The 144,179-nt window shown below is 45.4% G+C and overlaps 1 protein-coding gene across 2 annotated transcripts; it reads right to left on the reverse strand.

The window, feature by feature from the left end:
* Positions 1-939: 939 nt before the first annotated feature.
* Positions 940-115,226, reverse strand: CREB3L3 (cAMP responsive element binding protein 3 like 3). Of its 2 annotated transcripts, none has more exons than XM_044282578.1 (10): positions 115,043-115,226; positions 46,852-46,974; positions 46,535-46,769; positions 37,469-37,584; positions 37,221-37,343; positions 35,259-35,365; positions 26,822-26,890; positions 12,563-12,647; positions 6,409-6,505; positions 940-3,151 (listed from the first exon to the last, which is right to left on the reverse strand). In XM_044282578.1, exons 1-10 carry the CDS (start codon positions 115,103-115,105, stop codon positions 2,817-2,819), a joined length of 1,353 nt encoding a protein of 450 aa, XP_044138513.1. In that variant the 5' UTR covers positions 115,106-115,226; the 3' UTR covers positions 940-2,816. The 2 variants fall into 2 exon arrangements, with proteins under 2 accessions (XP_044138513.1, XP_044138505.1); XM_044282570.1 differs by having other exon boundaries at positions 37,221-37,346.
* Between the last annotated feature and the right edge of the window lie 28,953 nt (positions 115,227-144,179).

Genomic DNA, 144,179 nt, shown 5'->3' on the forward strand with positions numbered 1-144,179 from the left:
CCCAGCTCATCAATATTCACTTCGCTGGGCGGCGGCTACAACTCTCCCCGACTCAAGTGCCCGGCGCATGTGCATAAAGCAGAGGCTGCAGCGGCCTCTAAGACGCAGACTGTCTGTACGCAGGCGCGATGTGACCCCGGCCGGACCCATGCGCTGAAGATTAGACGGAGGACGTGCCCAGAGGATTGAATTGGGCATACGCAGGATCTTGAGTCGGGGAGAGTTGTAGCCGCCGCCCAGCGAAGTGAATATTGATGAGCTGGGCGGGGCTTCAGAACGGCAGTTGGGAGCGGCTGGCTGGGTGCATTTTGACATGAAACGCCACCCCTTGGGCAGATTGGAGAAGAGACAAGCAGGTTATAAAACTTTCGTTTTCGGAATTTATAAGGTGGACAGGGGGATACTTAGATGATTTTAACACACTTAATAAGACCTGTACTGTCATATATATACCTAAATATGCTTATTGGGCCTGTCAGTGTCCCTTTAAAGAATCTGTAAATATTATGAACAGAGGCAAAGCAATAACTGAACTGAGCTCCGTTAGAGCTCTAGGGTGTAATCCATCTGGACCTGGGGCCTTGTTCACTTTAATTTTTTTTTTTGCATATTAAGGACCATATCTACAGTCAGGGTTTAGAATAGTGGCATACTCACAACATTTGTATGTTCCCACATTGTGGTCATTTTAAAGTTTTGCCAGCACTTTAGCTGCTAATTAAGAAATTAAGTTTTACAGGTAGATTGATGAAAAGTTTTAAAAAAGTTTTGTAGCAGGAGGAAGATGCTTAAAGGGGGTGTTTTGGTTTTAGTAAAAATGTTAATGTTCTTTGTATACTGAAAAATTTTACAATTTTCCAGTATACAGTACTGTGTAAAAGTTTTAGGCAGGTGTGGAAAAAATGCTGCAAGGTAAAAATGACTTAAAAAAAATAGAAGTGTTAATAGTTTATTTTTCTCAATTAAAAACATGCAAAGTGAATGAACAGAAGAGTACCCTAAATCAAATCAATATTTGATGTGATCTGCTTTCGACTTCAAAACAGCATCAGTTCTTCTTGATACACTTTCACACAGTTATAGAAGGAACTCAGCAGGGAGGTTGCTTCAAACATCATGGAGAACTAACTAACCATGTCTCTTTTGTGGATGTATTCTCTTTATGTAGTCCCAGACAACCTCTGTGAAGTTGAGATCAGGGCTCTGTGAGAGCCATAATATTACTTCCAGGACTTCTGTTCTTCTTTATTCTGAAGATAGTTATTAAAGTCATTGGCTGTATGTCATTGTCCTGTTGCGGAATTAATTTGGAGCCAATCAGACGCCTCCTTATAGGTATTGCATGATGTATAAGTATCTATCTGTATTTCTCAACATTGAAGTACACCATTAATCCTGACCACGTTGAGGATCGTAGATGCAGTGGTCAGCCAAGGAAACTTAGTGCAGAAAACACACCGTGCTTATTTCCCTTCAAAATCAGATGTCCAGCAGTGCCATCAGCTCAGATCTGGCAGAAACCAGTGGGACCCAGGTACACCCATCTACTGTTCAGAGAAGTGTGGCCAAAAGTGTTTTTTTTAATGGAAGAATTGCACCCTTACTTTCAAAAAGGAAACAAGACCAAGTGACTCAACTATGAATGAAGACATAGAACCTGTGGTGCAGAAAAATAGCAGCAGGTGCACTGGACAGAGGAGTCAAAATTTTAAATATTTGGTTATAACAGAAGGCAGTTTGTTTGCTGAAGAGCGGTACAATAATAAGTGTCTGCAGCAACAATGAAGCATGTTGGAGGTTCTGAGTTTTCAGGCTACATTTTAATGAATGGGGTTGGGGGATTTGGTCAGGATTAAGTAAGACAAGGTGATTTGGTAAAAAAAAATAAAAAAAAATACAGTAGATATAAGCAGTTCAGTATAACTAGATCATATACAAAATAAATACCACTGAACCCACTTTGACTTCCCCTTGTGAATATAAGCATTAAAGGGAATTTATAAGCTCCCAAACTAAATGTATAGTGTAAATGATGCTATTGAGTCATATTATGCAATTTGTATCTTCATATTCACTCTCACTTCCACACTTTGCTTCTCCAAACTAGCAGTAAACTACAGTGAGAGGACTCCCAAGCACATACTGCACTTATAAAAGTGGACTCCAGAAGGAATCTTTTCAATGCAGTTTGTGGGAGCAGAGTATCCGAATGTGAGTATAAAGACACAAATTTCATAAGTGGACTCAGCATCATTCACATTATACACCACTTAGACCTCTATCACACTGCCGTTTAGTAGTTCCGGCAGGCTATTTCTGAAGAGATCTTCTGATGTTCTCTGCCAGAACAGGATGTTGGAACTAATAACGGCAGTGTCAAACTAGCCTTACTGTACTGTAGGGATATTTTGTTACTGACAGATTCCCTTTAAATCATAACATGTACATGCAAATCTATATATAAAGTAAACAGTTGCAGTCTGAATTTTATTGTACAAACTGCCAATCATGGCTGATGGGATATAATAGAGAAGCCTATATCAGTACAAAAAAAATGTCTTTAGATGTATTAGGCAAATCTGTAGTCAAACTGATGGAACATATGTCTATGTCTCCCTTTGCCCTTGTTAGAGGTTCCTCTATATTCATCAAATAATGTAATCATTTAATTACAAAAACATATGGGTTACATTTTCTGCTGTGTTTGAGCTAAATGGCTCCAATGAGATACATTGAATGGACTGTTACTTTATTTAAATGTTCTCATTATGTTATGTCGTATGTTTCCATGATATCTTTATTTCCTGTTAGAGAATTTACAGCTCACCCTCTTCTTTCAAGGGTTCTTTCCAAGATACTTGTGTTATCAGTTGTGATGCTACATAATCATCATTTGACCCATGTAGGATTTCTTCTGTACTGCCATCCATCAATAGGATATGCTCTTCATTTAGCTGCCTTGTCCGATTCTTTACTTCAATTGATTGTTCCTCGCTTAACTGTTGTGCTTTAACAGATAGTGCCTCATCCAGGTACTTTTTTAGAGATCTAATTTCTCTGTTATTTGTCTGGCTTCCTGGATTACCCCAATGTGCAGACTCTATTTGTAATACTCTAGACAATGCTGCGTTATTCAAGGACCTGGAAAGAACTAGGAAAAACAGGGCATGTTAGCCGGGTAACTAAAAAGTCTCATGTATGCACAGATTTTAAGGCCACTCAGGCTTCTTACTTCTTTCCATATTAAAGGGGTTGTCCTAAATAAGGAAACCATAGCTGCCTTTTTTCAGAAACGACTTCAGATCTGTCCAAAAGTCATGTGTGGTATTACAGCTCAGCCCCATTCACTTCAGTAGACAGTTGTGATGCTGTTTCTGGAAGAAAGCAGCTATGTTACTCTAATAATTATTTGTCACGATAATATAAAATTGTATAACTTTCCATGTAAACAAGAATTTGCTTGGAACTGATGGACTCCCTGCTGAGTAGTATTAAAAAAAGGGTTGATTTCCTAGCACAAACTTCTTGCTCTGTATAATTGTATCCTGCAACTCAGATCTCTGACTAATAGCATGCATAAAGCCCTGATCATATTTATATTTAAACCTGGGAAGGATCTGGTGGACTGTGTCTCGTACAGGCCCATTTTATTATTGAGTAGTGATATTAAAATCCTAACTAGGATCCCGGTGACTCCCTGACATTTTACATGCCTGGAAAGGGCACAGAAATTAACTTGCACATACTTTATACCAGTTTTTCCCTCACTCATGATAACTGCAGTATGCACACTCTGGTCTTCATTGACCACCCCAAGGTGTTTCATTCAATAGAATGGAGATATTTATGGGCAGTAATGTGGTTTGGTCCAATATTTCTTAATTGAGTGCAGCTCCTGTATACATTGCCAGTTGCCATTGTCAGAAGTAATAGACACATATCTAAATTTCCTTTGGGCAGAGGTACATGGCAAGGTTGTCCCCTGTCCCCTACTCTATTTGCTAGAGCTATAGAGCCTTTGGCTATCCAGATTCACGCTTCCCCAAATATTGTAGACTCTAAATTTAGGAAGTCATGAGGAGTGTATAGCTCTTTAAGCTAATGATACCCTCCTCTTTCTGCAAGACACTCAGACACCCTGACTAATGTGCTTACTGTTTTTAATCTTTTTGGGTCCTTTTCTGGTATCAAGGTTAATTACCTATTGATTGGAGCAGGAAGTGGCAGCGATCCCTACTACGCTTCGATGGAATCATCAAACTACTTAACTTTGAGTGCTGATTAGCAGATTTGTGGACCTTTATTACGTTGATAATATACTGTTGTTAATGAAGTTTGTAAAGGACTCGACTGCGAAATAGGTGTCCCTCCCTCTTACTTTAGTGGCAGTGGCATACATAGAGAAGTAAGGGCCCCATAGCAAGGATCAAACCAGGCCCCCCACACAGAACAAAAGGGTTTCTGCCTAAACCCTATTCAATTACCCTTTTGCCATTTTTCCACTGCCGCATTTGCTAAAAGTTGTTCCTTTAGAGGGTAGAGTTCTGACAAAGTTTTCACCTCCAGTAGAGGGGATGATCCCAACTAGGCCTCCTCCTGCCCCCCATAGCAGTCACATGGTCTGCCGCTATGGTAGTTACGCCCCCTGTTTAATGGGTAGATTTAACCTACTTAAAATGAAATTATTACTTAAATTTCTATACGATTTTCACAACTTTGGCTTTCAGCTGTTTTCTAAACGTCTTTGCAAAAAAAAAAAATTTTAAGTCTTTGCTGAAAACTCTTACTATTGTTTGCTGGTTGACTGGCACTTCCTCATTTTTATCATTATTATTTGGCTACTCAATTAGTATATGCTTACCGGTTGTTGACCACCACTGATTTCAATCCTGCTGTGTGTTTTAGAGCTTGCAGTATTAGGTTCTGATAACACCCTACAGACATTTATTTTGTGAGTTGATGGCCTAAGCAACCTTAATCTCTCTGAACCCAAGAGGCAAAGTGGTCCCTGAATACCCTGTTATGGCTTAATACCCAATTTTCCCACTTTGGCATGGCGTTGCCACCCTAACACATATTGTCAAAGGGGTACCCTATGCTCTTTCCAACACCTACAAACTAATTTTAATTTCTCTGATCTTTACTATTTATATTACTACCAACTGAAACAGGTCTTTAGGTTGCTGGGACACAGTGCTGTTGGAATGCAGTTGTTACGCAGGTACATCAACAAACATGCATTCACAACACCGTTTTTGAATGTAGCCAGCTACAATTAATTCAATCATATAAATCATATGTGCTATGCAGAAAACCAGGGTTTATTCAGGTGCTAAACTGTCTAAATTCTAGAACTGCGTTGTCAATGTATGTTTGTTGATGCAGAAACTGGACATAGTTTATATATATTTTAACTTTTTAAACTTTTTTTATGGTTTTATAGCTCATATTTGATATATCCGTAGCAGAATTTTTTTTTAAAAAATTCTGTACCATCTTGTTTTCTATAGATCCATGATGAGAGCAGAATTGCTAATTTCTCATGTTGCAACCTGCTGGCCAAAATAGGAATTGCAGAGAGACCCAGCGTATTGAAACCAATTACCGGCATCCTCATTGGCTGCAAAGGATGCTGGTAAGAAGCCCAGAAACGCATGCTTCTTGGTTTTTGAACTTTTAGATGCAGTGACCACACCTAAACATGGCATCTACAGGCTTTAATGACCGCGATTGGCATTATTGCTGGTTGCAGTCATTACTAGCAGGTCTCTGCTGTTTGAAACAGCAGAGACCCGCCGGCCATCATCCCCACTGCACATGTGAGTGGGTGCCATGTTTACCCATCTCTCCAGAGCTGTACATGTACATACGGCACTGGTAGCGAAAGGGTTAAGTAAAGAGGTTGTCTTATCAGAGAGAACATCTTTCAGAATGCAGGCAACAGGGGCAGACTGGAAACCTAAAAGTGGCCCTATGTTGTCCAATAATTGACAGAGGCAGAGCAACAAAAGCCACAAGTGGGAAGGGACAACAGAAGGTATTATGTACCTGGCCAGCGGGCATGAGGAGGGCTTGGGTGGCCCCCTGTGCCTCGGCCCACTGGGAAATTTCCCTGTAAGGTCTATGGCTAGTCTGCCCTTGGCTGGCAATCACCACGCTCCTGACTCCTATGGCAAACAGATAATTTGGCTGCCCAGTTATCTGAGCTATGTATGTATTCTAAAGAGCCGTGCATCATAGATTTATATGGGAATAAACAATAATAGTTTCTACTGAATAACTGAAAGCAGAGATATTTAAATCCTTGAGGAATTGATGCACAGTGTTTTGGAAAATGTTTAGTAGGATTACCATATAAATCACTTCAGTTGAGGAGATAAAAGTGCAACAATTATTTGAGTAATTTACCTCTGACTGGTTGGAAGTCACTCCCCTCTAGGGCTTTGTTTTTTGTAAATTGACTCACGGATGGGAAAATTATAAGGAAGAAAGACAGTAGTAATACCTGGAAATAGAGAAAGTATTACAAATAAGTAAGTTTACAGGCACAATCTGAATAGAAAATGAATATCACAAATAATTTCAAAATAAATATGATACACTTAAAATAGACAAGCTGCCTTGGATTCATTATGTTTTTTCAGGAATCTCAACTTCAACCTTTACATACATTTGCATTGCTTTGGTTGACCCGAGTGCCTGTCTTCTCACCTTTATTTCCCAAGTTCTTTTAACAGCCTGGGACTCTGAAAATCTGGGTTTCTCTTTTATTTTGGGGCCTCTGACTCTATATAATAATCTTCAATTCCCTATTTGATATGAGAAAACCAGCATTTTTTGTATTTCCCTGAAGGAGATCTCTTCCTCACACCTGAAACAGTTTTTAGATTTGTCTACAGATGCACCAGGCCTTTGGTTTCTTTAACAGCAACTTACCAGCCCCTACTGCCACTTTGTACCCAAAATACCCCTCTTTTTGGTGGTAGCTGCGCAACAGGGGTATCTACAGTTTTTAGCACTGATTTAGAGTGTGACGGTTGGACTTTACTAAAGTAAAGTCTTAAAAGGATTCTTCATTGAAAGGAATCTCACATATGTTTGAGATAAAATGATAGAGCAGCTTACAGAGTAGATTAAATATTCATGCAGACTCAAAAATGATGAAATAGTCTGGAATGGAATGTCAAAAATGGCAATGGTAAATGATAATGTTTCTCTCGAACAATAGATTCTTATACCCCAGATCCCACAAAACCATTTCATTAACATAGTTTAAAATACTGCTGTCTACCTCATTACTGCATTATTATTCATTCAAATGTCCACATTACAACAATATTATGCATAAGGGAAGTTACACCTCTTGTATACTTTGCAATTATTGATTAGTTAAAGAGGACCTTTCACTTGTATAAACTATGTGAACTGAGTATGCTGCCATATAGAGCGGCGCCCGGGGATCTCACTGCACTTACTATTATCCCCGGGCGCCGCTCCGTTCTCCCGTTATAGGCTCCGGTACCTTTGCTCCTTAAGTTATAGTAGGCGGGTCTTCCCTTGTCCTGTGGGCGTCTCCTTCTCCTAGGCTGCAGCGCTGGCCAATCGCAGTGCACAGCTCATAGCCTGGGAGAAAAAAAAACCCCAGGCTGTGAGCTGTGCTCTGCGATTGGCCAGCGCTGCAGCCTATCAGAAGTCCGCAACCGCTGTTATATAATGTTACAAATACAGTAGATAGAACTGGTCATCACAATTTTTTGAGTTACCAGATATTATATTGTTTATTTAATGGGGTATTCCCAGAATTGACTTTAAAGGGGAATTCAGGCAGGATACATTTTGTTCAATTAAAGCTCAGAATTGGTAAAAAAAAAAAAAAAAAAAAGTGCTTAGTCGCTTCACCGATTCCCTGCCAGAGTCATTCTGACACTTACCAAGTCTCTACTTCCTGTACACACAACAAATGATTATGCTGGTTCAGCCAATCGGCTGAAGCAAGTCACTGCAGTCATCTGTAGGTTTCTTCCCTGTCATTACCCTTGTCAGACCAGTGATAAACTGGCATCAGTTAGGGATCGGTGAAGTCAATAACCCTTCATTAATTTAAACCATTCTGACCGTTATTTAAAAAAAATTATCCTGCTGGAACACCCTTTTAAATTCAATTCTGTGAAAACCCCTTTACCCCCCTTCCCCCTTTGATTTGTCTGAACACTGTAGGAGGGAGAAACAAAGATCCTCTCTCCCTGTGTAAACTGTACATCAATGCATAGGGAAGGTAACAGGAACTTCTGTGCCTGTTATCAATCCCCCTTTCCCCCATCTATCAGAGTGCATACGTGCTCTGATTGTCATATATGGGGCTATTTTTTATAGAAAAAGAGTAAGAAGATGAGTGCTTGCTCATCTGATCACACTTCTTTGCCTAATTAGGCTGTTTATTAAGGCCACAACCCAGGCGTTTACCACAGTCCAGATAATGTTGTGAAATAAGTTGCTCCCTACTCTTGCACCCCACACACTCCCTTTACCCACAACAGGCTTACTGGCCTATAGTTTCCAGGCTCTGCTTTTGATGGTACCGCATTTGCAAGCGCCAATCCTGTGGAACACTCCCTGTCATTATAGAGTCCATAAATATCAGAAATAAGGGTCTGTCTAGGACATTAACCAGGACAGAGGAGGCTGTCCTCCAAACCCACTCTTTCTACTGAGTGGACATAAAAATATGTGACTGTAGACCTTTTAGTTGACAAAAGCTGGGGACCTAATCTGAATGGACAGTGTACATCTTTCTTTCCTGTCTCCAGTACAGCAAGAGCTTTTACCACAGAACAAGCTATTTTAGACTTTCTGTATTTTCTCCTTTGTATTGTTTACTGTTTTGCACAAATATGTACAGTACTGACCACAAGTTTGGACACACCTTCTCATTCAAAGAGTTTTCTTTATTTTCATGACTATGAAAATTGAAGATTCACACTGAAGGCAGGAAACTATTAATTAACATATGTGGAATTATATACATAACAAAAAAGTGTGAAACAACTGAATATGTCATATTCTAGGTTCTTCAAAGTAGCCACCTTTTGCTTTGATTACTGCTTTGCACACTCTTGGCATTCTCTTGATGAGCTTGAAGAGGTAGTCACCTGAAATGGTCTTCCAACAGTCTTGAAGGAGTTCCCAGAGATGCTTAGCACTTGTTGGCCCTTTTGCCATCATTCTACAGTCCAGCTCACCCCAAACCATCTCGATTGGGTTCAGGTCCGGTGACTGTGGAGGCCAGGTCATCTGGCGCAGCACCCCATCACTCTTCTTCATGGTCAAATAGCCCTTACACAACCTGGAGGTGTGTTTGGGGTCATTGTCCTGTTGAAAAATAAATGATGGTCCAACTAAACGCAAACCGGATGGAATAGTATGCCGCTGCAAGATGCTGTGGTAGCCACGCTGGTTCAGTATGCCTTCAATTTTGAATAAATCCCCAACAGTGTCACCAGCAAAGCACCCCCACACCATCACACCTCCTCCTCCATGCTTCACGGTGGGAACCAGTAATGTAGAGTCCATCCGTTCACCTTTTCTGCGTCGCACAAAGACACGGTGGTTGCAACCAAAAATCTCAAATTTGGACTCATCAGACCAAAGCACAGATTTCCACTGGTCTAATGTCCATTCCTTGTGTTCTTTATCCCAAACAAGTCTCTTCTGCTTGTTGCCTGTCCTTAGCAGTGGTTTCCTAGCAGATATTCTACCGTGAATGCCTGATTCACACAGTCTCCTCTAACAGTTGTTCTAGAGATGTGTCTGCTGCTAGAACTCTGTGTGGCATTGACCTGGTCTCTAATCTGAGCTGCTGTTAACCTGCGATTTCTGAGGCTGGTTACTCGGATGAACTGATCCTCCGCAGCAGAGGTGACTCTTGGTCTTCCTTTCCTGGGGCGGTCCGCATGTGAGCCAGTTTCTTTGTAGCGCTTGATGGTTTTTGTGACTGCACTTGGGGACACTTTCAAAGGTTTCCCAATTTTTCGGACTGACTGACCTTTATTTCTTAAAGTAATGATGGCCACTCGTTTTTCTTTACTTAGCTGCTTTTTTCTTGCCATAATACAAATTCTAACAGTCTATTCAGTAGGACTATAAGCTGTGTATCCACCTGACTTCTCCACAACACAACTGATGGTCCCAACCCCATTTATAATGCAAGAAATCCCACGTATTAAACCTGACAGGGCACACCTGTGAAGTGAAAACCATTTCAGGTGACTACCTCTTGAAGCTCATCAAGAAAATGCCAAGAGTGTGCATAGCAGTAATCAAAGCAAAAGGTGGCTACTTTGAAGAACCTAGAATATGACATATTTTCAGTTGTTTCACACTTTTTAGTTATATATATATATATATATATATATATATATATATATATATATATATAATTCCTTATGTGTTAATTCATAGTTTTGATGCCTTCAGTGTGAATCTACAATTTTCATAGTCATGAAAATAAAGAAAAATTTTTGAATGAGAAGCTGTGTCCAAACTTTTGGTCTGTACTGTATATATGTGCACATAAGTTATATAAGACTGAGCTTGATAAAGGCCAGTAGGTCGAAACGTTCTGAATTTGGTGGAATAAACTAAAGAAAATATTGAAGATATTTGAGTGCCGCTTTTTTTTCTACAGTCCTGATAATTAAGGGGTTCAAGACCAGAACTTATCACTGCAGGCACCGCCATGGAATGACTGCTACAAGTTAGTGAGTAGTGCTGTCTTACTTCTAAATGTACTAGAAAAACATAACATTTTCGGGAGCGTTTTTGCATGCACATGACTGGATGTGTGGTCCGCAAACTACGGATCAGCACAACTGGCGTGTGCATGCCACTATTTTTTTTTCTTTCTGCATAACTATCCTATACGTTTTTGCAAAACGGACAAGTACAGTACATCACATCCTATTGAAATGAATGGTCTATGTGCACTCCTGCCGGTCTACGCACACTCCCCCGCTCCTGGCCACCAGAGAGTGTACTTTTTCCTATTCTGTGTAAGCCTGGCCAACAGTTCGGGATTGGAGGGTGGTCATAAACCCTGGAACTGAGCAGTGTATAATGTAATGCAAAAATTTATGAAGCCAGGAAAGGAGGCAATATGGACAATCACAATACATTTGTAAGTGCCTTGTATTAACTTTGTCTACATGATAAACGACAATTGCTTAAGTGTGACAACCCCTTTAAGCTCTTAAATTCCATCAGTTTGCTGGTTTGGTTCTGCATCTAGACTCCAGTTGTATTTTACCTTCGCCTCTCTCTGCAATCCCATGATTTAGGTTTGAATACATAAACCTGGTCCTGCAAGGATCCCTGTGATCAGTGCAAAAAGTATGAGCAAAGCAGCTGCCATTTGATAGCCACTCTATATGATCAGGATCATCCTTTTTCCACATTGTATTGGCAGCAGTATCATGATCAGATGTAATGTATTGTCATGTTAGGAGCCTTTGGAAGAGATTGGGTTAGGATCTTCCCCCAGCTCAGTTTAGTTAGTAGCTTAGGGTCAGAGTTCAGAGAGAGAGAGGAAGCTGTTGCCTCATGCTTCCTGTTCTCAAGCCCAGAAAGATACAGAGAGTCAACGATCTCTGCTTGATCTACAGAAAAAGAAAATGAGAAAGACAAAGGAGAAAACTAGAGAACTTTTGAGTCAGTAAGGTAACCTTCTACTAAAAGCTGCAAAGACTTTACTGCTGTGAGGGACACCAATAAGACACCCTTCACACATGGATACGACTTGGCCAGTCGTATCACTAAAAGCCCTGCATCCCTGCATTAGTGCAGAGGTACTACTGCCTGCCATACGTTCTGTTGGAGGAGACTTTAGAAAGATATAGAGGAAAGAAGACCATAACTCCTGTCCCTGCCCAAATGTATACATCGCTATCTGGGAGAGATTTGCACAGTTGGAACTGTGTCTGCTATAGTTTGAATGCACTATATTTTGCACTTGAGTAAAAAGAGACGTTCATCCTTCCACCTCTGGCCAGTTTTTTATGAGTCCTACACTATATACTGCCCATGGCACTCCACATGCCCTGCCTTGCACCCATACAGACACAGCATTACAGGTACCTCAACTATCATCAGGTAAAAGCCCCAGAACCAGTGTGTGCCCTGAGGAAAGACAGGGTGAGCCCTCTGTCACTGTCCCAGCCATAGGGAGAAACTGCTGTCTGGCTATAGAGTTTTTCACTATTCTAAGTTACATTTCTTGAATACACAATTTACTGTTGGATATATTTTGTTGCTAAGATTGTTAGGGACCTTCAATGCCCCATAACAGTAAAATGCCAGGTCACATGACATAAACGTGATGGATTCCTAGTCTATGTGGCCCATCTCCATAATATGATGGATCCAGCACTTCCGTTATTTTTGCTGTTCTGCTCCTAGAACTGAGCAAAACAATGGTAATAAAGGACGGCAATGTTAACACAGCCTTAAATGTTGTAATTGCCTATTGTATACTGCAAAGATAGAATATTAAATAAATATTGTTACTCACGGCTACACATGTGCCTGTCTGAGCTGTCTTCCCTGCAGTCTGGTAAACCAATGCTTGAAGTTTGCGGAGCTGTTCAAGGAGGGACCTAGACAGACAAACTGAGTTAATGGTTTTAATTCATTTATAAGATCTAGCTAGCTATCCATTCAAAAGATCTTTAACAGTTAGGGAATACATCTCTACCCCTGACATTCAGTGTAGGACATGTTAAATTTTTTTGCGGAACAGAAATACGGACATATGGAAACGGAATGCACACGGAGTAACTTCTGTTATTTTTTACGGACCCACTGAAATGAATAGTTCCGTATACGGTCTGCAAAAATAACGGTATGGACACAGAAATAAAATACGTTCGTATGCATGAGCCCTAAGGCTACTTTCACACGTTAGTGTTATTATTTTCCGGTATTGAGATCCGTCATAGGGTCTCAATACCGGATAAAAACACTTCCGTTTTGTCCCAATTCATTGTCAATGGGGACAAAACGTAACTGAACAGAATGGAATGCTCCAAAATGCATTCCGTTCCATTCTCATACTGGAGAGCAAACCGCAGCATGCTGCAGTTTGCTTTCTGTTCTGGGATACGGAGCAAGACGGATCCGTCCCCATTGACTTGCATTGCGGGTCATGACGTCTTGGCAATGTTAAAGATAATACAACCGGATCCGTTCATAACGGATGCAGATGGTTGTATTATCAGTAACTGAAGCATTTTTACTGAAGCCTGCCGGTTTCAGCAAAAACGCAAGTGTGAAAGTACTCTAAGCAATGTTTCCATACCTTTGTTGATTTGTGTATAGTAACATAGTGTATCATAAAGAATTCTGCAAAATGGAGTCCTACCCAATACTAGAAAGGTGATACTGGCCACTGAGTGTGAATATGTGTATTTATATTTACAGTTTTTCGTTTGTGTAGCCTATCTCAAATGCCAATATTCCTCCTCTGTGACTCTCCAAACCTACATCTGAATTAGACTTGTTGATAGAGTACAAGAAGGGGAGCTCTAGGAGAATGAGATTTTATTGCAGAGTCGGCCATGTTGTTCTAGTCAGACATCTTATATCTTTAAACCCTTAAGCCTCATTCACACGTCAGTGTTCCACGGATGTGTGCTGTACGTGTTCTCCACTTCATTTTAGGCCGAATGCACATGGCCGTGAGCGGTCCGTGGAACCACTGGCTGGATTCCTACTGAGAGCAGGAGCGCATGGCGTCACTGGTTGCTATGACGCCGTGCGCTCCCTGCTGCCGCCACAGTACAGTAATACCAGTGTACTACTGTATTGCGGCGGCAGCAGGGAGAGCACGGTGTCACAGCAACCAATGACGCCGTGCGCTCCTGCTCTCAGCAGGAATCCAGCCCTTGGTTCAACGGACCGCTCACGGCCGTGAAAAACGGCCGTGTGCATTCGGCCTTAATGTGTGTATTCACAGATCAGGGTTTTAGCATGGTCCCTGGGTCCGTGTTTTTAGCACGGATGCATGCTCTATTTTGTCCGTGTTCACGGATCCATCACGCCCATTATAGTCTATGGGTCCGTGGAAACCACAGATGCAACACGGATGCCATCCATGTTGCATCCGTGTTTCACGGATCATTAGGAAGAGATGCTTTGTCAGTGAAACACGGATGGCACACAGACAGCAAAAAATGGACACACGGACCCAACACCGATCCTTCACGAACAGTTTCACGGATGCCTCACTGACCACCTTCTCACGGACACAGACGTGTGAATGAGGCTTTACAGGACCCTGCGATTTTCCATTTTTGCGTTTTTGTTTTTCACTCCTTGCCTTCCCATAGTTCTAACTTTTTTATTTTTCCATTCACATAACCTTTTGAGGGCTTATTTTTTGTGGGACAATTTGTACTCTCTAATGGCACCATTTACTGTTGTATACAATGTAGTGGGAAATGTAAAAAAAATCGAAATGGGGTAGAATTGGGAAAAAACGCAATTCTGACAAAGTTTTATTATTTTTATTTATTTTTTTACATCGTACACTATGCAGTAAAATTGACCTGTTATCTTCATTCTCCATGTCAGTACAGTTACAACAATATGGCACTTGTATAGTTTTTCTTGTGGTTTAATACTGAAAATAAAATTAAAACTTTTGAGAAAAAAAAATGTATCACCATATTCTGACCCCTATAACTTTTTTGTAGACTAATTTTTTGCAGTGTGTTCTGTACTTTTCAGTGATACCAATTTTAAGTGTGTGCGACTTTTTGATCACTTAAAAAAAAAAAAAAAAAAATATTGGGAAGTTGAAGTGACCCAAAAATGGCGAATTGGCATTTTTTTCTCCTGTTACAACATTTGCCGTACGCCATTAATATTGTTATATTTTAATTGTATGGGCATTTTCGCACGTGGCAATGCCCATAAGGTTTATTTTTTTATTGGTTAAGTATTTTTATTTTAAGGAAAGGGGGGTGATTTAAACTTTTATATTTTAAATTTCTTTTACATTTGTAAAAACTTTTTTTTACCCTTTTTTTTTAATTTTTATTTTTACTTTTTTTTGTCATCCTGGGTGACAATAACTGGCAATCATTAGATTGCCCATTGTGTTCATTGATGGCTATATAGCAATCATTGAATACTTAATTTTCAATTTAAAAATACAGTACTGCTATCTAGTGGCTTGTATTGGTATATTCCTCTAATAGAATCCAAAGCCTGCTTGACGCTTTGGTCTATTAGGGTACTGTAGCAGGTTCCCCCATCTCTGGGAAAAGCTGTTACAAAAGCAGAAGCGCGCAGCTTCCGCTTCCGGACTGCTTTGATGCTTTGGTCACATTTGACCATGGCATCTGAAGGGGAAAATGTATGCGATCAGCCTTATGGCTGATTACATACATGTGCCATGGATCTCTGCTATTTTAAATATTAGAAACCCTGCAGCTATGGCGCCCCCTGCACGTGCAAGCGGGCGCCATGTTTAAAGATCGGAATTCTGCCGTACATGTACAGTGGAGGTCCTGAAGGGGTTAAAGAACTTAATAGGAAGAAAGTTTGTCTATCAGAGTATGAAGTAATGTCACGTGTTCTTAATAGTGAATAGTAATACATTATAGGAAATGTCTCCTAATAGAAGAAGCCAAGTCTTAATATTGACTTTTTAAGAAAATAAAGATTATTGTTCAGACTGATAATGGTGTCTCAGTAATAGATTTATGAACTTAATTGTTTCTTTTAGTATAGGGGGTTGATCTATTTATGATTGGGCCTAATTCATGCAAGTGTCATCTATTATATACTTTTGGACCAATATGTTCACTTAGAGAGGAAGAGCAAAGAAAAAGGTACATTTAAAAGTTAGTGTTATATGGCTTCTAAGAGAATACACTATATTGTATTCATGTGTTGAATGTGGCAGAAAACTGTTATTAAATTTTAAAAAATTAACATAGTATGCCATGAGATGTAGCTTCCCTTGTGCATATTAATATTATCCTGCATATGAGTAATAATGCTCTGATCTCATCATGTACATGAATAATAATGTACTGATGATGTCATTGAAGTAAATGTACTGCAGTTGACTTTGGCATTTTAAAGGGAACCTGTCACCGGGTTTTGGGTATAGAGCTGAGGACATGGGTTGCTAGATGGCCACTAGCACATCCGCAATATCCAGTCCCCATAGCTCTGTGTGCTTTTATTGTGCAAAAAAACCCGATTTGATACATATGCAAATTAACCTGAGATGAGTCCTGTCCCTGACTAATCTCACGTACAGGACTCATCTCAGGTTAATTTGCATATGTATCAAATAGTTTTTTTTACACAATAAAAGCACACAGAGCTATGGGGACTGGGTATTGTGAATGTGCTAACGGCCATCTAGCAACCCATGTCCTCAGCTCTATACACAAAATCCAGGTGACAGGTTCCCTTTGAGCTATGTTAATGATACGTCTGTCATCCTGGGTATAAAAAAACTATTGTTTGAGAAAAATACCAACATATCATTCTATTCTACCATTCTAGACCAGACCATTTTTCTAATCGACTATACCATTTTACCATTAGATTCTACACTTTGCATTCTTTCAATGGACCAAGGGAGCTAGAACCAAGCTTAGGGGAGCAGGTAAGTATGCTTCCCTTTGCAAGTCCCACTGGGTGAGATTATAAAAAAGAATTATATAAAGTTGGATAACCCTTTTATAGTCATAAGAAAGTTGTAGTCCTAATTCATAGCTACATGAATGGTTGTAAATGTTACAATAATAACAAGAAGACTGTATCTGTGACCATTTTTCTTTCTTGGGAACCCATAATTATTTTTTTTTTTGTCTGTCTACATTTTTTCGTGAAGAGTTGTATTTAGTAATGGCACCATTTGCTGTTTCTTATAATGTATTGAGAAACAGTAAAACATTATTTGTGGATTGGAAATAGAATAAATGCAGTGCTGCCATTTTATTTATTTTTTTTGCTACATTTTTACAGCGTGTAGTAAAAATCTATATGCCAGCTGTATTCTTCAGGTCAGTACAATTTTAGAGATACCAGATTTATAGTTTTTGTCATGCTGTGCTACTTTTTATTTGCTTTCTGTTGGCATATTTTGACACCCATACTGTTTTATTTTTCTATGGATGAGGCCGAATGCACACGGCCGTGTTGATTCCTGTTCAGAGCAGGAGCGCACAGCGTCATTGGTTGCTATGACGCTGTGCGCTTCATGCCGCTGCTGCACTACAGTAATACACTTGTATAGTTTATTACTGTAGTGCAGCGGCAACATGAAGCGCACAGCGTCATAGCAACCTGCGCTCCTGCTCTGAACAGGAATCCAGCCTGGCATACCACGGACTGCTCTCGGCCACGGAACACGGCCGTGTGCATTCGGCCTGAAGTTGTGTAATGCCTTGTTTTTTATGTTAGGTAAGCTGTAGGTTTATTGGCACGGTTTTATTGTGTATACATTTTCATAATTTTTTGTTCATTTTCTTGGTATTGTGATTTTTCTTTTGCTTTAAAATATGTAGAATAGATAATGGGATATTTTAAGGCCACTTTCAGATAAGTGTATTGAGATCAGTCATTATTCTGGCTCAGGATCCTGATAATATATTGTCATCAGGATTGCTTCAGGATTTCATCAGGGTTTAGGGTACTTTCACACTTGCGGCAGGTCGGATCCGACAGGCTGTTTACCCTGTCGGATCCGTCCTTCCGCTATTCCGCCCTACCGCTGCTCCGTCCCCATTGACTATAGCTCCGGCGCAGTACAGCCAGACTAAAAAGTCAGACATGCAGGGCTTTTAGTCTGGCGGCCTTTCACTGTGCACTGCCGTTCTGCGCCGGAGCTCCGCCCCCGTCCCCATTATAGTCAATGGGGACGGAGTGGCGGTCTGGCAGCACGGCAAAATAGCGGAAGGACGGATCCGACAGGGTGAACAGCCTGTCGGATCCGTACTGCCGCAAATGTGAAAGTAGCTTTACATGCATATTTCTTCCTCCCTTCATTATTTATGCACTGCACAGACTGTAATGTGCATATTTGGAAACGCACAAAACTCGGATTTTAAATACTGGATTTTTAAATACTGACTGAAATGATACGCCCATGTGAATAGTTCGATTCATTAACATTAGCATTGGATAAAATCCAGACTATATACACATTGCGAATATGCTCGTCTGAAAGCGGCCTAATAGTTCAAACCAGTGGGGGGGCCAGGGGGGACATTGCCCCGGGAGCCAGACTGCAGGGGGGCTCTGGCCGCTTGCGCAAAAAATCTGTGAACTAAATGAGTTTCGCTCTGCTCTTCTGCACACTGCGCAGTGCCGCAGATTAAGGAGCGGTATTAACATAAGGAGCGTGCGCCCTGATGAATCACCAGGGTGCGCACGGCAGTACGAAGATCCACTCACCTTCCGGGCGGGAAAGACACTGCAGAGCCGGAGCAAGAAGAAGAATGCTGCCGCAGTGTGCCGCTTCAGGACTCCACAGGCAGCCTGAATGAGCGTTGAGAGACACTGACAGGGAGTCAGTCAGTGTCACAGTAAGTGACAGCTCCCTGAGTGTTAGGTGTGGGGAGACCAGGCAGTATATGAAAGGGTAATACTGGTAGGCCTGGTATATGGACAGCAGAGATGGCATCCTCTGGGCAGTACTGTCTCTGGTCAGCCTTCACCAGCACCCTGACTGCCACGTGCTTGGCCTGGCTCTCATGGCACTTTACTGCCTTGTGCTTGGCGATCAGCAGTGAGTGACAGTCAGTGTCACAGTGTGACTGAGTCACTCCCTGCGTGTTAGGTGTGGGACTCACCCTGTGACACTGGACTGTCACTCACTGCTGATAACCAAGCACCAGGCAGTGAAGTGCTATGAGAGACAGGCCAAGCAGATGGCAGGGTGCTGGTGAAGGATGACCAGAAACGGTACTGCCCAGAGGATGCCACCTTTGCTGTCCATATACCAGGCCTACCAGTATTACCCTTTCATATATCGCCTGCCCGCCTGGTGAGGGTGACCAGGCGGACAGGCTGTATATAAAGGGGTAATACTGGTGGTAGGCCTGGTATATGGATAGCAGAGATGGCATCCTCTGGGCAGTACTGTCTCTGGACATCCTTCACTAGCACCTGTTTGCAAGAAGGGCTGGAAGGCAGGGGGAGTGATGTATCTTACATGAGACTGTATGGTGGAGGGGCTGAAGGCAGGCAACGAAGCTAGAGAGGGTGATATTATTCACATGGAACTGTATGCTGGAGGGGCTGAAGGCAGGAGAGTGATGTATCTTACATGGGACTGTATGCTGGAGGAGCTGAAGGCAGGGGGAATGATGTATTTTACATGGGACTGTATGTTGGAGGGGCTGAAGGCAGGGGAGTGATTCATTTTACATGGGACTGTTTGCAAGAAAGGCTGAAGGCAGGGGGAGTGATGCATCTTACATGGGACTGTATGTTGGAGGGGCTGAAGGCGGGAGAGTGATGTATTTTACATGGGACTGTATGCTGGAGGGGCTGAAGGCAGGAAAGTGATGTGTCTTACATGGGACTGTATGCTGGAGGGGCTTAAGGCAGGGGAGTGATTTATCCTACACAGGACTGTACACTACGTGCAGAATTATTAGGCAAATGAGCATTTTGACCACATCATCCTCTTTATGCATGTTGTCTTACTCCAAGCTGTATAGGCTCGAAAGCCTACTACCAATTAAGCATATTAGGTGATGTGCATCTCTGTAATGAGAAGGGGTGTGGTCTAATGACATCAACACCCTATATCAGGTGTGCATAATTATTAGGCAACTTCCTTTCCTTTGGCAAAATGGGTCAAAAGAAGGACTTGACAGGCTCAGAAAAGTCAAAAATAGTGAGATATCTTGCAGAGGGATGCAGCACTCTTAAAATTGCAAAGCTTCTGAAGCGTTGTGGCGAAACCAACCCCGCCACTGGGTTTTGGAGAGGGCTGTTTAAAAGCCTCTTGCCTCAGGATTATGGCCCATAGTAACTTTAAAGGAGAAAACAGACCGGCCGCACAGCTTAAATCTGTCCTGTGTCGCAGTCTCCATTCTGGTCCTCTAGGGGGCGGGAACGATTTGTTGCTGTATTTACATTGTGTGTGTTGTGAATTACTGATTGGTTGGATTTCAAAACCCTGTGGGCAGTACTATGTATGTTTTTTTATCAATAAAAGAAGCTGTACTTGAAGTACAGTCAGACCACTGTTTGACCCTGATCACGGAGCCTTGTCTCGTCATTGGGGAGATTCCCTGTATGCTGTTGGAGACTGATTGCCAGGAGTGTAAGCTGATTGGATGCTTTTCCTGTTCGCCTGCTGACAGCTACTTGCGAGGTTCCAGTTTGGAGTGCTATTTTGTATCCAGTTCGGGAGGTTGGTGTTCTGCAGTAGCTGTGCCTGTCTCTTGGAAAGGGGCTTATTGCCTAAACGGATTTTAACCCCTTGTCCGCTGAAACGGTGCCGTTACATTGGTGGCAAGCAGCGGGATCGTTCCTACAGCCAGAAGGACAGCTACAGGAGACACCATTTCTGTGGATTCTACAATTTAAGGGCAACGCATGTCCCAGTACAGCAACCCTAAAAGCAACAGGATGGAACCAGCAGTGTTATACGAGGAGGAGGACCTGGATGGCCGGGATGCATTAAGGAAAGGCATCTGGTACCAGGCCCTGGATAATCTACAATACCAGCGGGGTGAGAGTCTCCCCAGTGAAGAGCAGCGGTTGCAGAAGCAAGTGGCCCTGCGGATGCCCTTCCTGGGAGAGCAGCCCCTGGAGGAATGGGTGAAGGAACTAGAGCACCGGGTATGGCAGGAGCTATGGCTGGAGGATGCCTACCAGGCGCTTTGGTGGTATATGGCACAGTATATACCCTGGACAGCCGAACATGACAAGCCAGAGGGAGAGGAGTTTTATGGTCCTGGCTTGTTATGGGAGTCCTTTGCAGAGCCTGACTTCGGGAGCCCTGCACAGTCCAGACTTCAGGACATTTTTTATGAGAGGGAGGCTAGGCATGAGTGGGATGACCCCCATGAAGTAGAGCAAGACCTGGCTCACCTAGCAACCCTGGAGTGGGAACTGGAGCAGGACTACCAAGATCTCTTCCACTCCATTGAGAAGGCTCAGCAGGATGGTAAGGTGACAGACCCAGATCCAGACCCATTCCGCTGGGCAGATATTGTAGAGTGTTACTGGGAAGGACCCCAGGTGGCCGGTAGAGATGGGACCGAGGTCTCTCCACCGGTCCTGCAGGGAATTGGGAGCCTAGTCTCCATTCCCCAGCGGCAGGCTGAGTTACAGGGGGCAGAGGTAGTTATTCCTGCCCCCCAGCAGCAGAGTGATATGCCGGGAAGGCAGTGTGAAATGCAGGGAGAGGAGAGCAACGGCCTCCCTTCCCAGCGGCAGGCTGAGTTACAGGGGGCAGAGGTAGTTGTTCCTGCCCCCCAGCAGCAGCATGATTTTTTGGGAAATGGGAGCCGAGTCTCCATTCCCCAGCGGCAGGCGGAGTTACAGGGGGCAGAGACAGTCGGTCCTGTCCCCCAGCGGCAGAGTGTCCTACAGGGAAAAGAGAGCCCAGTCTCCTTTCCCCAGCAGCAGGACACTGTATTGGGAGCGGAGGCGGTCGGTTGCACTCCCCAGCGGCTGGAAGTATGTATGGGAGAGGAGCTCATTACCCCCTCTCCCCAGCGGCAGCTTAACGCACCAGGGGGAGACAGTAAGCCCCACAACTGTGCAGATGGGACCGTGGTCTCTGCACTTACAGCACAGGGGGTAGGGACAGTCGGTCCTGTCCCCCAGACAGTCGGTTTCCCCCTCCAACAACCAGACTCCATCCAGGCTTCTTCCGTGGTAACGCTGGCACCAGGGCAGAGTACCGCTGATCCCTGCCCACAAAGCAACCTCCACTCCAAGCCAGGGAGCAACTCAGAGACCGGGAGTACCAGCTACAGATATAATCTTGGTGGATTCACTGGACAGAGACAGGCTACGGAATTCAGCAGGTCCAGTATTGGGTTGTGGGTGGGCTGCCAGACTAACTCAGGTACCGACCGGCATGAGGTCAGGTATCTGGTTAGTCTTCCCTGGGGGGGGGGAGATGTGTGGCGAAACCAACCCCGCCACTGGGTTTTGGAGAGGGCTGTTTAAAAGCCTCTTGCCTCAGGATTATGGCCCATAGTAACTTTAAAGGAGAAAACAGACCGGCCGCACAGCTTAAATCTGTCCTGTGTCGCAGTCTCCATTCTGGTCCTCTAGGGGGCGGGAACGATTTGTTGCTGTATTTACATTGTGTGTGTTGTGAATTACTGATTGGTTGGATTTCAAAACCCTGTGGGCAGTACTATGTATGTTTTTTTATCAATAAAAGAAGCTGTACTTGAAGTACAGTCAGACCACTGTTTGACCCTGATCACGGAGCCTTGTCTCGTCATTGGGGAGATTCCCTGTATGCTGTTGGAGACTGATTGCCAGGAGTGTAAGCTGATTGGATGCTTTTCCTGTTCGCCTGCTGACAGCTACTTGCGAGGTTCCAGTTTGGAGTGCTATTTTGTATCCAGTTCGGGAGGTTGGTGTTCTGCAGTAGCTGTGCCTGTCTCTCGGAAAGGGGCATATCGCCTAAACGGATTTTAACCCCTTGTCTGCTGAAACGGTCCGTTACAAGCGTGATCATCGAACAATCAAGCGTTTCATTCAAAATAGTCAACAGGGTCGCAAGAAGCGTGTGGAAAAACCAAGGCACAAAATAACTGCCCATGAACTGAGAAAAGTCAAGCGTGCAGCTGCCAAGATGCCACTTGCCACCAGTTTGGCCATATTTCAGAGCTGCAACATCACTGGAGTGCCCAAAAGCACAAGGTGTGCAATACTCAGAGACATGGCCAAGGTAAGAAAGGCTGAAAGACGACCACCACTGAACAGGACACACAAGCTGAAACGTCAAGACTGGGCCAAGAAATATCTCAAGACTGATTTTTCTAAGGTTTTATGGACTGATGAAATGAGAGTGAGTCTTGATGGGCCAGATGGCTGGATTGGTAAAGGGCAGAGAGCTCCAGTCCGACTCAGACGCCAGCAAGGTGGAGGTGGAGTACTGGTTTGGGCTGGTATCATCAAAGATGAGCTTGTGGGGCCTTTTTGGGTTGAGGATGGAGTCAAGCTCAACTCCCAGTCCTACTGCCAGTTTCTGGAAGACACCTTCTTCAAGCAGTGGTACAGGAAGAAGTCTGCAAGGTAAGAAAAACATGATTTTCATGCAGGACAATGCTCCATCACACGCGTCCAAGTACTCCACAACGTGGCTGGCAAGAAAGGGTATGAAAGAAGAAAATCTAATGACATGGCCTCCTTGTTCACCTGATCTGAACCCCATTGAGAACCTGTGGTCCATCATCAAATGTGAGATTTACAAGGAGGGAAAACAGTACACCTCTCTGAACAGTGTCTGGGAGGCTGTGGTTGCTGCTGCACGCAATGTTGATGGTGAACAGATCAAAACACTGACAGAATCCATGGATGGCAGGCTTTTGAGTGTCCTTGCACAGAAAGGTGGCTATATTGGTCACTGATTTGTTTTTGTTTTGTTTTTGAATGTCAGAAATGTATATTTGTGAATGTTGAGACGTTATATTGGTTTCACTGGTAAAAATAAATAATTGAAATGGGTATATATTTGTTAAGTTGGCTAATAATTATGTACAGTAATAGTCACCTGCACACACAGATATCCCCCTAAAATAGCTACAACTAAAAACAAACTAAAAACTACTTCCAAAAATATTCAGCTTTGATATTAATGAGTTTTTTGGGTTCATTGAGAACATGGTTGTTGTTCAATAATAAAATTAATCCTCAAAAATACAACTTGCCTAATAATTCTGCACTCCCTGTATGCTGGAGGGGCTGAAGGCAGGAGGAAGGTTGTATCTTACATGGGACTGTATGCTGAAGGGGCTGAAGGGACTGAAGGCGGGGGGGGGGGGGGGGTGATGTATTTTACATAGGACAATAATACTACAGAGGGGGCCAATATAATATTAATAATAATAATAATAATAATACAGAGGGGGCAATAATAATATTACAGAGGGGGGCCATTATATATTATAAGTATACAGAGGGCATTAAACGTATGGGCACTACGAGTGGGGGGGGGGGGGTTGTTATCTGAGGATGATAGTAAAGTGAGGAATAAAAAACTTCGGGGGAAGCTCTGCAGAGACGAGACGCGGCTGAAAGAAAGTATCATGACTGTTCTATCTCTGAATGAAGACTCTGAGGAAAGTCTACATCACAGGAGATGTCACTGGATGTAACAGGTATGGTGCTGTATTCTCCTGTATTTTTCATAGCAATGTATGTAATATCCATCCACATATCTGTTTCACAGTAGGGTAGGGGGGGAGGGGGTATATAGAATTTGGCCCACACTGCCTCAGCCCGGCCCTAGACTTCAGGTCACACTGTGCGTGTTCTAAATTCTGGGGCCTCACACCCATCTACTACATTATCTGTACTCAGAGTTATCACTGTGTTATCTGTGGTGTTATGTAGGACTGTAGGTGACATCTACTACATTATTTGTAAAAAAAAAAAAAAAAAGGAATACTTGGCTTGCCCCGGGTGCTGGCAACCCACGCTATGCCACTGGTTCAAATATATATTTATACCATTATGTTGCCTTTAATTTTTTTGTATGATAAATGAGAAACAGGGGTGTTTTGAATTTTTAATATAATGTTTTCTTATGTATTTCAAAAAACATTATTAAACACAATTTTTTTAGTACCCCTACTTGACTTGAACCTGTGATTGTTTAATCACTTGTGCTATACACTCGGATAATTCTGTATTGTATTTCATTATAACCTATCACACTCTGCCTGTGGCAGAATGTAACAGAAGCCTTAGGCCTCTTGCACACAACCGTATGGTTTTGAGGTCCGTTTTAAATGGATCCGTTTTTTCTGTTTCAGTAGTGTTTCCATTCCGCTTCCTTTTCGTTTTGCTGTTCCGTTTTTCCATTTGGTTTCCATTTGTGATCTGTTTTTTGCAGATCACAAACGGAAACGGAAGCATACAATAATGTTTAAACAGTAAGTACATAAAAAAATTGGGCTGGACATAAAATTTTAATACATGGTTCGGAACGGATACAGAAGACATACGGATGCATTCCGTATGCATTCCTTTTTTTTTGCAAAACCATTGACTTGAATGGACCAACGGATCGTTATTTGCGGGCAATAATAGGACAAGTTCTATCTTTCAGCAGAATGGAAATACGGAAACAGAATGCATACGGAGTACATTCAGGTTTTTTTGCGGAACCATTGAAGTGAATGGTTCCGCATACGAACTGCAAACGGAATGCGCAAAACCGGAATGAAAAAAAAAATTAGGGCTCATGCACACGACCGGATGGATTTTTCTGTGTTTTGCGGGCCATTTTTAACTGATCTGTTTTTCCGTTTTTTGTTTCAGTAGTGTTTCCGGTTCTGTTTTTCCGTATGGCATATACAGTAATTACATAGAAAAAAATGGGCTAGTAATAAAATTTCCAATAGACGGTGCCGCAAAAACAGAGTGGATGCGGAAGACATACGAAGTACCCATTTGCAGACCCATTGACTTGAATGGAGCCACGGAATGTGATTTGCGGGCAATAATAGGACATGTTCTATTTTTGAACGCAAATACGGAAACAGAATGCACACGGAGACACCAGTTTTTTTTTGCTGACCCATTGAAATTAATGGTTCAGTATAAGTAACGCATACTGACAAAAAAAAAAAACGGCCAGTATACTGAACGCAAAAAAACGTTCTTGTGCATGAGCCCTTAGTGTGCAAGAGGCCTTAGGGCTTTTTCACACAACCGTGTGCAGCCCATGCCCGTGCTGTGGACCGTAAATTGCGGTCCGCAATGCACGTGCACCGACCATGGGCTAGCTGCATGCGGATCGTGGACCCATTCGCTCGGGTCCTTGCAAAAATATAGAGCAAGTTTTATCTTTTTCCGGTGTGGAGGCTCTGAACGGAACCCCAGGAAGCACTCCGTAGTGCTTCCGTAGTGTTCCGTTCTGTGCTTCCGTTCCGCACTGTCCCGCGTCTCCAGATTTGCGGACTCATTGAAGTGAATGGGTCCGCATCCGTAATGCGGAATGCAAACGGAATGGTGCCCGTGTATTGCGGATCCGTAAATGCAGTCCGCAATACAGCAACGGGCAACACACGTTCGTGTGAATGAGCCCTTAGGATGAGAGGCCTGGGGGCCAACAAGAGGCACCTGGCTGCTAAGACAACCAATTGACACTCTTCAATTGTGTTGTGAAGGGAGGGCGCAATCAGGAGACAGAGAGAGCCCTCCCTATGGCTAACCATTAAGATGCCAAAGTCTCTATTGACTGTGGCATCGGAGGGGTTAAATGTCTGTGATCTGAGTTATTTCCAATCCCAGCTGCTGCAGGCACTGCCATCAGCTCCTAAGCTTACTTCATATATCCCTTCTGGCATTTTTTACATGTACATCAGTTGTTTGGAAAGGGTTAAAAAACAAAAAACAAATGTTGTTTTACCACTGCACAATGTAAAGATAGTCCCAGATGATAGAACTGTTGTTTTAGTCCTTTATCTGAAGTGTCATGTCCCTGGTATGCAAATTACTATGCGAAGCATGTTTTTCCCATTGTCCCCATAGAACCTTTCTAATTCTAATTAAATTATATATAAATCCATGATAAAGATACGCCACTCACATGTTGTGTTTCTCCAGCATTAGAACTTTACGCTGCAGCTCTTGATTCTGAGCTGTACAAGCAGACATCCTAAGAGATGCAGACATAAAAGATGCTTCAGGGATTTACGTATTCATGTTAACATAACTATTATTGCACTCCGAAAACTGTATGCATCAAATCAATCTTTACCATTTCACATTATCACAAATTTTTTAAGACTTTATTTTGCCGCCAGCACTTCTCAATATTGCAGCAACACTTTACAATGACAAACTACCAGCAAACAAAGCAAATCAAAGAACCACATCTTGGGATTTGTCTAGAAAAGTGTAATAGGATAGGACTATGGTCACTTTGGGGGAGTTTTTTTTTTTCATCATTGCATTTTACATTTTTAATGTATATTTTTTTACATATATGAAAGTTTTTTGTCCTACAGCCTTCACTTTCAATCAGTAGACTATTTATTTCTGCTTTGCAATGAATCCGTCAGGCTGCTGCTCTGATGAATCGATGTGTAGCCATCTTGTCTGAACTCTTGACAGCTCAAACACTAATTTAAGCCATATTTTTACAATTTTTATAAGAACATGGATTGCAGCAATAATGTGATTTAGGCCTCATGCACGCGACTGTGCCGTTTTTTGCGGTCCGCAAAACACGGATGCCGCCAGCGTGCCTTCCGCAATTTGTGGAACGGAACAGGAGGCCCATTATAGAGATGCCTATTCTTGTCCGCAAAACGGACAAGAATAAGACATGTCTCGTAATTTTTGCAGGTTCACGGAATGGAGCAACGGATGCAGACAGCACATAAAGTATTGCAAACCCATTAAAATGAATGGTTCCATATACGGACCGTGTATGGAATGCAAAAACGGCCTGTATACGGAAAGCAAAAAATGTTTGTGTGAATGAGCCCATAACCACATGATGGCTTCCTCTGCCATCCAAGACTGCCTCAGCTACTGTGCATGGGGTGAACAGTAGGACCCGTTTAGTATATGCACAACTACAGGCTAGCAGAAACTCATGTATCTTTGCATGCCCTGGAAACATTCAGCTTCTCTTCAGTGCCTGTCACGACCGTAGGCAGGGACATGCACTCACACGGTGAGCCCTAACTTGAACCCAGCCTGCTAACCCTGCCTAGTTGCAGAACAAGTCCTAGGCGACAAGTCCACAACTGGTCGACAGTCCCTATACTGGTAAGTGCAAAGATACAAACCAAGTACCCGTCAAAAACTGTAGGCACCTGTTCACACACAGGAACAGACAAACAAACACAAAGAGGAAGTCGTACCAGAAACAGTCAAACAATACAAAACAAAATCACTAAGCGGAAGGAGATAGCAACAACAAGCCAAGGATCAATACCAGACAAGAAGCAAGTACAGAATCACTAAGCAGAGGGAGAGGTCTAGGTATAGCAGAGGTCAAATACAAAAGCAACAGTCCAATACACACACAGGCAGCAGAGCACAGCAAGGAAAACCTATAACTGGCAAAGGATGATTTCCAGTAGCTGCCTTAATTAGGGAGCTAATCACCTGAGAGCTGACATCACCGGGGGGCGTGACTTATGTGTGACATCATCAAGATGGCCAAAGCGGGCTGCCAAGAGGGGCGTGGCCTAATCGCAGAGTCACCAAGGGACACGGACTGATAGCGCGTCTGGCAGCGCGCTGCAGTGTACGAGCCTAAGACTGCAGCGCGGTCAGGCAAGTTGGTGACATTACCCCCCCTTTTATGAGGGACCACCGGACCCTCAATACTGGGTGCAGGCTTAGATGGAAATTTAGAATTAAATTTCTTAATGAGACGAGGAGCATGGACATTCTTGGCAGATACCCATGTCCTCTCCTCAGGACCATACCCTTTCCAATATACCAGATATTGAAGAGAACCTTGAACCATCCGGGAATCAAGTTCATCAAGAATAATAATAGGGTCAGGAGAACTAGGAGAAGGAATTGCCTGTGAAAAAAAAAATTTAAGCAAAGAAATGTGAAAGACATCATTAATTCTGAAAGTGTCAGATAACTGCAGATGAAATGACACTGGATTGATGACAGAAATGATCTTGTAAGGTCCAATAAATTTCGGTGCCAGTTTACCTGAAGGTACCTTGAGACGTAGATTTTTGGTAGACAACCATACTTGTTCACCCAACACAAAATTTGACACCTTGGACCGTCTTTTATTGGCCTGTCTAGAATGGATGCACAGATCTTCTACGATAGCATCCACAGCAGGAGTTACAGAACTAGAACCACACATTGACGGAAACCGGGGATTAAAACCATAGTTACAATAAAACAGAGACATGCCGCTAGATGAACTCACATGATTGTTAATAGAGAACTCTGCAAAACATAAGAACTTTCTCCAATCATTTTGGTGATCTGACACAAAGCATCTCAAGAATTGCTCCAGTACCTGGTTGACCCTCTCAGTTTGCCCATTAGTCTCAGGGTGGAAGGTGGATGAGAAGGAAAGCTTAAATCCCAGTTTCGTGCTGAAACCTCTCCAGAAATTTGAGACAAATTGGACACCCCTATCCGAGACGATGGAGTCCGGAATGCCATGCAACCTAAGGATGTTATCAATAAACAAGGTAAACAACTCTTTAGCATTGGGGAGTTTTTTTTATGGGATAAGATGACACATCTTAGAAAACCTGTCTATTACAACCCAAATGACCTACCTACCCTGGGAGGGTGGGAGGTTAGTGATAAAGTCCATAGAGATGTGGGTCTAGGGCCTCTGAGGAATAAGCAAGGGGCAAAGCAAACCCGCAGGACGTCTCCTGGGTACCTTGGCCCTAGCACATACGTCACAGTCAGAGACTAAGGCCACCACATCACGTGACCAGGTAGGCCATTAGTATACGCGAGATATCAGATGCTTAGTCCCCGCAATACCTGGATGACCTGCCAACACAGAACAATGAAATTCCTCCAGTACTTTAAGGTGTAAATTTGGAGGTACAAACAGTTTGCCAGCAGGAAGACCATTGTAAGCTGAATCCTAACATCCACATATCTTAGTGGCCAAATCAGAATTAATAGCGGTAAGCACAACCCCAGCAGAATATTTCCAGGCTCCGTAACACTCTGCTGCTCATCAAAACTCTGTGATAAGGCATCCGCCTTTACATTAGCAGCCCTGGGACGATAGGTCACAACAAAGTTAAAACACGTAAAGAAGAGAGCCCACCTTGCCTGCCGGGGATTCAAGCACTTGGCAGTATCCAGACAGGTAAGATTTTTATGATCAGTCAGCACGACAATGCTGAGCTCGTTCTAGGTAATGCCGCCACTGCTTAAAAGCCCATTTGATAGCCAACAACTCACGGTTACCGATATCGTAGTTTCTCTCTGCGGGAGAGAATTTCCGGGAAAAGAAAGCACATGGTTTCAGGTTAGTCAGGGAGGACGGCCCCTGAGATAGAACACCCCCAACACCTATCTGAGAGGCTTCCACCTCAACTACAAAAGGCTGTGTGACATCTGGCTGCTCCAGCACGGGTGTCTGAAGAAAACTCGTCTTAAGAGTTTCAAAAGCAGACACAGCCTCAGGACCCCAGTGAAGAACATCAGCCCCCTTCCTGGTCAAATCTGTCAACGGTTAGGCAATGACCGAGAAATTCTTAATACATTTCTGATAATAATTAGCAAAGCCCAGGAACCGTCAAAGGGCTTTAAGCGAAGTCGGCCTGGCCCACTCCACAATGGCACACACCTTACCTAGATCCATGCAGAATTTTTGTGGGGAAATAATGTAGCCCAGGAAAGAGACTTCTCTAACTCCAAACTCGCATTTACTCAATTTAGCAAACAAATTATAGTCCCTCAGCTGCTGAAGAACCTTCCTCACATGAAGTACATGAGACGACCAATCAGGGGAGAACACCAGTATGTAGTCTAAATACACCACAACAAACTGGCCAAGAAACTCCCGAAAAATGTCGTTGACAAGATTTTGGAAACCGGCATTACACAGTCCAAAGGGCATTACTAGATACTCCAAATGCCCCTCAGGAGTGTTAAATGCTGTCTTCCATTCATCACCTTTCCTGATTCTAGTCAGATTGTAGGCCTCTCTAAGGTCAATTTTGGAGAACCATTGAGCTTGCACAATCTGATTAAACAGATCTGGAATCAGAGGAAGCGGATACTGATTCCGGGTGGAAATTTTGTTGATCCCCTGTAGTCAATACAAGGGCGAAGACTACCGTTCTTTTTCCGTACAATAAAGAATCCGGCCCCCATGAGAGAAACAGATGGATGAGTATGCCCCTTCCTAAGGCTATCTTGAATGTACACTCTCATGGCCAATCTCTCAGGCCCAGAGAGATTAAACATCGGACCCTTAGGAAGTTTAGCTCCAGGGAGTAAATCGATGGCACAGTTGTATTCTCTATGTGGGGGCAAGGTCTCAGAAGCCACCTTAGAGAAAACATCCTGATAGTCTTTAATAAACCCTGGAATGGAACCCTCCTCCATATCTAGGCCAGCAAGCTGAATAGACAGACAGTGACTAGAGCACTGGGAGCCCCATTTAATCAATTCTCCAGTACGCCAATCAAAATTTGGCAAATGATTCTTCAACCAGGGTAACTCCAAAACAACATCAGCAGATAAATTATGGAAAACAAAAAAATTAACTTTTTTCAGAATGAATAGCACCCACCGTCATCACTAACTCAATAGTCTGTAAATCAATGTACCCTCCAGCCAATGGTGTAGAGTAAATTCCAGATACTGCTTCCTTTGCTGAGTTGTCAGATACAAGTGAAGCGGTTGATGATGATGATGATGATGATGATGATGTGTCCGTAGATGTCACATGGGTGCCCGCTCAAAGAGAAGAACAAGAAGGAGAAAGTTCAGTTGGGGAGACAGGGAGGAGGAGGAGACGAGTTGGAAGCAGGGGGATGTTGCAAGGAGCTAGTGGCACAGTCAGACAGCATGTATCGGCACCCGGGGTCAGCCAGACAGCACGCCAATCAACGCATGCTGTTGCCACCACCAGAATGCCGTCATTGCAAAGCTCAGCAGTGTGGAATTTTTTGTGTGTGTCTGCCTCTGATAACAGCGATGCCATTTGCAACCTGTGCCAAAAGAAACTGAGTCTTGGGAAGTCAAACACCCACCTAGGTACAACTGCTTTGCGAAGGCACATGATCTCACATCACAAACTCATATGGGACCAACACATGATGACGAGTACAAGCAGCACACAAACTCAAAGCCACCATCCTCCTCCTGGTCCAGCATCTTCAGCCACGTCAACCACTGCTGTCCTCCTTGCCCCCTCTCAACCACCCGCCACTCCGCCTCTCACCTTCAGCAATTCCTGCTCATCTGCCCACAGTCAGGTGTCTGTCAAGGAAATGTTTGAGCGTAAGAAGCCAATGTCAGAGTCACCCCCTGACAGCTGGCTTATTGGAACTCTTAGCCCGCCAGCTTTTACCATACAAGCTGGTGGAGTCTGAGGCCTTCAAAAAATTTGGAGCAATTGGGACACCGCAGTGGAAGATACCCGGCCAAATTTTTTTTTACAAAAGGCAATCCCCAACCTGTACTCTATTGTGGAAAAGGAACTCATGGCATGTGTTGGGGCAAGGGTCCATCTGACCACTGATACCTGGTCTGCAAAGCACGGTCAGGGCAGGTATATCACGTACACTGTGCATTGGGTAAACCTGCTGACGGCTGCCAAGCATGGAATGCGTGGCTCTGCAGAGGAGTTGGTGAGACCGCCACGACTTGCAGGCAGGCATGCTGCCACCTCCTCTACTCCTCCTACTCCATCCTCTTCGCTAACCTCCTCAGTTGAGTCCTCTTCTGCTGCTGTGCCTTGCTCCACATCAACTGCACCCCCCCAGCTCCCCAGGGGCTATTCCACATCCCGGATACGACAGTGTCACGCCGTCTTGGGGTTGACTTGCCTGAAAGCAGAGAGTCATACCGGACCAGCACTCCTGTCCGCCCTGTACGCACAGGTGGATCAGTGGCTGACTCTGCACCAACTGGAGATCGGCAAAGTGGTGTGTGAAAACTGAAGCAATTTGTTGGCGGCTTTGAATAGCATGGCACATGTGTTGAATCTGATTGTACAACGCTTTGTGCATAAGTACCCAGGCTTACAGGACATCCTCAAGCAGGCCAGGAAGGTGTGTGGCCATTTCAGGCGTTCCTACACGGCCATGGCGCACTTTTCAGATATTCAGCGGCGAAACAACATGACAGTGAGGCGCTTGATTTGCGACAGCCCGAAACGTTGGAATTCAACACTCCTAATGCTCGACCGCCTGCTCCAACAAGAAAAAGCCATCAACGAGTATTTATATGACCGGGGTGCTAGGACAGCCTCTGCAGAGCTGGGTATTTTTTTTTACCACGTTACTGGACGCTCATGCGCAATGCCTGTAGGCTCCTGTGTCTTTTTGAGGAGGTAACAAACCTGGTCAGTCAAACCCAAGGCAACATCATCGACCTCATCCCATTTGCGTTTTTTCTGGAGCGTGCCCTGCGAAGAGTGATGGATCAGGCCGTAGATGAGCATGAAGAGGAAGAGTTGTGGTCACCATCACCACCAGAAGCAGCCTTGTCGTCGTCGATTGCTCGACCTGTGGCAACACAGAGAGAGGAGTCTGAAGAAGAGGAGTTAGAGGAGGAATGTAGCTTTAAGGAGGTGGAAGACCAACCATAGCAGGCGTCCCAGGGGGCTTGTTGTGACCTTTCGGGGACCCTTGGTGTTGTACGTGGCTGGGTGGAGGAAGAGACCTTCATTGACGTCAGTGAGGACAAGGAACGGGGACATGGCTAGCTTGGTATCCAGCCATGTGCAAATGGGGAGTTTGCGGTTGTGGAAATAGACTGTTTGCGGTGCGTTAAACGGGGAGTTTGGTCTGTCATAGTTTGGTCTGTCACTGTGAAGCGGACGTAACCCTTACACTACCTGATCAATATAAAATCATACCTGATGTTTTAAAGCACGTTATTCCAAACAATTTAGGAATGTTAGGTGATTTATGCCCTTTATGGATTAAAACCTGACTCTGCATCTACTACGTAATTTTCCATGGGAGTTTTGCCATGGATCCCCCTCCGGCATGCCACAGTCCAGAAACAACTTTTCCTTCACTATTGTGGCCAGAAAGAGTCCCTGTGGGTTTTAAAATTTGCCTGTGAACATTGAAGTCTATGGCGGTTCGCCCGTTCGTGAACATTTGCGGAAATTCACGTTTGCCGCTCGCGAACTGAAAATTTTATGTTCGCGACATCTCTAATCCACAACTGGTTGACGGTCCTTATACTGGTAAGTGCAAAGATACAAACCAAGTACCCATGGAAAACCGCAGGCACCTGTTCACACACAGGAGCAGACAAACAAAAACAAAGAGGAAGTCGTGCCAGAAACAGTCAAACCAGGAGAACAATACAAAACAAAATCACTAAGCGGAAGGAGATAGCAACAACAAGCCAAAGGTCAATACTGGGCAGGAAGCAAGTACAGAATCACTAAGCAGAGGGATAGGTCTAGGTATAGCCAAGGTCAAATCCAAAAGAAACAGTCCAATTCACACACAGGCAGCAGAGCACAGCAAGGAAAACCTATAACTGGCAAAGGATGATTGCCAGTAGCTGCCTTAAATAGGGAGCTAATCACCTAAGCGCTGATATCACTTGGGGGCCGGGGTCAGATATGACATCATCAGAGGGGCGTGGCCTAAGTGCTGAGTCCCCAAGGGGCATGGCCTGACAGCGTATCTGGCACCGCGCTGCAGTGTCCGAGCCCCAGACTGCAGCGCTGGAGCTCGGACAGGCAAATTGGTGACAGTGCCTGAGCAGAAGTATCACGTACTTACCTATCCGTGCTCCAGCGGCGAGCAACTCTCAGTTGCGGCACCATCTGGGTCATTCCATTGCTGTGGCAACCAGTCCTACTGACAGTCGAGCTGGTCGGCTCATCAGGATGCAGGGACACCAGGCCAATTAGGCTTGGTGCCGGCTTCATATGCTTCCTGTCAGTGGGAGATTTAAACAGGCAGCTGCTGGCAACATATGCCGGTGATTGGTCTTCTTATATAAATAGCATGTATTGTACTATTGTTTGCATTTCTGGTGTTCTGACATTTTCTACAGGCACTGATCCAATCTGGTATTTGACTCTGTATCTTGTGTTTGTTCTAATGTATCTCTCTGGTTGGGATTCTGGCCTGATTTTGACTTAGCTTTTCGATTCTGATCTGGTCCTGGTTTTTCCTGTCTTTCTGTCTGACTATTCTTTTACTCCATTAGGTTTAGCCTCCTGTTTACATGGAAAATATATGAGCAGCTGGGCCTTTAATTTGCATAACACTTAAAAAAAAAAAACATGATTGATTATACCACAGAACATGGTCTGTTATTTATGTTTAAGAAATATGTACAAAACTACATACCTGGTCTCGAGTCCTTCCATGTACTCTTTCTTCTTCTTTCGACTTTCTTGTGCTGACTGCTTATTGCGGATTTTACGCCTAATTTTCTTAAGGACACGCTCCTCGTACTGTTGATAGAGTGTACTATAAACCACTTTCAACTAAAAAAGTTATTTTTGGATGAAACTCTTAAAAAATTTGCTGTATCTAGCATAGAGGAAGGGCACAAAACTTGGGTGTTGCGGTGACATATTGCCCATTACAGAAATGCGTCCACTGCTTGCCTTGATGCTGCTACCCGCAGATGCCACTAGGGGGAGCTCACTGCATACAGATTTACAGTATATACAGTGCTGCCCATAATTATTCATACCCCTGGCAAATTTTGACTTAAAGTTAGTTTTATTCAACCTGCAAGTAATTTTTTTGATGGGAAATGACATAGGTGTCTCCTAAAAGATAATAAGACAATGTACAAGAGGCATTATTGTGGGGGAAAAACATTTCTCAGCTTTTATTTACATTTGAGCAAAAAAAGTGTCCAGTCCAAAATTATTCATACCCTTCTCAATAATCAATAGAAAAGCCTTTATTGGCTATTACAGCAATTAAACAATTAAACGATTCTGATAATTGCAGACCAGCTTTTTAAATGTCTCCACAGGTATTTTTGCCCATTCATCTTTAGCAATGAGCTCCAAATCTTTCAGGTTGGAGGGTCTTCTTGCCATCACCCTGATCTTTAGCTCCCTCCACATTTTCTCAATTGGATTCAAGTCTGGACTTTTGCTGTGTGTTTTGGGTCATTGTCATGCTGAAATGTCCACTGGTGCCCAAGGCCAAGTTTCTCTGCAGACTGCCTGATGTTGTCGTTGAGAATCCTTTTTTTTTCTTCTTTTTTTTTTTCATGGTGCCGTTTACTGTGATTAGGTTCCCTGGTCCATTGGCTGAAAAAACACCCCCCAAAGCATTAGGTTCCCACCACCATGTTTGACAGCGGGGATGGTGTTCTTTGGGTTGAAGGCATGTCCTTTTTTACGCCAAACGAAGGAAACATCATTGTGACTAAACAATTCAATTTTTGTTTCATATGACCATAACACAGAAGACCAGAAGTCTTCTTCTTTGTCCCGATGAGCTTTTGCAAAGGCCAAGCTAGCTTTTGTGTGCCTTATTACTTGCTGGTTGAATAAAAATAACATTAAGTCAAAATTTGCCAGGGGTATGAATAATTATGGGCAGCACTGTAGATCACATTGAGCTTTATACCATGTGTATAAATCTATATGTGGTTAGCTCTCCCTATTGGTGGCTGCATGTAATTAATCAATACAAATATATTCATGGGAATCTGTCACAAGTTTCATTGTGTCCTAACTAAGGGCTACATAAACTAGTGAAAGATTTCAATTTTCTTTAAATGACCCAGCCATTTTGCTAAAATCTTGTATTGAACAGCTCCAGTACATAATGATGAGTCCTGAATATTCATAAGCTCCTGGCTTTCCGCCCACCTGCTGCTTAATAATCTGAAAAAAAAAACTGTCAGAGGCGGGTGGGTGGGGAGAGCAGTGAGCCCATGAATATAGGGACTCAGTGGCATGCGCTGGAGCTGGTAGGATTTAAAAGTGAAGTCAGCAGAAAACTGGTGACAGATTCCCTTTAAAGGGGTTGACCAATTTCTGATAATGCTGGTCACCATCGCGACCTGCTATTGTCTGCTCCCCTTGTCGCCAGTTGTTTTAATCTGCACGACAGGGAGATGCAGCAGCGGCCGTACAGCAATCCAGAGGGACGCGGGTGCTGGGGACCGAGTAAGTATCGCCTTTAGAAGATGCCTAGACATTTTGGGGGTCATTTCTACTATTCAAAAAACCCTTTTAATCATAACTAACCCTATCAAAATGCACTGGTCACATACTGTATGTATGGTTGGGATACAGACAAAGCATTGCCATTACACTACTGTGACCCTTATGTTACCTTCGTGAGTGGTAGTTGGGTAGGTAATATCACTCCTTCCTTTGAAAGAAGTTTCTTTTCATCTTCAGTCAGAACTAATTCACCACAAGTCCCAGAATTACGACTATTTGATGGAAGGGTGGGCTGCTGGTTTTCAGAAAACATTATCATTGCAAGAAAAATATGTATCCAGCATTAAATAGTGAATAATATAACAATTTGGTGCAGCTTTAAGATTTATTGTTCTAATAAATTAAGGTACAGCTTACCAAGTCAAAGTTATTTGACAGCAAAAGATCTTTAACAGTCAGGGAATATGATGCATCTCTCCCCTGAGATTCAGGTTTCATACTACCCTCAGTACAAAGGTGCCCTGTCCACAAATCTGAAAAAGAAAACATCAGGGTTATGTCTAATCTATCTATCTATCGATCTATCTATTAGTGATCTATTCTGTCCATCTATTCATCCTTCCCTCTGCTGGTTCCTTCATACCAGCAATTCAGCTATTGTTGAAAAGAAAGCATACAATCAATGCTATTTATCTGTGTAGAAACACAGGAGGTAAAAATATGTATTATGCCATGCCAATAAAATAAACAAGCATGCACTGATTTAACAGAGAACTCTCATAATTAAATACAGTAATGCCCTAATCCAACCTGTTGCACACTCTTTTGTGTTGCTTAATTTTTGGTTTTCTTTTTGTGAATCCATTTTATAAAAAACACTAAACATATTGTTATAAATCGTAGTTCACTGTCACTTCACCTCTATTATGCTGGCAAAATTTCCCTTGCAAATTGCTGATTGTGTGAATTTTTTTAACAAAATGTACCATGTAAGTAAGTGACACAATACAGAACACTTACTATGAAGGATTGTGCTTTTTTATTCACATACATAGGGGAAGATTTATCAAAACTGGTGTAAAGGAAAACTAGTTTAGTTGTCCATAGCAACCAGTCATAATTAATGACTGGTTGCTAAGGAGCTCGGAAAAATGAAAGGTGGAATCTTATTGGGTTAATGGGCAATTAAGACATTTTCCTTTACACCAGTTTTGATAAATCTCCCCCTATGTATGTTGCATGAGGTTTGTATGCTCAGAGCAAAAATCAGATTCCACCTTTCATTTTTCAGAGATCTCTTGGGTTCTCTGAAAAGGATCAATCTGATTGGTTGCTATGGGCTACTAAGCCAGTTCTCCTTTGCAACTGTTTTGATAAATATCCCCTTTGTGTTTTCAAGGGTTTCCTTCCAAGGTCCAAAATTACAAATGGTTAGCAATTTGTGTGTGTGTGTGTGTGTGTGTGTGTCTGATGGGGGTTTATGCTCATGACCATATTGACCACTTATGCTGCTCAGGACCTTGAGACTGCCTATGCCCCCTTAACATTTAGAGAATGTGTTGCACAGGAACATTGTAAAATTTGCTGGCAATCTTATGCATGCTTCTGCAAAAGACAAGCTATTTGGAAAATAACATTTATGCACATACAACATTGCCTTTTGTATAAGGAAAATAGCTTGTAGGTCAAATATTATATTTAAGTACCGTTTCAAAACAGAGCACATTCTGTGCAGAAAAGCGCTCCCCGGGAGATGATGTTGGGACTGCTCTCAGTATAAGGGCTCATGTACATGACCGTATGTATTTTGCGGTCCAGAAAAAACAGATCTGCAAAAAATACAGGTGACGTCCGTATACATTCCATATTTTGCGGAATGGAACATCTGGACCCTAATAGAACAGTACTATCCTTAGCCATAATGTGGATGTTGAGGAAGGGTTGAGACATATATATATATATATATATATATATATATACATATACACACACACACACACACACACAAACCGGATTCCAAAAAAGTTGGGACACTATACAAGTCGTGAATAAAAACTGAATGCAATGATGTGGAGGTGCCAACTTCTAATATTTTATTCAGAATAGAACATAAATCACGAAACAAAAGTTTAAACTGAGAAAATGTACAATTTTAAGGGAAAAATATGGTGAATCAGAATTTCATGGTGTCAACAAATCCCCAAAAAGTTGGGACAAGGCCATTTTCACTACTGTATGGCATCTCCCCTTCTTCTTACAACACTCAGACGTCTGGGTACAGAGGAGACCAGTTTCTCAAGTTTAGAAATAGGAATGCTCTCCCATTCTTGTCTAACACAGGCCTCTAACTGTTCAATCGTCTTGGGCCTTCTTTGTTGCACCTTCCTCTTTATGATGCGCCAAATGTTCTCTATAGGTGAAAAATCTGGACTGCAGACTGGCCATTTCAGTACCCGGATCCTTCTCCTATGCAGCCATGATGTTGTGATTGATGCAGAATGTGGTCTGGCATTATCTTGTTGAAAAATGCAGGGTCTTCCCTGAAAGAGATGACGTCTGGATGGGAGCATATGTTGTTCTAGAACCTGAATATATTTTTCTGCATTGATGGTGCCTTTCCAGACATGCAAGCTGCCCATGCCACACGCACTCATGCAACCCCATACCATCAGAGATGCAGGCTTCTGAACTGAGCGTTGATAACAACTTGGGTTGTCCTTTTGTCCTCTTTGGTCCGGATGACATGGCGTCCCAGATTTCCAAAAAGAACTTCGAATCGTGACTCGTCTGACCACAGGACAGTCTTCCATTTTGCCACACTCCATTTTAAATTATCCCTGGCCCAGTGAAAACTCCTGAGCTTGTGGATCTTGCTTAGAAATGGCTTCTTTGCACTGTAGAGTTTCAGCTGGCCACGGCGGATGGCACGGTGGATTGTGTTCACTGACAATGGTTTCTGGAAGTATTCCTGAGCCCATTCTGTGATTTCCTTTACAGTAGCATTCCTGTTTGTGGTGCAGTGTCGTTTAAGGGCCCGGAGATCACGGGCATCCAGTATGGTTTTACGGCCTTGACCCTTACGCACAGAGATTGTTCCAGATTCTCTGAATCTTCGGTTGATGTTATGCACAGTTGATGATGATAGATGCAAAGTCTTTGCAATTTTTCGCTGGGTAACACCTTTCTGATATTGCTCCACTATCTTTCTGCGCAACATTGTGGGAATTGGTGATCCTCTACCCATCTTGGCTTCTGAGAGACACTGCCACTCTGAGAAGCTCTTTTTATACCCAATCATGTTGCCAATTGACCTAATTAGTGTTAATTGGTCTTCCAGCTCTTCGTTATGCTCAAATTTCTTTTTCCAGCCTCTTATTGCTACTTGTCCCAACTTTTTGGGGATTTGTTGACACCGTGAAAATTGGAATCAACGTATTTTTCCTTTAAAATGATACATTTACTCGGATTAAACGTTTGATCTGTCATCCACGTTCTATTACAAATAAAATATTGACATTTGCCATCTCCACATCATTGCATTCAGTTTTTATTCACGATTTGTTTAGTGTCCCAACTTTTTGGGAATCCGGTTTGTATATGCATGCAAACACGTGCATGCATGTATAATATATATGCATGCATTAACAGCCACATTATAGGATGATGTGCCCAGCATCTGCGCACATCTGCCCTTAGTGGTCCACAGGGGCTCATAGTGGCCCCTGTGGGAAATATGTGCACCCTTATAGGCATATATATATATATATATATATATATATATGCCCCCTTATATGTGTCCCCCTATAGTATTGCTCATAAAAATGTACCCTAACCCTGTAGGAGCATCCCTGCTCCCTATTCCCGCCAACCATACCCCTATACCCTGTGTCTGTGGCCTGCATTTACCCTTGCAGCGCCACCGTTAACCCTTCATTTCCCTGTAGGGATAGAATGAGCCCCTGTGGGAAATATGTGCCCCCTTATAGGTATATATCTGTGCCCCCTTATATGTCTTTTTTTATAGGTGCCCCCTTATGTGTCCCCCTATAGTATTGCTCATAAAAATGTACCCTAACCCTGTAGGAGCATCCCTGCTCCCTATTCCCGCCAACCATACCCCTATACCCTGTGTCTGTGGCCTGCTTTTACCCTTGCAGCGCCACTGTTAACCCTTAATTTCCCTATAGGGATAGTTATTAGTCCAGGTTGGGTGGGCTGTTAATGTATGTGTGTGTATGTAAGTGTATTATTGTAATGTATAATAGCAATTTGCATATACTCCAGAATGTTATGAAGAGTGATCAGATGAATTGCATAGTCCTTCTTTGCCATGAAAATTAACTTAATCCCCCAAAAAAACTTTCCACTGCATTTCATTGCTGTAATTAAAGGACCTGCTGAGATCATTTCAGTAATCGTCTTGTTAACTCAGGTGAGAATGTTGACGAGCACAAAGCCGGAGATCATTATGTCATGCTGATTGGGTTAAAATGGCAGACTTGACTTCGGGTTCCGGCGCCAGCATGGTGAGGAGCATGAGTTAGAGGCTCCGTACCCCACAGCACAAAAATCGGCTAATCCCCATACTACCGGACTAAAATTACACTGATCTCGGTACAGTTAGCTACCTACTGGTGACCGGCCCGGTATATGGACCGTTACCTTATTCAGATGGGGAAAAAAACTAAAGAGATTCCGATGAAGGCGGGAAAGATGCCAGCGCTGAAAGACATGGCGGACAGCCAAAAGCTGGATGAAGTGACACAAGCGGTGCCGCTGGTAGAATTAGAGGCCCACAACGAAGCTACAGAAGTCGGGAGGATGGAAATCGATTACAAGCACCTGGCTTTGGAGGTAGCCACCCGCATTCTCCCAGACCTTCAGGAGGCTATGTCTTCCACGATCACACAGTCATTTGCAGCTATGCAAGCTGAATTGGTACAACATGGGACGCGACTGAATGATCTTGAACAGAGGTTGGTGGTGGTGGAATCAGACCAAGAAGCCGTACATATGCGACTTAAAGAAGCGTTGGAAGAGAACACCAGATTATGGGAAAAAAAATCGACGATCTGGAGAATAGATCGCGCCGCAGTAACCTATGGATAGTAGGCCTGCCAGAAAGCGTCTTACCTGGTGAGCTGATAGATATATGCGAACACGAAATTCCAAGGGCTCTTGGGCTAAACTCGCGCTGTAAGGCGAAAGAGCACACAGAGTTGGTCCCCCGCAAGGATCGTTTAATGCCACGAGGCGGGTACTGAACCCAGAGGCACCAAACAGAAACAATAAGCCACGGCAAGTCATAGTAAAATACCTTGACTATTCCGACAAAACGGCAATCCTGAGAGCATACAAGAAAGGAGGAGCGGCATTGAGATTGAGGGGACATTCGATCTTACTGTTCGGAGATTTCTCGGCAGAGGTAACACGTAGAAGGAGAGCTTTCGCGCCCATATGTTCCCAACTCTTCAAACAACAACGCCGATTCGTGCTGCTTTACCCGGCTATATTAAGGGTCTTCTACCCTAATGGGAACACGGCATCCTACATGGACCCAGATGAAGCGGTTTGGATGTTGCTGGAGCCATCTTACCGTTCCAAGAACTTGCCCGCCCTCACCTATTCGGAAGGCCAGGATACATTGCGACGAGACCAGAGAGAAAACCCGCTCCATGAGGTCGGCTCCAGCCCAAGATCGTGATCGGACATCAACAACTCCGCAAGATGCCGGATGAAGAGATGTTGTTCCAGGCGAGAGGAAGTTGAGTATCTTGTTATGCTGCGATAGCATGTATTCCGGTTATTTTCTCTTATGGATATAAGATGAGGGACGTTAATTTAGGAAATGGGGGAGGGGATAAGTTACAAAGGCCCCCCCTTTGTAACACACAAAAGTGCTCGGTTACAAGGTAAATGAGGATAAATCTGAAATCTTATCGTTAGGAAATAAGTCCCAGAGCTATCCTGACCAGGCTCTCGGCTGTACCGTTCAGGTGGCAAAGAAATCTATAAAGTATTTAGGGATACACATTGGCAGAACTCCGGAGTCCTTATATTTACTTAATTACCCCCCTTGATAAAAAAGATTTTAACAGACATTGAGAGGTGGATGGAACTTACTCTTTCACTAGGAGGGAGAAGTCAACTACTAAAGATGATGAGTGTATCTAAGCTCCTCTACCCCCTACAGACGATACCGCTTCTCATAAAACATGCGGACATTAAAATACTGGAAACGGCCTTCCGATCCTTCTTATGGAGGGGGAGGAAACCCAGAATCTCGATAGCCAAACTACAGATCCCTAAACATTTGGGAGGAGCAAATTTCCCAGACATACGTAGCTATAATCTAGCCAGTCTTATAAGACATTGTTCTGACTGGATATTTAAAACAAATTTTTATTCTAATTACGCGCTAGAGGCTCAATTAGTGCAGCCGTGGAATCTGGCCTCATTACTGCACACCAAACTAAGTGCAATTCCCCTTCCTACTAAAAATAGTCTAATGATCAGAGACACAATTGCAGCTTCGAAGGCAGCACGGAAGTTATTTGCGTTACCCTTCCTACTGTCTAAATATATGAGCATATGGGGACACCCAGAATTTCCAACAGGCCTAGAGGCGAAACATTTTGGAGCCTGGAGGCAATCAAACATAGTCACAGTGAAAGACATGTGGAACGCCAGGGAGGGGAACTATCACTCATTCACGGACCTCACAGAGAAATACCACTTAGATAGAACAAAACAAATGCTGGCTTATTGGCAGGTTCAGGGTTTCCTTAAAAAGAGGGTAATAAACCTATCAAAATAAATGTCTGGCAATGATTTTGATTCCCTCATAGGCACGGGAAAAGGGAAAAAATCCCTATCAGAACTAGATCAAGGTATTAGGGACAAGAAGTTATCATCAGTGGCAGAACGGATGTTCTCCCATTGGAACAAGGAATTCCCTTCAATGGACCATAGGGATATTATTGTAAGAGGCTGGAACACAATTAGAACTATCACACCTAACAAGATCTGGAGGGAGACGCACTTCCGAATGATCCATAAAGCTATATATGGATTTCACTGTACCTTACGCACTGCTACTCCAGAAAGGTTAGATAGCTGCCCCAAATGCAAGCTGAAGAACTCGGACCTGTTTCATGGTATATGGGCATGCCCAGAATCAGAAAGGTACTGGAAAATGGTCAGCTCGCAGATTAAACAGCATCTTAAGGTACAACTCCCACTAGCACCTGAGCTATTCCTATTTCATGTGCCTCCGGATAAGGTGGCAGTAACCCCGTTAATACACACCCTGATCCTGGCAGCAAAAAGATGTCTTTTTAGAGAGTGGCTAAACAAGAGCGTGCCTACGGCTGCTGAGATATTTAAGCACACGAAAATGTGTTTTGAGATGGAGAAATTGCAGGCAGAGCAACTAAAGGGAAAACAGGTAAACGCATTCTTCCACAAATGGGAAGTGTTTATAAGTACGGTCTTCACAGATGAAGAAATGAAAGGTGTCATGAGCCCCTTTATACAGTCAGAGTGGTACCTCAAGGAAAAACTAGCCAAGAGATTAGGAAGGCTTCTGATAGATTGAAGATATAATGGAGGGAGGGTGTGCAAGAAGTGTACCCAGGGTGGGGGGAGGGGAAATGGGACATTGGGGGGGGGGGGGGGGGGAGTTTCGGGGATGCTCTAATGGGTGATAAGTTGAAAAATGTACTTGATCAAAATCTGGAAACTTATAACTTGACTGATGTTTATTATACCTATGTGATCATTTGATAAATGTATACTGTCTTATGATTGTAAATGCTTACAAAATCTCAATAAAAAGTATATTTAAAAAATAAAAATGGCAGACTTGACCTGTTAAAAGGAGGGTGCTGCTTGAAATCATTGTTCTTCCATTGTTAACCATGGTGACCTGCAAAGAAACGCGTGCAGCCCATTGCGTTGTATAAAAATGGCTTCAAAGGCAAGGATATTGTGGCTACTAAGATTGCACCTCAATCAACAATTTATAGGATCATCAAGAACTTCATAGAAAGAGGTTCAATTCTTGTTAAGAAGGCTTCAGGGCGTCCAAGAAAGTCCAGCAAGCACCAGGACCGTCTCCTAAAGAGGATTCAGCTACTGGATCGGAGTGCCACCAGTGCAGAGCTTGCTCAGGAATGGCAGCAGGCAGGTGTGAGCGCATCTGCACGCACAGTGAGGCGAAGACTTTTGGAAGATGGCCTGGTGTCAAGAAGGGCAGCAAAGAAGCCACTTCTCTCCAAAAAAACATCAGGGACAGATTGATCTTCTGCAGAAAATATGGTGAATGGACTGCTGAGGACTGGGGCAAAGTCATATTCTCTGATGAAGCCTCTTTCCGATTGTTTGGGGCATCAGGAAAAAGGCTTGTCCGGAGAAGAAAAGGTGAGCGCTACCATCAGTCCTGTGTCATGCCAACAGTAAAGCATCCTGAGACCATTCATGTGTGGGGTTGCTTCTCATCTAAGGGAGTGGGCTCACTCACAATTTTGCCCCAAAACATAGCCATGAATAAATAATGGTACCAAAACACCCTCCAACAGCAACTTCTTCCAACAATCCAACAACAGTTTGGTGAAGAACAATGCATTTTCCAGCACGATGGAGCACTGTGCCATAAGGCAAAAGTGGCTCGGGGACCAAAACGTTGACATTTTGGGTCCATAGCCTGGAAACTCCCCAGATCTTAATCCCATTGAGAACTTGTGGTCAATTCTTCCAATAAGTGATTATAAAAAAATGGGTTGCTATCAGTCAGCAATTGGCCCAGAAGTTGATTGAGAGCATGCCTAGTCGAATTGCAAACGTCCTGAAAAAGAAGTTCCAACACTGCAAATACTGACTCTGCATAAATGTCATGTAATTGTCGATAAAAGCCTTTGAAATGTATGAAGTGCATGTAATTATATTTCACTACATCACAGAAACAACTGAAACAAAGATCTAAAAACAGTTTAGCAGCAAACTTTGTGAAAACGAATATTTGTGTCATTCTCAAAACTTTTGGCCACGACTGTATATGGACATAGCAACCATATATGTAACTTGTCCAGGCAAATTCTCTGCTAATAAAAATGTATTACTATATATATATATATATATATATATATATATATATATATATATAAAAAGAACTTCGCTTAGTATATTTCCAGGGTATGATCATTTTGCAAATAGCGAGAGAACTGAAATTACCGGTAACTAAGGTAGATAAGGTTGTAAAAGCTTACTTGGACTGCAGGGTAGGCAATGTGTGTGTTGTCCTGACAGATGTACTTGTATAACAGACAATAAGAAACTACTGGCCTACAGAATAACTAGTCCTCAGCAAATACTATTTATATGCTGCTTTTTTTTTTTTTTTTTCAAATACAAATTGCTATTAATTCTTTTATTATTATTTGGTTAACCTGAAACTAACCTTCCTTATTAGTCCACATAAAATACCTGTATGTTCAGCCAGATCAATAGAGACATTAGGTTCTTGAAAATCCCTCTGATTATGCACCATATTGTAAGAGTCTGTATAGTGGTACTGGACAGGACTATCCTGTTGGTCTGAGTGGTTGTCTTCAGAAAGACCACTATCACTGGCAGCAGGTGACCAGAGATTTGATTCTGAGGAGGAATCATTAGGTGCCAGCAAGAAAGACAAAAGTGCTTCATCATCCTTAGTAGCGTTCTGCATCATAAAAAAAAATTTGAACATATAAAAAGCAAGAAAACCAATGTAATATTGGTAAATAATTTCTTTTCATACTAACATTGTTTTCAATTGTCCAAAAGGGCTCAGCAGATGAACATTCATGACGAAGGATACCATCTTGACAATCAAACAGTAAATCTAGAAGCTCCAAACTCTGCATACCAGCTTGATTAAATGCATCCTATGTGTATGAAAGGAGTGATATGTATAAGATAATTAACATGAAATTTGAGGAACAAAAAGTACAAATGCAATAGTGATTTCACACTATTTACAAATTTAAGGACAGAAGTTCTTTTTACCTATGTATAGGTAAGATCTTGTGAACCTCCACTTAAGCGAAAATGTGTGCATATGTATCACTGGCTGATTCTGCGGATTAGCCATGCACCTAGAGATCCATTTACCCAGTTCATAGACTACTTCAAAAATGTCTTAAATAACTTCAGTATATTAACCGCCTCCGGACTGCCTAACGCAGATCTACGGTCCGGAGGCGGCAGCGCTGCGCAGACTGACGCATATACGCGTCATCTCGCGAGACACGAGATGACGCGCTTAGCCGGCCCGCGCATGCGCAATGCGGGCCGGCATTTCATCAAGGGGGGTCACGTCATCAGCTTGCCAGCCAATGATCGCGGCTGGCAAGCTGATGATTTTTAAAAAACAATCAAGTGCCAGATAACAGATCATATTAGTAAATATGATCTGTTATATGGCTGCCCTGCTCCTCTGCTGGTCCTTTTGGTCGGTTGGATCCAGCAGAGGAGCAGGCTTCACAGTGAGTAGCACCAACACCACACTTTAGCCCCAGATCACCCCCTGCACCCCAATTAACCCTTTGATCACCCCTTTGATTGCCCCTGTCAATCACTAGTGAAAGGAAAAAAGTGATCAGTGTAAACTGTCACATTTTTTTCCCCACTGGTATTAACTGTTAGGTTTTAGGGATAGTTTAGGCCCCTTGGTTAGGTAGTTTAGGGATCGGTTAGCGCCCAGCCCACCGCACCGCAGTCACTGATTCGCTGATTAGCATATCGCTAATCAGCATTTGTACTTTTATAGTATCTGGAAGTGATCAAAACTGATCACGGTCAGATCTATAATAGTATTAGTGTCACTTTAGTTCGCCCTCCACCCAAAAAGCAGTGTTTGCCCGATCAGGCCTGATCGGTCGCCCACACGAGCGTTCGCCCACACCCGCCTCACCGCAGTGACCCCAAAAATTCTTTTTTTGATCACTGCAGATTCACTTTACAAGCGCTGCAGCGATAAAAAAAAATCAGTTTTGATATTTTTTTATCAACTGCAGCGGCCTCCGGTACTTCGCTAGCCTCCCATTTGTAAGACAGGCTTGCTTTTTTCTTGGGTAGTCTCAGGGAATACCCCTAAATTTAGTTGCCCAAATGTCAAACAGGGGGTATTCTTCTGAAGAGGCCTACAGGCTTCTCACCCAGTCGGATGAGGAATGGGAACCCTCATCTGACGAATCTAGCGGGTCAGAATATGAACCTGTAGAAAGCAGTGGCTCTCTGACCCAAAGTTCGAACGAGGAGGCTGAGGTCCCTGATAGCACCAGGCGTACCCGGCCCCGTGTTGCTAGACCACAGGTTGCGCAGGATCCGCTTCAAGGGCAGCAGAGTGGGGCTGGCGCTGTTGGATTACGCGGTGAGGCATACACCAGCAGCGCAGCCCTCCCTGGACCTAGTACCAGCACTGCCGTACAACCTGGTGAAGTGGCGAGCACCAGAAGGGCAGTTGAAGCTGGTACGGTGGCACGAGCAGTAGTTACCCCGTCGCAGCCACCGCAAAGACGGGCCCGTAGAGCCCCTAGAATCCCTGAGGTGCTGGCAAACCCTGATTGACAGTCCCCAACTTCAGCCGCACCTGTAGTTTCCACTTTCACCGCCCAGTCTGGAGTTCAGGTTGAGACAGCTCAGATCGGTTCGGCCCTGGGATTTTTTGAGCTGTTCTTGACTGCGGAGCTCTTAGACATAGTCAGGGCCGAAACAAACAGGTATGTCGCACAATTTATAACCGCCAACCCGGGAAGCTATTATGCCCAGCCTTTCCGGTGGAAACCAGTACAAGTTTCCGAAATTAAAATTTTTCTGGGCCTTCTCCTCAACATGGGTCTAACTAAAAAGCATGAATTGCGGTCATATTGGTCCACGAACCCAATTCATCACATGCCCATGTTCTCTGCTGCTATGTCCAGGGCACGTTTTGAGGCCATCCTGCGTTTCCTGCACTTTAGCGACAACACCACCTCCCGTCCCAGAGGCCATCCAGCTTTTGACCGGCTCCACAAAATTCGGCCCCTCATAGACCATTTCAACCAGAAATTTGCAGATTTGTATACCCCAGAGCAAAACATCTGCGTAGACGAGTCCCTAATACATTTTACCGGGCGCCTTGGCTTCAAACAATACATCCCAAGCAAGCGCGCCCGGTATGGGGTCAAATTGTATAAGCTCTGTGAAAGGGCCACAGGCTATACCCACAAATTTCGGATCTATGAGGGAAAAGATCAGACCCTGAAGCCGGTCGGTTGCCCTGACTACCTGGGGAGCAGTGGGAAGACAGTCTGGGACTTGGTGTCACCCTTATTCGGCAAGGGGTACCATCTTTATGTGGACAATTTCTACACAAGTGTGGCCCTATTTAGGCATTTGTTTCTAGAACAGATTGGCGCCTGTGGCACCGTGCGAACTAGTCACGCGGGCTTCCCCCCAACGGCTCATTACCACCTGTCTTGCAAAGGGGGAGAGGGCTGCCTTGTGTAACGAAGAACTGCTCGTGGTGAAATGGAGAGACAAGCGTGACGTTTACATGCTCTCCTCCATTCACGCAGACACGACAATACAAATTGAGCGAGCAACCCGTGTCATTGAAAAGCCCCTCTCAGTCCACGACTATAACCTTCACATGGGAGGGGTGGACTTCAATGACCAGATGTTGTCTCCGTATTTAGTTTCCCGCAGAACCAGACGCTGGTATAAGAAGGTGTCTGTATATTTGATTCAATTGGCTCTGTATAATAGTTTTGTTCTCTACAGTAAGGCTGGGAGAACTGGATCCTTCCTCAAATTTCAGGAAGAGATCATCGAGAACCTCCTGTACCCAGGAGGTTCCGTGGCCCCAACCACCAGTGTAGTTAGCCGTCTACACGAGCGACATTTCCCCAATGTCGTTGCTGGTACCTCAACCCAACCGTCACCCCGAAAAAGATGTAGTGTCTGTAGCAGGAGTGGAATAAGGCGTGACACCTGCTATTTCTGTCCTGACTGTCCTGACCACCCTGCCCTATGCTTAGGGGAGTGTTTCCGGAAGTACCACACACAGGTACACCTAGCATAGGGATCACATCTCACCAGGACAGGCACACAGGGCTATTAGGGCCCATTCACATACAGCTGCTGCAAACGTCTCCTTTCACCTGGGACAAAGTGCATAACGCACTTCGCCACATCTTTGGGCGATTTGCGCTTTGCACATTGACCCATGGGGAAGGAGAGGTTTGTTCTATAAAGGTAAAAAAAAAAAAAAAAATACCAGTAAGCAAAAAGGTTAATGTTCAGTTCAAAAAGTTTAAAGTTTATATGTTCTGTTCCAAAGTTACTAAAATTATTGCGTTGCGGCCTTGTTTTTTCATTTTTATTTTTTTTTACCTTCCAGGTGGACCAACCGATCGACTAGCTGCAGCACTGATGTGCATTCTGACAGAAGCATTGCGCTGCTGTCAGATTACACGCAAGTCGGTGTATGCGGCGCTGCAAGACAAGATTTCTCCTCTGCAGTAAAAGATACGTTTGCCAAGGCATACGAGCTGAGGAGGAGGCGGTGTTCCTATGCTTTGGCAAACACTTTGTATATAAAAAAATAAAAATAAATCCTGGCAATGATTTATTCATCCACATCGATTGATGTGAATGGAGAAATCTGGTTTGCCAAGGCATACGAGCTAAGTGGGTATGGATGTTGGGTGGAGCTCCTATGTCCTGGCAGACGCCTTTCCCCTCTTTTTTTTTTTGGGCAGAGGCTGAACGGAAAAAAAAAAATCTCATTACCTGTATGCTCAATATAAGGAGAATAGCAGAAACTCCTAATGCTGGCCATACATGTAATGATTGCGGAGACCCTCAAATGCCAGGGCAGTACAAACACCCCACAACTGACCCCATTTTGGAAAGAAGACACCCCAAGGTATTCGCTGAGGGGCATATTGAGTCCATGAAAGATTGAAATTTTTGTCCCAAGTTAGCGGAAAGTGGGACTTTGAGGAAAAAAATTAATAAAAATAAAACAATTTCCGCTAACTTATGCCCAAAAAAATAATAATTTTATGAACTCGCCAGGCCCCTCACGGAATACCATGTGGGGTATTTATACTGCCCTGGCTTTTTAGGGGCCCTAAAGTGTGAGAAGAAGTCTGGGATCCAAATGTCTAAAAATGCCCTCCTAAAAGGAATTTGGGCACCTTTGCGCATCTAGGCTGCAAAAAAGTGTCACACATGTGGTATCGCCGTACTCAGGAGAAGTTGGGAAATGTGTTTTGGGGTGTCATTTTACATATACCCATGCTGGGTGAGATAAATATCTTGGTCAAATGCCAACTTTGTATAAAAAAATTGGAAAAGTTGTCTTTTGCCAAGATATTTCTCTCACCCAGCATGGGTATATGTAAAATGACACCCCAAAACACATTCCCCAACTTCTCCTGAGTACGGCGATACCAGATATGTGACACTTTTTTGGGCAAAGGGACCCACATTCCAAAGTGCACCTTTCGGATTTCACCGGTAATTTTTTACAGATTTTGATTGCAAACTACTTCGCACACATATGGGCCCCTAAATTGCCAGGGCAGTATAACTACGCCACAAGTGACCCCATTTTGGAAAGAAGACACCCCAAGGTATTTTGTGATGGGCATAGTGAGTTCATGGAAGTTTTTATTTTTTGTCACAAGTTAGTGGAATATGAGACTTTGTAAGAAAAAAATAAATAAAATCATCATCATTTTCCGCTAACTTGTGACAAAAAATAAAAAGTTCTATGAACTCACTATGCCCATCAGCGAATACCTTAGGGTGTCTACTTTCCGAAATGGGGTCATTTGTGGGGTGTTTGTACTGTCTGGGCATTGTAGAACCTCAGGAAACATGACAGGTGCTCAGAAAGTCAGAGCTGCTTCAAAAAGCGGAAATTCACATTTTTGTACCATAGTTTGTAAACGCTATAACTTTTACCCAAACCATTTTTTTTTTTTTGCCCAAACATTTTTTTTTATCAAAGACATGTAGAACAATAAATTTAGCAAAAAATGTATATATGGATGTCGTTTTTTTTTTTGCAAAATTTTACAGCTGAAAGTGAAAAATGTCATTTTTTTGCAAAAAAATCGTTAAATTTCGATTAATAACAAAAAAAAGTAAAAATGTCAGCAGCAATGAAATACCACCAAATGAAAGCTCTATTAGTGAGAAGAAAAAGGAGGTAAAATTCATTTGGGTGGTAAGTTGCATGACCGAGCAATAAACTGTGAAATTAGTGTAGTGCAGAAGTGTAAAAAGTGGCCTGGTCATTAAGGGGGTTTCAGCTAGCGGGGTTGAAGTGGTTAAAGGGGTCCTAAAGCCATGTGTGTATTTTCATGTGGCCCTCCCTACTCAGTTGAACAGTGTTCCAGGAGAAATTTATTAAGCCCTGCACTCCAGAATTCTGGCTTTAAAAGAGTTGCAAAATAGGGCTTTTGTGACATTTTGGGCTTATTTGTGAAAAAAATTAACTTTTTTCTTTTTTACACTACTACAGTTTTTAAAATTGAGTGAAAAGTGTTAATATAGCGGCCTGTGTCTCACTTCCCTGGGTGGACATGAGCAGGTCATTAACCCTTTTCTTCCTGGACTGGTGGCTGGGACTCTACTTACTCCTCTACTACTGTCACGGAAGGTGAGGGAAGGGAAGCAAACCAAACACAACAAAATTACACAAAACAGGGTAGACCCCAGAGCTAGGGAACAGGGAAAGGTCACCTCCTGGCTATCCCTGAGCCCTTTCCCTGACTGCTACCAACATGAACAAATCCCGATGGTAGAAGTATTCATGCACTCAAACCTAATCCCTGCTGCAACTGATACAAACCCTCAACTAGGGAGCAGGCGAAAAGATAACCAGTTCCTGGCACAGGATGAAGGCTACCTAAGGCCTAGCCAGAACAAACAGAAGGGAAGGAAGGAGGACTTAACTGAAGACGAACTGGAGCAGGAGATCCACAAAACACCAGCAGAGAACTCCAGGAAAGATTATAAACCGCAAGGGCTATAGTGAGAGGCAGGTATAAATAGCATCACTAACAAACTAATGAGCAGAACCTGTGAGGGGGTGGGATCCTGCCCAAAGCCACAACAAAGCAATCTGTCAGATAGATTCACGTGCAGCAAGTCTGTGTCATGGAACCATGAACCAGACGTACAACAAGAGATAAGTGGAAATAAGAAGGCTTTATTGAAAATCAAGCTGTAAGGCAAAAGTCCAAACGGATGGCTAAACCGAAGCAGGGTCTTGCGAAGCCAGAGGTCAGGAACCAGAAGGGTAGTCAGACGAAGCCTGGATCAGGAACCAGCAGGGTAGTCAGACGAGCTTGGATCAGGAACCAGCAGGGTAGTCAGACAAAGCCAGGATCAGGAACCAGAAGCAGCAGCAGTCTTAGAAGCATGTGAACACAGGAGGACCAAGCAAGGAACTGAAGCCACAGACCTCCTATATATATGAGCTAGGCATCCAGCTCCTCCCAGTGGGAAGGAGAAGCCACAGGGTGGGAGGCTACAAGAAACCCAGAAACCAAGATGGCCGCCAGCACATGTCAAACGAAGGAGAACAGCAAGAAGGTAAGACCATGACAGTCTGACAGATCTTCTCAGATCACTCACAGGGCAGGGCGTGACAGTACTCCCCCCCCCCCCTCCTACGGTTGACCGCCAGGCACCCAGGACCAACTTTATCCGGGTTTGCCCTGTGAAAGGTGTTCACAAGGCTGCTAGCATTGACATCGGTAGCCGGAACCCACATTCTTTCCTCAGGTCCATATCCCCTCCAATGCACCAGGTACTGAAGGGAACCCTGAAGAACACGCAAGTTGAGTATTCGGGAGATCTGAAACTCTAGATTACCATCTACAAGGACAGGAGGAGGAGGCAATGGAGATGGTTCAGTAGGTTTAACATACTTCTTTAACAAGGACCTGTGAAACACATTATGGACCTTCCAGGCCTGCGGAAGTATCAGATGAAAGGCCACCCGATTAATAATGGCCGAGATTTTGTAAGGACCAATAAATCTTGGTCCCAACTTCCAAGAGGGTACTTTCAACTTAATGTTCTTAGTGGACAACCACACCAAATCACCCACATACAGGTCCGGACCAGTCATTCGTCTCTTGTCAGCCATCCGTTTATATCTTTCTCCCATCTTTTTCAAATTAACCTGAATCTTCCGCCAATGAAGAAGAGAATCTCTCCTCTTCAGGTATACCAGAAGATTCAGTCCCAGAAAAAGTACCAAACTGAGGGTGAAAACCATATGCGCCAAAAAATGGTGACTTATCAGTTGACTGCTGTCTATGGATATTCAAGGCAAACTCAGCCAAAGACAAAAACGAGGACCATTCTTCCTGATTCTCAGCGACAAAACACCTCAAATAAGTCTCCAGATTCTGGTTAGTGCGCTCAGTTTGTCCATTTGACTAAAGATGGAAAGCTGAAGAGAAAGACAACTGAATACCCAGACGAGTACTAAACGCCTTCCAAAGCCTGTAAACAAATTGAGTCCCCCTATCAGACACCACATCAGAGGGGATGGCGTGTGAATTCACGATGTTATCAATAAACATCTGAGCGAGGGTTTTAGCAATGGGCAAACCTGATAATGGTACAAAGTGAGCCATCTTACTGAAGCAGTCCACCACCACCAAAATCACAGTTTTCCCAGAGAAACTTGGTAAATCAGTGTTGAAGTCCATGGACAAATGCGTCCAAGGACGAGATGGAATGGACAAAGGAAGAAGAGAACCTGATAGCCGAGTATGAGCTACCTTAGTGCGTGCACAGGTGTAACGGGGTGCCGAAGGCGCACTTGGTCTCCCATCAGCCGCAGACCTGCTGCTTAGCTTTGGGAGTGAGGATCTGTGTTTGACCTCGTTTCCAGGGTGGCTTTGCTAGCTGAGAGGCTCCCTGCTCCTAGGTCTGATCACTCGGCGCTCGACTGGTCGGTCTGTCGGTCATGTAATGCTGGCCACGTCACATGACCCTCACTCCCCATCAGGGGCGTACATAGAAATCACTGGGCCCCATAGCAAAAATCTGAATTGGGCCCCTTAACCCCGCCCACTACCCACCATGGTCCCTCCCACTTCCAGATCTGGCTCCTCCCAAGCCCCACCCCCATTAAATAAATGTATACATGACCTACAGAAACTGTTAGGGATAAACATTTTTATTTTATTTTTCCAGCTCCATGGCTCTGACATCTTGATTGCTTCCTAGCCCCTTGTCTTGATAATGTGGTTTATTTTCTACTGGTGGTGCCTTCCACGTTTTTGGCTACGATGGTTTCCTATGTTCTAGTTGTTTTTTTTTCATCATCCTATCCCTGGCCAGTTTCTTCCTATCATCCTCCAGTGTCTTCTTGCAATAACTTTCACTCTTTTGGGTGAACTGAGTCAATGTTCTAAAATCCCATGAGGCATGCGACCAAGACGTTGCCAATTGGATTTGTCTACCCCACCCTATTACCCCATGTATAACAGGTCACTGCATGCAGCCCCTCCTCTGTACATAGTAGCATGGGGTATTCTGTGTGCTGTGAGTGGTAAGTATCTCTGTACATTGTGCTATATAGTGACCAGCACAACCCCACCCGGGGCTCACTGGGTGAATCAGAGAGGATCTATAGACACACCATATACAGCATATACAGACACACCATATACAGACTGACATACAGTAAACCATGCCGTGCCGCGGGCCCGATAGAGGCAGACCACGCCACTACTATGGGCGGTACGCCACTGCTCCCCACTATAAATGCCACAGGTTGCCTGTTAATTCTAGGTTCCTGGCATTTTGTTGGACTACTGAATACTACCTGACCCTGTTCCCTGACTATCCTTGGCCTGCTCCTCCTATACTGCGCGTCTCTCCTGGTATCCTGACCCCGGCTTCCACCTGACGATTCTTTGCGGACTCCTGTTGTACTTCTGTCACTACCAGAGCTTTGAGACGTTCTCACAGCTCTGTTTCTCCACCCCTGTGATGATGTCACTACTAGAGCTTGGAGGAGTTCCCTCTGCCCTGTTTCTCCGCCCCTGTGATGAGGTCTTTACTTTCGGTTTCCTTCCTCCCAGCTGTCCCTCCTGTGTTTGATTTCGCTGCCTTTAAATCACCCCTCCTCCTTTGTAGAGGTGCGGATTATACTTTTCATTTGAGCTGTATCTCTCGCTTGAGTATCTTCACCTGTGTGTTATCGTTTCACTGGATCTGTCGTCTGCTGAAGCAAGTACCTCGGATATTGTCTGCTGACTTTGGATCTGTTTTCACTGCAGCTGCCGCTCCTTCAGTTAAGTGTTCAGACATTGTGTGTTTCTGTTTCTTTGCTGACTGGATCCGAGGCGACCCCGGTTCCGTCCATATACTGAGCAGGGCACCGGTGGCCGTGCCACTTCCACTATTGTAGGAGTTTCAGTGGTCATCAGCCTCAGGTACGCGGGCATGTCTCGATCCACCATTCGGATCCGGACATGTGCTTAGCAGCTTAGGGAGAGCTTTTAGGGTCTGACAGGGGTCACCCTTTATCCTCCCTAGTTTGGGTCCAGTCAGTTGCTGTTCACTGTGTAGGCTCTTGTTGCTCACTTACAGCCATGACATTATAATCCGCCAAACCGTCCTTTTTTGACATGGATCCGCTTTCTGACCTGGTTGACCGCATGCAGGGTCTTTCTTTGGAGGTAGCGGATCTCCGTCAATCTATGACTCAGCTTCAAGCATTGGGCTTTGCTCCTGCCCATGGAGTCTGTTGCGAGCCAAAGGTCTCACTTCCGGAGACGTTCTCCGGGGGCAGTGAGAATTTTGTTCGTTTCAGAGAGGCATGCAAACTCCATTTTTGCTTGTGTCCCCATTCCTCTGGTAATGAGGAACAGAGGGTGAGGATTGTCATCTACCTGCTCAGGGGTAATGCTCAGACTTGGGCTTTTTCGTTGCCATCGGGGGATCCCTCCCTTCGATCCGTGGAAAGATTTTTTGTGGCCCTGGGGCAGATATATGATGAGCCGGATCGTGTTGCTCTGGCCGAATCTAACTTACGTTTTTTATGCCAGAACAAACTGTCTGCGGAGCTTTATTGTTCTGAATTTCGGAGATGGGCAGCTGATTCAGGTTGGAATGATGCTGCACTCCGGAGTCAGTTCTCTCATGGTCTCTCAGAGAGATTGAAAGATGCGTTTGCTTTCCATGAGAGACCAACGTCCTTAGAGTCTGCCATGTCATTGGCCGTACGCCTTGACAGGCGTCTAAGAGAAATAAACGAGACCTCTCGGTCCAGTCATTTTCACTCTAGGGGCAGTGGTGCGGACTCATTTAGTGTGCAGGGGCCTCATCCTCTCTCGGTTCCCTCTGTCGAGGAGCCCATGCAGCTAGGTCAACTTGCCCCTGATAAAAGAGGATTTAGTCCTCAGAGAATGGTGTGTTTTTGTTGTGGGGGCATAGGTCATTTGGCAAATGTTTGTCCGTCTAGGAAATTCTTGAACTGTACTAAGAGTTATAATAACGGTAAATCATCAAACTCTGCTTCATCTGCTACCTTGGGCAAAGTTGATGTAGGAATTGATGCTTTTCCTCTGACCTGCAGTTCCCGTTTTCTCCTTTCTGCCAGGGTAGCGCTAGGAAGCAAAGTCATTTCTTGTGAAATTTTTGTCGATAGTGGAGCGGCCGTCAATCTTATTGATACTCAATTTGTAGCCATGCATGGTTTTCAGGTTTGCACATTAGAAAGGGATATACCTGTTTTTGCTATTGACTCTGCTCCACTCTCACAGAGATCCCTGAAGGGCATTGTTCACAATATCCGGTTAGCGGTAGGTGACACTCATGTGGAGGATATATCTTGTTTTGTCCTTAACGGATTGCCTTCACCTCTAGTTTTGGGGTTACCCTGGCTCACTAGACATAACCCCACTATTGATTGGCAAGCAAGGCAAATAAATGAGTGGAGTGATTTTTGTAGAGAGAATTGTCTCACAGCGATTTTTGCAGAGGTGTCTACTAAAACGGTGCCATCATTTCTCTCCGATTTCTCGGACGTGTTTTCCGAGAGCGGTGTTCAGGAGCTACCTCCTCACCGGGAGTTTGACTGTCCCATTAACCTCATTCCCGGCGCCAAGTTGCCAAAAGCACGCCTCTACAATCTCTCACAACCGGAAAGAATCGCAATGCAAACTTATATCTCTGAGAGTCTCGATAAGGGGCATATTCGTCCCTCAAAATCACCTGTTGCCGCTGATTATTATTTTTTTGTTAAAAAGAAAGATGGCTCTCTGAGACCTTGCCTAGATTTCAGGGAGCTGAACCGTATCACGATTCGCGATCCCTATCCCCTTCCTCTGATCCCGGACCTCTTCAACCAAATTGTTGGGGCCAAGGTTTTTTTCAAATTGGATTTGAGGGGCGCGTACAACCTGGTCAGGGTCAGAGAGGGGGATGAATGGAAAACGGTCTTTAATACCCCTAACGGGCATTTTGAGAATCTCGTTATGCCTTTCGGCCTGATGAATGCTCCGGCCGTCTTTCAGCATTTTGTTAACAGTATTTTCTACCATTTGATGGGGAAATTTGTATTGGTGTATCTTAATGATATTTAGATTTTTTTTCCCCTGATGTTCAGACCCATGGGGATCATCTTTTTCAGGTTCCGCGGATTCTGCGGGAGAATAAATTGTACGCCAAGCTGGAGAAATGTGTTTTTATGGTATCGGAGATTCAATTTCTGGGTTTTTTCCTCTCTGCTTCTGGTTTTTGCATGGATCCGGAGAAGGTCCGTGCTGTGCTGGAGTGGGAGCTTCCTGAGAATCAGAAGGCATTGATGCGCTTTCTGGGTTTTGCGAACTATTACAGAAAGTTCATTTTGAATTATTCCTCTGTTGTCAAACCCCTCACTGACATGACAAAAAAGGGGGCGGATTTTTCCTCTTGGTCGGAGGAGGCGCTTGCAGCTTTTTCTAAGATTAAAGAGAGTTTTGCGTCTGCTCCCGTCTTGGTGCATCCCGATGTTTCCTTACCTTTTATTGTTGAGGTGGATGCTTCCGAGGTGGGTGTGGGTGCGGTTTTGTCCCAGGGCCCTTCTCCTGCTAAGTGGCGACCCTGTGCCTTTTTCTCTAAAAAACTCTCCCCGGCAGAGAGAAACTATGACGTGGGAGATAGGGAGTTGTTGGCCATCAAGTTGGCTTTCGAAGAATGGCGCCATTGGTTGGAGGGGGCCAGGCACCCTATCACCGTTTTTACCGACCATAAGAATCTGGCGTACTTGGAGTCGGCCAGGCGTATGAATCCAAGACAGGCCAGATGGTCTCTGTTCTTCTCCAGATTCAATTTTGTCGTTACATTCCGCCCTGGGATCAAAAATGTGAAGGCTGATGCTCTCTCTCGCCGTTTTCCGGGAGGAGGAAACTCCGAGGACCCGGGTCCCATTTTGGCGGAGGGGGTGGTTGTTTCTGCTCTGTATTCTGATTTGGAGGCCGAGGTCCAGGCTGCCCAGACCGAGGTACCTGCCCGTTGTCCTCCTGGGAAGTTGTTTGTGCCTCCTGAGTTACGTCACAAACTCTTCAAGGAGCATCATGATACGGTTCTTGCTGGTCACCCCGGGAGTAGAGCCACGGTAGATCTCATTGCTCGGAGATTTTGGTGGCCGGCTCTTCGTAAGTCAGTGGTGGGTTTTGTGGCTGCTTGTGAGACGTGCGCTCGTGCTAAGGTCCCTCGTTCACGGCCTTCAGGTCCCCTTCTCCCGTTACCAATACCTTCCCGTCCTTGGACACACCTCTCCATGGACTTTATCACGGATCTTCCTCGTTCCTCAGGGAAGTCGGTGATCCTGGTGGTGGTGAACCGTTTTAGCAAGATGGCTCATTTCGTACCCTTCCCTGGTTTACCCAGTGCTAAAACGTTGGCGCAAGCGTTTGTCGACCATATTGTTAAATTGCATGGCATTCCCTCAGATATTGTTTCCAATAGAGGCACGCAGTTTGTGTCCAGATTCTGGAAGGCTTTCTGTTCTCGCCTGGGGGTTCGGCTGTCCTTCTCTTCTGCTTTTCACCCGCAGTCGAATGGTCAGACTGAACACGTCAACCAGAATCTGGAGACATATTTGCGCTGTTTTGTGGCAGAGAACCAGGAGGATTGGTGTTCTTTTCTCCCTCTTGCCGAGTTTGCTCTGAACAACCGTCGCCAGGAATCTTCTGATAAGTCACCATTCTTTGGTGCATATGGGTTCCATCCGTAGTTTGGGACATTCTCGGGAGGGGCTCCTTCTGGTTTGCCTGAGGAGGCGAGATTTTCCTCGTCTTTGTCTACCATTTGGCAAAAGATTCAGAGTAATCTTAGAAAGATGAGTGAGAGAGATAAGAGTGTGGCTGATAGGAGACGTGTGCCTGGTCCGGACCTGAATGTGGGTGATCTGGTGTGGTTGTCTACAAGAAATATTAAACTGAAGGTTCCCTCCTGGAAATTGGGTCCCAAGTTTATTGGGCCTTATAAAATCTTGTCAGTCCTCAATCCGGTTGCCTTCCGTCTTGATCTTCCTCGGATTTGGAAGATACATAATGTATTTCACAGGGCTCTTTTAAAACCATATGTCCAGCCCACGGTATCCTCCTCTTTGCCTCCTCCTCCGATTTTGGTTGATGGCTGTGGCGGAACCCGCCTCGCCACTGGGCATTGGAGAGGCCTGGCTGGCCGCCTCCTACCTGCTGACTATGGCCCCTGGTGATTTGGTACGTTTGAATGCAATATTTGGGCATGTGGTATTTTATATTGCTGCTACTGGCCCTTTAATGGCCATCCGTGGACATGTCTGACTTTTAGGAGCAATGCCCCTTTAAGACTGTGTAGCAGATTGCATTCAGGCTGTCTTAAATACTATGCATGTTATTATGTGTTCGGTTACATTGGTGGCAAGCAGTGGGATGGCGTCCTAGTGCGAGGAGAAGCAGCTCAGAGACACCGGTAACGTGTGGAGTTACAAATTGAGGGCAAACGCTAGCACTCGTGCAGCGCCCCTGGGAGCAGAGGTATCCAGCGACTTGGAGCAGACAAGTATGGAAGGCTCTGAAGATGACTGGTTGGCCGAGGTGAGGCAGCGAGTGGACCAGTATGGAGATAATGTGTCCATGGATATATGCCAGGCCATCTGGAACCAGGTCACAGCCAAGCGACACACAAGGATGGAACGAGAATTCCGACTGGCGAAAGAGAGAGAAATTGCCCAGCAGAAGGAGTGTTACAGCAGCCAAGCAGAGGCTGCATCCGAGGAGGTAAGCCGTTTCCCCTTGAGGTGGCCAGAGGAACCCGAAGTAGGGGTCCTCATAGACTGGTCCTGTGAGGAACCACAACAGGCAGGTGGAGACGGGACCGAGGTCTCTCCACCGGGATGCTGGGCAGCTGGCCCAGACCCTCAGCAGCAGCCAGAGTTGCCAGGTGTAGACGCAGGTGGTCCTTACTCGCAAATGTTGAGGGACCTCACAGACTGGTCCTGGGAAGACCCACAGATGGCAGGTGGAGATGGGACCGAGATCTCTCTACCGGCCCTACAGGGATACTGGGCAGCCGACCCAGTTCTCCAACTCCAGCAGCAGTACCAGGAGGAGGAGGTAAGCAACCCCTCCCCTCCACAGCCAACTCCAAACCAGGTACTGGGGTCAGTAGAGGAGTCGTTAGCCCCCTCTGGCCCCCTCCCAGCAGAAGAGCTGGCGTCTGGGCAGAGCGCCGCTGGCCTCTGCCCTACTTGTCCCCTTACTACCCAGCAGGACTGTACTCCAGTCCCTCCAGCAGAAGAGCTGGCATCAGGGCAGAGAGCCGCTAGCCTCTGCTCCACCGACCCCCTTGTTACAGGGCTGGCTTGTACCCCCCTCGCCCCAGCAGAATTGCTGGCATCAGTGCAGAACACCGCTGGCCGCTGTTCCCCAAGTAGCCCCAGCGGTTTGCCTAGCACACCAAGGGGAGACAGCAAGCCCCACAACAGTGCAGATGGGACCGTAGTCTCTGTACCTGCACCACTGGAGATATGGACAGTCTGTCCTGGTCCACAACAACAGGACAATGTATTGGAAGGAGAGGCAGTCTGTTTTCCCCTACAACAAGGGAGGGTGTCGCAGAGAGAGTTCCTGTTTAAACCTCAAGGTGAAGTGTCGTCTCATCCTTGGGGGAGGATTTATTGCATGCTAGGAGTGAAAACCTATTCGTATGGTTCCTATTCAACTGCCTACAGCATTCATTGCTGGGAGAGGATTTATATGCTGGTTCGGTGATTGTGGTGTCTGCCAGAGTGCTTGGAAGCCTCAGGAAAACGCTAGGCGCATCCGTAAACGGAGGTACTCAGTCGGGGTGCCAGGTGATCCGTTACAATGGCAATCTGGAGTTTGAGGTTTCCAGAATTGTGGACTCTCGCATTGTCCGCAGTTCTCTTCAGTACCTCGTTCATTGGAAGGGTTATGGTCCTGAGGAGAGGATGTGGGTTCCGGTGTCGGACATTAAAGCCACTCGCCTCATCAGGGCATTTCATAGGGCTCATCCTGAGAAGGTGGGTCCTGGGTGTCTGGAGTCCACCCGTAGAGGGGGGGGGGGTACTGTCACTACCAGAGCTTTGAGACGTTCTCACAGCTCTGTTTCTCCACCCCTGTGATGTCACTACTAGAGCTTGGAGGAGTTCCCTCTGCCCTGTTTCTCCGCCCCTGTGATGAGGTCTTTACTTTCGGTTTCCTTCCTCCCAGCTGTCCCTCCTGTGTTTGATTTCACTGCCTTTAAATCACCCCTCCTCCTTTGTAGAGGTGCGGATTATACTTTTCATTTGAGCTGTATCTCTCGCTTGAGTATCTTCACCTGTGTGTTATCGTTTCACTGGATCTGTCATCTGCTGAAGCAAGTACCTCGGATATTGTCTGCTGACTTTGGATCTGTTTTCACTGCAGCTGCCGCACCTTCAGTTAAGTGTTCAGACATTGTGTGTTTCTGTTTCTTTGCTGACTGGATCCGAGGCAACCCCAGTTCCGTCCATATACTGAGCAGGGCACCGGTGGCCGTGCCCCTTACACTATTGTAGGGGTTTCAGTGGTCATCAGCCTCAGGTACGCGGGCATGTCTCGATCCACCATTTGGATCCGGACATGTGCTTAGCAGCTTAGGGAGAACTTTTCGGGTCTGACAGGGGTCACCCTTTATCCTCCCTAGTTTGGGTCCAGTCAGTTGCTATTCACTGTGTAGGCTCTTGTTGCTCACTTACAGCCGTGACAACTTCATTTCTATCCTGGTATTTGACCTCGGCTTTTCCTGACTATTCTCTGCTCATTCCTTAGTACTGCGTAGCTCTCTAGGTATTGACCCGGTCTGTTCACGTTCCGTTATTTGTCTTGTCTGTCTTCCCAGCACGTATCCTAAGTTAGGGACTGCCATCTAGTTGTCCCCTGTCATTAGGAATTGCGAGGCAAGTAGGCAGGGCCAGGGGTGAGGGTGGAGCGCAGTGGTCACTATCCTCCCCCCTGTGTGTAGTGTACGTGACCGTCACAGATTAACAGGCCATAACCTAACCACTGTATCATGAATCCTCTGGTGACCCTGACTGACCATGTCTCTAACCTGACGCAGATGGTGCAGGAGCTAGGGGAGAAACTCTGTTCTTTTGACAAGGTACTTCCATCCCTCAGGCCTCCAGTCAGCATTTAGAGCCCCAGATTAAGCTTCCTGAACCCTTTTCTGGAGATCGGAAGAAGTTTCTTTCCTTTGAAGAAAATTGTAAACTTTTTTTTCCGTTTGCGCCCCGTATCCTCTGGCCCCGAGAGTCAATGCGTGGGCATTGTCATTTCCCGGTTCCAGGGTGATCCCCAGGACTGGGCATTTTCTTTACCTGCTGACGCCAGTTATTTAACATCAGTGGAGGTTTTTTTTCAGGCCCTGGGCACCCTGTATGATGAACCAGACAGGACACTGGTAGCCGAGACTGCTCTAAAGGTTCTGGTTCAGGGCAATCTACCCTGCGGAGGAGTATTGCACCCAATCTACCCTGCGGAGGAGTATTGCACCCAATTCAGAAGGTGGTGTGTCCCCTCAGGATGGAATGAACCACCACTTAAGAGTCAGTTCAGGTCAGGTCTGTCTGATAACTTAAAGGATCTTCTAGTGAGTTATCAGCTTCCAGAGACTCTAGAGGAGATGATGACCCTTGTAGTCCGACTTGACCGACGGGTTAGAGAGAGACGACAGGAACGACAGTTCTCTCCTCAGGTAGTGGTTCAGCCTGAGGTCTATCCCAGAAACAACGCTGAGGTCTCTACCGAAGAACCCATGCAGGTCGGCATGACTCAGGGGAATCTGCTCCGCAGAAGTGGAGTGTGTTTTTACTGCGGAGATCCTGACCATTGGATCAACCAGTGTCCTAAGAAGGCCCTCTCCGTTATGTATCCCAAGGCAAGGCAACCTAAAGACCAGGTACACCCTGATATTACAAAATGTAAGCGTTTGGTACCTATAACAATATCTCTGGGGGTTAATAAATGGCCGGGTAAGGCCTTTATTGACTCTGGTTCAGCGGCCAGCTTTATTGACTCTGAGTACGCTATTAGACTGGGTATTCCAATTTTTTCTCTTCCTACACCTATCCATGTCATGGCTATTGACGCCACTCCCCTGGTAGGTGGTATGGTGAGGTCATGTACCTCAGAGATTTCTTTAACCGTGGGGGTGTGCCACTCTGAGAAATGTTCCCTCTTAGTCCTGGAGAACTTACCGGTCGAGGTGGTACTAGGGTTGCCTTGGCTCCGATTACACAACCCCACTATTGATTGGTCCAGGGGGGAGTTGGTGAAATGGGGACCTAAGTGTGACTCGTGCTTGTCTGTGGTACAAGCTGGGGTCTCAGTAGAATCTGATATATTACCCACGGTCATTAAGGAATATTCTGATGTGTTCTCATCACCTACCCCAGAGGTTCTACCACCCCATAGACCTTATGATTGCGCCATAGAGTTAGTAGAAGGTGCCAGGTTTCCTAAGGGGTGTATTTATAATCTCTCTAAGCCTGAAGGCAAGGCCATGGTGGATTATTTTAAAGGAAAGCCTCGGTAAGGGGCACATTAGACCTTCTGTCTCTCCTATGGGAGCAGGGTTTTTCTTTGTTAAGAAGAAGGATGGTGGTCTTAGACCTTGTATCTATTACCGGAAATTGAATAAGATCACTATCCAGAATAGATACTCTCTCCCATTGATTCTGGATTTATTTAACCAGGTTCTGGGGGCAACCTGGTTTTCTAAGATTGACCTGAAAGGGGCATATAATCTAATCCGAATCAAAGAGGGAGACGAATGGAAGACGGCGTTCAATACTCCAGCAGGACACTTTGAATATCAGGTTATGCCTTTTGGACTCAGCAATGCCCCCGCTGTGTTCCAAAACTTTATGAATGACATTCTTAGAGAGTTTTTAGGTAAATTTGTCATGGTCTATCTTAACGACATTTTGATATTTTCTCCTGATTTCAAATCTCATGTGTCTCATGTTAGACAAGTATTAGAGGTGTTGAGGGAGAATCAGTTGTCCGCTAAAAAAGAGAAATGTGTCTTTGGTGTACAGGAGATACTGTTACTAGGGCATGTCCTGACCCCTCACACCTTCAAGATGGATCCTGGTAAGGTACTAGCTATTAAGGAATGGGTAAGGCCTTCATCCTTAAAGGCCTTACAACGGTTCTTAGGTTTTGCCAATTACTACCGTAAATGTATTAAGAACTTTTCAGTAATTGCTAAACCGTTGACCGACCTTACTAAGAAAGGGGCGGATTTGGAGAACTGGTCTACTGATGCCATTACTTAATTTGAAACACTAAAAAAGGCAATCAGTAGCGCTCCCATTTTGATCCAGCCAGATCAGGAGAGACCTTTTATTGTGGAGGTGGATGCGTCTGAGGACAGCGCAGGAGCAGTCCTTTCACAAGGTCCTGCTAGTCTAACTAACCTGAGACCGTGTGCTTTCTTTTCCAGAAAATTTTCTTCCACCGAGAGAAACTACGACATAGGGAATCGGGAGTTGCTGGCCATTAAGTGGGCATTTGAGGAGAGGAGTGGAGGCATTTTCTGGAGGGGGCAAGGCATTGTGTAACTGTTGTCACTGACCATAAGAACCTGATGTTTCTCGAATCTGCTAAGAGGTTGAATTCTCGTCAGGCTAGATGGGCACTGTTTTTTACTCGTTTTGAATTCTCCATTACTTTCAGGCCTGGAAGTAAAAACGTGAAGGCTGATGCATTATCTCGGAGCTTCCATGCTTTTCAGCCTACAGAGGCACCGCCTGAATCCATCCTACCAGCAAATATCTTCGTAGCAGCCTTAACCCAAAATATCTCGGCTCTCATTAAAGCTGAACAACATCTGACACCGGCAACCACCCCAACAGATAAGTTGTTTGTCCCCATACAATTTCATCTCCAGCTGTTGGGTGAGTGTCATGATTCTGCTTTTTGTGGACATCCTGGTTTTGAGGGCACTAGAGAGCTGGTTTCTAGATCTTATTGGTGGCCCACTCTATTTAGGGATGTCAAGTCCTATGTGTCAGCCTGTGAGGTTTGTGCTAGGTCTAAGACACCTAGGACTCGCCCTGCTGGTAACCTACGACCCCTACCCATTCCCAGTAGACCCTGGTCCCATATCTCGATGGACTTTATTACTGACCTGCCGCCAGCAGAGGGTAAGACTGTTGTTTGGGTAGTGGTCGATAGGTTTAGCAAGATGGTTCACTTCATTCCTCTGTCTAAACTCCCGAATGCCAAGACCCTGGCATCTATTTTTGTGAAAGAAATTGTACGGTTACATGGTATCCTGGAAAATATTGTATCTGACAATCTGACAGGGGTGTGCAGTTTGTGTCCAAATTTTGGAGGGCTTTCTGTCAAAGATGTCAGATTTCGTTGTCTTTTTTTCCTCTGCCTACCACCCTGAGAGTAATGGGCAGACTGAACGCCTTAATCAGTCTGTGGAACAATTCCTGAGGTCGTATGTTGCTGATGAGCAGCAATTATGGGTTAAATACCTTCCGTTGTCTGAATTTGCTTCGAATAACCTTGCAAATTCTTCTGCTGGGGTCTCCCCTTTCTTTTGTAACCATGGTTTTCATCCCCGTTTTCATTCTGGGTCGTCCGTCCCCTCCTCTATCCCTGAAGCGGATAAAATCTCCTCCGAACTGTGCACAGTTTGGGCCCAGGTTCAATCCAACCTAGAAAAGGCTCAAAGTTTTCAAAAACTCAAGGCCGATAGGAGACGTTCCAAGGGGGTGAACTTTTAGGTTGGAGATAAAGTATGGTTGTCCTCCAAGAATCTATCTCTCAAGGTAGCTTCTAGAATTTTTTTTCTCATTTTATTGGACCGTATAAGATCACGGAGGTTATTATTCCGGTATTGTTTAAGTTGGAGCTGCCCGAGTCGTTCCACATTCATAATGTATTTAATAAATCTCTACTTAAAAAGTATTTTGAACCTGTTGTACCGTTGAAAGCCTCGCCTCCGCCGGTTCTTGTTAGTGATGCTGTCGAGTATGTGGTGTCTAAGATAGTGGATGTCAGGAGAGTGCGTAATTACTTACAGTACCTGATTCACTGGAAGGGGTATGGACCTGAAGAGAGATCTTGGGTACCTGTCAGAGAGGTTCATGCTCTTAGACTTGTTTGAAAATTTCATTTAGAACACCCTGAAAGGCCATCGCCTGAAGTCTTGGGTCCGGTGGCCCCTCGTAAAAGGGGGGGTACTGTAACGGGTTGCCGAAGGTGCACTTGGTCTCCCATCAGCCGCAGACCTGCTGCTTAGCTTTGGGAGCAAGGATCTGTGTTTGACCTCGTTTCCAGGGCGGCTTTGCTAGCTGGGAGGCTCCCTGCTCCTAGGTCTGCCTTAAGTGCCGAGATGATCACTCGGTGCTCGACTGGTCGGTCTGTCAGTCATGTGATGCTGGCCACGTCACATGACCCTCACTCCCCACTATAAATACAGGCAGCCTGCTGGCCACAGGTTGCCTGTTAATTCTAGGTTCCCCGCATTTTGAATACTACCTGACCCTGTTCCCTGACGATCCTTTGCCTGCTCCTCCTATACTGCGCGTCTCTCCTGGTATCCTGACCCCGGCTTCCACCTGACGATTCTTTGCGGACTCCTGTTGTACTTCGTTTCTATCCTGGTATTTGACCTCGGCTTTTCCTGACTATTCTCTGCTCATTCCTTAGTACTCCGTAGCTCTCTAGGTATTGACCCGGTCTGTTCACATTCCGTTATTTGTCTTGTCTGTCTTCCCAGCACGTATCCTAAGTTAGGGACTGCCGTCTAGTTGTCCCCTGTCATTAGGAATTGCGAGGCAAGTAGGTAGGGCCAGGGGTGAGGGTGGAGCACAGTGGTCACTATCCTCCCCCCTGTGTGTAGTGTACGTGACCGTCACAACAGATCTCACAAGCTCCTACATAGCCCTCAACAAATTTACGCAAACCTGGCCACCAGAATCTCTGGGAAATAAGATGTGGATCTACTCCCAGGGTGTCCTGCAAGGACAGTATCGGGATAAAGAGTGGATACCACCACCCTATCAGCTAAAATCGGAGCGGGATCCTCTGAATCTCCCCCCCCCATCCCCCCAAGGAAAGCTACATGAAAAAGCATCCATTTTGACGTTTTTGATCCCAGGACGATAAGTGACCACAAAATTAAACCTGGTAAAGAACAATGACCATCTGGCCTGCCTAGGGTTCAGATGCTTAGCTGATTGCAGATAAGCCAGATTCTTATGGTCAGTAATTACTGTAATCGGATGAATCGCTCCTTCTAGCCAATGAAGCCATTCCTCAAAGGCCAATTTGATGGCCAACAACTCTCTATTCCCAACATCATAATTTCTTTCGGCAGCAGAGAGTTTCTTAGGGAAAAAAAGCGCACAGACGCCATTTGCTAGGAGAGGGACCCTACGACAAAACTGCTCCTACTCCCACTTCTGATGCGTCAATCTACACAATAAAGGGTTGAGACACATCGGGTTGCATCAGAATGGGAGCGGCAGCAAAACATTCCTTAATAGCAGAAAAAGCCTGTAATGCCTCTTCCAACCAGACAGAGAAGTCAGCGCCCTTCCTAGTCATATCGTTCAAAGTTTTGACAATAGTGGAATAATTCAGGATGTACTTCCTGTAGTAATTAGTAAATCCTAAAAACCGCATCAGAGCTTTCTGATTCTCCGGCCGGTCCCATTCTAGTACCGCACTGACCTTTTCGGGATACATGCGAAAACCTGAGGCAGAAAGTAAATAACCCACAAACTGCAGTTCCTGAACAGCAAACACACATTTTTCGAACTTGGCATACAATTTATTCTCCCGAAGGATCAATAATACTGGTCTTAAATTATCTTGATGAGTCTCCATATCAGGTGAGTAAATCAGTATGTCATTGAGGTAATGTCACGGCCATGGTCATGGTCGTGACTCCTTAACCGCAGGCTGTTGCCTGCGGTTTGTTTTTGGTTGTTCAACCACAGGTGAGGGCTGCTAGTGTGTTGCCTCACTTGTGGTTGCCGCGGGCAACAAGTGGTTGGAGATTGTCGCAGATAGCAGCCTGAGCTGTTGCTAGGCAGCTTGCAGCATCTTCATGCGGTTACACCTAGCTACCTCTTTGTTAGGTGTGTGTGTGTATGTGTGCACTAGGTTTTATGTTATTATGTGCACTTCCCCTTTTAGTGGTATTTTCCCTTCCCTGGTGATGGAAGGGTTAACTCCCTTTCTGTGTGTGTGAGACACTGGGTGTATCTGTGTGGGTGTGGCCACTTAGGCCTATAAAGCCTCTGTGTTTGGTATGGCTCAGTGGGTTGCTTCAGCCATGCTTAGCTGGAGCAGCCTCCTGTGAATACCATCTTCCAGTAAGGGCCACCCTTCCGGTCATAAAATCCTAACCCCTGATGTTTCGTTTATGTCCGTTACCTTTGGTTTTTATTGCAGCTATGGACGTCCTGGTTCCTGTGTGTTTTTATGTGTGTGCTGTTTGTCTATGTCTGTGCGGACAGCGTTTTCTGAGCACGGGTTCCAGTCAGCAAAGCTGTGGCAGGTTTGTGTGGAACTGTTTGGGTTCACCTGTCATGTTCATAGTTCTGTTCATGTTTTCCTTCTTTCATGCTGCTTGGCCAGTGAGACTCCTGCTCCTCCGTGCCTAGGAGGAGTAGGTCGTCTTACCCTGCTCCTTAGTTCAGGGCCATCCTGAGGGCTTGCAGGGACTATTAGGTTCCAGAGTATGAGCCCTCCTACCACCAGGGTTGGCTCATACGGACAGGAGACAGGGTCAGCGTTAGGGACGCAATAGGAGGTGACCTGCTCCCTAATTCTGTTGCCCTGACAGAGTAGCGACCGGACATTTCTGAGCATCGCACGGCTGAGGGTTTTCCCCATCCTCAGCCGTGACAGTATGACCGGAATGGTGGCCCTTACTGGAAGATGGTATTCACAGGAGGCTGCTCCAGCTAAGCATGGCTGAAGCAACCCACTGAGCCATGCCAAACACAGAGGCTTTATAGGCCTAAGTGGCCACACCCACACAGACACACCCAGTGTCTCACACACACAGAAAGGGAGTTAACCCTTCCATCACCAGGGAAGGGAAAATACCACTAAAAGGGGAAGTGCACACAATAACATAAAACCTAGTGCACACATACACACACACCTAACAAAGAGGTAGCTAGGTGTAACCGCATGAAGATGCCGCAAGCTGCCTAGCAACAGCTCAGGCTGCTATCTGCGACAATCTCCAACCACTTGTTGCCCGCGGCAACCACAAGTGAGGCAACACACTAGCAGCCCTCACCTGTGGTTGAACAACCAAAAACAAACCGCAGGCAACAGCATGAGGTTAAGGAGTCGCGACCATAACCATGGCCGTGACAGGTAAACAACGATAAATCTCCCCACCAAATGATGAAAAATGTCATTGATAAAGTGCTGGAAGACTGCTGGGGCATTAGTTAAACCGGTGGGCATAAACAGGTTCTCGAATTGACCCTCAGGGGTATTGAAGGCCATCTTCCATTCATCCCCTTCCCCGATTCTTATCAGATTATAAACTCCTCTTAAATCCAACTTAGAAAACACCTTGGCACCGACAATCTGATCAAATAGATCCAGAATCAAGGGAAGGGGATAGGGGTCCCGGACAGTAATGAGATTCAGTTCCCGGAAATCTAGGCACGGTTTAAGGGACCCGTCTTTTTTTTTTTTTCACAAAAAAGAAGCCCGCTGCCATAGGTGATTTAGATGGTCTAATATGTCCTTTTGCCAAACTCTCTGCAATATACTCTCACATAGCTACTCTTTTGGGTTGGGAAAGATTATAAAACCGAGATTTTGGCAATTTAGCTCCGGGATAGAGTTGAGCGGACACCTGGATGTTCGGGTTCGAGAAGTTCGGCCGAACTTCCCGAAAATGTTCGGGTTCGGGAGCCGAACCCGATCCGAACTTTGTCCCGAACCCGAACCCCATTGAAGTCAATGGGGACCCGAACTTTTCGGCACTAAAAAGGCTGTAAAACAGCCCAGGAAAGGGCTAGAGGGCTGCAAAAGGCAGCAACATGTAGGTAAATCCCCTGCAAACAAATGTGGATAGGAAAATGAATAAAAATAAAAATAAAATAAAATTTAAATTAACCAAAATCAATTGGAGAGAGGTCCCATAGCAGAGAATCTGGCTTCACGTCACCCACCACTGGAACAGTCCATTCTCCGATATTTAGGCCCCGACACCCAGGCAGAGGAGAGAGGTCCCGTAACAGAGAATCTGGCTTCATGTCAGCAGAGAATCAGTCTTCATGTCATAGCAGAGAATCAGGCTTCACGTCACCCACCACTGCAACAGTCCATTTTCATAAATTTAGGCCCAGCACCTAGGCAGAGGAGAGAGGTCCCGTAACAGAGGATCTGGCTTCATGTCAGCAGAGAATTAGTCTGGATGTCATAGCAGAGAATCAGGCTTCACGTCACCCAACATTGGAACAGTCCATTGGCATATATATAGGCCCCGGCACCCAGACAGAGGAGAGGTTCATTCAACTTTGGGTAGCCTCGCAATATAATGGTAAAATGAAAATAAAAATAGGATTGAATGAAATGGTGCTGTTCCGCAGTGCGACTGACCCGTGCGTGCTGCAGCTGAAACTCCACTATGGCCTGCTGCTGCTCGCACAGTCTGTCCAGCATGTGCAAGGTGGAGTTCCACCTGGTGGGCACGTCGCATATGAGGCGGTGAGCGGGAAGGCCGAAGTTACGCTGTAGCGCAGACAGGCAAGCAGCGGCAGGATGTGAACGCCGGAAGCGCAAACAGACGGCCCGCACTTTATGCAGCAGCTCTGACATGTCGGGGTAGTTGTGAATGAACTTCTGCACCACCAAATTCAGCACATGCACCAGGCAAGGGATGTGCGTCAAACCGGCTAGTCCCAGAGCTGCAACGAGATTTCGCCCATTATCGCACACCACCAGGCCGGGCTTGAGGCTCACCGGCAGCAACCACTCGTCGGTCTGTTGTTCTATACCCCGCCACAACTCCTGTGCGGTGTGGGGCCTGTCCCCCAAACATATGAGTTTCAGAATGGCCTGCTGACGTTTACCCCGGGCTGTGCTGAAGTTGGTGGTGAAGGTGTGTGGCTGACTGGATGAGCAGGTGGAAGAAGAGGAGGAGGAAGCCGAGAAGGAGGAGGTGGCAACAGGAGGCAAAGAATGTTGCCCTGCGATCCTTGGCGGCGGAAGGACGTGCGCCAAACAGCTCTCCGCCTGGGGCCCAGCTGCCACTACATTTACCCAGTGTGCAGTTAGGGAGATATAGCGTCCCTGGCCGTGCTTACTGGTCCACGTATCTGTGGTTAGGTGGACCTTGCTACAGATGGCGTTGCGCAGTGCACACTTGATTTTATCGGATACTTGGTTGTGCAGGGAAGGCACGGCTCTCTTGGAGAAGTAGTGGCGGCTGGGAACAACATACTGTGGGACAGCAAGCGACATGAGCTGTTTGAAGCTGTCTGTGTCCACCAGCCTAAATGACAGCATTTCATAGGCCAGTAGTTTAGAAATGCTGGCATTCAGGGCCAGGGATCGAGGGTGGCTAGGTGGGAATTTACGCTTTCTCTCAAATGTTTGTGAGATGGAGAGCTGAACGCTGCCGTGTGACATGGTTGAGACGCTTGGTGACGGAGGTGCTGGTGGTGTTGGTGGTACATCCCCTGTTTGCTGGGCGGCAGGTGCCAACGTTCCTCCAGAGGTGGAGGAAGAGGCCGAGACGGCAGCAGAAGAGGCCGAGGCGGCAGCAGCAGAAGAGGCCGAGGCGACAGCAGCAGAAGAGGCCGAGGCGACAGCAGCAGAAGAGGCCGAGGCGACAGCAGCAGAAGAGGCCGAGGCGACAGCAGCAGAAGAGGCCGAGGCGACAGCAGCAGAAGAGGTAGCAGGGGGAGCCTGAGCGACTTCCTTGTTTTTAAGGTGTTTACTCCACTGCAGTTCGTGCTTTGCATGCAGGTGCCTGGTCATGCAGGTTGTGCTAAGGTTCAGAACGTTAATGCCTCGCTTCAGGCTCTGATGGCACAGCGTGCAAACCACTCGGGTCTTGTCGTCAGCACATTGTTTGAAGAAGTACCATGCCAGGGAACTCCTTGAAGCTGCCTTTGGGGTGCTCGGTCGAAGATGGCGGCGGTCAGTAGCAGGTGGAGTCTCTTGGCGGCGGGTGTTCTGCTTTTGCCCACTGCTCCCTCTTTTGCTACGCTGTTGGCTCGGTCTCACCACTGCCTCTTCCTCCGAACTGTGAAAGTCAGTGGCACGACCTTCATTCCATGTGGGGTCTAGGACCTCATCGTCCCCTGCATCGTCTTCCACCCAGTCTTGATCCCTGACCTCCTGTTCAGTCTGCACACTGCAGAAAGACGCAGCAGTTGGCACCTGTGTTTCGTCATCATCAGAGACATGCTGAGGTGGTATTCCCATGTCCTCATCATCAGGAAACATAAGTGGTTGTGCGTCAGTGCAGTCTATGTCTTCCACCGCTGGGGAAGGGCTAGGTGGATGCCCTTGGGAAACCCTGCCAGCAGAGTCTTCAAACAGTATAAGAGACTGCTGCATAACTTGAGGCTCAGACAGTTTCCCTGACATGCATGGGGGTGATGTGACAGACTGATGGGGTTGGTTTTCAGGCGCCATCTGTGCGCTTTCTGCAGAAGACTGGGTGGGAGATAATGTGAACGTGCTGGATCCACTGTCGGCCACCCAATTGACTAATGCCTGTACCTGCTCAGGCCTTACCATCCTTAGAACGGCATTGGGCCCCACCATATATCGCTGTAAATTCTGGCGGCTACTGGGACCGGAGGTAGTTGGTACGCTAGGACGTGTGGATGTGGCAGAACGGCCACGTCCTCTCCCAGCACCAGAGGGTCCACTAACACCACCACGACCATGTCCACATCCGCGTCCCTTACTAGATGTTTTCCTCATTGTTATCGTTCACCACAACAACAAAAATATTATTTGGCCCAATGTATTGTATTCAAATTCAGCTGAATATAAATTTGAGGCCTAGTATTTAGGCGCTGGGTGACAGGTATAGATTTACTGACAGAATTAGACTTGGAAATGCACAGTAGCGTGTGTGTGAAGTTATTCTGAATGACCCTATGTGCACCTTGAATATTATATACCCTTTTAGAGATAGATTTCAAATAGCTCTGATACAGCAGAAACCACTAAATTAGGAAATTGCTAAATTGGGAATTGCATTTCAACCCAGAACAAAAAATATGCTTTGACGGACACTAAATAACTTGCCCAGCCAGAACAGTACAGCAGTAATGACAGATTTAGCGGGATTTAAATTTGAGGCCTAGTATTTAGGCGCTGGGTGACAGGTATAGATTTACTGACAGAATTAGACTGGGATATTGCCAAAAAATAACCACACTATTGCTGGTTAAATGCACTTGGTGTGACAGCTTGACCAACCACACTACTGAGGGTTAAATGCACTTGGTGACAGGCGCAGCTTGCCCCTGATGTAGTATATGGCCAAAAAATGAACAGACTATTGCTGGTTAAATGCACTTGGTGTGACAGCGTGACCAACCACACTACTGAGGGTTAAATGCACTTGGTGACGGGCGCAGCTTGCCCCTTATGCAGTATATGGCCAAAAAATAAACAGACTATTGCTGGTTAAATGCACTTGGTGTGACAGCTTCACCCTGATGTAGGCTTTAGCCAAAAAACAACCACACCATTGAGGGTTAAATGCACTTGGTCGCAGCTTGTGCTGGCGCACCACAAGACACGAAATGGCCGCCGATCACCCCAGAAAAAAGTGACTGACAAACGTCTGGGCAGCCTAAAAACAGTGAGCAATTGAGTATCAGCAGCTCAATGACCCACAGCTGCAGATCGATCAATAATCAAGTCCTTTGGAGGAGTTAATCTGCCTAATCTCGCCCTACTGTCGCAGCCGCAACCTCTCCCTACGCTAATCAGAGCAGAGAGACGGGCGGCGCTATGTGACTCCAGCTTAAATAGAGGCTGGGTCACATGGTGCTCTGGCCAATCACAGCCATGCCAATAGTAGGCATGGCTGTGATGGCCTCTTGGGGCAAGTAGTATGATGCTTGTTGATTGGCTGCTTTGCAGCCTTTCAAAAAGCGCCAAGAAAGCGTCACAAAAGCGCCAAGAAAGCGACGAACACCGAACCCGAACTTTTACGAAAATGTCCGGGTTCGGGTCCGTGTCACGGACACCCCAAAATTCGGTACGAACCCTTACTATACAGTTCGAGTTCGCTCATCCCTACTCCGGGAATAAGATTGATCGGACAATTATACTCTCGGTGCGGGGGCAACTCCCGATCTCTACCCTCCGAGAATACGTCCGAAAAATCTGAAAGAAACGGAGGTAACACCTTAGTGGATACCCCAGAAATAGATGCACCAAGACAGTTGTCCATACAAAATTCACTCCAATTACTGATTTGTCTAGTTTGCAAGTCAATGGTCGGATTATGTTTAGTCAACCAGGGTAAACCCAGAACCAGCGAAGCAGGCAAACCTTTAAGAATAAAACAAGAAATAGATTAAACACCCACAGTCAAATGAATATCCTGCACAATATGAGTTAGACTTTTTTGCAAGAGAGGAGCGGAATCTATAGCAAACACTGATATCTCCTTGCTTAATGCGCTAGTTCTAAAACTATGACTCTTAACAAATTGATAATCAACAAGATTAACCCCTGTGCCACTGTCAACAAATACTTTTAATTCAATATTTTCAGAGTCTAGCGCCACCATGGCAGACAGGGGGAATCAGGTACTGCAGATAGAAAACAAATATACCTGTTCTGACTCTTCATTCACGCTACAAAGAGTAAGGGAACTTGTTTTCTTTTTGTTACCACTTTGAGGCTCATTAAAAGGACACACATTAATGAAATGTCCTTCTTTACCACAGAAATAAACCAGAGTATCAACAGCTTCCATTTTTCACGGAGCAAGGGAAAAAAAATGACAGTATAGGTGGTTTATAATGTCACGGAAGGTGACGGAAGGGAAGCAAACCAAACACAACAAAATTACACAAAACAGGCTAGGCCCCACAGCTAGGGAACATGGAAAGGTCACCTCCTGACTATCCCTGAGCCCTTTCCCTGACTGCTACCAACATGAACAAATCTCAATAGAAGTGTTCATGCTGCAACTGATACAAACCCTCAGCTAGGGAGCAGGCGAAAAGACAACCGGTTCCTTGCACAGGATGAAGGAACCCGCATCTACCTAAGGCCTAGCCAGAACAAACAACCAGAAGGGAAGGAAGGAGGACTTAACTGAAGACGAACTAGGAGCAGGAGATCCACAAAACACCAGCAGAGAACTCCAGGAGAAAATATAAACCGCAAGGGCTATAGTGAGAGACAGGAATAAATAGCATCACTAACAAACTAATGAGCAGAACCTGTGAGGGGGTGGGATCCTGCCCAAAGCCACAACAAAGCAATCTGTCAGATAGGTTCACGTGCAGCAAGTCTGACAGATCTTCTCAGATCACTCACAGGGCAGGGCGTGAGAGCTACTCACCAGTGCCAGTTCTGGACCTATTAGCAGTGTCTTCAGTCAAGGCCTCGCAGTCTGTCACTAGGATGCGCACACGCTTTCTGTCTTAAGTATAAATCTAAAAATATTTTTTTCTCCACTGTATGCAAAATAAACTGTCAGATAAAATGCAGGTAGGTTAAACATCTGTTGTGGGTAAACAGTTTGGAGGTTTTCTAAGAGATGCTATCTTGGAGTACCTCAATGAAATAACGCCATATCAGCATGGCTTCATAAGGGATCGGTCATGTCAAACTAATTTGACCTGTTTAGGACATAGGGCGTACCGGTACGCCCTGATGTCCCGATCCTTAAGGACACAGGACGTACCGGTACGTCCTATGTATTTCCGATCACCGGGCAGTGATCGGAACCCAGTGCCTGCTCAAATCAGGGGGGCTCAAATCAGGTCAATTCAGACCTGCGGTTTGCTGCGTTTTCGGGTTATTCGAGTCTCTGGGGACCCGATAACCCGGAACAGGATGGTGATCAGTGGTGTGATAATACACCACCAATCACCATCCTGCGATCTTGAGAGGTGATGGTGACAGGTAGGCTGGGCGGGCTATTCAAATTACGTGGATCCCAGAGCCATCTTTGCAAGTATCGTTAGCCAGCACCCCATCTGTGCCCCAGCACCACCAGGTATTTAGGGAAAGGCTAGGGACAAGTTAGATTAGGCAGGGATATTTAGGGAAAGTTAGTTGAAGAAAAAAAAACTGTTACTGATTGCATCATCCTAGGGGGGTGCAGTAGCTTGCCCCCCCCCCAACTTTTTGGTGGCGCAGGCAGTTGTTTTTTTTTGTGTGCGTACGTTGACTGTGGCCTGCACTCTTAGCGTCCGGCCACTGTTATCGCACACCCCACCGCTGGTCAACTTTGGACGGTTGATCAGCGATTTTGAATTTAGTTCGTCTTTTTTTTTTTGTCTGTTAGGTTTAGGCTAAGTTTGTGAACACCCATGCCCCCACACACACGCACACTGAATAAAGATTTTCACGTACGCACACACGCAGACACACACTCCCCTATGGCCCGCTGGATGTTCTCGGACGAGGAGGCATACGCCCAGCTTGCCTCCGACTCCAAGAGTCCCAGCGAGGACGAGGATGACCCCCCTTTCCTTTTGTCATCCGCGTCCTCATCATCTAACGATGATGATGAGCCCCCAAGGCGGCGGAGATGCCGCCAGGCGGAGCAAGGGGACCGCCATGGTAGGGACCCTGTGGCCCACCCTAGTACTCTGGGGCTCATACTAGTTTTCCGGCCCACTAGTTAAATCCACCAGACCCCCTGCTGGTGAACTTGTGTCACGACCATGTTTATGGCCGTGACTCCTTGGGAGCCGCATACAGTTGCCCGCGGTTTGGGGTTGTTGTGTCAACCGCAGCTGGAGGCGTTTTGCTGTTTGCCTCAGGTGCGGTTGCCGCTGACAACAGTTATGTGTGCGGTTGCCTTGGAGTTTGTGTGCGTGTATGTATGCACTTTCGTATGTCTGTGTGCACTCTGTGTTATGTGTGGTGTGCACTTACATCTTCCCCTCACTGTGGTTGCCCGTGGCAACGTTTGGTCGTTGTGTGTACATGTGATGGCAGTGTCCCAGCCTTCGGACTGACTCCCAGGACATGAGTGCCACCCATGTCGTTGCCTGCGGCAACAGCCACTGTGTGTTTCGTGTTTTGGACACTTCTCCTTTAAGTTGTGTTTTTCCCTTCCCTGGTGCTGGAAGGGTTAACTCTCTTCCCAGTGTGTGTGTGTGTGTCACTGGGTGTGTCCGACTGTGGGGTGTGGCTTCTTGGCCTATAAAGCCTTACTGGTAGCACAGGTCTGAGGGTTGCTTCAGCCATGCTTAGCTGGAGCAGCCTCCTGTGTTTTCTACCTGCCAGTGAGAGCCACCCCTGTGGTCATAAAGATATTGTCACATTATGTTTGTCATGTTGTGTGAGATGTCCATGCGATGTTCTGTTGGGACCTTCCTTTCAGCAAGGCTGTGGCAGGTTGGTGGAACTACTTAGTTTGCCTGCCATTTCCGTAAGTCTGTTTGTGTTCCCCTTTTCCCAGCAGCTTGGCCATTGAGACTCCTGCTCCTCCGTGCCTAGGAGGAGTAGGTTGTCTTACCCTGACTCCTAGTCCAGGGACCGGACGGAGGGTGAGTTAGGGATCCGAGGTTCCGGAGTATGGGTCCTCCTACCTTAAAGGTCGGCCCATGCAGCTAGGAGTTAGGGTCAGGTTAGGGACGCGTTAGGAGGTGACCTGCTCCCTAATCCTGTCTTCCTGGCCGAGCAGCCTAACATCATCTGGCATCGCACGACTGAGGATTTTCCCCGTCCTCAGCCGTGACAACTTGTCTGGTGTACCGCAGAGCGTTTTGAGCCCGTGATACCTGATTTTGTAGGCCAACCAGAAATCCAGATTTCCACAGTAGGATTCACTGAAACCGACTATTTTAGTCTTTTTTTCAGTGACCACTTTGTAAATCGAATGGTGGAGCAAACAAACCTGTAAGCCTAACAGTTTGTTGCTCAACACCCGGGCTCCTTTTTGGCTGGGCCTGGTGGCTGGACCCCAGTCAGTGCAGCCGAGATGAGGACATTTTGGGGCCTCATGCTGCACATGGGCCCAGTCAAGAAACCTAGTGTCAGGCATTACTGGAGTGGGGACGTCCTCTACCAGACCCCACTTTACAGTACGGCCATGACACGCTCCCGGATTAAGGCCATCCGGAAATGCCTGCAGATAATGCAGCATGTCCCCCCCAAGGTGATCCTGCCTATGACCGCCTGTACAAAATCAGGCCGGTCATCGATCACTTTGGGGCCAAATTTGTACAGGCCTATGTACCTGGAAGGGGTCGCGGTTGATGAGTCTCTCATTGCTTTCAAGGGGAGACTCCATTTCCGCCAGTATGTTCCCTCTAAGCGGGCGAAGTATGGCGTGAAGCTGTACAAACTTTGTGAGAGTACCTCAGGGTACACTTACAAGTTTTGTGTGTACAAGGGGCGAGATTCCCGTATTCAACCCCCAGAATGTCCCCCCACTCTGGGTGTTAGCGGGAAACTTGTGTGAGACCTTCTGCACCCACTGCTAGATAAGGGTTACCACCTGTACGTGGATAATTTTTATACTAGTATCCCCTTGTTACAGTCCGTCGCCGCCAAATCCACGTCCACTTGTGGGACCGTACGGAAAAATCAACGCGGCCTCCCTACCTACCCCCTCCAGGTACCTATCCCCAGGGGTGAGACTTGTGCCCTCACCAGTGTAAACCTGTTGCTGGTCAGATATAAGGACAAGAGGGATGTCTTTGTACTGTCCACAATTCATGGTAACTGTATCACCCCTGTCCCTGTGCGAGGTACCGCAGCAACGGTCCTCAAGCCCGATTGTATCGTCGACTACAATTGGTATATGTTGATCTCTCTGATCAAGTTCCCAAGCCATATAACGCCATGCGCAAAACCTGGGCATGGTACAAAAAAGTTGCGGTCTATTTGGTACAGGTTGCCTTTTACAACTCTTTTGTGCTGTCCCGGAGCGCTGGCAACACAGGGACATTCCTTCAGTTCTATGAGGCAGTCCTCAAGGCCCTGATCTTTTCTGACCGGGAAAGAGCAGGCCGGAGTACCTCGGGAACTGGAGGCGCCCGGATCGTCCCTGTGTCACAGGAGGGGGATACGGAAGGACACCACTACTTAGTGTGACACGTTCCCCCGATCATTCGGGCCTCTGCATTATTGGTTGCTTCAGGGAGTACCACACTTCCATGGAGTACTAAATTTATTTGTGGTCGGGCACTCACGAAAAGAAGGACTCCTACCTGCTGGGTTAGCTAAAGCGGTTAGAGTTATGCCGAAACCACGACGTTGAAGGGATAGCTGAAGGAGGCCAAAAAACAACAACAATTCCTTTTCATTTCCGAAGTCTACAAACATTTATTCATAGCACCAAATTCTGACAAGCAAGATTCATTTCAGTATACGGACAAGGAATGTAGTGGCTGAAACACGACGAACGCCAACGACCTAGTCTTTTGATTACATGTGCTGGAACCTGATTCTTTGAAGCGGCAGATGCCGTCCCTATGCGGAAGGAATGCCCGGATATTGAGGACGGATCTACTGCAAGATTGGCTAGTAAAACCCGAATATGGGTTATGAATTGGGGACGGGTAAGGTGAGTGTTGTCGAACGGTAGTAAAGGACTGTCGTGCGGCTTATTCGGCAGAGAGGACAGAAGCTGTTGCAGCACGCGCACGGGGCACCAATGATGAGAGGTCGGGAAGTAAAACACCTGGGTTGGGGGGCCTACCTGAGAGGTCTTAGTGGTGAGTAGCGAGAGTATGAAACCATGTCGGGAAGCCAAGAGCTGACTGAGAGTGACGTATCTGCTACTGTTAGCTGGGGATGTAAACTCGGCCGGTCTCAAAAACCCATAAAAGGCCAGGTACGTGGCAGCTTTAATTGACAAACTATGAAGGGCACTGAATGGTTTCTTGTCTAACAGGTCGGAAAGGTCGCGGAAAATCTAGCCAGTGAGGGGTAGCCGGCGAGTGCGTGTCTCGCTGTCGTTTTTCTCGAGACCCTTCAGAGTAGCTTTAACGGCATGGACTGAAAACAACGAACCTGGCTGGGTGGAACTCATAGCTCTAAAATGTTGCACCCCTGCGAGGTAGGACTTGACCGCTGTGTGAGATCATTTCAAATTGGTGTGACCGTAACCTATGAACGCCAGGATGTACTAAACAAACTCGGTGTCACCTTGCGGACATGAGTCCTAAAATTTCTGGAAGGCTCTCCAACCTGTCGGGTAGGCTCTGGCTCTATTGGGCGAGAGGGACTTGACTAATAGTGACCGAGCGGTAGCGAGATGAGCTTCTATGGAAGGGTCAGAGCAGCGTATGGAGGGACTGGGCTCCCGATGGCGTCTGCTTCTGGACAGATCTGTGAAAAGAGGGTAAAATTAAAACGAGATAACGCGTCGGCTGCTGCATTGTGGTTCCCAGCTATATGTGAAGCTATGTAACGGAACTGGTGTTGTAATGACAGAAGGACCAAGCGCCTAAGAAATAACATGACATATGCAGACTTCGAAGATCCACTATTGAGAATCTCGATGACGGCTGCATTATCGGACACGAAGGACACAGTCTGACCAGACCAACTTTCACCCGAGGTATAGGATGCTGCAACTAAGGGGTAGAGTTCAAACACTGCCGACGTACGAAAAAACCCAGGGATGGAACTAACTTCGATTGGCCATCTGTCTGCTAACCAATGGTTGCCAAAAATAGCTGTGAAAACTGTATTGGCAGCGGCGTCGGACAAAACTACGGGGGAGTTGTCGGATATCGTGGGAACAAAGAGTGAGATGCCATTCCATTGCGTGAGAAATTGATCCCACATGTTCAAGTCAGCCACGACCATATCTTCCAGGCCTATGCTGCTATCCTGGGAAGGGGCTGTAGGAAGGAGTGAAAGTAAACGAGACACAAATGCCCTACCTTGCGGAATTATGCGCATTGCAAAATTCAGCATGCCTAACAGAGACTGTAGCTGTACTTTCTTAATCACTCTAGTTGACGTTAAATTATGAACGACTTCCCTGATTCTCTGTAATTTGTCCCTCGGCAACCTGACAACCATGTTCTGGGTGTCCAATATTATACCAAGGAATGTGATGGCTGCGGAGGGACCTTCCACTTTCTTGGGAGAGACAGGAACCCCCAATTGTCTGAAACACTCCAGTAGCAAATGAAGGTCTTTGGGGGGAGCGTCAGGACGCTCGATAATTAAAAAATCATCCAAGTAGTGAATAATATTGTTACAGTGGAATTCATGGACTAAAATCGAGTGGAGGGCCTTGGCTAACTGGTCAAATAACCATGGGCTACTCTTAGACCCGAATGTAAGATTGGAAGCAAAATAATAAAGGCCCCTCCATTTGAGACCATACCACTGCCAGAGGGACGGTTTGATCGGTAGTAATTTGAAGGCGTCTGCAATATCAGCTTTAGAAAGGATGGTGCTGGGACCTAACTGTAAGATAAGAGCGATGGCTTGATCTATGGTGGCATATCTCATACTAACTTCTTCTGATGGAATTAGAGAGTTGATGCTAGGTATGGGGGTACCATGCGGGGCGGATAGGTCAATAATCAACCTCTTTGTTACTGAATTTACCGAACACAACTCCTATCGGGCTGACTCTCCACCGTTCAAAGGGTGATGACGAAAAAGGCCTATCAGGAAACCTTTGACTAATTCCGCTGAGATTAATCTATCGGAGACATCGGGGTGATGGACAGCGGACTGTAAGTTCCTGCACTCGTGTATAGACTCTGGAAGGGCAACCATCCCGATGTGGAAACTGAACATAAACCCTGTACTAAGGAACTCCACGAAGCCTGGGTCAGGATACCTGCGTAAGAACTGCTGCAACCGAACTATATTAACAACACACATGTAATTATTATCTGATTTTAATGAACAGACTACTTTAGGGTAGGCTCTGAAGCAGTTAGTACATACAGGTCCTTCTAAAAAAATTAGCATATTGTGATAAAGTTCATTATTTTCTGTAATGTACTGATAAACATTAGACTTTCATATATTTTAGATTCATTACACACCAACTGAAGTAGTTCAAGCCTTTTATTGTTTTAATATTGATGATTTTGGCATACAGCTCATGAAAACCCCAAATTCCTATCTCAAAAAATTAGCATATCATGAAAAGGTTCTCCAAACGAGCTATTAACCTAATCATCTGAATCAACTAATTAACTCTAAACACCTGCAAAAGATTCCTGAGGCTTTTAAAAACTCCCAGCCTGGTTCATTACTCAAAACCGCAATCATGGGTAAGACTGCCGACCTGACTGCTGTCCAGAAGGCCATCATTGACGCCCTCAAGCAAGAGGGTAAGACACAGAAAGAAATTTCTGAACGAATAGGCTGTTCCCAGAGTGCTATATCAAGGCACCTCAGTGGGAAGTCTGTGGGAAGGAAAAAGTGTGGCAGAAGACCCTGCACAACGAGAAGAGGTGACCGGACCCTGAGGAAGATTGTGGAGAAGGACCGATTCCAGACCTTGGGGGACCTGCGGAAGCAGTGGATTGAGACACTGTGTACAGGCGTGTGCAGGAAATGGGCTACAGGTGCCGCATTCCCCAGGTCAAGCCACTTTTGAGCCAGAAACAGCGGCAGAAGCGCCTGACCTGGGCTACAGAGAAGCAGCACTGGACTGTTGCTCAGTGGTCCAATGTACTTTTTTCGGATGAAAGCAAATTTTGCATGTCATTCGGAAATCAAGGTGCCAGAGTCTGGAGGAAGACTGGGATGAGGGAAATGCCAAAATGCCTGAAGTCCAGTGTCAAGTACCCACAGTCAGTCATGGTCTGGGGTGCCATGTCAGCTGCTGGTGTTGGTCCACTGTGTTTTATCAAGGGCAGGGTCAATGCAGCTAGCTATCAGGAGATTTTGGAGCACTTCATGCTTCCATCTGCTGAAAAGCTTTATGGAGATGAAGATTTCATTTTTCAGCACGACCTGGCACCTGCTCACAGTGCCAAAACCACTGGTAAATGGTTTACTGACCATGGTATTACTGTGCTCAATTGGCCTGCCAACTCTCCTGACCTGAACCCCATAGAGAATCTGTGGGATATTGGGAAGAGAAAGTTGAGAGACGCAAGACCCAACACTCTGGATAAGCTTAAGGCCGCTATCGAAGCATCCTGGGCCTCCATAACACCTCAGCAGTGCCACAGGCTGATTGCCTCCATGCCACGCCACATTGAAGCAGTCATTTCTGCAAAAGGGTTCCCGACCAAGTATTGAGTGCATAACTGAACATAATTATTTGAAGGTTGACTTTTTTTGTATTAAAAACACTTTTCTTTTATTGGTCGGATGAAATATGCTAATTTTTTGAGATAGGAAATTTGGGTTTTCATGAGCTGTATGCCAAAATCATCAATATTAAAACAATAAAAGGCTTGAACTACTTCAGTTGGTGTGTAATGAATCTAAAATATATGAAAGTCTAATGTTTATCAGTACATTACAGAAAATAATGAACTTTATCACAATATGCTAATTTTTTTAGAAGGACCTGTATGTGTAGAAAGCGGCACTGACTGAAGTTACAGGATGCGTAGTTAAAATTATTGCAAATCTGTGACCTGCCGAGTAGTTTGATGGGTCTACCCAGCTTGTCAACTAAACCAGAGGATCTGTGTGAACTGGACCCCCCACTTGGAGCAGCCTTATGACACCACACAGTAGAATGGTAAATTGATTGGTACAGGGAGCACGACGGTGCCTTAAGCCCGGCGAAATTCCTACAAAATATCTCTATCAATATTATCCCAGTTTGTGAGAAACTAGAACTGACCCAAAGTGGCAGCTGCCTTGGCCGAGAAAGAACAGTGGTAGTCGTAGAAGGAACTACCACCATACTTGTATCCCAACTCCGTTATCCTTAATAAATACAAATCAAGTTCTTCCCTTCTCTCAGGACGAACTGAACAGATTACGTCTCTGTATAAACTAAATGCAACAACAAACTCAGGTACCGTGAGCTTCCGGTTCAGCCTGTGGTCCTGGCCTTTCAGGATCACTGACACATCCCCACAAGCAATTACCCTACTATCAGAAAGATCCCGGGTAGCGACCAGTAAGGATGCTAGATTGACATCCCTACCTTCCAGGATGTCCTTCTTTAGATTAGCAGGAACAATATGTGCCGGCATAATATTGGGCGCTGTCACAGAGACACCTGCCCCTGTCACCGTAGATGTGGACGGAACAGCGGCATCGATGGTCTGCGGAGTAGTGACAGAACTACGAGACTCCACCGCTTCCAACCTGGTCTGCACATCCGTGACAGATGAAGTCAAGTTATTCAACATAAGATGGATTTGTGTCAGAGAATTCTGAACTGTGATCATGGAGACCTCTTCCTGCTTCTGAGGGCCTGAGTTAACGACCAGTAACCGGTATAACTCGGCCTTCCTAGCAGAAGCGGGATACGAAATAGCCCTTCTGGACAACTCCGCCATCAGCCTAGGGACGGTCCAACTGCGAAGAGACGACACACTGCCCCCTTCTGACATCCTGGCGGGGTTCTCGTCGACCGAAGCCTCCACTATGTCTGAAGAATGTGAAATACCCTGTGGATACAGTATGCACAAATCAAACCCTGACTGTCAACCGACACCGGGACCATGTGACGTAAGCTGTGAGTAGGCCGAGACCCATGCAACTGTGAAGAATACGTGTGAAAAGGGACGAGAGGACCTGAGACAATGAGAAGCGATAGCTGAACCTAGAACACCCCAGTGATTGGTGAGTCTGATGGTGGCACAACTGACCCACTACCAGATGGAGAGAATAGATAAGTAACACGACATAGCTACTGCCATACTGTACCCTGATGGTTGAACAACGTGCAGAATATATTTTGAAGAAGGACGACACAGATCCTGGAATAAAATCACATGTAAGATCCTTGCGTACGACATACCGCCAGGCGTAGAGGCGTGTGGCCAACAATACGGAGATCCTCTAACTAGCACTGAACAAGTATGTCGCCCCCTCCCTTAAAATAACTCCATCAATAAAAAAAGCATGTATTTATTAATTTTTTCATATATTTATTTATTTTTTAATTTTTTTTTAGATTTATTCCCCCCCCTTTTTTTTTTTTTTTCTCAAATAACTAACTCCTCAAGGTGGTCATAGCTCTGGCGGCCACTAGATGGACCCTACACAGAGCACAGAGCCATGGACTGCACTGCTGGCAGTCACCACCAGAGGGAGCCTGCACCGTCCATTGCTGCCCCATGGACTGTATCGGCTCCAGCGGCCACCAGGGGGAGCCCACACAGTTACCAGCCGCCTGCAGCTCATACAGACCGCGGAGGAGACCACAAGCAGGAACGCCCGAGTAAGCGCGCCACAAAGATGACATGGGGCCGGTGCGGGCATAAGGGGGGGAACCATACTGCTGACAAGGACCCTGCCTAACTAGCGGCACAGCGGCCCGTGCCAGACATTAAGGGGGAAGGAATTTAAATCGGGATCACGCTGACCCCTGCACCGATTCGTGCCACGTGGGAGCCGAAGCTGCCTGGCAGACGCTCCGGTGCAGTGTGGCTCCTCGGACTTATGAGATCGAGACTGCAAGTGTGGCAGTCACTTACCTGATCCAGTAGCTGTGGTAGTAGTGTTTGCAAGGCGCACAAAACGAGGCCAGAGTTGACACATCGTTCATTGAAGGAGGGGCAGAAGCGCCATGATATAGGCAACCGTGCCCCTCCCACAAATACAGGCCAATGATTCGGCCTTACCACATCCCAATTTAGCCACTGACAATCGGATAAAAAACTGGTTCTCAGACTTGAGACACTAAAACCCCCCCCCAAAAAATTCTAAAATATTATGTGTCGCCGAGCCCGAAATAATCTGTTCTATAAAAATACCCCATGACCTAACCCCTCAGATGAACACGGTCAAAAAATAAAATAAAAACGGTGCAAAAAAAAGTTTTTGGGGTCACCTTACTTCACAAACATTTTAATAGCAAGCGATCAAAAAGTCATATGCCCCCCAAAATATAATCGGCTAAAAAAAAAAATGACTATGGAGATACTAAAATGTTTTTTTTTTTGTTTATAAAAAGATAATATAGTGTAAAACATAAATAAATGTAAAAAATTTAGACATATTATGTATCGCCGCGTCTGTAAGAATCTGCTCTATAAAAATATCCCCCCCCCTAACCCCTCAGATGAACACGGTCAAAAAAATAAAATAAAAACGGTGCCAAAAAAGCAATTTTTGGGCAAATTTTCAATTTTTATCATTTTTTTTTCCAATAACAAAGCAAGGGTTAACAGCCTAACAAAACAATTTATTACCCTCATACTGCAGTTTACAGAAACGCCCCATATGTGGTCGTAAACTGCTGTATGACCAAACGGCAGGGCGCAGAAGGTAAGGAACACCGTATGGTTTCCGGAAGGCAGATTTTGATGGCCTTTTTTTTGGCACCATGTCCCATTTGAAGCGCCCCTGATGCACCCCTATACTAAAAACTCCATAAAAGCGACCCCATCTAAGAAACTACACCCCTCAAGGTATTCAAAACTGATTTTGCCAATAACTCTTGTGGAACAAATAAAGGACTGCATATTTTCCATGATACCAGCCTGTATTGGTCTCATTAAGAAGGCTGTATGAGCTCATACTTATATTTCTAACTGATTTGGAGCCACACGAAAGAAGAAGTGTGTTGTAGAATTTGCGACAACAAACCCTAAAGGGTTAACGACATTTGTAAAATCAGTTTTGAATACCTTGAGGGGTGTTGTTTCTTAGATGGGAGTCACTTTTATGGAGTTTCTAATCTAGGGGTGCATCAGGGGGGCTTCAAATGGGACATGGTGTAAATAAACCAATCCAGCAAAATCTGCCTTCCAAAAACCTTATGGCGCACCTTTCCCTCTATGCCCTACTGTGTGCCCTTACAGTAGTTTACTGCCACATATGGGGTGTTTCTGCAAACTACAGAATCAGGGCAATAAATATAGCATTTTGTTTAAATGGATTAAAATGAAAAATTTGCCAAAAAATCGAAATTCTGAAATGTTATCTCCATTTGCTATTAACTCTTGTGGAACACCTAAAGGGTTAACAACGTTTGTAAAATCAGTTTTGAATACCTTGAGGGTGTAGTTTCTAGAATGGAGTCATTTTTGGGTGGTTTCTATTATGTAAGCCTCACAAAGTGACTTCAGACCTGAACTGGTCCCTAAAAATTGGGTTTTTGAAAATTTCAGAAAAACTTCAAGATTTACTTCTAAGCCTTGTAACGTCCCCAAAAACTAAAATGTCATTACCAAAATGATCCAAACATGAAGTAGACATATGGGGAATGTAAAGTAATTACTATTTTTGGAGTTATTACTATGTAAAGAAATTAAAACTTGGAAATTTGCAATTTTTTCCAAATTTTTGGTAAATTTGGTATTTTTTTATAAATAAAAATTAATTTTTTTAACTTCATTTTACCAGTGTCATGACGTAAAATATGTGACGAAAAAACAATCTCAGAATGGCCTGGATAAGTAAAAGTGTTTTTAAGTTATCACCACTTAAAGTGACACTGGTCAGATTTGCAAAAAATTGCCTGGTCCTTAAGGTGAAATATGGCTGTGTCCTAAAGTGGTCAATCAGTTTCTATGAGTTGACCGGAGCGAATCAATTGATGTCATATCTTGACTTCTCTAAAGTATTTAATACTGTACCACATAAAAGGTTAGTATAGAAAATAAGAATGCTTGGACTGGGAGAAAATGTCTGTATATGGGTAAGTAACTGGCTCAGTGATAAAAAACAGAGGGCCCTATTCACATCAATATATTGATTAACCCCAGAAGGACCCACGCCGGACATGCAAGGTCCGCCGGGTGCTGGTAATGAAAACGCGGGGGAATCGGGGCACCATTGCTGCTCTTATCCATGCCAGGTAAGGGCAGCATTATGTATTTGCGGCCCCTGCAGCTCCAAGCGCTGCGATTGGCTGGTCAATGAAGATCGGCACATCGCAGCGCCAGAAGCAGAATGAAGCTGGGGGGTGGGCGGGTCATGGGGAGGTGACCGGTGCTGAACTAGTCAGCACCAGTCTCCCCCCAGGTCAGGCAGGGGACTCCAGTTTTTGGCATCCCCTGCCAGGGCTGCGATTGGTTGGAGCAACACTCCAGCCAATGGCAATGGTAGAGCAGCAGAGGGAACCGGAAGAATCCCTCTGCATGCAGTAATTCTAGCTGGCGACTGCATGCATAGTGGAGCTGTGCCCCCCTGTTCTGTATCTGTTTGCTGGGACTTGTGGTTCACCACTAGACCGATCTACTCTTTCCTGTAAAGAAGAAAGAAGAACATCTGCAACATCTGCTGCAGTAATTTTTTTTTTTTTGCAGCAGCAGCAACAGAAGTTCCAGATCCCTAATCCACCCCCCTTCTCAAGCCCTAATCCCTGTTCCTTTCAGGGCCGGTGCTACCATAAGGCAGACCAAGCGGCTGCCTTAGGGCACACCCTGGGGGAGGGCGGAAAAATGAACCTTCTTTAAAAAAAAATTAAATCACTTACTTGTGACATGGGGATGGGGCCAGGGCCGGACGGGGGATGGGGGGGGGATGATGTGCCATGGAGGGGGGGACTGAAATGTGACACAATAGGGGGTAATGATGTGATTATGATGTGACACGAAGGGGGTGATGTGACATGGTTTGGAGGGGGAGAAATGTGACATGGAGGGCTGATGTGACATAGGTGATTTGACATGGAGGGGGAAAAATTTGACATTGAGGCCTTGAGGGGGTGAAATGTGACATGGGGGTGATGTGACAGAGGGGATTATATAAAAAGGAGGGGGAGAAATGTGACATGGATGGGGGCATGATTGCTGACATGGGGCAGTGGCGTACCTACCAGGGAAGCAGGGGAAGCAGCTGCTTCGGGGCCCGGGCTGACAAGGGGCCCGGAGCAGTAGTAAACAGTCAGACTGGCCACACCCTCCTCTACACTCACTTCACTGCTGCTTTAGAATGTCCTGGGAGCAGAGCAGGGAGCTAAGCCCCGCCCCTCAGCACGGACCATTAATAGAGGAGCCTGGCTGCTTAATAGTGTGCTACAGGGAGATCCTGTCTCCCCTCCCTCTCCTAACTATTAGTACAGCCCAGCTTCTGCTACAGAGACTGCTCTGTAGTCGGCAGTAACAGGAGGGAGAGGGGAGACTGAATAGTGACAGGAAGTGCTGCAGAAAGAAGATGCTGTGCCTGTCACTATCAGGAGCCCATACATTCCAGGCTTATCCCTGCCAACCCTAGCTGTCCTGCATCTCATGTAGCCCCCCCAGCTGCATTCATCTGCTGCCCCCCCCCCCCAGTTCTGTCCTGTGGGCCCCCTACTTATCTGATGCCCTGCCCTCTAGGCCCCCTATCCACTTGATGCCACACTCCTCTGGGCGCCCATGTGCAGCTTGGGGACACCAGTATGAGGACTGGAAGATCACTGAGCGGCGGGGAGCAGGCGAGTATGTTTTTTTCCCCAACTGTACAATGCACCACTAGTTCACATCACATTTTTGTCCCACATTTAAGCTGAACCCGGACATACCCTTATTTTCACCCAGGCAGCCCCCCCCCCCCCCCGAGGCTAGCTCCGTTTTACTGGCTAGGGCAGAGCTAAGTCCCGCTCGTCAGTGCTGGTGACGTCACCGGGGTCCCTGGCAGCCCCATGGAGAGCCCCGGTACGTCACCAGATCTCCAAAAAAATGCCTTTGCCCTGCGCAATTTAGGGGGGCTGCCAGGGTGAAAATGGAGGGATGTCTGAGTTCAGCTCTAAACCCAGACAACCGCTTTAAGGCTGGGTCCACATCACGTTTTTCCCATCCGTTTAATGTATACAAAAGAACGTATTCGGATGCTTCATACTGATGCCATGACAGTGACATCCGTTCACCATAGAGTTTCATTGCCGGATTGTGCAGGATACAAGAACGTGGAGTACTGCATTTTTGTATCTTGTACGTCATAGTCCAGTAAAAACACATGTATGTTAAAGAATCAAATGCCACTGTATGACGCCTGCCCGCCCATTAAAAAATTTGCTGTGGGGCCCAGTCATTTCTAGCTACTCGACTGGTTACCAGGGGCTCAGACCATGGGGACAGACTACATTCGATGCTAGTCCTGAAGCAATACATAGAATGGGTGCCTATGCTACAGCAGGGGTCATACTGTTCTGTACATACAGTATAGTGTGATGTCATGTTCACCTCTCCGGGTATATTACCCAGGAAAGCACAATTCTGCAAAAAGGACATGTTCTATCTTTTGGTGGAACGGAAGTGCGGAATGGAACCCCATGGAAGCCCTGCGTAGTGCTTACATAGTGTTCCGTTCCGTGATTCCGTTTCGCACCCTTCCGCATCTCTGGATTTGCGGACCCATTGAAGTGAATGGGTCCACATCCGTGATGCGGAATGCACATGGAAGGGTGCCCATTTATTGCTGATCCGCATATGCGGTCCGCAATACGGGAATGGCTGGCCCCTTTCACACAAACGATGCGGGTTGGCTCCAGATGCGTTCAGGGTGCATTCAGTGAAACTCGCACCATTTTTCAAGCAAGTTCAGTCAGTTTTGTCTACAATTGCGTTCAGTTTTTTTCTGCGCGGGTGCAATGCGTTTTGATGCGTTTTTCATGCACGTTATAAAAAAAACTAAAAGTTTACAAACAATATCTCCGAACAACCTGGTGGTGAGCGTGGTGACGTCGGCACAGGTCCTGCTCCGACGTCACCACACTCACCACGTTGTGAGCACGGTGACGTCACCAAAGGTACTTTTTCTGCCAGGTCCTGAAAGAAGACGAGCTGGGCTGCGCGATCAAGTGGATGAGGTGAATAATTAAATATTTTATTATTTTTTAACCCCTCAAGCCACATGTTACTATGCATTCTGTATTAAGAATTCTATTATTTTCCCTTATAACCATGTTATAAGGGAAAATAATAAAGTTCGGGTATCCATTAATATTCTCTAGCAACCATCCGTGAAAATCGCATTGCATTCGCAATGCTTGCGGATGCAATGCAATTTTCAAGCAGCCCCATTCACTTCTATGGGGCCTGCGCTACGTGAAAAACGCAGAATATAGAGCATGCTGCGATTTTTACGCAATGCCCAAGTCATGCGTGAAAATCACTGATCATGTACACAGCCCCATTGAAGTGAATAAGTCCGGATTCAGTGCGGGTGCAATGCGTCCACATCACGCATTGCACCCGCGCGAAAAACTCGCCCGTGTGAAAGGGGCCTAAGACCTTGACACTACATGACAGATAGGGTGTGTGTGTATGTATATAATATATATATAATAGGAAAAGCATGGCATGGCAGCCTGGTCTGGTCTAGATCGTGACTAGCCAAAGGAGCGGGGTTTACACGGGGGGGGGGGGGGGGGGGCAAACAAAAATTTGCTGTGGGGCCCAGTCACCTCTAGTTACGCCCCTGACATGGGGGCATGATGGCTGACATGTGGGGCTGATGGATGGGGGCTGATGTCTGATATGGGGGTCTGATCTGAGGTCTGATTTAACATTGGGGGTCTGATTGCTGTTCTGACCTGAGGTGTAATGGAAAATATATTTTTCTTATTACCCTCCTCTAAAACCTAGGTGCGTCCCTTTCCTCACCTCCCCCTCCCCATCCGATTTTGCATACGGCAAACAAATTTTGACTTTTTTTCACTTTTATCTGGCTTTTTTCCCCCTGCTCCCCTGCACCACTTTTTTTGTGTGCGAGCTGTGAACGCCAAGCTCTGATCAGTCTATAAAACACTGTTGAGCACCTGGACAATTTTTTTGGTGCAGATATATATTTTTTCCATCAAGGGGTTGTCCGGGATCAAATTTTTTTTATTTTTTTTTTTTTTTAAGTTTAGCCGAGTCAAGGACCCCTCTCCCCCGATGTTTTTAGGCAATTTTTCTACTTCTGCATGGCTCTGACGGTCCCCCACTGATTGTTGACATCAATGTTTATGTGTGTGATAACTTCCTGCCCACTCCACTGTGGGTCCCAGCGCAGCATCTCCTTGTTTCAGCTGTCTATCAACTCCTCCCTGCATCCGCCCCCTCATTCATTCATATTCCGCCTCCTGCTGCACATCGTCCACTCCTCCATGCATCCGCCCCCCTGATTCATATCCCGCCTTCAGCCGCACATATTCCTCCCCCCATAGTTATGCCGCTAAACTCCCTAAATTTTACATGGGAGGAATTTTCTATGCTAAGTAGCATAGTGCTCTGCCTATGGTGATGTCACCGGACCGGAGGGGCGTGGCTTAGCACAATGTCTTCCAGCCTAGTTACCGTGCGCTCTGCAAAATTACTGAGGCTGACGGTGACATCGCCGGGCTCCCTGCAAAGCGGAAGAAGAGGCTTCACTCTCCAGCAAGGGACCCAGTACGTCACTGACTACAAGAAAATAGGCACTTCCTGGCTCCGGCTAATAATTTGCAATATGAAAATGGGGCATCATAAATGTGTGGCAAAGTAGGACAGGCATGTGTGTAATATTTATGTCACTGTTGTACTCTTACACCAATGTCCCCAATCCCAGACAACCCCTTTTAAGAAGTAATAGTTAGAATCTTATATATATCTAGAGTACAGACCAAAAGTTTGGACACATCTTCTCATTCAAAGAGTTTTCTTTATTTTCATGACTATGAAAATTGTAGATTCACACTGAAGGCATCAAAACTATGAATTAACACATGTGGAATTATATACATAACAAAAAACTGTGAAACAACTGAAAATATGTCATATTCTAGGTTCTTCAAAGTAGCCACCTTTTGTTTTGATTACTGCTTTGCACACTCTTGGCATTCTCTTGATGAGCTTCAAGAGGTAGTCACCTGAAATGGTCTTCCAACAGTCTTGAAGGAGTTCCCAGAGATGCTTAGCACTTGTTGGCCCTTTTGCCTTCACTCTGCGGTCCAGCTCACCCCAAACCATCTAGATTGGGTTCAGGCCCGGTGACTGTGGAGGCCAGGTCACCTGGCGCAGCACCCCATCACTCTCCTTCATGGTCAAATAGCCCTTACTCAGCCTGGAGGTGTGTTTGGGGTCACTGTCCTGTGGAAAAATAAATGATGGTCCAACTAAACGCAAACCGGATGGAATAGCATGCCGCTGCAAGATGCTGTGGTAGCAATGCTGGTTCAGTATGCCTTCAATTTTGAATAAATCCCCAACAGTGTCACCAGCAAAGCACCCCCACACCATCACACCACCTCCTCCATGCTTCACGGTGGGAACCAGGCATGTAGAGTCCATCCGTTCACCTTTTCTGCGTCGCACAAAGACACGGTGGTTGGAACCAAAGATCTCAAATTTGGACTCATCAGACCAAAGCACAGATTTCCACTGGTCTAATGTCCATTCCTTGTGTTCTTTAGCCCAAACAAGTCTCTTCTGCTTGTTGCCTGTCCTTAGCAGTGGTTTCCTAGCAGATATTCTACCATGAAGGCCTGATTCACACAGTATCCTCTTAACAGTTGTTCTAGAGATGTGTCTGCTGCTAGAACTCTGTGTGGCATTGACCTAGTCTCTGATCTGAGCTGCTGTTAACCTGCGATTTCTGAGGCCGGTGACTTGGATGAACCTATCCTCCGCAGCAGAGGTGACTCTTGGTCTTCCTTTCCTGGGGCGGTCCACATGTGAGCCAGTTTCTTTGTAGCGCTTGATGGTTTTTGTGACTGCACTTGGGGACACTTTCAAAGTTTTCCCAATTTTTCGGACTGACTGACCTTCATTTCCTAAAGTAATGATGGCCACTCGTTTTTCTTTACTTGGCTGCTTTTTTCTTGCCATAATACAAATTTTAACAGTCTATTCAGTAGGACTATCAGCTGTGTATCCACCTGACTTCTCCACAACGCAACTGATAATCCCAACCCCATTTATAAGGCAAGAAATCCCACTTATTAAACCTGACAGGGCACACCTGTGAAGTGAAAACCATTTCAGATGACTACCTCTTGAAGCTCATCAAGAGAATGCCAAGAGTGTGCAAAGCAGTAATCAAAGCAAAAGTTAGCTACTTTGAAGAACCTAGAATATGACATATTTTCAGTTGTTTCACAGTTTTTTGTTATGTATATAATTCCACATGTGTTAATTCATAGTTTTGATGCCTTCAGTGTGAATCTACAATTTTCATAGTCATGAAAATAAATAAAACTCTTTGAATGAGAAGGCGTGTCCAAACTTTTGGTCTGTACTGTATATATATATATCCTTGTGTGTCCCATATATATGGCTATATTTATTTTAGTACTATCATCTAAACGTCCATTAATTTATTCATCTATCCATACACTAACAATACCACCCCATAGTCTACATAGCTTGTTTATATTTATATTCTATACACATATGTCCATATGCCTTTTATATCTTATATTTTATATTTCAATTTTTGTGTTCTGGTGTGTCTTAGATATATTTAGAGAGAGATATGCGGGTGTATGTATGGGTATATACATGTATGTATTTATTTATTTATTCATGACACTTTTTTATTCATGACACTATTTAATCTGATTACTCATTAATCTAAATATGTATTAACAATACTGCCCCCCAAGTCCGTCCAATTGGCTCCGAACTTATATCCTTCACCCCCCGTGGAGCATTTCAGGATTATCCACCAACCAACCGGGGGGCGGACCTCTCGCGCCCTCTGCGCCCCACCATGGAACGCACAGTTCCCAAACTTCCGGTCTCCGACCGGAAGCGGACTTGCGCTCCACCCTGGAACGCATCCAGGAAGTGCACACCAGGGCCCTGAACTGTAGGTATGCGTTCCACTCTGGAACGCATCCATAACAACTAAGGGCACCAGCACTCATCCCCCCCAAGAAAAATATGCACTAGGCTCCACTAACCCATCGCCCCAATGGGCTAAATCATGATTAGGGATTAATCCATACACATTTGGTAGCTTTTTGGGACACATGGTCGGATGCGTGGCTCTGCCCACTTCCGGTCCCCGCCAAACATCTAACATTATACCAAGAGGTATATATATGTGTGTATTTTTTGTATGTAACTATACTCTACTTTGTTCTTGATAAAGGGGACTCTACCCCGAAACATGTTGAGCTTTTTAGATTAAATAAAGAAAGGACTTCTCCACCTTTGAAACCCTGGCTACTATTCTTTTGGGGACGTGGAAACAAAGTCTGACCACCTGACAAGCGACCTCGGCGGGGGAGGAGAATGTATAGGTGTTATGTGCTTATCCTATACCTCCCTCCCTAGTGAAGTAAGTTTCTACTTTGACATTTGCGTTCGGGGCTCCGCTTGTGAGTTCCGTTTGAAGGCTCTCACAAGCGGCCCCGAACGGATCCGTCCAGCCCTAATGCATTCTGAGTGGATGCGGATCCGCTCAGAATGCATCAGTATGGCTCCGTCTGTCCTCCGCTCAGCAGGCGGACTCGGGTGTCCACCTGGCCGTGCAGAGGCAAACTGATCCGTCCAGACTTACAATTAAGTCAATGGGGACGGATCCGTTTGAAGTTGACACAATATGGCTCAATTTTCAAACGGATCCGTCCCCCATTGACTTTCAATGTAAAGTCAAAACGGATCTGTTTGCATTATCATGAACAAAAAAATAAATAATAATTTATTTTTTATTTTTTTTGTTCGTGGTAATGCAAACGGATCCGTTCTGAGCGGATCTAAGCGTTTGCATTATAGGTGCGGATCCGTTTGTGCAGATACCAGACGGATCCGCACTTAAACGCAGGTGTGAAAGTAGCCTCAGTTACTGGACTCCTTCTCCAACTTTTAATTGGATTTTAATTTGTCACTATTATTTATTTTGTTTCCTGCATTCAACCTTAATTTGAACTGTATGACAGCAATGACAATCACCCCTACCAACTAGTGTGGAATCCACGACCACATTAATTAAGCTTGATCGTACCTTGGCGCCCCTCCGCTAACTGTCACCCTTGCTTTCAACAACAAGCTCTTTGGGGTCATTAGCAATCCTGTCTTCTACACACCTGCAACCTTCGCAGTGTATTCCTCTACACTGCCCACTTTAGGGTGCAGCCTTGGAACAGGTTCCTTCTGACCTTTTCTAATACCTCCTCCCCTTTTTTTTCACCTACCATCCACCCAATAGCTCCCTTGGCACTCCTTAATCCATCTTGTTCATTTTGCTCTTTTTTTCTCCCTGACCACCATGTTTTGAGGGATAGGGGAGGGTTAGGGATACCTGATTTATGGAAATATTACGCTGCTTCTATGCTTCAGAGGGTGGTAGACTGGTGGCGACATGCTCCATTCAAGCAATGGATCTCCATTGAACAACTCTCATCCCAGACCCCGCTGGCTCTTTTACCGTGGACTGATAGGAAAACCCCCTCTACAATTTCTACTCACCCTAAAACCAACCCTTACTGGCTTGAAGTGGTTATTTACATCACTGTCACCTGCTTAGCCCCATTATTGTTCTCTTTTACCTTATGTGACCTACCTTTCCTTTTGTGGGTTAGTCTTGTCATCCCTCCTGTATCTGTTCAGTCTTTATTATGATTCTTCCCCTTTTTTTTTCCCCTCAAAATGTTGTATTAAGTTCAAATGTTTTGTACCTCTCATAGAGTCGTTGTATTTCTTTCTCATGCTAGTCCTTCAATATGACAGCCGTCATACCATACATATATTTGGACCTTGATGACAGGATGTAAATGTGTTACTTATGACTTTCTGTTGGCCTGGTGCCAATATATCTATCCTGTTATATGTGTATTAACATGAAGTAACCTTAACCATATTCTTGAAAAAGAATTTAATTTTTTATTTATTTTTAAGTTGAGAAATTGAAACTTGGAAATTTGCAAATTTTTCAACATTTTTGGTAAATTAGTTTTTTTTCATTAATAAAATGAATTTTACTCCATTTTACCAGTGTCATGAAGTACAATATGTGATGAAAAAAACTATCTCAGAATGGCCTGGATAAGTAAAAGCGTTTTAAAGTTATTCACACATAAAGTGACACTGGTCAGATTTGAAAAAAATGGCCTGGTCCTTAAGGTGAAAATGAGCCCAGTCCTTAAGGGGTTAAGGTGAAAAATGGCAGGGTCCTGAAGGGGTTAATGGTCTTTTATAAGGCACGCACAGTAAAATATGAATTTTTGCAGATGACACTAAACTGTGTAACATAATTAACATAGAAGAGGACAGTATACTGCTACAGATGGATCTAGATAGATTGGAGGCTTTCAGCTGTATTGTCCTCAGGCCCGTGCTACAATTGAATGCTGCAGCAGGGCACGGGAGCAATATCTCCCTGCCCTGCTGCTCACTCTCATAGGCTACAGGCACTAGGCCTAAAGCCTATCAGATGCCAGTACAGGCGGAGCAATGACATCATCATCTTCGCAGTGCCTGAGCCAGGCAGCAAGCAGATCAGTACACCGGCATCCTGAAAGCAGCATGGAGTTAAATATTTTTGTTTGTTAATTTGTTTAATATTATTATAACTAGGGCACTATAAAGGGGTAATTTTTTTTCTACTGGAGGCACTATAATGTAAAATTAGTACTACTGGGGGCAACCTAGGGGGCATTTTGTTCAACGTACACACATTCATGGAACACTATAGGCACTACTGGAAGTCATTAGTACTAATGGTTGTACTATAAGGGCATATTTACTACTGGGGCACAATAGCGACTTTTATACTACTGGGGTGTCATGCCCCACTCTGACGATGTGCGGAGGTCGGCCAGGATAGCAGCACGAGTTTAGTGTTTGTTTTGGAGCCATGCTGGATCCGCCTCTCATCAGGTGCACTGGGTGGGGTCATTAGTTTAAATAGCACACCAGTCCAGTGCTCTGAGCGGATTATAGGAATCATTGTGGTCTTGGAAGCTAGGAAGGAAGGTTGTCTGTTCCAGCTCAGAAAGATAAGTGTGATTTCAAGTTTGGTTGTTTTGTGTCATCTCTCCCATCTACCTTTAAGGTCTGCATGTGGGCTGAGCAGTGCAGGGAAAGAGGTCAGGGATTAGCTAGGAGGTGACCCTTCCCCTGTCTCTCGCCCAGAGCCTGGTTGGTGGGTTATCTGTGAGTCTGAGTGCACGCCCGCCGTGACATGGGGCCTTTAATACTACTGGGGGCATTATTGTGGGCTTTGCAACTACTGAAGGGCACTGTGGTGGGGAGAAGATATTATAGACCTGTTCTCCCCTACGTCATTATGGGCAAAGTGAGATCTCTCTCAAATAAGATGGATGAACTGACCCAGTTTAGGAAGTGCAACATTATGCTGTTTACAGAGACTTGGCTTAACACACTTACTCTGGACACACTTGTCTCCTTGGATGGCTTCAAACTGTTTCGGGCAGACAGGACAAGGGACAGCGGTAAGAGAAAAGTCCTGTCCTGTATGTAATACCAGTCTCCAATAGTCCCTTACTTTTGGGGCTTTCCTGGATTCACTTATATAGTGCAGTTCTGTTTTGGAATTATGAACAGATTGTGCAGTTCTGTACTGGAACTCTGAACAGATTTTGTGCTGGGTTTGTCTCACCCGATGCCTGTGAACTATTTTACTTGTCTAGTCATCCTAATTCAGCAAAACCTGCCTGGGCTGCCTGCTGCCTATTCCAGTTACACAGATGTTTTTGATAAAAAGGAGGAAGAGAACCTGCACCCCTACAATTATCCAAAAGATCTGGTTCTGGGAACTAATCATCCAAAGACTGAGTCTATCTCCTGTCACTGCCTGAAATGCAGGCCATGTCTGAGTACATAAAAGAAATCTGGATTCTTCTTTGTCAAAAATAAAGATGGGTCACTCCAGCACTGTATAGATTACCACAGATTAAATAAGATAACTGTGAAGAACAAATACCCTCTACCCTTGATGCCAGAACGTTTTGATATATTACATGGATTCAAGATCTTCACCAAACTTGACTTACAAACAGAATATAATTTGATTCAAATCCAACAGAGCAATGAATGGAAAATGGCCTTCAAAGGGAACCTGTCATGTGGATATTTGATTATAATCTAACTAATTATATACAATCATTAACTACTAAAAAGTGCCTTAGATGTATTCACTTACTGGTGTGACAGATGGTTACCTCATAATATACACACAAAGATGCCACATGCCGCATGCTAATGAGCTGATTTGAGTCCAGCGTGATGTCATTGAGTCCAGCGTTTATTTAATTCAGAGCTATAGCTACTCCTCTGCCCACCTGCTGCTGATTCATATGGAAAATAATTGTCAATCAGCAGCAGGTAGGCGGGGAGAGCCAGGAGCTCATAAATATTCATGACTCATCATTATCAGCTGGAGCTTTTCATTACAGGATGTTGGCAGCTTGACTGGGTCAATTAAAGAAAGTAACCCAGCATTTTGCAAAGAGAATCAGTCACTTATTTATGTTGCCCTTAGTTAGGACACCATAAAACTGGTGACAGGTTCCCTTTAACTACCTAACTGTTTTGCCCGAGTCAAGCTCAGGCAGTGGGAAAAGTACTTCTGTTCTGCCCAAAGAGCTGGCCTCGGACAGAAAGTGGAGGGGAGGCTGCTTTAGGTGCTGCTTTCTCCTCAATAGTAGCAGTTAGAAACATGCAACTTGTTTTGTTTAAAAGCTGGTATTCAGCTAAAGTCCAAGCAACAACAAGAGGAGAAATCACTATTAAATAATCGTGGGTAAAACCTGCTTTTACTTTCACTTTCAGCTGCATTCACAGCATCCCGATTTCAGTGATAATTTCCCCTGTACTGAACATATTTCCATTATTCTGGTATTGTCTGAAAGCGTGGAAACAGTACAAAGCCCATATCTCTAGCTAGTACCAAACCAGTAGTTAAAGCAGCCGCCTTCCCCCACTTTCCCCTTCAGTCAGGGGGAGAATGACGGAGCATCTGCAGAGCTGACAGGCTGCAGGATGAGAGAAAAAACTGTAAAAATATATAGAAATGTGACATTATCCTGACTGTAGTGACCCACATAATGTAATTATATTAGTTCCACAAAATAATATAAAAATTGCAGTTTTTTTTGTCTCTCCCTCTAAAAATAAAAATAAAAGTTATTTAATACACTATATATACACAAAAATGGTTCCTAAAAAACCTACAACTAATCCCGCAAAATAAAAAAAAACATTTAGAAGAAAAAATTTAAAAGTTATGCTAAAACACAAAGGAGGGACATATTATTGGTCCTTAAGGCTAAAATTAATGATCTCACTAAGGGGTTAAAAATGAAAAGTGTCCCTTGAGTTGTGCGCCAACAAGATTTACTACAGACACATATTAAAAATCTACAATAAAAAAAGTTACATTTTTGGGAGGGTTTTCCCAATTTTAACATGACTGTTAAGAGGTAAATACCTGTGATTGTCATTAAGAATATTTACTTATGCCTTTTGGACAATGCTCCAGGCTAAGGATGAGTGAATTGATTCATAACAAACTAGGTTTGCTTCCCAAAAATTAATCCCACAAATAAATCCAAATCTTTTGGGATTTGTTTAGGACGAATTGCATAAAACAGTGCTCTGCTCCAATGGAGAGGAAAAAAGCGCAAGGGAGAAAGAAGGTTGCTCACTTGACACTGGGAAGAAATGTGTCTGTGTGTGGAAGGGGGGGGGGGGGGGTGAAACTTGCCCTGATTAGCTCACATGCTGACAGACATACTAGATCAACCAATCTGGGGGGCAGCAGGCAGAGAGGTCTGTACAGAATGTCATTCTGCTGTGTACTTGTGACCTGGAAAAAAGAATAGGTACCAGGGAGAAACAGTATAAAAAGATTATAGGGAGAGAAAAGGTGATAGGGAGGGACAGTATAAGAAGATTATAAGCAGAGAATATTTGGGAATTTGGGGAATAATGAGGGGGAAGGAGTGAGAACTGGTCACTATTGGGTGCATTTGCTGGCAGGATGTCAGCTCATCTTCTAGCAACTAGTTCTACATTAGAGATTCCTGCGAAAACAATAATTAAAAAAAATATATATTTCCCAACTGTGTTAGTGAAGGCATCACTGTATCTAGTTGAAAGATAAGTATAATTCCAGCAAAAATATTGCACTAGTTTCAGCAAACACTTTAATCAGTGAAAAAATGTGCTCAATAATTCTACTGCATTTCACAGCTATAACACAAATTCCAATTGTGTTACTGAAGGCATACTACATCACAGCATCTAGTTAAAAAGTCATGTATCATCACTTTTTCACTGCAAAAATATTGTACGAGTTAAGCCTCATGCACACGTCTGTGGAACACGGACCGTGAGATACCGGCATGGATTCCTGCTGAGTGCAAGAGCGCACGGCGTCACTGGTTGCTATGACGCTGTGCACTTCGTGCCGCCGCTGCTGTACAGTAATACACTCGTATAGATAATATGAGTGTATTACTGTACAGCAGTGGGCGCACGGAGTCATAGCAACGAATGACACCGTGCTCTCCTGCACTCAGCAGCAATCCAGGCCGGTAACTGGCAATTAACACTTATGCGTGCCTTGTCTAACTATGGCAGGTATTCTGCTCCATTAAGGCCTAATTTTTGTATGCTTGTGCAGAACAAGCGATTCTTTCTTCTGACAATTAGCATTTGTGTGTGTCTAAATACGGGCAGGCATTATGTCCCCGTTAATATATAATTTTTGGACGCTTTGTCCCAACAAGTCACAGTTTTTTTTCCTATAACTTTGTGTGTGTTTAAACACCATCTTCCCTTGATAAGAGCCATTTTTGAAAGCTTACACAAGCATAACACAGGCGACAGTGCTGTGTGTTTTTAAATACTTGTTTGTTAACACCATCAAACATGCATTCACAGTTTCCGACCAAGGTATCCAATAGATCCTGAGAAATTGCAGTGTTAAATTGACCACAAACCAATTTCTGCTCTAACTTGTAAAGGAGTAAATACGAGAGTTTGGATATCTGAAACTGAATCCGCTTTCCAGACCTTAAGCAGACTTTTTCCTCTGCATTTTCTCTTCGTCGCCCAAATGTCTATAAACAATTATTTTTGTAGGTGGACAGCTGTAGCCATATTGCGTCGGAAATTTGCCACCGGCAAGCTGGTCACTTGTCGCTTTTTCTCAAAAGCCTTCTCTGCAACTGCGCGGCACTACACTCTCTGAGATGCTGTCACTTGTTAATTAACTGTTCTACTTCTATCGCATTAATGACCCTGCCAACATAATCTCAGTCGGTCCTGCCTAGAATTAGATGATCTGCTAGTTGAGGAAATAGCTAAAATGACATTGAAAGGGGAAGTTATCATTATGGGAGACTTTAATCTTCCTGATGTAAACTGGAAAACCAAAATAGCTAGTTCTGCCAGGAGTACAGATATTCTAAATTCCCTACTGGGATTATCTTTACAGCAAGTAGTGGAGGAGCCAACCCGGAAGGAGGCCATTTTAGATTTAGTATTCACAAATGGGAATATGGTATCTGATATTACTGTAGGGGAAAGCTTGGGATCTAGTGATCACCAGTCAGTGTGGTTTACTAAGTACTTCCCAGCTCTTAAAGGGCTAGCATGCATGCAGCCAAGTTACCTCCAACCAATGGCTGGACTTGAGTGTGTATTTAAGGCACCTTCCACAGGTGGAAGGTGCCTAAGCTTTTAGGTTTCTTATGTCTAGTATACCAAATAAAGTGCTAAATCCTATCTGACTAACTGCATACCAAACTTCTGCCTGTCAACCGAATATGACTCCATGCCCCTTCCCTGCCATGATCTTGGATCTTTCTTCTGGTTTTGCTAATATTATGCCTGCCCTGACATCAGCCCGTATTCAAAGTATGCTTATTGCCTGACTCCTCGGTTGTGCGCATCAGTGTCTCTTACCCCCATGGGTCAGCCATAGGTCTATCTCAGAAGATAGTTGCCTAGCGGCTCTCTCAGCAATGGGAAACAGCCTGCCGGATCCATAAGTACCGTGTGCAGCCATGGATCTATGCTATGTAGCTATCTGTAGCTATGGATCCAGCAGGCTGTTCCCCTTTGGAACAGCCTGCCAGAACCATTAACGCCAATGTGAAACAGGCCTCAATGTATCTGTCTTTTATATAACTGTAGATGTAAAAAGAACAATACGTAATAAAAAAAGAAAGCATTATTACAAACCTTGTTTAACTCCAAATTCTAACTGGAAAGTACCGAGCTAGTATTTATTTCCTATACCATCTTTTTTCAACAACACTAATAAATCTTAGTCACTATGATTAGTTAGAAAAAAAACTCCCCGAACACACACATCGTGCAATTTTTTCTGTCCTGCGGACAGAAGGGACAGGTGGTGGTCTCTTGGAGACCAATTTCTCTATTTTTATTCCTGAAGTTCAGCTGCGAGGGCCGGCGTGCGGTCCTCTGACTACGATCCCTTTTGCCTCAGGCCGTCCACTCCTGGTATCAGACAGGCCAAGGTTACTGGCGTTCTGCAGTGAGGTTTTTTTTCTAACCTGCATGCACCCTGCTGTCGGCGCTCCTGCATCTTCCTCTCGCGGAGGAGTGGGATCAGTGAACTGCTGTAATGTGATCAAGTACTGTGATCAAGTACTGTGATGAACTTAAACTTATTATCTTATTTTCCGGACAGAAAACCAGTGTTTTTTTATACATTACTCTACTCCCATCTGTAAAGGCTTTTTCTTTTCTTCTTTACTCGGTGAAAGACGCTCTGAGGTCAGAGGGGAATGGAGGTTTGTTTCTCCTCCCCTCTCGGCTATTTAAGAAGCGCTTCCCCTTCAGCTGTCTCTCCTTGTTTTGAGAGTCTGCTGTTGCCTTTGTGCTGACACAGTTGAGTTCACGCACATTTCTGACCTGACGCTACCTGTTAATTCTGCAGCCTCCTCGACTGCTGCGGCTGCCCACTATTATCTTCAATAAATGTGCAAATGTCTTCTCTGGGTTCGGGGAAGTTGCCCTCTTCGGGACGAAAGTCCTCTGCCAAGTGCAGGCACCTGTCGTGTTGGGGCTGTGGTGCCTTGCTGCCTTGCTGCCTGACGACTATATCTATAGAAAATGTTGTCGACCCCCTCCAGATCCTGAGCACCATTCTCTGGACATGATAACCTGGTTAAAAGAATTTGTGGGCAAGTCCATAGCTGACGCATTAGCCCAGAAAAGGCCTAGACATACAGTACAGACCAAAAGTTTGGACACACCTTCTCATTCAAAGAGTTTTCTTTATTTTCATGACTATGAAAATTGTAGATTCACACTGAAGGCATCAAAACTATGAATTAACACGTGGAATTATATACATAACAAAAAAGTGTGAAACAACTGAAATATGTCATATTCTAGGTTCTTCAAAGTAGCCACCTTTTGCTTTGATTACTGCTTTGCACACTCTTGGAATTCTCTTGATGAGCTTCAAGAGGTAGTCATCTGAAATGGTCTTTCAACAGTCTTGAAGGAGTTCCCAGAGATGCTTAGCACTTGTTGGCCCTTTTGCCTTCACTCTGCAGTCCAGCTCACCCCAAACCATCTCGATTGGGTTCAGGCCCGGTGACTGTGGAGGCCAGGTCATCTGGCGCAGCACCCCATCACTCTCCTTCATGGTCAAATAGCCCTTACACAGCCTGGTGGTGTGTTTGGGGTCATTGTCCTGTTGAAAAATAAATGATGGTCCAACTAAATGCAAACTGGATGGAATAGCATGCCGCTGCAAGATGCTATGGTAGCCATGCTGATTCAGTATGCCTTCAATTTTGAATAAATCCCCAACAGTGTCACCAGCAAAGCACCCCCACACCACCTCCTCCATGCTTCACGGTGGGAACCAGGCATGTAGAGTCCATCCGTTCACCTTTTCTGTCTGCGTCGCACAAAGACACAGTGGTTGGAACCAAAGTTCTCAAATTTGGACTCATCAGACCAAAACACAGATTTCCACTGGTCTAATGTCCATTCCTTGTGTTCTTTGGCCCAAACAAGCCTCTTCTGCTTGTTGCCTGTCCTTAGCAGTGGTTTCCTAGCAGATATTCTACCATGAAGGCCTGATTCACACAGTATCCTCTTAACAGTTGTTCTAGAGATGTGTCTGCTGCTAGAACTCTGCAATGCCAACTGTGTGGCATTGACCTGGTCTCTAATCTGAGCTGCTGTTAACCTGCGATTTCTGAGGCTGGTGACTTGGATGAACTTATCCTCCGCAGCAGAGGTGACTCTTGGTCTTCCTTTCCTGGGGCGGTCCGCATGTGAGCCAGTTTCTTTGTAGCGCTTGATGGTTTTTGTGACTGCACTTGGGGACACTTTCAAAGTTTTCCCAATTTTTCGGACTGACTGACCTTCATTTCTTACAGTAATGATGGCCACTCGTTTTTCTTTACTTAACTGCTTTTTTTCTTGCCATAATACAAATTCTAACAGTCTATTCAGTAGGACTATCAGCTGTGTATCCACCTGACTTCTCCACAACGCAACTGATGGTCCTAACCCCATTTATAAGGCAAGAAATCCCACTTATTAAACCTGACAGGGCACACCTGTGAAGTGAAAACCATTTCAGGTGACTATCTCTTGAAGCTCATCAAGAGAATGCCAAGAGTGTGCAAAGCAGTAATCAAAGCAAAAGGTGGCTACTTTGAAGAACTTAGAATATGATATATTTTCAGTTGTTTCACACTTCTTTGTTATGTATATAATTCCACGTGTTAATTCATAGTTTTGATGCGTTCATAGTCATGAAAATAAAGAAAAGTCTTTGAATGAGAAGGTGTGTCCAAACCTTTGGTCTGTACTGTAGTTCTCCTAGGATATTTTCATCTCTTGGAGTAGACCTGATGATTGTTGATGAAGGGGAAGCTTCTATATCCACCTCTGGGGGGCCTAGGGCCTTCAAAGTGAAACAGTCGCTCAGAAGTTTGATGACAACTGAATGGAAGCATCCAGAAAAGGGACCGGTAATTTCTAAAAGGTTCAAAACCCTTATACGCCCTAGTCCAAAGTCAACTCCTCCCAAGGAGGGTCCTCCTCCCAAGGTGGATTTTGCCATATCCAAGCTGTCAAGATGCACTGTGGTTCCCTCTGTGGATGGTTCTAATCTCCAAGATCTACTAGATAGAATAGTTGAATGCACGTTAAGAAGAAGCTATTCTGCCACATCCGCTTTAGTTGCAGTTGCATCCTGGAAATTCAGACGGATATAAACTGTAGCATGGTTATTGCTGAGATCAGTTCTCAGTTTAGGTCTGCTCTCTTGTTAGATAATTTCTTGAGTGAGGCAGCATCTCAACAGCTTAGGTTGGCTTCTAAGTTGATGGCTCTTTCTGTGGCTAGTAGGAGGCCCCTCTGGCTCAGACCCTGGAGGGCAGACAATGCCTCTAAGTGAAATCTCTGTGTCCTCCCTTATGAACCAGGGAGACTATTTTGGTCTGAACTAGATCATATTATGGAGGGACTTTATGATAAGAAAGCAATGTGTCTCCCTCAGCAATCCTCTGGGGGGAGAGGTAGGTAATTTAGGGGATCCAGATCTCAAACCTACCATAGATCCTGCAGAGGACAGGGCTCTTGCGGCAGAGGGAATCCTCACCCCCGGGACCCTGGGGAGAAGAAGTCGAGCCTTTGACGCCATCTCTACTCCTCTGGCAGAGCTTTTCGTAGACCCTCTTTTTCTCCTGGCTTGCTTACTCCTGTAGGCGGACGTCTCCGCCATTTCCCAAAAAATGGGGAACTCAGAATTTCGGACCAGTGGGTCCTCCAAGTTGTAAGAGAAGGGTATAGAATACGGTTTTTAGCTCCTCCTCCTTCAAGGTTTGTGAGGACCTCCCTCCTCTCTCCTGTAAAACAGGCATGCTTAGAACAATCCATCCTTCTTTATCTACAAAAGAAAGCGCTGGAAAAAAAGTGCCCTCTGCAGAAAAGGGGTCTGGAGTGTATTCCCCAGTGTTTTTTGTACCCAAGCCGGACAGGAGCTGGCAAATGATAATAGATCTCCGTTATCTAAACCGTTTTATAACCCCAAAGCGGTTCAGGATGGAGACCATTCGCTCAGTCATAGAAGCTCTGCAACCAGGGTTCCTCATGGTCACATAGACCTAAAAGATGCATATCTTCATGTACCCGTTCATCCAGATCACAGAAGATACCTACGGATTGCTGTCACTCTCAGGGGCACTGTCAGACATTTTCAGTTTGCTGTCCTGCCCTTTGGAATCTCTTCTGCCCCCCACACCTTCATAAAGGTTGTGGTTGCTATTGTGGCAGCCTTGAGGCTAGAGGGTTTAGAGGTTATTCCTTACCTAGATGACTGGCTACTTAGATGTGTTGCCATGCTCTAGATGTGTTGCAGAACTTTCTTCATCAGGCTCTTACTTTTCTCCAGCATTAAGGCTGGATAATAAATTGGGAGAAATCCAAAATTGTATCGGCAACATCAAGAAGATTCTTGGGGTTCATAATAGACTGCTCTCAGATGACTCTCTCCATCACTCCAGAGAGACGCCAGAAAGTAATAAGAGCTGCAGAGTTTCTAATGGTCCCTCATGTGGTTTCCATCAGAACCTTAATGAAGATTTTGGGCCACATGTCAGCAACTGCAGAGGCAGTCCCTTGAGCCCTAGCACACATGCGTCCTCTTCTGTCTGAAGTGTTTGTCTGTGGAATCGCAACCCAACTGGGTTAGACAAGCAATGCTCCCTGTCTCCTCAGGTATGCCTCTCCCTCAGGTGGTGAAAGCAGCTGAAAGATGGGAGGTCCTTGATTCCACCCCGGTGGATAATTTTGACCACAGATGCATCCCTTCTAGGTTGGGGAGCCCATCTGGAGGAAGTTCCAATACAAGGTATTTGGACTCCCCAAGAGAGCCAAATGTCGTCAAACTTAAGAGAATTAAGAGCGGTCCGGTTGGCACTCCTGCACTTCGCGCCTCAAGTTCAGGGAAAGGCAGTGAGAGTTCGCTCTGACAATATGACGACAGTATTCTACATAAACAGACAGGGAGGAATGAGATCTCAACCTCTCCTCCAGGAAGTGGGATCGATCCTGTCTTGGGCAGAAAAGAACCTTACTAACCTGGCCGCAGTTCACATCAGAGGAACTCTCAATTTGGTGGCATATCGCCTAAGTCGAAATCTTCCTGTGCCAGGCAAGTGGTCCCTAAGCCAAGAAGTCTTCCATCAGATTACGCAACGATGGGGAACGCCAGAGATCGATCTAATGGCGACAAGGTTCAACGCCAAAGTGGACAGATTCTGCTCCCTATACAGGAGGACAATCCTTGGGCGGTGGATGCTCTGTCCATTCCGTGGAGGTTCAGGCTGGCCCACATATATTCCCTCCAGTTTCCATGATACCAACAGTATTGATGAAACTCAGGCAAGACCAGACCTCAGTGATCGCCATAATACCTTTCTGGCCGAAGAGGTCTTAGTTCACCCAGCTAATGCAGATGAGCCAGGAACAATATTGGAAGCTTCCTCTGAGGCAGGACCTAGTACATCTGGTCCTGCCTAGACTTGAACAGTCTCAACCTGACAACCTGGAGTTTGATCGACCCATTCTAGAGTCTAGAGGGTTGTCTGGAAGGATCCTGATGACTTTATCCCATTCCAGATCGGTATCTACCAACAAAGCCTATTTTAAGATTGGAAGGACTTTTCGGCAGTAGTGTGCCCTAAATGAGGTGTCCCCATTGGATCCCCCTATTTCCTCCATTCTTCATTTTCTACAGGATCGATTAGACAAGGGTCTCAAACCTTCAACCTTAAGAGTGCATACCTCAGCTTTGTCTGCAGTTTCGGGCAAGCCTTTTTCTCAGGACCCTCTAATCAAAAGGTTCTTTAAAGGAGCCGAAAGACTGCAGCCTAGGATCCTGAGGATCAGTCATGCTCAGGGGGTTATGCTCTCCCCCCTTTGAGCCCCTTCAGAGCGTGAATTTAAAGTATTTGTCTTGGAAGACCTGTTTTTTGCTTGCCATTATTTCAGCAAAGAGAATCAGAGAATTGCAGGCCTTGGCTGCAGTGGAGACATTATAGGCTTGACTTAAGGAGTTCAGAACACACTGCCTTCAGTTTAGCTGAAAGACCCTCCCTCATAGGTTCTCTTCCTGCTAAGTGCCCAGTTGTGCTGCTGTTTGGACGTAAGGGAATCATTAATTTCTAACGATAATTTGTTTTCCCTTAGTCCTAACAGCACATTCCCTCCCTCTAATTTTTGTTTTTTACTTAACAGTCACATGGTGTGTGTGTTTGGAAAGGTCTTTATAGGGGCCTGTTGGTTAATGATCACTTTATTTTGAGTTAATTAATACAAGCTCAACCTGTCCTGATTGTCCACAGGGGGCAGTAATACCCCAGTTGTGCTGCTGTTATGACTAAGGTAAATCAAATTATCGTTAGAAATTCTATATAACTTAAAAATTAAAAGTTGCTATTTGGGCTTATTTGCGACTTTTCGCATTTTTACACCACTCACTTCAGTTTTTAAAAAAGGGTGGGGAAGTGGGTCTAGTTAGTTATGTTAATTAGTTTAATTCCACCTTTATCACTGCAACTGTTTAAACAGTACAAATAAGTCACAAACTCACTCAACAAAAAAATGGGGAAAAAAATGGAGTAGCATTTCTAGACAAAAGAGTTAGGCCAGTTTCAGATGAGCAAGTTGACTATGAGTAATACACTCTATGTGGAAGTGAGATTTGTTGTGAGTACATTTTATTACAGGTGATGTCAGTCAGGGACACACAACATTATAAATCATTATAATGCCGGGAGGTCCAGTTACAAGTGCAGAGTTCAGTACAGAAAATCAGGTTCCCACACATTCTCACAGTCAACAAAGTAAGGGTACTTTCACACTTTCGTTTTTCCGGCATAGAGTTCCGTCACAGGGGCTCTATACCGGAAAAGAACTGATCAGTTTTATCCCCATGCATTCTGAATGAAGAGTAATCCGTTCAGTTTGCATCAGGATGTCTTCAGTTCAGTCGTTTTGACTGATCAGGCAAAAGAGAAAACCGCAGCATGCTACGGTTTTATCTCCGGCGAAAAAAAACTGAAGATTTGCCTGAACGCCGGATCCGGTATTTTTTCCCATAGGGATGTATTAGTGCCGGATCCGGCATTCAGAATACCGGAATGCCGGATCCGTCGTTCCGTTATGCGCATGTGCAGACTGAAAAAAAGGTGAAAAATATAAATGCCGGATCCCTTTTGCCGGATGACACCGGAACGACGGATCCGGCATTTCAATGCATTTTTTCGACTGATCAGGCATTTTTAAGACTGATCAGGATCCTGATCAGTCTTACTAATGCCATCAGTTAGCATACATTTTGCCTGATCCGGCAGGCAGTTCCGGCGATGGAACTGCTTGCCGGATCTCTCTGCCGCAAGTGTGAAAGTAGCCTAAATGGGTCCGCAAAAAAAACGAACACATACGGAAATGCATCCGTATGTCCTCCATAACCGTTCCGTTTTTGCGGAACCATCTATTGAAAATGTTATGCCCAGCCCAATTACTGTATACTGTATATGGCATACGTGAAAACGGAACGGAAAAACGGAACAGAAATGGAAACACAACGGAAACAAAAAAACTGAACAATGGTTCTGTGAAAAACGGACCGCAAAACACTGAAAAAGCCATACGGCCGTGTTGGAGCATCCCCCTCCCAAACCCCCCTCTCGGCACACGCCCCACCATCAAACCCGATCTACGTCCTTACATCCTTCAGTAGTTTATATATTTGTAATGGTTTAAAGTCAAAGACTGGAATTTTGTAATGAGTAGTCTCCAAGTAAATCATACTAACATTTAAATATCATTTTCAAACTAACAATTCAAGTTTTTCCCCCCTAAATGTTATGTACCAATAATATTTTTTTGGAACAAAGATAATTGGTCTATGATGTATTTACATTTTTCAATAACTTGCTATTAAGCAAGGTATTAGTTCTTGGACTTTGCCCCCAAAGTGTATACGTGTATCATGCAGATGATTAACGTAGGGTCCAAAGTAGAAGCTAGAAATGTTTCTAATTAGGTCTATCTACATTACACTAGATTGCAACACAACTTGATGAAAAATAATGGAGGAAATATGTTGCTGTGGAGATCAACTATTTTTGACTGTACACTTGGCTAATAAAGTATAAAGAATGAAATCATTTTGATTCATGCATAGTGACACAGTAAAGTAATTCTTTTATTTAATATTAGATGCAATAGAATAAAAGAGCAGGGCATAGCGCATAAGGATAACTGCTATTATCCCCCCCCCCCCCCCCCACAAAAAAAACTTAAAATTCACAGCAAAATATTTCACAATTATTTACCACCACTCCAACCATTAGACTTTCTGATGGATGCGTGCTTAAATAACTTTCACATTTCCCTTTAATCCAATTAAATGAATTGTTATAACACCAACCATGGTATGCAATCTGAAAGCCCTGCCTTGATTGTGCTTAGTATTGCAGCCCAGGCTGATTCACTTGAAAGGGATTAATCTGTAAATAAGTTCACTGGCCTAGGAAGAGGCCGTGGTGCTCAACTGAGGTGATAGGATGGGATACAAACCCCCTTATCCTCTATTATCTCAATATACAGGGAATATAAAAATATGGCGCATTTACCCTTTAAGGACCCATTACATTTTCTTTGTTTCATTTAAATTTTTTCCTCCCCACCTTCCAAGAGCCACAACTTTTTTTAATTTTTTGTTAACATAGCCATTAGGTCTTTTTTGGGGGGAAAACAGGAAAAACATTATTCTGTGGATCAGTACGATTAAAACAATCACAGCGATACCAAATTTATATAGTTTTATTTTGCTTTACTACATTTAAAAAAATAAATAATTGAAAACAGAATGTTTTCTTCGCATTGCCATATTCTGACACCCATAACGTTTTTATATTTCCATCTACAAAGCTGTTTGGGAGCATGTTTTTTGTGTGGTGAGCTGCAGTTTTTATTGGCACAATTTTTATCACTTTTTATTAGAAAAATTTTGGGAGGCCAGGATGATAAAAACATGGCAAATCAGCAATTTTTTTTTCCTATTACGGTCTTCACCACATATGATAAATGTTTTTATATTTTAATAGTTTGGACATTTTTGGCCACAATGTTTATTTTTTTATTGTTTATTAATTGTATATGTAAAATTGGGAAAGGTGGGATGATTTGAATTACTAATATATATATATTTTTTTGGGGTATTTTAAAAACTAAATTTTTAGTCCCCTTAGAACATGCAGTCCTCTGAATATCTTCATAGACTATTGCAATCTTTGGCATTAGGACAGGCTTTCTAATAAGCCCTAATACAAGCAGGTAACTATAATAGGCCTGGTTGTCTTCAAAAGGCACTAGCCTGCAATAGCAACCAATCAGAAACTCACAATTTCACCATGGGGCCCCGATCAGAAAAAAAGGAGCCCCCTCTCTTCATGTAACCCTTCTGATCCCGGTAATTATGGTCAGGTCTCAGCTGCATTAGTCAGCACACCATGCATATGGAGTGGTCTCAGTTGGTGAACCCCTCATGCAGCTATAGTATACAGGCACATCTGGAGTCATGAAGTAGTTAAGTAAATGATCTGTTAATAACATGCGTTACTGTAAAACTATTCACTACCTACAAAAACAACTAGAACAGGAGACAATGCAGTTTCACCATGTATAACACACAGTCAAAAAGACCTTTAATGAGAAAAAGATTTTTGTACATTACTTATGGGCATATTAAAGGGGCAAATGATCAGGTAAACAATTTGAATTGGGAATGCTTGTTATCACATATTGCCCTATGTTAAGCTGTCCAGTGTACAGCCGACAAACTGTTGGCTGGTTGCATCTTTTATGTGCATAGAAAAATTATATTTAATTATGGAAACAGTCGCACAAATAATCTTAAGTAGTAAACAATGGTTCATGTGGCCATTCATTCTGGCAATTATATACCCGAGTAAAAGATCCTTAACTTGCTATATCAATCACTGCTTGTTATGGGCTGAAATCTCAGCCAAAAAGGACCCCTTAGAGTGTAAAGAAACTAAATTAGGAAAAAAAATAGTTAGCCTAGTTTAAAAAAAAGATAAGTGCAGGTTGCTGAGATTTGCAGCATAATGTTTAAAATTTCAACAGTTGAAACTTCCATAGTTAAAGGCTGACTGCTACTTAACTGACCCTTCAAAGGATGGAACAACAAATGACTTAAAACATACCTCAGTCTTGACCTCCATGTTTCTCACAGATTCATGCGCTAGGATTCTATTATTATCTTCCATCCAATTTCTCCACGGTGTATATTTTTCTATGTCTCAACTGTTCATGTGCCCACTCTGTGCCAATTGTTGTAGCTTATTTCAAAACAACTTCCTTATTCTGTTTGTTCAATTCCCTCCCCCAAGTATATTTCCCCAGGCTGGAACAGAGTAACAAAGTGTTTGTGAAACTTGGGATCAAAGTCCCCCTAAATGATTTTACTTTGCCCTTTAACATACATTACAGTACTAACATGAAGAGTGATATCATTACAAGAACTTAAGTCAGAAATGTAAGTAGAAAACTTGTAAATAATTAATTTTCTGAGCTGATATAGTTCCTTTTTATATTATTAGTTCTGATCATTATAAAAGTTGTGGAATGAAGACCACACCTTTTTGAGAATGAAACTGGCCTGGAAATCAGTTGAATACTGTAGATCCTGCTTTTAAAAACCTTGGCAATCTGCTGATGTCAGGAGTATGTGATGCTTGAAGGATTGCAACTTGTATGAGGCAGACATCTCGGCACTATATGCAGCCTTCAACCAATTCATCAATGGCTGCTGACCTGGCAATATAAATAAATAAATACATAATGTATATGAATATGAATCACACTGGACTATGTTACACTATGACAAATACAAACACAGAAATATAGTGGCAAATCTGGTGGAGCTGCTCAACCCCTAACACTGTAGCGTGTTTTACATTGGGGGAGCAGCCCCACCGCATGTGGACCGCAGCAAACGACTATCCCCAGCAAAAAAATGCATACGGTGGAGGATGTCGGCGCGGTCCACATGCACCACAAAGGCATCCTACACAAAACGGAGCATTGTGCGGATGAAAATAGAATCATATAAATCACAGAAAAAATGCACCAAATGGATATGCCACTGACTATACTGGCTAGTCATAAATGCAGATATTAAAAGCTGAGACTTTTGCCAATATATTCCTGTCAGGAAAATATCAAAGCCCATCATGCACCACGTCACGGTCACTCAGCATGGCAAGGGGTCCTACCACTAAGCTACCTATGGTGTAAACAAGGTCTGAAGGTGATAGTAGCATCGTGAATCTTGCCATGCACAAGCATGTATTTTGCAGACTTGGGGCCCCCCTTGGTGTATCAGGAGCTCTCCTTAATGAAAAAGGGTACCCGTTTAAAGATAGCTATATTGGATTGAGAAACTCTCTTTGGCGCAGTTATAGTTTTCTCTGTCTCATATGCTTTCACTCTCACTCAAAACATAGTTGTTATTACTAATGTAGGCAACAATCCATTATTTTGTGTTTCTAGAATGATTATATGCAAATTAACACCTTATGCCATAGGCTGATGGAAGCTAATTTGCATATCTTCATCACCTTCAGACCTTGTTCACACCATAGGTAGCTTAGTGGTAGGACCCCTTGCCATGCTGAGTGACCGTGACGTGGTGCATGATGGGCTCCGATATTTTTCTGACAGGAATATATTGGCAAAAGTCTCAGCTTTTAATATCTGCATTTATGACTAGCCAGTATAGTCAGTGGCATATCCGTTTGGTGAATTTTTTCTGTATGGGTGCTGTGGACCTGCATTCAGTACGGTCTCCATGACGACGACTGGACAAAGTGAAGGGGCTTTACTGGTTAGCTCCTCCATGCTCTGCTCAATGTTTGACTTCTTGACAGGGAGATTGTCCTTCTCCCCAACATTAACACAATTTACAGTCTCTACCTCTGAAGATTCTTTTGTGGCTTCAATGTATTTCATGTTGTCCTCAGCTATATTAACAAAGTCCATGTCTTTATCAACAATGTCCATACTTTTATCAGCAATGTCCATACTTTTATCAGCAATGTCCATACTTTTATCAGCAATGTCCATACCTCCGTGTCCAGGGTCTTGGACACTAGAGTTCTCCGTCGGATATGCATCCAGGTCTGCAACATCATCAGAATCTTGGGCCCCTGCATCAGGGGACCCTTTTAGTTAGGTCACTGTCCCCCACTGCATCGCCTCCGTCAATGGGATCCTCACCGACAGTGTCCATGCATTAATTTCCCGGCCCTGGGACAATGGAGTCTTTAATAACGTTTCCCTCTTGCAACTCGCCTGTCTCTTCTGAAACACTGCAATTTTCCTTTGAAGATGCAGGTTCACAAGCAAAACCCTCCCGGGACAGTCCATTTAACTCCAGGGGTGTCTCCAGGAAGGAATTATGCAGAGAGATGGGGGTTTCTGAGACTTCTGTGGTTTTGAAGCTGTCCCACAAGTCCCCACAGGCCCACCTGCCTTTAAATCACAGTCCTGGTCATAATCCCCCCACAGTACCTTGCTGGTTCTGCAAGTCTCCTCCTTGGGTGCTGCTGTGTTGTCCACAACTGGGATGTCCACATGCTGGGGTGTCCTCTGCTCCACATTGGTTCCAAGCCACACAGTGGTAGTCAACTCTTTCACCAGCAAAGTCTGCTTAAAAACAGTGTCCTTGGGTTCGAGCATCTTCGCGCGATGCAGCTCACCCTGTTGGATGAGAGTGCTTTTTATGGTGTTACAATCCAGGTAGGTCTCAGGAGGCAAATGCGCCAAAGTCTCCAGGAGGTCTCCTTTCAGAGTAAGGATGAAGAAGTGTGCCCAGTGCTCCGAGGCCAAGTGGAATCGTCTGCAAATTTCCTCAAACTTAGGCCCTAGGGAGTGTAGTTCCTCATCTGTCTCCATGAGGGGGAAATCTTCCAGATCAGGCTCGTACTGTGCTATACTCTTGGTGCTCCCACACATTTGTGCCATCTTCCTGTAATACTCTCTTTTCTTTTTTTATAGAAGACTGGAGAATCCCCATGTGCTTTTGAGGCTCCCATCCACTCAAACTCTGTAGGACCAGGCTCATGCAGAACTTCATGCTCTTCAGTGGTTGCCAAATAAAAAGATATAAAAAAGAAAACGTATATCTATAGAACAAAAATTAAGTACTGTGTTTGTCTTGTATGCTGGTTCCCTCGCATGGTTTCTACCAGCCTTTAGTGTCAGGAATAATTCCGTAAAGCCTTAATCACATAAAAATAGTGATATCCCACCGCTGCAAACCAATTTGTCATATACCGGGGACTAGACCAGACCACCGCGTCACGTGACAAGGGTTGACTAAGCCCTTCAGGCCGATTCACCTCACGCCGTCACACGCTGTTACGTCCTACGCCGGGCCGTAACTTGAGCATAAATCAGCACTTGAAGCCTGCAAGCACACCCACGCACTAACACGAAACTTTCACTGCCACCACCCGTCAGTTATAACACCCCTGAGTGTTCCACTTGTAAGCAGACACACACACATGGTAGTAAGCCTCACGGAAAAACATACAGCCTCAGACTGCACACACACTCTTCATGGAGCTAACAGATTATTAAGGTTACAAGACAAACCATAAAACTTTTAGGTTTAATGTATTAAAAATAGACAGTACTTGGTTGCAAAATATTATTAACAAGAGACATACATAAATGGCAAACAATTGTAAAATAAAAAGGAGAAAACAAAGAAAGTTCAAATAGCAGTTGCGTCGTAAAAGTCCTTTCCTCCCAGGAGATTTGGGCAGAGTAATGGTGCACAAACCAATCCGATTGGATCTCCCACTTTGTGACACCCAAATATCCAGGGATTGCATGTTTATGCCTTTCCTCCAGGAGCAGGCCTGAGGGGGATTTTCCCTCCCACCTCTGACTCAGCCCCTCTAGGCCAGGCTTCATTACCCATGCAGCCGGCCCACTGGCCATCTAGGGAACAGGTATGAAAATATCAAAAAGATATCTTCACCAGAGCAACTGGGAAACTACAGAGCCCAGACCTTCTTCATAATTCATATCTCATTGTTCCAAGTCCTAGCATATCAAACCAGACACGTCCAGGATGCTCGGAAGATGAGATCCTTATTTTAAGAAGATGAAGGCGAGTTGATACATCACATCTGGTGTCCATGCAATGCCCCTATCATACCAGGTATGATGAGCTGGGTTTTGGAGATGTCAGCCCCATCCTGAACAAGTTATGAAGGATAACAACTCATTGTTCATTCTCTGGTATGAAGCCCCCATGCTGACACATGGTGCTGGAGAATCTGCTGTCCCCTGTCCTGAGTGTGACCAGCAAACAAGCCCATCCTGGTTAGCATCTCTGTGCTAATTAACCTCCCCCCCCGGGGAGCAGTTTGCTGTTTTCACAGGTATGAGGCAGACATCTTGGCACTATATGCAGCCTTCAACCAATTCATCAATGGCTGCGGACCTGGCAATATAAATACATAATGTATATGAATGTGAATCAAACTGGACTATGTTACACTATGACATATACCCATAAAACATATAATATCACAGCAAACATTATAACTAGGAATAAGGCGGCCCTTATTTCTGACACCTGTTCTACTGCTATTGTTGCTTTGCTGGTTTCTCTCCATGTGATCTGTGCTCTGGATCTTTCCCCAGGCTTGCGGTCCTCTCCTGAGTTGGCTGCTGTGGTGATGGTGTGAAAGACTGTGTTGGGGGCCCTCCTGAAGCAGGGCCGCTCTTCAAAGGACGTTGGTGTACCAGGTGATGTGTAGGGGCCTTAGTAATTAGTCTCGTTTCACGGGACATAGATCCTGGGAGTGGGGCTCCTGTTACTAACAGGCGCGAGTGACCATCTTATCCACATGGCTGTGTGACTACAGTGGCACTTTGGATAGGAGAGTGTGAACTGCCTGTGGCCTTTGGACAGAGGGGAGTCGCTGGAGGACTGCTCCTGCAACAAGTTAGAGGAGAGTTAAGAGACTTTGGTTCTTGTATATAATATTTGTGGTCGTGGCTACGGATATTGAAGAGGACGTGAGGTAACTACATGGCCATGAGTGACCTGGTAGAGCTGGCCTGAGGTGTGGCCGAAGCCATGTCCGAGGGTAGGCCTATAAGGGGGCAAAAGAGACAATTAGGTTAAAATTAGTGTTTTTATTTCGAGGTTACAACACGAGGTTACAGAAAGCGTCAGAGATTTCCTTGTGTGGATTAGGAATATATCGGGTGAAGCAGGATGATTGCCAGCGGCCCATTTTGTGGATAATATGGCATGGGACATTGTGTTTCGAAGCTGCCAGGGCAGCACCTATGCGGAAAGAGTGTCCGGATATGGTCCTGGGATCGTGGCCCAACCCCTTGGCCAGGATGCGAATATGGGAGATGAACCGGGCCGTGGTGAGAAATGTTCCTTTGAACGGTAGTAGTGGTTAGTTTGTGGAGGAGTGAGCCAATAGGGCCAATAGTTTGTTAAGAACCTGGAGCGGGCACCACTTGTTGAAAGTTTGGAAGTATTTGATTTGAACGGGCGGCCCGGATTGCAATGTTTTTGTGGATGGCAGATTTAACGTGTGATGATCAAGATTAAGGACTAGCTGGCTTCTAGTTAAACCTTTGACTTTGGATGATACTACAGTGAATTCTTCTGGGCGCAGAAAACCATAAAAGCTCAGATACATGGCAGCTTTAATGACCATGGAGGGAAGAAGGCCAAAAGGACTGCCGTCTAATGAGTCTGAGAGCTTTCTGAACAGCTCCCCAGAGACGGGTTGCCTGCTGGGCGCGCTGCTTTGGCTGTTCTTGAGGATGCCCCTAAGGGTGGCTTTGACTACTGGGGAAGTGAAGATTGACTTGCTGCCTGGGTCCCTCAGCATGGAATGGTGCTGAACCCCTGCCAAATACAGTTTTATGGAGTTATAGGAGAGCTTGAGGTGCGTATGACAATATGCTAGAAAGGCTATTAAATGCGTGGACTTATCTGTGTTGATTCTAGGATGAAGACAGGAATTTTTTTTGTAGATATTCCAACCAGTCCTGTAATTCCTGGCCGTGTTGGCGGAAAGTGAGCTATACACGAGGGACTTGGCTGTGGAAATGAAATGTCCTAATCCATGCTGAGGGTGTGGTAATCCGGAGGAGATAGACTCATTGATTCTGCCTCTGGCATGATCTGGAAGAAATTATGAAGGTTAAAACGGGACAATGCTTCAGCAGCGGTATTTCGAATGCCCTGGATATGCCTGGCTGAAATATAAAAATTGTGATGTAAGGATAGCCATACGAGCTTGCGTACGAAGGACATGATGTGAGGACATTTGGAGCGCCCTTTACTGAGGATATCCACCACTGTTTGGTTATCCGTGATGAATGCAACTGGGGAATCTGCCCATTGATTACCCCAGACCTGAGCCGCCACCACTATAGGATAGATCTCCAGAAGGGGTGAAGACCTAAGGGACTGTGCCTTTGCTGAGTGCCGGAGGGGCTGGCCGAAGGCCTGCTAGGAGCCATCGGTTGACCAACGGAGGGACACCAATCAGAGGTGTGGAGAATGGACTGAGCTGGAGCCTTTAAACCGGCGAAATGCTGGCAGAAAAGTTCCATGTCCAGACATGCCCAGTTGGTAACCCAATGGAACCGAGCCAGCGCTGCGGCAGCTTTGGCCGAGAAGTAGCGGTGGTAATCGTAAAATGCAAATCCACCATATTTATACCCCAGGTCGGTGACTCTGTACAAGTCCAACTCCTCTCTTCTTCCTGGGTGGGCGGTGCAGACTATGTCCCTGAAGAAGCTAAAAGCCAGGACAAACTCGGGAAGTTTTTTGTTCAACCGGGCGTTCCTGGATTTTAGAACGATGGAGATGTTTTCGCAAGCTATTGTCTTGTTCTCTACAGTGTCGTGGGTAGCTATCAAGATGGCGGCTAAATTGACATATTTGCCCTCCAAAATGTCTTTCTTGATGCTATCTGTGATGAAATGAGCTGGGGCTATCTCGGAGAGGTTGGAGACCCTACCTGGGGAGGTTGGCTGAGGTGAGGGAGCTGGAACGGAAGGACGCTCGGGTGAGTCGACTGCCGAGTGCCTGGATTCCACCGCTGACAGCCTGTTTTGAACGTTCAGTACCGAAAAAGACAGGCTATTGATGGTGGCATGTAACTGGGTCAATGACAGTTGTATGGTGGACATTGACACATGATCCCTGGGTGGGGATGACGAGCCGGACATTAACAGTCTGAATAATTCTGCCTTCCTGGCGGAGGCCGGATAGGGTATCCCTCTTCTATTGAGCTCGGCAATCAGTTTAGGCACGGTCCAACTCCTGAGAGAAGTAGCGCTGGCGTGCTCTGAGGCAAGGGTCTCTGGAATTGAAGAGGTCTCCCCCATGTTGTCCAGATGAGACATGCTAGAATTGGAAGGATTGACAGTTACTGGATGAAGGATTCTACCCGGGAACCGTGCGAGTGCTGTGGAGCTGATGATTGTGAAGGGAAAACCGCCCAGAAGAAGAAAGGAAGGCGTGATGGAGCTATGTCACCGCTTGTGTCCGGAGGTTTAAGACACTAACGTACCTGATGGTTTGGAGCTCCTGGGATTTGTGAACCGACTTGGGGAATTCCTGTTCCGCAGAAATGGACCGCGATCGAGCTTGAAGAAATCATGACAAGTAAATCGGCTGGGTCGAAGGTAGAAGCAAAGTAAAAAGGGTGAGAGCGCCGTTCCCTGTTGGAGAGGCTTCCCCTAACAGCGTAACCAGGACGAACCTGTATCCTATGGAAAAAAGAAAGGAGGGATGCAGGGCCTGCGGGACATGACCGGGTGAGACCTGGGCCGTGGATCGGAAGGACAACCTAGACAAGGAGACTTAAGTGATGAGATGATGTGAAAAATTAAGGGCCTGAGTGACGTGGACAGGCATGGATTGAGAAACGGAGGGCCTGAATAACGAAAACAGGCGTGGAGCATGAAAAGGCGAGGCCTGGATGACGTGACAGGCGAGGTACGTGGAACGGGGAGGCTTGAGTAACGCAAACAGGCGTGCACGTGGAAGACATGGAGCCTGGGTGACGTGACAGGCGTGAAAAATGGACGAAAAGGAGGCCTGAGTAACGTAAACAGGCGTGAAGCATGGGTGGAAAGGAGGCCTGAGTAACGTAAACAGGCATGAAACATGTACGAAAAGGAGGCCTGAGTAACGTGAACAGGCGTGAAACATGTACGAAAAGGAGGCCTGAGTAACGTAAACAGGCGTGAAACATGTACGAAAAGAAGGCCTGAGTAACTGTTAGCGGTTTTTCTCAGGCAGGTTTATGATGGTTATATGATGAGGCATCAGACCTCCAACCCGTGAATATTTCCCTGTGCAACGAATATCCCATTTACTTCTGATCAGAGCGATAAGACAGCCCAGACTCAACTTAGGTTGTCAAATATCTGAAATCTTTATTTCCCAGCACATATTTATAGGGCTTATTGGGGGTGGGAACATAGTCTCTCAAGATCCAATTGCAACAATCCTGGTAGTTCTCAGCAGGCCTTGGGAAACATGTGTTGTCAATATACAGTTGAAACTTTGCTAAACAATGCTGGCATCTGCTATATACAATACATGAAAAGGGTTATTTTACATTGAACAGGTTTTTCTCTCCATGCTAACAAGTTGAATAGGAAATCACAGGTTTCTGTCAATGTATGTGAGGTGAGATGTTAAATAGCCTTTTGTTCAGGCAGGCTGCTATTGTGTCCAGGACTGGCAGAGGGTGTGAGATATGTTAATGCGAGGTACTGCATTCCACAAGAGATGAGGCTTGTATAATATATGTCTAATCTGTGATGTATCAAAAGTAAGATTATGAAAAATGCCTTTCAGTAACGTAAACAGGCGTGAAAACATGTATGAAAAGGAGGCCTGAGTGACGTAAACAGGCGTGAAAAGTGAACGGAAAGGAACATGGAAGACAAAAAGGACAGAGGAACGTAAGCCGGCGTGGAACGTAAGAGGAAAATTAGCGAGAGAAAATTAAGACAGACGTGGAATGTAGAAGGCGGCGGGGTCTGAGAAAACGTGGATGAGCACGGAAGAATGGAGGCCAGGAGGCGTGAAGGACGTAAAAGAGAGTGAAAGTGGAGACGAAGCCAGAGTAACGTAACCGGACGTGAACGTGGACTGGGAGGCAGGATGACGAGACAGACGTGAAAGGAAACAGGGGACCTGACAGCTGGACAGGCGTGGGACAAGGACAATGATGCGGCTGAGAAAAGGAGACAGGATGACGTGAGACACGGACTGGAAGGTGACAGAAACAGAACGTGGACTGAAGGTCTACATGAGACAAACGCTGTGCGGTACACGTGGAGATGATGCTGCGAATCAGAGATAAGCAACTTACCGTGGCTGATGGAGGAATCGACAGAGAAGATGATAGCCCGGGTAACGCAGCTGGGTACCGGAAGCGCTGAATTGCCTAGTTACATAAACAGGTATGAAATGACAACCAAGAAGTGACAGGACAGGGAAAAAAAAGAAATAATAAAAATTATCCCTTTTTTTTTCCTTTCCCCTATCCCCCTATCAATGATGATGCTAACCACTCACATACGGACCTGAGATGGAGTGGCAATTTTCAGGCTCAAAATTCGCTTGGCAGAGGTTTGAAAGGCGTGAGACTGGCTACTGAATAACTGGAGTATATGGGGAAAAAGAATTTAAATGACATTTAAATAATAATTTTATTTTTTTTTCTCTCCCCCCTCTGCCGACATATCATCTGGAGCCTCCGGCCCAAGTGAATCGCCCTGAGCGTGGGACCTGGAGCCGGCGGAGGAAGGGACCTGGTGACAGATGTGCCCCGTGATACTCCCAGAAGCGCTGGCAGCCGCACCGGAAGGGATGCTGAGGGGCGGGTGCCACTGCACTGTGGTGAGCCGCGACCCAGGATCGGGATCCCGCATGGATAAAAGTGGTGGCCGGCTGAAGCATCGTCCTGGCGCTGGAGGGTGGGCGGAAGTCCTGGCAGGTGAGGAGAGCACGGCGGCGGCTGCAATTTCAGGGGAGCGAGTGGACCTGCGGCCAGGTAGGGAGATGGCTGAAACGAAGCTTACCCAGGCGGGAACCAGAAGTGACGAAGTGGGACGAACCGTACGGCACTGCAAGCACCCGCAATGGGAGGGGGAGGCTCATGAGAATTTATAAGCCTCCGCCCCTCCCACAATTACAGGCTGTGAACAGCCTTAACATATATTGGCCTCCTCTGACTGTCTTCAGCCTGGGTATTGTGCTCCCTCCTCTGGGCACTCTGTCTCCCTGGGGAAAGGTTGAGCGTCAGCGGGGCGATGTCAAAGATTCAGCGTCCGCAACCACTGAGATTACTAGAATCTTACAGCAACAAGTGAAGACACTGCAGGACAGGGTTGAAGACACGGAAAACCATAACAGACACAATAATGTTAGTAGTGTTTTGGAACTACCGGATAGGGTGGGGGTCGACTCCAGAAATGTTTGCTGAATAACTAATTTGCAACATTATTGCTCTTGTAGAATTATTATCATGCGATGTTGTTGAGCGAACGCATTGGATCCCCATGTAACCCTTACTCCCAGGCTCACCATCAAGGCCATTTATTATGAGGCTACAGGGACTGGGATGCGATCCTAATGACAGCCAGAAAAAAAAGGAGATTATAGAATATTACTGAATGTTATTAATGCCTAGTTACTGTGAATACGATGCTTTACATGTTATACCTCATACTTTGTACTAATGTGCATAGATCTGTTGTGGATATGCTTTGTCATTTCTTCACTCTTTAATAAATATACAATTATAAAAAAAGAAAAAAAAAGGAGAGATCGACTACGAGAATATGAAAACTTTCTTTCAAGCAGATTTCACTTTGGAGGTCCAGAAACAATAACCGCAATTCTCGAATGTCTGTGCCTGTCTTTGCACACTGGGAATCAAGTACACAACGCTGTACCTGTCCAGACTTCGAGTTCAAGATGGTGATAGAACCCCATTTTTCCAGACTCCATAGAAGGCCTCTGATTAACTGGGTAGTCAACACCCACATAGGGGAACAGTTCTACTTTCTCTGTTTGGGTAGAGCTTTAACTTTCTCAGGTTTGTTAGCTATTTAGTCTAGCTTGTTTCTGTCTCTTTATTTGGCATAGCTAGCCCTTCCATGTCATTCTGTCTTCCAAGTTGTAGGGACATAGGGCTTAAGAATCTAGAGTTTTGATAGTTTTTTTTGTTAGGGATACGTCAGGGTTTAGTTAATAGATTTGGTTATGGATAACTCAGACGAGTTGGGGATGTTTTGCAGGGTGTTCTAACTTTACTTTGAGTGATGGTGTGTGCGTGTGGTGCGGCGACTATTTTTTGGAATGGTTTTCTAAAACGTTAGAACTGAGCACCGGTCAGTATCTGATTGGTGGGGGTCTGACACCTTGGACTCCTGCTGATCAGCTGTTTCAGAAGGCACCAGCACTCCTGTGAGTACCATGGCCTTCCCCTTGCTTAAGACGCTCAGTGCTATACATTGTATAGCAGTTGTGCTTGATATTGTGCTCAGCCCCATTCACTTCTATGAGATGCACCTAGGCCACGTGACAAGTGAATGTGTTGTCCCTTGCTCTAGGAAAAGCTTCAAAAAGAACGTATGGCTGCTGCACGCGCCACTGCCTTCTCAAACAGCTGATCGGCGGGGGTCCTGGGCAGGGGCAGTTTTGGAAATTAAAGTGGCCCTAGAGAAAAAAACTAAAAGTGGCCCCATGTTGTAGGCGGGTCCAAATGGACAGAAGGTGGTGCAACATAAGTAAGATTGGCTAACAATACCATAGTGCAGCACAACAATCTGAATCAGCACAACCAAATACCAAAGTGCAGCACATAATACTGCCGCCCTCACTACAGTATTCAACTGCATCATCATCCTGAGGATGGCGCTACAGTTGACTTCAGGAGTGCATTGCTACCTGATGCTCCCTGCCTTACTTAAGGCTGAGAGCATCAGATCGTTATGTACCGAGCCGACAGCTCGGAGGAGTGCTCGGCCTGCCCCCTTGGCATTGGCCCAGCAGGAAATTTTTCTGTTGGGTCCATGGCTATTCCAATGGCCCTTGGTTGAGAAGAATTAGTAGAACCAGTATGTGCTGTGCCTCTGTCTCCCTCCAGCAGTTCACTACATCCTCTTCCCCCCTACTCTCCATAAATGTCTATGACAGCATGCAACCTAATCCCTTAGTGACCCCTTGTCTTTCAAGACAAGTTTGCCTGTGAACTGAGGGTAAATGACAAGTCCAAATGGGGAGAAGAAGAAGTGGCTCATATGTGGAGAAGAAGGCATTTTGACATTTAAAATAAGAAATCTACAAACAAGCAAAGGCAAAAACATACTACACGTATTACATAATCCCCCAAACAACCCCCACCCCATCCATGGTCAGGGGTGGATTAAGTGCATGATAGGCCTGGGGCTGTCTACCCAATTTGGGCCCCTCCCTCCATTTTAGTTTAGTTTTTGTATGAAGAGGCTGAGGTGCTTCATGAGCACCACAGTCTCTTCCTAGGCCATATGACATATTCAAAAAATACCTCAAATTACATCAAATTGGGTCCTAAACTGAAAAATTTGGTCGCCAAATTTAAAATACATATAATCATAATAAAAAAGACATGGAGGAGAATACAGCACCACATACCTCTTACATCCAGTGACATCTTCTGTTATGTAGACCTTCTCTTTCCTCTTCTTCTCCATTTGACCCAGACCACCATGGCAATTTTTTTCAGCCACATCTTGTCTCTACAGTTTGTAACACAGACACGTTAGATTTCAAATTTTTTCCATCAACCTCCCTATCCTGGTTTCCCCACAGTGTCACCCTGCTGCCACCCCCAATACTGTGCCCGTTGTGCTCCCCAATGCCCCAGGTACTATACTGCTGAAAAAATAGTGACCCTAATAGACATAATTGGAGTCATTTATCAAACTGCTGTAAAGTAGAACTGGATTTCCAAAAGAGCTGTCAAAAATGAATGGTGGAACCTGATTGGCTGCTATGGGCAACTAAGCCAGTTCTGCTTTACACCAGTTTGATAAATTGCCACAAATGTTCCTATAGTGTCCACAGCAGCTATAATCTCCCCTAGAGTGCCCCGAGTAATAATAACACCCTCTATTGTGCTCCAGGCAATAATCCCTGTATAGTGTCCCCAAAAATAATAGAATTGCCCCTACAGTCCTCCCCAATAGCAACACCCCCATATAGTAATTTCCACCACACTGCCCCCACATAGTAATCCCCCCATAGTAATTTGTCCCCACACAGTAATTTGCCCCAAACTGCCCTCATATAGTAGTTTGCCCCCACACAGTAATATCCCCTACATAGTAATTTGCCCCACACTGCCCCCACATAGAAATTTCCCCCACACTGCCAAATATAGTACAAATAACCTGACCCAAGAGAGAGTCAATAGAGCCACCCCAGGAATGCACATCCGACAATGAATCAATATTAAAATGTGATAAATGAACTGGGCACTCTCAGGATAAAGGGATCAAACAGATATTTATTGATGTATAAGACAATAAAAACGACAATAAAAGAGAGAATGTGGCCCTCCTGTAGGAAATCTATGTATAAAACAGCACTTGCTCACTGTAACTGGCACTCTGAATCTAGATGGGTATTATAAACTACACATGGCATATTCCTGCAATAAAACGACAATAAAAAGATACATCACAAATTATTCACACAATAAAAACGCATACATATTGCAGATGCTAAATGTTCACTGGGAAAACTCCAAATGCGAGTTGTTCCCCAACTCACTGACAAAGTTCTGAAGCTCCAAGGTAACAGTTAGAGGCACCGTGACGTGATAGTCCCACAACAAACAGGTATAGCGGCATCCCGCTCTATATTCAACCAGTAGCGTCCCACTGGGCTAATAGCATTTAAGTCTTGTTAAATCTCCTGTCAGCAAATATTTGATGAAAAAGATAGTCTTACCGGAAAGGTTTTCCTCACTACTTCGTTGCCCACCGTCACTCTGCTGGGTCGTGTTTTTAATTACCTCCAGACTTTTTTGAGCGGTCAGGTTATTGAAATCCCACGTAGGTAAAAGTTTGGCATGTGCAGCCCGGTCTCTGCTGTAGGCTGTCACGGATTCCTTATACTTGAACCTTATCGTGGTTGTTGAGCAGTATGGTACGAGGTTCCGGCACTATCTGTTGGTCCTCACTCCTTAAAAATTCGGGGTCCTGTTAGAGCTAGACGCGTTTCGGGGCTTAAGATTGCCCCTTCCTCATAGATTTCCTACAGGAGGGCCACATTCTATCTTTTATTGTCGTTTTTATTGTCTTATACATCAATAAATATCTGTTTGATCCCTTTATCCTGAGAGTGCCCAGTTCATTTATCACAAGTTTCACGTTATTTTAGTGGACTGGGTGAGTCCACTTTACTGAGTGCACCTCTGGTTGGTCCTTGTGTGTTCCTGTGCACCTCATTTACCTTTTTTATTGCACAATATTAAAATGTATATAAAGTTTATTAGACACACAAACAGACACACATTAAAAATTGTATACAATAAAGACAAAGTGCGGTATGCAATAGAATATATGTAACCGACACAATCCGGTCCACTGAATTGCCACAAATAGGCACATGCGCTATAAACCAGCATATAAAGGAATTCAATAAATAACATAAAGCAAATGTCAGGTAAGGTAAGACCACTAGGAATAAAGACGGACCATGATAAGGTCAAATATCACAAGCCAAACCTACATAACCAGCTGGTGCAGTGGACCTGAAAACATGAGAAACGCTGCTGCTGCCTCACTAGTTAACATGATTGGTATATCTACAGTTGCTCACCATGTGAGATTGAGCCAAACTTCACTTGCCCCCCTTTCCCCATGTTTATTTGTGTTGTTTGGCTGTGATTTTACAGGTGGAACGCATATGCGTTCCACCTGCAGATCATGTGACTTCCACACTTCCAGTTTCCGGATGTGTACTGTTTGACATGTCTCCACACCGCCCACTTCATCTCCGCTGCACAGGTGAATCTAATTATACTTTATTCATTACCCTATATTATGTGACACCCCAACATACAGCTCTTCACCCCTGAGGAAGCCGGATTGCTCCGGCGATACGCGTTGGGCGTTTCTCATGTTTCCAGGTCCACTGCACCAGCTGGTTATGTAGGTTTGGCTTGTGATATTTGACCTTATCATGGTCCGTCTTTATTCTTAGTGGTCTTACCTTACCTGACATTTGCTTTATGTTATTTATTGAATTCCTTTATATGCTGGTTTATAGCGCATGTGCCTATTTGTGGCAATTCAGTGGACCGGGTTGTGTCGGTTACATATATTCTATTGCATACCGCACTTTGTCTTTATTGTATACAATTTTTAATGTGTGTCTGTTTGTGTGTCTAATAAACTTTATATACATTTTAATATTGATTTATTGTCGGATGTGCATTCCTGGGGTGGCTCTTTTGACTCTCTCTTGGGTCAGGTTATTTGTTATATGCTCTTTCGCCACCCTTTGCACTCCTTGGATTATTTGGTGTGCCCCCCGTCTCTTTTAATACTGCCCAATATAGTAATTTCCCCCATACTGCCCAATATAGTAATTTGCCCCCACATAGCAATTCCTGCACACTGTCCCCGAATAGCAATTTCCCCACACTGTCCCCACATAGCAATTTCCCCACACTGTCCCCACATAGCAATTTCCCCACACTGTCCCCACATAGCAATTCCCCCCACACTGTCCCCACATAGCAATTTCCCCACACTGTCCCCACATAGCAATTTCCCCACACTGTCCCCGCATAGCAATTTCCCCACACTACCCCCACATAGTAATTTGCCGCCACGCTGCTCCATATAGTAATTTGCCCCCACATAGTAGTCCCTCCCATAATAATTTGCCCCCACACTGCCTCCACATAGTAATTTGCCCCCACACTGCCCTATATAGTAATTTGCCCCCACATAGTAGTCCCTCCCATAATTATTTGGCCCCACAAAGCCCCCACATTCCCCCCCAATGTACTCGATGTCTCTTCACTAATATGCCCTCCTGTGTGTGTCCCCCCACATGTCCCCCAAAGTAGGCACATGAAATAAAAAATAAATAAAAGCTAAATACTCACCTATGTCCAGGGCCAGGCGCTTGCTCGCAGAGGAAGGTGGAATGAGGCAGGTGTGCACACATCACAGTGCTGCATCCCGACACAGGCGCGCAATGACGTCATCTCGCCCGCCTGCGCCGATATTTCACTACCGCATAGGCCTCAGGCCTACTAGACCTGAAGCCTATTGCAGTGATCAGCGACTGGCCCCGCCGCAGTATGTATCTACTACAGTATCTTTTAAAAGGGGCATGCCCAGGGTAGGGGGGGCGCAATTTTTGGCTTGGCCCGGGTGCTGGCAACCTACGCTACGCCACTGGAGACAGCTCAAGCATGCTGATGTCTAGCACTGTCAATCAAGGGAAGGGGGGGAGTGTGCAGAGTACAGGGGATGTTACAAAGCAGTGCTCAAAGGATTCAGCCCGGTGCTGCAACTTGCTTATTTGCATATAAAGACATAGATACAGTCCTGATCAAAAGTTTAAGACCACTTGGAAAATGGCAAAAAATCATATTTAGCATGGCTGGATCTTAACAAGGTTCCAAGTAGAGCTTCAACATGCAACAAGAAGAAATGGGAGTGAGACAAAACATTTTTTGAACATTCAATTTAATGAAAACATGAATAAACTAAAACAGGCTGTTTTTCAGCTGATAAAAAGTTTAGGACCACATGCCTTTAAAAGGCCAAATCTGCGCAAAGATGTGGATTCATTGTTATCTTCTGTCAGGTAGTCACACGTTGTGATGACAAAGGCAAAAAAACTCTCCCTTTTTGAAAGTGGTCGGGTTGTTGAACTGCATAAGCAGGGTCTCTCACAGCGCGCCATCGCTGCTGAGGTGGGACGCAGTAAGACAGTCATTTGGAATTTCTTAAATGATCCTGAGGGTTATGGAACAAAAAAGTCAAGTGGAAGACCCCAAGAAATTTCACCAGCACTGAGCTGGAGGATCCAATTGGCTGTCCGTCAAGACACTGGACGATCCTCGACCCAAATAAAGGCCCTTACTGGTGCTGACTGCAAACCCCATAACCATTCGATGGCATCTGAGACTGAAGGGCTTCAAAAACAAAAAACGTCTTCAAAGACCTCGTCTCCTTGAACGCCACAGAACTGCTCGTTTGGACTTTGCAAGAGAGCACCAAACATGGGACATTCAAAGGTGGAAGAAAGTTTTATTCTCTGATGAGAAAATATTTAACCTTGATGGTCCTGATGGTTTTCAACGTTACTGGCATGACAAGCAGATCCCACCTGAGATGTTTTCTACGCGCCACAGTGGAGGGGGCACCATAATGGTCTGGGGTGCTTTTTCCTTCAGTGGAACAATGGAGCTTCAGGAAGTGCAGGGGCGTCAAACGGCCGCTGGCTATGTCCACATGTTGCAGAGAGCATTCCTCATGACTGAGGGCCCTCATCTGTGTGGTAAAGACTGGGTTTTTTAACAGGACAACACTACAGTACACAATGCCCGCAGGACAAGGGACTTCTTCCAGGAGAATAACATCGCTCTTTTGGCCCATCCTGCGTGTTCCCCTGATCTAAATCCATTTGAGAACTTTTGGGGATGGATGGCAAGGGAAGTTTACAAAAATGGACAACAGTTTCAGACAGTAGATGGCCTTCGTGCGGCCGTCTTTACCACTTGGAGAAATGTTCCCACTCACCTCATGGAAACGCTTGCATCAAGCATGCCGAAACTAATTTTTGAACTGATCAACAATAGTAGCCGAGCTACTCATTACTGAGTTCATGTTTGGAAATTAGATTTCTGTTTTGGGGGGGCTTTCGTTTTTTTTGGAGGTGTGGTCCTAAACTTTTGATCAGCTGAAAAACAGCCTGTTTCAGTTTATTCATTGTTTTAATTAAATTGAATTCTCAAAAAATGTTTTGTCTCACTCCCATTTCTGCCATTTTTAAAGGGGTCTTAAACTTTTGATCAGGACTGTATATATGCAGCTGTTTAGCATACAGACAAAAGAAAGGTACTGTTTAAATCAGAACAATGAGGTAGTATGCTTGGTTTAATGGGGTTTATCCTGGTGACAAAGCCTCTCTTCTTTGGTCTGGACTCTTGCAGACATATCTTTACTATGCACAAGCTGTGAGAGCAGATGGGAGAAACAATAGAAGCAGAACATCTAGAATATTGGTTACGAGTCACAGCCTTAAGCCTCTTTCACATGAAAGTAAGGGCTCAGTGCCCGTGCTGCGGACCGCATACGGCGGTTCCGCAAGACACGGGTCACCAGCCGTGTGCATTCTGCATCATGGATGCGGACCTATTCACTTGAATGGGTCCGCAAATCTGGAGATGCTGTGTGGTGCAGAACGGAACCCCACGGAAGCACTATGGAGTGCTTCTGTGGTGATCTGTTCCGTGCTTCCGTTCTGCAAAAAGATAGAACTTGTTCTTTTTGCAGAACGTACGGATCGCGGACCCCATTCAAGTGAATGGGTCTGAGATCCGCATGCGGTGGGCCCACGGTCGGTGCTCGTGCATTGAGTACCGCAATTTGTGGTCCACAGCACGGGCATGGAGCCCTTATGTTCGCGGGCAAGATGCCTTAATCACAGGCCAAATCCCCCAAAAACTGGCAGCAAAGTCAGCCATTGAATACTTCAGAAGAGGGAGGCACTTTACCCCAGATACATTTTTGCATAACACCCCTCTCAAACCCACGCTGACATGGTTAATGGATTCCATCCTCCTACTTGATGAAGACATTCTGTACAACAAACATGTGTAGAAGGCAGATCTTGCAGGTGATGGGACACAGGTGGATTCCAGACTGGCTGCCTAGTAGTCAGTCATCGAGAGTGAGAAGTAGAACCCCAACAAATAATTCACCTAGATTTCAAGTTGAGAGCTGGATTGTATAGACAAATCCAAGATAGTCGAAGCAGAAGAGAACTCCATGGGCTCAGTGATGTACTGGATGGTCTCTGAAAGAATGTCTCCATTGACACAGGTCACTATGAAAGGTTTCTTCAGGTGCCAGATACAATAATGGTTCACCAGGGCATAATGCAGTAAACTTCATGCCAAGCCAGAGTCTATGGTATTCCAGAACAATAAACCATGTACCACTGCAGGACAGATATTACCAAGGTCAACTTTGGAAACAGCTGGTGAAGAGCATCTCTCCTATGGTCACTAAGCTCAGGAGGATCGTTTCATAGTGTGCCTTGGCACCACAGTACAGACACAGGTCTTTGGAATGCCTGTGATGACTTTTCACAAGAAAATTTGAGGCTATCCACTTGGATAGGTTCTGGTGCAGGCACAGAATAAGAAGAAGGAATCAAAGCTCTCTAGAAAGAAGTAATCGGCTAAGAATTCAGTTGCCATCCGGCTGGTGACTCACCGGCCAAACCGATGCCGGAATAATTTTTTTATACCGGCAATAATAATTGCCGGTATTTTCCTATATAGACTATTACTATTAAGCGCTTCCATTGTGAAACGCTCATTAGCACAGCCTTTAACTCTCACCCCCTCCCCCACTTGTGTTAGGGAAAAAAAACTCACCTCTTCCAGATCCGAATTCTGAACAAAGATGACCAGTCTAATGGCAGCCATAAAATATCTATCCAGAGTATGTATGGTGGCTATTAGCACTCAGCAGTCAGATGCACTGATGGAGTTTGGCCTCATGCACACAACCGTTTTTCGGGTCCGCATCCGAGCCACACTTTTTGCGGCTCGGGTGCGGACCTGTCATGGAACCATGAACCAGACGTACAGCAAGAGATGAGTGGAAATAAGAAGGCTTTATTGAAAATAAAGCTGTAAAGCAAAAGTCCAAACGGATGGCTAAACCGAAGCAGGGTCTTGTGAAACCAGAGATCAGGAACCAGAAGGGTAGTCAGATGAAGCCAGGATCAGGAACCAACAGGGTAGTCAGACGAAGCCAGGGTCAGGAATCAGCAGGGTAGTCAGACGAAGCCAGGATCAGGAACCAGAAGCAGCAGCAGTCTTAGAAGCATGTGAGCACAGGAGGACCAAGCAGGGAACTGAAGCCACTGACCTCCTATATATATGAGCTAGGCATCTAGCTCCTCCCAGTGGGAAGGAGGAGCCGCAGGGTGGGAGGCTACAAGAAACCCAGAAACCAAGATGGCCGCCAGCACATGTCAAACGAAGGAGACCAGCAAGAAGGTAAGACCATGACAGTACCTCCCCCTCAAGGGCCCCTCCTCCGCGGAGTAAGGAACGGTTTCTGAGGGAAGCGTGCATGGAAGGCTCGGAGCAAGGCAGGAGCATGGACATCTGCGGAGGGAACCCAGGAACGCTCCTCTGGACCATAACCACGCCAATGGACCAAAAACTGCACCCGGCCGCGGACCAGGCGTGAGTCCAGGATATTGCTCACCTCATACTCCTCACGATTGCCCACTTGGACCGGACGAGGCCGAGGAATCGAGGAAGTGAAACGATTACACACCAGTGGCTTCAAGAGGGAGACATGAAACACGTTGGAGATCCGCATGCCAGGAGGAAGCGCAAGGGCATAGGCTACCGGGTTTACCCTGCGAAGCACTTGGAAGGGACCAACAAAGCGAGGCGCCAGCTTGGGAGTGGGCACTCGAAGGTTGAGGTTGCGGGTGGACAACCATACGCGGTCTCCGACCTGGTAGGAAGGAGCGGGCGCTCGTCTGCGATCAGCCTGGAGTCTCTGGCGCTGCGCAGAGACCTCAAGGGACCTCTGGATCTGTACCCAAGAAGCACGTAGGACGGAAAGGTGATCCTCCACAGCCGGAATATCCTGGGGAGAGAATACCTCCGGTAACACGGCAGGTTGGAACCCATAATTGGCCATGAAGGGAGACGTCCCAGAGGAAGAGTTCACCGCCGTGTTCCTGGCAAACTCAGCCCAAGGCAGGAGGTCAACCCAATTGTCTTGGTGATCGGAGACATAGCAACGAAGGAATTGCTCCAAGGCCTGATTGGATCGTTCTGCGGCCCCATTGGACTGAGGGTGGTAGGCCGATGAGAAAGAGAGATGAATCCCCAACTGGGAGCAAAAGGCGCGCCAGAATCTGGACACAAACTGACTCCCCCGATCCGACACAATCTCCTTGGGCAAACCGTGCAACCGGAAGACCTCCCTGGCAAAAATCGAGGCCAACTCTTGTGCAGAGGGTAACTTCTTGAGAGGTACACAGTGGCACATTTTGGAAAACCGATCCACTATCATGAGAATGACCGTATGGCCTCGGGATGCAGGGAGGTCCACAATGAAATCCATCCCCAGGTGTGACCACGGACGCTCCCCGGTGGCTATGGGTTGCAAAAGGCCCAACGGAAGGTGCCGAGGGGACTTACTCTAGGCACAAACGGAGCATGCCGCTACATATGCGGCGATGTCGGAACGTAGAGAAGGCCACCAGAACAGACGTGAAACAGCCCAGGACAGCTCATTCTTTCCAGGATGCCCCGCGGCCTTGGGGTTATGGTAGGTTCGCAACAACCGAGTGCGCAACTCCTCAGGCACAAAACACCTGCCGTTGGGTCTCCCAGAGGGAGCACTAGATTGAGCCGCCAAAATCTGCTCACCCAGGGGAGAGGTCAGGCTGGTGCGAATGGCGGCCAGGATCTGATTCGGAGGTATGACCGAAGTCGGAATCGACTCCTCCCCGGACAGCTCGGAGTACTGCCGTGATAAGGCATCCGCTCTGATGTTCTTGGAACCGGGTAGGTAGGAGACCACGTAATTAAAACGTGACAAGAACAGAGCCCATCTGGCCTGACGTGGTGTCAATCTCTTGGCCTCAGAGAGGTAGGTCAGATTCTTGTGGTCCGTCAGGATGAGAACCGGAACCACCGAGCCCTCGAGCAAGTGCCTCCATTCTTTAAGGGCCTGCACGATGGCCAATAACTCCCTGTCACCAATCTGATAGTTGCACTCCGCGGAAGACAGTTTCCGGGAGTAAAACCCACAAGGAAGCAGAGGACCCTCTGGTGTTCTACGCTGAGACAGGAGGGCGCCTACTCCCGTCTCAGACGCGTCCACCTCGAGGACAAACGGCAACCCAGGGTTGGGATGCGACAGAATCGGAGCCGACACAAAGGCGGACTTTAGAGCCTCAAAAGCTCGGATGGCCTCGGGCGGCCAGACCTGGGGATTACTGCCCTTCCTGGTCAGATCCGTGAGAGGCTTGGCTAGCATGGAAAAGTCTCTGATGAACTTCCGATAATAATTGGCGAAGCCCAAAAAGCGCTGCAGGGCACGAAGACCACTGGGCTGGGGCCACTGTAAGACAGCCGAAACCTTCTCAGGATCCATGGAGAACCCCTCAGCGGAAATGATGTAACCTAAGAAGGTTACCTGGGATCGGTGAAATTCGCATTTCTCAAGCTTACCGAACAGCTTGTTCTTTCGTAACCGTTGCAACACTCGTCTGACATCCTGAATGTGGGCCTCCATGGATTCAGAATATACCAAGATGTCATCCAAATAGACCACCACACACTGCTGCAACAGGTCACGGAAAACATCGTTGATGAATTCCTGGAAGACTGCGGGCGCATTGCACAACCCAAAGGGCATAACCAAGGATTCATAATGACCGGTCCTGGTGTTAAACGCGGTCTTCCACTCATCGCCCGCCTTGATCCTTACCAGGTTATATGCCGCCCTCAGGTCGAGTTTGGTAAAGACCGTGGCCCCTTTGAGGCGATCGAACAGCTCGGAAATCAAGGGTATCGGGTAAGCGTTCTTGATCGTGATGCGATTGAGACCCCTGTAATCGATGCAAGGCCTCAACTCACCGCCCTTCTTTTTCACAAAGAAAAATCCAGCCCCTGCCGGGGACGAGGATTTGCGAATGTGTCCGCGTGAAAGCGCCTCCCTCACGTACTCCTCCATGGCCTCATTCTCCGCTACCGACAGTGGATAGACTTTGCCACGAGGAGGAACGGCACCAGATTGTAACTCTATGGCACAATCGTATGGGCGGTGCGGAGGTAGGGCAACCGCACGCACCTTATCGAATACATCCCGGTACTCCTCGTATTCAGGAGGCAACAGAGAGTCCGAGGAAGTACACAGCAACTTGACAGGCCCATGGATGCAACTAGCCCCACACTGCGGTGACCACGAGAGGATCTCGGCCGATTTCCAATCGAAAGTCGGATTATGCTTCTGGAGCCAGGGGTACCCCAAGACCACCGAGTAGTGTGGAGACGAAATAACCTGGAGACAGACAGACTCTCTGTGAACGGCACCAATGGCCATCCCCACTGGAAGGGTCTCATGAGTCACGTGTGGCGGCAGAAGGGGTCTGCCGTCTATCGCCTCAAGAGCCAGTGGGGAACCTCGAGGCTGCAGAGGAATGGAATTGGCGGCAGCGAACACACTATCAATGAACAAACCACCAGCACCAGAGTCCACCAACGCCTGGGTCGTCACCGAGCCCCCGACCCAGGAGAGGACAACAGTAATCAGTGGTTTGTCAACACGGGAAACCGGGGACGAGGAGACTCCACCCAAGATCTGCCCCCGACAGGATCTCAGGTGCGAGCGTTTCCCGGACGGTTCGGGCATGCCAACCGAAAATGCCCACCGAGACCACAGTACATGCATCGGCCCTCGCGTCTCCGGAGTACCCTCTCCCCCTCGGACAGGCGAGCAAACCCCAGCTGCATGGGTTCACCCCCAGACAAGTCATCCCCAGGAGGCGTGGGAGGAGAGGGAGGCACGGGTGGGACAGCAAACGTAGGCGCCAATCTGTTAGAAGGCCTCCGCAGGCTCTCCTGAAAGGAAGGTCTCTCCCTGAGTCTGGTGTCAATCAAAATCAGGAAAGAAATAAGAGACTCGAGCTCCACAGGTAGGTCCTTAGCTGCAACCTCATCCTTCAAGGCATCCGAGAGACCATGAGAGAAAGCAGCGACCAGAGCCTCATTATTCCAGCCCACCTCTGCTGCCAGGGTACGAAACTCAATGGCGTATTCAGCTACGGATCGTGAACCCTGTCTGATGGACATAAGGAGCTTCGCAGCAGAGGCAGCACGAGCCGGCACATCGAATACCTTCCGAAGAGAAGCAACAAAACCGGAAAACTCGGCAACCACCGGATTGTTGTTCTCCCATAAAGGGCTTGCCCAGGCCAAGGCCTTGTCCGAGAGCAGCGAGATCAAGAAGCCCACCTTTGATCTCTCAGTAGGAAATGCATGTGGCAGCAACTCGAAGTAAATGCCCACCTGGTTAAGGAAACCTCGGCACTGAGTTGGCTCTCCCCCAAAGCGCTGTGGAAGGGGGGCAGAACCGGTCATACCCCGAAACACCGCAGGCGCAGCAACAGGTGTCGGGGTAGACTCTGGCGCAACAACCGGAGCGGCAGTAGGAGCGGGCCCAGGAGCGACAACCGACCCATCGGCAACGGAAGCTAAATGAGCCGTGCGTTCAAGCAGGGTTTGCAACGCCACAGCGAACCGACCCAACAGGTGATCCTGCTGATCAAGTCTGGCAACCAGCGTAGGTAGAGAGGATGGCCCTGTACCGTCAGAATTCATGGCTTGGTCCTAATGTCATGGAACCATGAACCAGACGTACAACAAGAGATGAGTGGAAATAAGAAGGCTTTATTGAAAATAAAGGCAAAAGTCCAAACGGATGGCTAAACCGAAGCAGGGTCTTGTGAAACCAGAGATCAGGAACCAACAGGGTAGTCAGACGAAGCCAGGATCAGGAACCAGAAGCAGCAGCAGTCTTAGAAGCATGTGAGCACAGGAGGACCAAGCAGGGAACTGAAGCCACAGACCTCCTATATATATGAGCTAGGCATCCAGCTCCTCCCAGTGGGAAGGAGGAGCCGCAGGGTGGGAGGCTACAAGAAACCCAGAAACCAAGATGGCCGCCAGCACATGTCAAACGAAGGAGACCAGCAAGAAGGTAAGACCATGACAGGACCCATTCACTTCAATGCGGCCACAAAAGATGCGGCCAGCACTCCGTGTGCTGTCCGCATCCGTTGCTCCGTTCCGAGGCCCCGCAAAAAAAATATAGCATGTCCTATTCTTGTCCGTTTAGCGGACAAGAATAGGTATGTCTACAATGGGCCGTCCGTTCCGCAAATTGCGGAAGGCACACGGGCAGCTTCCTTTCTTTGCAGATCCGCGTTTTGAAGACCGCACACATCGTGTGCATGAGGCCTTAGAGATGCCATAGTGTAAGTAGTTAAATGGCTGGAATTGACTCAGCAACTGACTCAGTATATACAGTATTACGGCTGACACTTGCTGATGATGGCGTGACACAGATACTGTGTTCATGTCATCACCACATCATTCATTTATGACTTTTTGCTAGTATGGGTGGTGCAGGAATGGGCTAAGACAGTTCTGTGATTAGGCCAATCCAAAGGTTTAATTCAAAAATATAATCAATAGTAGCACAGGAGCTGATAAACAGAATACATCTCAAGAACTGATAGGAACTAGGCAGAATACTACTAAATGTATCAAGGAGTAAGGGGTGCATCTAAAGGGAAAATGTAACTTATTTTGCTTTGGGTGCCAGAAAATTTGTTCCACCTCTGCTGCCAACATAGTATGAGAAGGAATTATGTTATATAAGATTTGTCAACTGGACTCTGCATTGAGCCCAAGTTTATTTATCATAATCATAAAGTAATAACCGCTGTTAATTATTGTTGAACAAGATCATTGTCTCAGTGGAACTATAACATTGAAATTTTAGGGTTCTCTTATCTAGTTGTTTTTAGTTAAGTCATCCATTTCTTATGATATCATTAACCTCTTCCCGACATCCGCCGTACACGTATGGCACAGTGGAAAGTGACTTCCCGAGCTGCGTCTGCCCGATCAGCGGCAGAGGTCTGGCTGTTCCTGATAGTTGAATCCCTGCTCTATACGCTGGTATCAGTCAATAAACAAATGCCAGCGCTTTAACCCTTTGTATGCCATGGTCAGTGCTGTGTGGATGGAAAGGGATGGAGGCACTGTGCTGCGGAAAAAGGGACCCAATGGCTGGAAAGGAAACCCGATGCCTTCCACAAGCATAGGAACTTGCCTTCTACATGCAGGCAGTGTCTTAAAATTACATTTGTAATACACTGACAGTCAGTGCCTTACAATACACGTGTAATGCATTGCAGAGAGGATCAGATCACCAAAAGTTAAACACATATAAAATCTTGCATTATCTTTAGACAGCTGATCAACAAAACTTGATAACCTCACATCAGATAACAGCTCTTTCAGGACAAAAAACCTTTCTCAAAGTAAAGAAGCTGGAAACAGCCTTTCCAGTTCCAAGGCCTTGGGGGAACCTCTGCATGTTTACTATTTCTGTTATGGAGACCTTATGATATGCTATGTGATGATGCACTATTGTTGGGTAGATGACACTCCTCTTCATTTATGGGAAAAATATATGCAAATTATCATGTCTAACATCTGCTGCCTCATGGTGCGGGATGGCACCTCTACCATAGGTGTATCTCAACTTTCCACACTGTTTACCCAAATGCGGCACAGTGTCTGATGAAGGCCTTCGAGTCGAAAATATTAACACGTATTGTTTCTGAAATAAAAATAAATACACATTGATCAAGACAAAAATCTGCTGTGATTTACTATTATTAGAATCCGGGGTGGGAACCCTATACACAGCTTATATAAAGATTGTTAATCAATATAACATCTGCTGCCTTCAGATAAGCTTGGGAAAGCTAATTTGAATATCTTTCCCACAATTCCATAGGGGCGTTGCTTAGCTGACAACATCATGCACAGGGATGTAAGACGCACACTTGGGACTCTAATAAAATAGAGTACCCCTTTAAATAAAAACATACTGTGTATAGGGTTTGAGAAATGTTCTTTGGTATAACAGTAGGCCTCTTTCTTTCTCTCTTTCTCTCAAAATGTTATTATAAAAAGTTTAAAGATATGCATTATTACTAATGTAAGCAAGAGAACATTCCTCTTGTTTTCTAGAGAAATGATATACAAATTAACATCTGCTGACATAGGCTTAAGAAAGCTAATTTGCATATACCACAGGGGCAGGCATCATCTGTTCTATAATAAAGTGCACGTGTACTCCGTAGTGAAGGGATTCTCCATTATGGGGGATACACAGAAAGGAGACCTAAACCAATGTAATATATTAAGAGGTCCAAAACATCTGTAAATACTGAGATCCATAAATAAATGGATATAGAAAATAAGGGATGGAATCCACAGAAAAGAGACCTGAGCCCTTGTAATATATCACCAAACCCAGAAAATGTGTATGCACTGAAATCCAGAAATGAATCTCAAAAGCATGGTAGGAAATTTGCAGAAATGAGCCCTTGTAATATACAACCAGGTGCAGGTTAAAATTAGTTAGAGCACAGAACCCATAAGAGGGGTGCCTTCCAGCCTACACATGCTTATTTCATATCCAACATAGGTTTAAGAAAACTGATTTGAGTAACTTTTTCAAAATACCACAGGGGCATCTCCTAATCTACAATGACACCCACACACTCTGCCTAATAGGAGTTCTCCATCATGGGGAACCACAGAAATGAAACACACTCCAATATAAAGTAGACCAAACTGCAAAAACAAAGATTGAAAACATAAGACTTCAAAACATCTAATAAAGTGCAGATAAATGGTAAAGAGGACACAGTGCTCATAGGAGCCTTGCATTATCTTTAGACAAAATAACCTCACATCAGACAGCAGCACTTTCAGGACAAAAAGCCTTTCTCAGAGCAATGGAGATGGAAACAGCCCTTCCAGTTCCAAGGCCTTGGGGGAACCTCTGCATGTTTACTATTTCTATTATGGAGACCTTTTGATATGCTATGTGATGTTGCACTATTGTATGCTAGACACTCCTTTTCATTTATGGGAAAAATATATGCAACTTATCATGTCTAACATCTGCTGTCTTCAGATAAGCTTGGGAAAGCAAATTTGAATACCTTTCCCACAATCCATAGGGTCGTCGCTTAGATCACAACATTATGCGCAATAGTTAGATGGATGAAGGGGGTGTTCCTACAACCATCAGTTGGATGAAGGAGTGTGATAAAAAAAAAAAAATTTTTCATGAGTGTCACATACACACTTCACAGAAGAATTTCCTCTCCTACAACAATTAGACGGATGAAGGGGATGTTCCTACGTTTAAAAAAAAATTCCTGACTTTCAAAGACACACTCCACAGAAGAATTTAATCTCCCATATTAGTTGGATGGATGCAAAAAGGGTTGTCTTATTACAATTCTTAATTTTCTTTTGGTGTGGAGGTGTTAGGGTACTTTCACACTGTCGGATCCGTCCTGCCACTATTTCGCCGCTCCGCCGCTCCGTCCCCATTGACTAGAATGGGGACGGGCGGAGCTCTGGCGCAGCACGGCAGTGCACGGTGAAAGGCCGCCGGACTAAAAGTACTGCGTGTCTGACTTTTTAGTCCGGCGGCCTCTCACCGCAAACTGCCATGCTGCGCCGGAGCTCTGCCACGTCCCCGTTATAGTCAATAAGGACGGAGCGGCGGTCCGGCGGCATGGCGAAATAGTGGCAGGACAGATCCGACAGGGTGAACAGCCTGTCGGATCCGTCCTGCCGCTAGTGTGAAAATAGCCTTAACTGTCGACCACCAAACATTGGGAGATGGCAAAAAGAACTCACAAAGTGTGCTGGAGTATAACCATGGCTGGGTGCAGCCGGAATACTTCTGTACTCTGCCAATATAGGCATAATAATCTTGAGCCTGGAAGTGGAGGTCCCAGTGGAGTGTCATGGTCTTACCTCCTTGCTGTTCTCCTTCGTTTGACATGTGCTGGCGGCCATCTTGGTTTCTGGGTTTCTTGTAGCCTCCCACCCTGCGGCTCCTCCTTCCCACTGGGAGGAGCTGGATGCCTAGCTCATATATATAGGAGGTCTGTGGCTTCAGTTCCCTGCTTGGTCCTCCTGTGCTCACATGCTTCTAAGACTGCTGCTGCTTCTGGTTCCTGATCCTGGCTTCGTCTGACTACCCTGCTGATTCCTGATCCTGGCTTCGTCTGACTACCCTGTTGGTTCATGATCCTGGCTTCATCTGACTACCCTTCTGGTTCCTGATCTCTGGTTTCGCAAGACC

This window comes from Bufo gargarizans, chromosome 1 (assembly GCF_014858855.1).
Source record: "Bufo gargarizans isolate SCDJY-AF-19 chromosome 1, ASM1485885v1, whole genome shotgun sequence".
Classification (NCBI taxonomy): domain Eukaryota; kingdom Metazoa; phylum Chordata; class Amphibia; order Anura; family Bufonidae; genus Bufo; species Bufo gargarizans.

Excerpts from the sequence above, each read along its gene's own strand:
- CREB3L3 (XM_044282570.1), bottom strand. The coding sequence starts at position 115,105 with ATGGAAGATAATAATAGAATCCTAGCGCATGAATCTGTGAGAAACATG. Across the intron at positions 35,366-37,220 it reads CCCAACTACCACTCACGAAG|TACGAGGAGCGTGTCCTTAA; the intron begins GTAACATAAGGG and ends CTCTATCAACAG. Across the intron at positions 3,152-6,408 it reads TGACTTCCAACCAGTCAGAG|TTCTTTCCAGGTCCTTGAAT; the intron begins GTAAATTACTCA and ends TGTTTTTCCTAG.